The 144,179-nt window shown below is 39.4% G+C and overlaps 3 protein-coding genes across 3 annotated transcripts; 1 reads left to right on the top strand and 2 right to left on the bottom strand.

Moving 5' to 3' along the window:
* Positions 1 to 30,852: 30,852 nt before the first annotated feature.
* Positions 30,853 to 57,433, bottom strand: SEC23IP (SEC23 interacting protein). Its single transcript, XM_059820967.1, is given in 22 exon segments — positions 30,853 to 32,038; positions 35,373 to 35,473; positions 38,500 to 38,662; positions 39,570 to 39,755; positions 41,096 to 41,198; positions 41,967 to 42,122; positions 42,759 to 42,965; positions 43,137 to 43,232; positions 43,606 to 43,776; positions 44,371 to 44,489; positions 45,163 to 45,371; positions 46,730 to 46,871; positions 47,530 to 47,619; positions 47,944 to 48,064; positions 49,362 to 49,451; positions 49,797 to 49,990; positions 50,521 to 50,720; positions 52,675 to 53,200; positions 56,950 to 57,121; positions 57,123 to 57,239; positions 57,241 to 57,352; positions 57,354 to 57,433. Coding segments are annotated over 21 exon segments (3,336 nt in total). The 3' UTR covers positions 30,853 to 32,038; positions 35,373 to 35,391.
* Positions 57,434 to 57,603: 170 nt separating this feature from the next.
* MCMBP (minichromosome maintenance complex binding protein) lies at positions 57,604 to 74,734 on the top strand. The gene is made up of 15 exons (XM_059821364.1): positions 57,604 to 57,619; positions 58,247 to 58,332; positions 60,081 to 60,221; positions 61,046 to 61,164; positions 62,603 to 62,721; positions 64,167 to 64,318; positions 65,010 to 65,110; positions 66,938 to 67,107; positions 69,316 to 69,397; positions 69,774 to 69,891; positions 70,553 to 70,718; positions 72,852 to 72,985; positions 73,645 to 73,809; positions 74,220 to 74,308; positions 74,608 to 74,734. Exons 1-15 carry the CDS (start codon positions 57,604 to 57,606, stop codon positions 74,732 to 74,734), a joined length of 1,785 nt encoding a protein of 594 aa, XP_059677347.1.
* A 2,703-nt stretch (positions 74,735 to 77,437) lies between these two features.
* INPP5F (inositol polyphosphate-5-phosphatase F) lies at positions 77,438 to 123,389 on the bottom strand. Its single transcript, XM_059821200.1, has 20 exons — positions 123,293 to 123,389; positions 108,384 to 108,464; positions 101,078 to 101,214; positions 99,534 to 99,662; positions 98,660 to 98,827; positions 98,291 to 98,347; positions 96,512 to 96,710; positions 93,925 to 94,104; positions 91,963 to 92,030; positions 91,400 to 91,524; positions 89,949 to 90,026; positions 89,079 to 89,199; positions 86,882 to 87,010; positions 85,238 to 85,355; positions 84,499 to 84,697; positions 83,420 to 83,491; positions 83,251 to 83,324; positions 81,865 to 81,993; positions 81,057 to 81,144; positions 77,438 to 79,780 (listed from the first exon to the last, which is right to left on the bottom strand). The coding sequence occupies exons 1-20, from the start codon at positions 123,387 to 123,389 to the stop codon at positions 78,646 to 78,648; spliced, it is 3,384 nt and encodes a 1,127-aa protein (XP_059677183.1). The 3' UTR covers positions 77,438 to 78,645.
* Between the last annotated feature and the right edge of the window lie 20,790 nt (positions 123,390 to 144,179).

Genomic DNA, 144,179 nt, shown 5'->3' with positions numbered 1-144,179 from the left:
CTTCAATCTTGCTCCACAGAACACACAAGCGCTGTTAAGTGCGAACAAACATCAGCTGCGCAGCAAACAGCAACTCCGTGGCGTTCCTAAAGATGAATCTAAAGGAATACCGCGGACGTGAGCGATAAAGGGAGTTTTAACCCACGCGGTGGGGGAATATCTGTTGCTCTCGTTACGCGGGCGCACAGACCTCCTGGGCAGGACCGGGCTTCGGCGCTGCCCCGGGAGAGACAGAGCGGCTCCTGAGCCGTGGGACGGTGGGTGACGGTGGCGTGGGCTCGTGCCGGAGCGCAGGGGTGAGCGAGGCCGAGCCCGGAGGGAGCCCTTCACCCAGCCTGCGGAAGAGGTGAAGAAAGAGCCCGTCCCTTCTGGCTGCTAGACGGTGCCGTCCTTGGTAGCTTTTAATAACTCCGCTGTGAGCGTGACAAGCTAATAAAGCCTTTCTTTCCTACCCAAACTTACTGCTCTGTCCAGGAAAGCTGAACTTCCCTTCCCTGGCTCTGTGAGCAGCAGCCCCGCTCCAGCAGCATGAAGCAGCCTACATTAAAAGGGGTGATTAATTGCTGTTCCCCCCCAGTTTGCCTTCTTCCTCCTGCACCGCTGCTCGGAAATGTAGTGTTTTATTGGTAGGCAAGAGCTGCCAAACTGCCCTCGGGTTCTTTCTCCTCCTTCTGTTTATCTTTTTCTCATTCAGATCCAGTTTTAAGCTCCAAGTTGCTGTGTCACTGTGCAGGGATGGTGAACGAGAGGGTCCCTACATTTTCTAAATTAACATTTTCACTATGTAATTCCAGCAGCCCTGAAGCAATCCTGAAAACCGTTGTGGTGACGCGGGAACAGTGTCACTTTGGGGAATGGCAAAGGCAGCTGTCAGCAAAAAACTGTGTTCTAGAGGACTCAGATGTGTATACTCAAATGTGTGATAGATAATGATTTCAAATGTTTGTTATGTCTTTCTCCACATTGCAACACTTTTCCTGCCGTTGAGCTCATATAAATGGAGGCTTAACAACCTTAAATTTGGCTGAAAACTCAGATTTTTGCTTTAAAGAACTGTCTTTGATCCAAAGAAATGCAACAGCGTATTTAAGTGCAACTTACTTCACGGTAATTAATCCCTTTTTTGCTCTCCACTGCCTTCCCAATTTTGGTGTGCATCTGCACGTTGCAGTAAAAGCCGGGTGATCCCAGGAGCGGGTGAGAGCAGCGGTGGCGTGGGTCGCAGTACCAGCGTTCAGCACATAGCGCACATCCGTAAACTCCCTGTGGATTCTGGCTACAGACTCTGGTTGAAATTATCCATTGATAATTTTTATTTTCATCATTGCCATCCCTTGGTAGCTGTCCTAGCCACAACACGACAGCAGAGGTATTGTGTAAATACCTACTCTTGTTCAACTTATGGACCAGTCACTGATAATTTTGTTTTCACTTTTATTGATCGAAGACCTAAGAACTAACCCCTGCAGGACCTACTACAAATACATCCACTTGGTGACATTTCCTTGCTTCTGGTTACATGTTGTGGCCTTTTTATCAGCAGGATTTTAGCACGGTCTTTAAGGTCTGAGCTCAGGCAGTCCATGCGGGTGCTTGTGCACGCAGCAGCTTCGGGAGCAGGGGCAGAAGCTTTCAGCAGGCAGGTAGCCAGCCACGCTCCACGGCTGCTTTGGCCACCTCCGAGTTCCTCAGCCAGCATGTGAGATAAACAAACGTCAACTGGGTAACCGGGTGAAATGGGAGATACAGACAACGTCAGAATTTAGAAGGATTTTTTTTTCCCCCCACAACATCAGTTCTACAGTTCAAGTTTACAAAATCGGTGGAAAATGAAAGAGTTGGCACAGTCAGGCTAGATGGGGCTTCCACTTGTTGACAGTGATATTTTCAGCATGAGGATTAAGTACATGTATAAACACTTTCAGAATTAGTTCCTAAACACCAGATGGAAAGATAATTGAAGTCAATGTAGAAAGCTGCATTCCAAATCACTGAAATATCTTTAATTCAGGGTTACAACAGGTTATCTTTCATTTGCATTGTTGATGTCAGCTATGATCTCTCTGGGCTTTATCAGCGATGGTGACTCATAAGCAGTGAAGGACATGGCTTAAATTTCAAAAATTTCAAGTGTGCCATTTACAGGGTGAGCGGTAAGGCAGAAGAAATTGTTTTTTGCTTATAAACTGAGCAGACTCGTCTGGGAAGAGTAAAGTGATAAATAAATATGCCATTTCCCAGTGTCACTCTTAGAGTGACTTTCCAGAACAGAACCATACTTTAACTGGAACGCAAAAAATATCTCTGCCAAGTGATACATATCAAATGATGTAATTTTAATTATAGCTCATTAGTTTTTGTTTACTATGTCTAGCTAGCTTAGGAAGTGCCTAGGAGACAACAGCATGGCCTGACATTCATCAAAGCTGTTGGATGGATTGCCATTGATTTTAATGGGCTAAAAATCATCCCTTGAAAGGCATGTTTTTTAAAAATTTAAGGTGTGCTTTTTAATTCCTTTGGTATCAAAAGATTTCTTACTTGCATGCTTTTGTAGACCCAAAAGTCTTGAGAACAATCATAATGGAGCCACTGCTAGCTGAATTTAGCGACAGGCGTTGCAGAAGCAATTAAAACCTTGAAGTCTTGAGTAGCTGAGAGAAAAGTCTGACTTCCTTTCATGTTCAGAAGGTCACTAAAGTGAATTTGAAGCTGGTATGATAGATCCGAATGGCTTCTAAGTAAGAACCTGACATAGAGCTAGTAGAGTTTGACAGGAAGTGTCAAATAATTTCTGTAGAGCTCAAAACACTCACTTCTGATTATTTATGAAGAAAAGTATCATAAGAATATGGAAGTGCCTTTTCAAAGTTAGACAGTGAAATAAGCTTTAATATTTTAAGATCATCCATGCAATAAATAGCAAGCAGCTTCTAATCTAGAATTTCTAGCCCAGAAGAGGAGGCCAACACTAGGCAGAAGATCAAACGAGTTGAAGAAAATGCTTTTGAGAATAGTAGTGACCTTTAAAGCTCTAAGGACATTCAGAAAGATAACATCAGCTTTTAGAAACTGTTTGAATTCAGAGAAATTGCTGAGATTGGTGCTACCATTTCTCTATCTTACCCAACCAGGTAGTTTAGAGCTGCTACTGCTGTAAAGGGATAATCACTCCATAAAATCATAAAGTAATATTCACAGTCTTCCACTAAGGGGAGGAAAAAAAGTGAAATATTACCATGGCAACAGGAAAAGCTGTAATCTAGAAGACATACCACTTTTGCACAGGCTGCACCTAATTCTGGGTCATCCTCAACGGTGAAAGGCCAATGACTGAAGAAGGCTGAAACTAGCAGAGTTTCTTCCTCTTTCACAGTCTTGCTCCAGTTGACCACTCCTGGGCTCTGTCACAGCCAGCAGTTGCTTTCACCTACCTGCAGGGTTTCTCGTAATTATTTTTGGTTTGCCAGTATGTGAGTTTTTCTTTTCTTGTTCCTCTTAGTCCAGTATCTGGGCAAAAGTTAGAAGGTAGTGGTGTATCCCGTGATAGAAGAATGCAATAAAAAACAGTGCATGCAAGAAAGAGTGGTATCTTCTGTTACAAAAAGAATTTGATGGGACTGTGAAATTTTACTGTTTGTTATTTATTCAGGGCTGCACTGTTTCTATTACTAGTGATATATTTGGTATAAATAAATAAAAATTATTATGTACTAAAATGGAGGCATTAAACATTCAAAGATTTATCATGTGCCTCTTCAAGAGGTTTTGTTCTTTCAGGTAGTCTTGTATGATCCCAGTGCTGGTCTTGCCTCAGGAGTAAATCTACTGGCCGTAAACCAGAATCTCTCTCCATATCTCGAGATATGACAGTCTGAATTGGCAAGACAGTGATTCCTACCAATACATTCAGAGAGTTACAGAAAATCATAAAACAATTCTAAATTAGACAAAACAAGTCTATAAGAGGACTCAAGAGACAATTCAGTCCATCTCCTATTTCACATCAGAGGAACTTACAGAAGTTAGGCAGCTACAATTTCAAGAAATGAGTCAAAAAGGCCTAGACTGAATTTGCTCATAGAAAAAAGAGAGGAGCAGTTGTTTATAGAAGCAGCTGCCTGTCCTCATGACTGAAGAAAATGTTCTTTCCAACATAACAACATCCAAAGATTGTGACGGTCCCAAATCCATACTCTAGACCTGAGCTTTGATGAATTAGATCCATTTCTAAGAATGCAAGCTGCCTGTACAAGAAAGTACAACATCAACATTCGTGTGTACCCCATAAAATAGTCAATGTCTAGATTGGAAGGAACTTGATTCTTTTCCTCTTCTTCCCTCATTTAGCAATGCTAAGTGATGCCTTCACTCAGAAGTGTGAAAGATTATCTCACAGTTTTCAAAATACACTTAACTTTCAGGCCACTTGAATCAGTGTCTTAAAGGATGTAAGCAAATAGGAAGGGATTAAAAAAGACTCATTACAAAAGCCCAGGTTATTAAAGGGCTTTTTAAAGAAATCAAAGCTTCTGTGAGCATCACTCTGCTTCAGAACTTTTAATTAGGTCTCTGTTTAAAGTGTAGCAAAGAACAGATGGTTCCCAACGTTAATAGACAGCGTGGAGCCATTAAATATCAGCCATCTATTTCTAATCTGGTCTTCTCAGGAACCTCAGGAGGACATAGTTTAAGGCTAGACCATCTTTCCCAAACGCACATCTCTCTGTATATTTGTTTCTAATCTGCAAGAATGACATCTAGGGGCAGAGAAATATCCAGAGAAAAGCCAAAGTACTGTTTGCATTTAATTGGATCTTTCAGCTTTTTCCATACGTACCCTCCCCTCCAAATGTAGTAAGTCAGAAAGTAAGAGACGCCAGTATCAACCAGATGAACAGAATTCACTCTTTTTTTTTTTTGAAAGCCATTATCAGCTGTAGGACTTTGGAGCAAACTCTATCTGAAGTATAAATCCTTAATTCAGGGATCTTTTAATGGACTCTGCATCTCATCCATGTGACTGAAGAAATCTCAGAAGAAACAACCAGGTTCGATACCTGTATTAGAGTAAGGAGTTGCATTTTGATTCTACTTTTCCTTATTAAGTATATAGTGCATTGCTGAGCTATACTAATGATCCAGTGGGTTTAATCCCTGTATTATCTAGAAAAAAGTAGTATCTAGTAGAAAAGTTCTGCTTAAGTTTAATCACTGTTTGTGTTCCGTTATGTGAAATTTTTTACTCGGATTTTTTTGTTGGTCTTTAAATTAAGTGGGACATAATAACAACCTCTCTTTTCCCTTCAAAATCCTATAGACTTTAATGAAGTAGTTCTCAGTCCCAAATAACTTTTCCCCACGCTAATGAGAACTGGATGTGGCCTGACACTGCAGAGATTCAAAGTCAAAGTATCAAAAACCTCCCAGCAAATGCTGAAGACAACATTTTTCCTCACCAATGTTAGATTTTTAGCCTGTGATTGATTTATGTCCCTGCAAATTGTGTCATTTCTGTGTGCTTACCTTTTGAAGAGGGGGGTGCGCAGTGTACACGTGTCCCGTGCAGTTGTGGCCATGATGCCCCAAGTCAATGCTAATGCATGCGTAGAAAGAGTAGTTTTGCACATTATTGGTATTATGATCAGTACAATAGAAAACAAATAAACTAATATAAAGGTGAAAGAGCAAAAGTCTGTGGGGAATACTATCATGATATCTCACTGAGGGATTTGAGAGTCAAATTTAGGGTTATAAATGCCATTATTTCCTATTGGCCTTTATTCTTGTAATTGTTTTCAGCTTCAACAGTAGGATTTTAATTTGGCTTTATTCATTTTATTATTATTAAATGTAAAATGTACCTGGTTTTGATATTAGTGATAAAAGCAGACTGTTTGTTTGTTTCAGTCCATTGTCTTGATAGGGAAAATGGGAGCAGGTTTTGGATGAAGGCTGTGACTTACAAAAACAAATGACTACACTGTGATCAGATCTAGACACTTACCATTATGTAGTGCCTCCCAATGCCTACAGTAACTTGCATATTCCAATACATTCATACTCTGGCCTTAAAAACGTATCATATCACAGCAGTGACAGCAATAAATAACAAAGCTGTTATAGGCAGTTCTTTATGTGCGATCTGAAAATAACAATAGAACTTGGACTTTTGACTGATTTCCCTGAAAAAAAAATCTCGATTTCTTGGAAATATAACAGTATTCAGCTTTGGAACGATGCATTTATATGACGATACAAAACCAGTTTTTTTAATCTTTAGAGGGGAAACAGAACAGAAAATACTATCTTTTTCAAGATAAACACATTGAAGTCAGTATTTAGAACTCTGACATCTAACCTTCTTTGCTATAGTGATGCCATAGTGATATATATCAATGTTTCAGTTTGCTCCAATTACTGATTTTGTCCTTTTTCTGTAAGCTATGTAGACTGCACCATCTTAGAGACTGTGTTTTATATATGGATACAGGAAAGAGACTTACGCGTATTTGTATATTTGGCCCTTAATCATCTGTCCTAGTAAACCAATGACCAGGAATTTCTACGAACAAACATGTATCTTGCATTTAAAAATAAACCAAATTGTATTAGCTGCCTTCAGGTATTAATAATTATTCCTTTTAATAGCTAAATATGCCAAATGGGCATTTTACATTCTGAGAATAGAGACTATTACAGGTAACGTGCTAAGCCAAACTCAGTACCTTGGTAAACACTGATGCTTTAATGAAGTCTACTATCTGATTTTCTAATGGCTACTACAGAAATGCTGATGTTTGAAATGAAAAGCTGTCATCAAACAGCTGAACATTGTACCATATACCTGCTATTCTGCTTAGAAATATTTAGATTTGCTGTGGTCTTCCAAGGTCAATTCTTGCCTGAGTACATTGGGTCCATGGTTAAATGGGGTGTAGATCTCCCCGATGCTCCTGAGCAGTTCTCTGTTCTTCTTTTAGTCCCAGCAGGGCTGGACATAGGCTTCCTTGTTTCCCTTTTTTCTTTCTTCAACTGCTTGCTATAGCTCTTTAGATATGTTTGTGCTGTCGGTGGGAGGGTATGAGAAATGAAGTTCAACAGGTGGTAGGATTGCTACTGGCAGCCAATTTATTATCATTAGCTAGTAGAAGGAAAACAGTGTTCAAATAAAAAAAATTAAAAACATAGCAACTGATGGGGCTCTAATCTCTGTACTTGGCACGATTCTTAGTTTAAATAAAGCCTCACAGTAACTAGTCATCAAATTCTTGGCCTGAAGAAAATTTTCTCTGTATACTTTCGGAGGATAGAACATGTCGCTCAAAGTTTGCAAAAATTATACTGATTTGGTATCTATTTAGAATAAAAAGAGAGAGCATGACTCCTTCATTCATTCCAGAGTAAATCAAAAGGAATGACATGATTCCCACTGAGTTACATCAGACTGAGAATAAAGACACAATCAACAGTGCTGAATCAGCCTGGTAGGAAAAAAGATACTGGACCCCTTGGAAATATTATATCACAGGTGAGCCCTAAACCCAGAAAATGCATATTTAACCAGTCTTCCAGGACAGATTTTTATATTGAGTAAATCAATGATTGGGTAAAACAGTAAAGGGAAAGCATAGCTCTAGCTGTCTTACAGATTTGTAAAAAGAATAAAAACTGCATAAAGCAATGCATATATAAGCATTATAACAAAATTAATTAGCTGCTGCCATTGGAGGAAATAGAAGTACTGTATTTTGCCATTTGAGACACTTCAGATTGTATTAAGAGGTATCACTTATCAACAAAAACCAAAACACACAACCCCCCTAAAAACATAAGACTCATTAGACAGAATCTTGCCTTTATTTTCCTTCTGTTTTTAAACCTAGTGTTTGCAAAAAAGCAAATATACTTCACATTCAGGGAAGACAATGTGAGGCTCCTATTTACCCACGTTGAACTCCCAGTAGCAATAATGACGTTGAAATGACCTCAGAGGCCTTTGCAAAGCGCAGGTTGAATCTATGCCAAGTATGCAGGAGGGTAGGAGTGGCGTTCTGCTTTGGGCAAATAAAGACGATTTCCTCCCCAGATGCACTGTGTTCCCTCAAGTCCTTGGGGGAAGTGCAGCCACTTCTTCCCTCCACCACAGAGCAAGGCTCCGTGTCCCTCCAGCAGCACCGCAGGGGATCAAGCTGATCAAGTCTGAGGCCACTCAGGAATACCAGATCCGCTTTAGGGAGCTACTTATTGCAAATAACATACCTTGTCTTCGTGATATTGTAAGAAGAAGATGCAGAACCCAGACTGGCACATACATGTGGGACAGCTTATCAATTCGCATACACAGGATTGCCTGTAAATAAACCACAGTAATCTGAAGACGGAGCTAATTGAAGATTAAGAAGCTGGTATGTAGTCGTCTTGCTGTACCGACTTCAGAGGGATAAGCTACAGACTGATTCCTGATGAGATGCCATCCCTGTCTGTTTTAATTGAGTGTTGTTTCTAGAATAACCCATGCAACTCCTGTAAAGCAGGCAGTAGAAGAAAGCAGCTCAAAATGATTTTGGAAATGAGCCATTACTCTGTAGTTCTCCAACTGAATCCCAAACCCTCGATGCCACTATGCAAATTGCCAAAGTCACCTATGAATCCAGGTTGGAGAAGTAGCAGGCTATTAACTCCATGTTGTTTCTCTTGCGAAGTTCACTGCAGCTGCAAATCCACTACTGAAAACTTCTCCCCACTCCTGGATTCATTAGTATGCTGCTCTGGTTTAAATGTCAGCAGCAGAACATGTAGTATATGACGAGTTTAGAGAGAAATTCAGAGAGTCAACTAAAATGAGCCATCACGAGTGGCATGTGCATCGCTCTGATTGTCACAAACACTCATTATAGCAATTCACTAGTTCCCTAAATATCCCCCCCCCCCCGAGATTTAATGACACAGGGGTACATCAGCATAATTATCCATGATATTTTGCTGCAACTGCTTCATCGTAATCTCTTCTTATATTAATTGTCTGGGCTTTGGGGCAGCTTCCCACTTTCTGATGTTTTGGGGCTATAGAATGCTTTCTTTAGTACTGAAAATGTGACCAAAAGTCATAGCACCTCAGCAGGATAACTGAGCTGCCCAAAATTATTCCTGAATTAGGAATTCTTGTATTTCCTTCACACTAAGCTCACTGAATGTCTTGCCACTGACTTCCCCAGGAGTAGGTATAGGCTGTTGTAGCATAAAGAAATAACTGGTGTACAGTTATGGAGCCAGTGTACAACCTTGGAGTCAACCACATAACAGACACATGAGCCAAAAAGAGCACCAAAAATGTATTCTGCAGAACATGAGCTTCGAAACCTCTAGACCTTCTGTAACAGACTTACGATCTTGAGTACTAACACATCAAAAGCCACGAGAAGCAGAAAACATTACAATGCCTAAACCAAACAAGCATTATGCATTGGAGTGTGTGGGGGGGGGTGTTTTCTTGCAAGAATTTCTTCATGTTTTCTTGCAATGAAGAGGATGAAACACAGCTGACTTTGGAGAACTAAACAAACATTTCCGGGACAGATTGTGGTTGCCATCGGGGCAGCTGCCAGGCAAAGCAAAGTACTCCCTGTGCGGATGGATCCACTTTACTATCAGCAGACCACTGAAATTTGGGTGGCTGTTCATTAAATAAATTAGCTTCTTCTGACCAGCAAAAGCAGCCTGGTATATGGTGACTGATGAAGGTCCATGACAGTTACGTGAGCTCTGATTATCTTTGGGATTTATATATCCACGGACTGTAAAGGCAGAAAGGGTTATCATCACTGTGGTGCAGACCTCCTCTAGTTTTAACTAAACCTTGCCTTTAAGGATGACATCTGATCTTGACTTTTAGGCTGCCCTTGGGGGAAAATCTCCACCACTACTTAGCAAATCATTCCAGTCTTCAAAAATAACCTGTTAGCTGTATACCCCTTATTTCAGCCTGGCTTTGACTCCAATAGGCCAAATACTGTTTAGCAGGTGACAGCATTTTCATCCTCCCTTACCATTAAGTTTTGAGATGATGTATTAGATTCAGTTTACAGGGTTTTTTCTGTGCAGGGAGCACGTAGAAGCAAACCTCTTGTTAAAGGTATTTTTGCAACTCGGACGCTTCATTCTCCTTAGGAGCAGTGATGTCAGGGGACATTCAAGTGGCTGGATGAGGTCATTCCTAGATAACCAGTGAACTCCTAAACTTCACTCACTAGGAGAAGAAAGTGGTACAAGGAACAGTAACGCAATTTCTTGCCTTTCTTTGTCAATAGGGAAACGCTTTGGTGAATTCTAACTAGGAATTAGTTAACTGTATTGCTGCTCATAAAAGCAAGTTCTCACGGTCATATGCTTCAAATATTTGTCTTCAACAACTCTTCAGCAACCAGTAAGTCCCCAAGAGGTATCTTCCAAACAACCACCATACCCAGCTTGTGTCTCACATTTAAGCTCTGCTTAATTATAATAAATTCCTAGCTCTTACATGAATCTTTCCATTTATAGATATTCCTAAGCTTTAAAGGAAGTCAGTAGATGCCCTACCTTCTGAAGATGGAGAAAACAAGGCAAGGAGAAAGAAAGTGACTGTCCAAAGCCTTCTGCACAACAGATCAGAAGCAGAACATAACACCAGCACAGGATGAGGGCTGGCTGCTCCCTAAAGGATAAGAAGCTACAGGGCATCCCCAGGTTGGCAGGTTAACGGCCTCACCAGCCAGGGGCAGAGATGGTGGTCAGGTACAACCAAGAGCCCCTATCAGAATGCAATATTACAGCGACAAGTCAGGTCCCAGGTCCAGCTAGGAAGTCAATCCATAGGTCAGGATCAGGTCCAGTGATTGCCAGGCAGGTCCATGGTGATAAACCATGGCAGAGACCAAGGCAGAGAATTGAGCGTTGAGGCCAAGATCAAGGAGCTCCATGGCCAAACTGCTATGGCTGAGCTAGAAACCTACAATATTATCCTCCTACAACATTGCTCAGGGAGGGAGTGACAGCCCCAGACTGACCTTAAATAGAGTCCCTGAGCCCAGGGCTGGGGATGGAGACCCCAGGTGAGGCTGTTTGGTGCCATTAAGGCTTGTTAGTGCTCTCAGGACCCTGACAGGTACTCTCCATCAAGCTGTGCCTGTTATTTGCTTGGAGAAGAGGGCCCATGTGCAAGCACAGCCATCTGCTTTGCTGCTGATGAGAGGGAGCAGAGTAGCTGTGTGACATTGACCTGTGTATCGCTGGTCCCTCTGACCTTCAGGGCCAGGAGAGCATGCTGTAGGAGACACAGCTTTCTGCAGACAAGCTGTGTCACGTCCTCAGGTGGTGTCAATCAGGGTAGCTCCAGTGTTGTTTTAGGAGTGATGCAGGTTTCGGCATTTTTGATTCTTTTCCATTGCATTAATCTGCTCCTTTGCAGGAGGTGAAAGGCAGAGGGGAGGGAGAAGGGGCTGAGACAGACTCTGCATGTCCTCGGGTGCTTTACGTCATGTGCCAAAGGTTCTGCACATGTCAGAGAGCACTGGTGGAAATCACAAACACACTCACTGGTTACATAAAGGAAAAGAGCAGTCAAAAGAGAGACATGAGGCTGATTTGGATTATATTTTTTGATGTTCCTGCTTTGTAGCCGATGAGTCCCAGCTGCAGCTTATAAAGGTAACCATATAAGATACAATTGCCCCTGAAGCTCCATGATGGCTTTACTAATGGTTTGTGTTATAGGAAGAGACTGTTAAAACAGTGCTGGGAAAAGGAAGATGGAAATCCCTTACTTATTTTTTAAGATGGTTGAGAAAACTAGTTAGCTCAAAAAACTTCATAGCATAATGAAATATACTACAGTCCTCCATGGTTTTCATGGCACTAATAGGAAAGAAAATGAGGAAAAAAAATCATTACTGATAGTAAAGTGATAGTTAATAATTTTGTAAAGACCACCTTCTGCAAATTTATTTGCTGCTTTGTTTGGCTACTCGGTTTGCAGGAGAAAACTGATCCTGTTCTACACACTACTATAGCTCCAGTTTTAGCAGAATAATGTCCAGAGGATGCTGGTTGTTGGCACAAGCCTATCAACTTCTGTGTAAACACAGTTACTTTTATAGGAAACTTCCTTAGCGGATCAGATCGCAAAGTGTAACTGGATTCATCCTGTTTACTGTCCTTGGCTGGAAGTGCCAGGTGGTTGTTTGAAAGTGGAATTGTTGCTCCTGTATAAGCAGCATGACTGAAACATAAGTTTTGGCTGAACTTCTTTTCAGAGCTTCATTTGTAAAGGAACATGATGGCAGTGTAAAATTACCTTGTTCTTTCTTATATAGAAAGATTGGATTTAAACAGTTTAGATTGTCAGTTCTGTCACAGCCACCTTGGATAGCTAAGTTTACGGTTTTATTATTCACCTGTACTGCAGCGAAAATACAATGCTGTGCTGACTAGTAATACTAGAAGCTGTTCTTTACTCATCAGTGTAAATGCATTTGGGTAACTTTTTTTTTTCCAAACACTTTGAGGATTTTATTCTAATTCTTTAGCTATATTTTAATGAGGTATATTTTCAATGAATTTCAATTTTAATGTGGGTTGAGTTTGCTATGTTAATTAGACCACTTCCATTTATTTCATATAAATGTTTTGGATGTAAGTTTTGCAACTGTCTGCAAGAACACATTGCAACTACTACAGCTTAAGTCTTATGAGATAATAGAAATGTCACATTTTCATGTTCTACATTAGATATAAATGGAGCTGCCATGCAATATTCCATTGCTGACAAGAAACCAATAAACCAAGAGAAGAAAGAAGGAAAAAACCTCCAAAAAAAAACCCACCAAAAGAAGCAGTGATTGATGGGCATATAACTGAGCTAGGATTTCCATGAATAATGTTAGTTACACAACATGCCAAAAGACAGAGTTTCCAAAGAGAATGATTTTATGATTAGATGTAAATTGTAATCAGGACCAGAATAGTTCTGGGAATTAAATGCTGCTAAGCATGGAAATGAAGAAAAAGAATAACTGGTCTCATTTTAAACAGGGTTTTGTTTTTCTTGGCATCTTATTTTGTGGCAGCTGTCCTGCCTACAAATTATGGATTTACTTTTTTTTTAAATTGACAAGTGAAAAATCTCATTCAAACAAAACCCTACCTGAGCTGCTGACAATATTCCATGTTATTAAATCTGAAAGAATTTTTTAAAATCTCATTTAGTCTTCAGTAATTTACCATTCACACACTAGATGTCTTGGGCGATAAAAATATCTGTAGTTACTTTGCTTTCTGGGATGTCATGTTTTAACAGGGTTTTGTAACATGCGAAGTTCTGAGAGAGGTTTGTAAGGAAACACCTCATTCATTTCAATGAAATGAAAACACAATAAAATATTTTAATCAATATTAGAGCCTGTAAAATGTATTTTGCCTCCTCACAAAACATAAATTATCTGACAACATTAAAAGAGACAATTGAAGTGTTTGAGAGAGAAAACTTCTGAAATTTGGTTTTAGAGGCTGACATGACAGAATAATTAACGCAGGCCATCCAAGCATAAAATTCCAGCACCCAGCACAAGGCTGTGAATGGAAATGGAAATTCAACTTGTTTAAGTCCAAGTCTGTGTAACCTCCCAGTAATGCTCTGAACAGCACGAAGTCTACAGGATGCCTGCGAAGGGGCTGTGACCACCTTACCTGTTCTTTCTTCTAGTCTTCCACTTCTCTCAAGTGGAAGACCAGACCAAGCTATCGGCATGTGTGAAAATGTGTATGTCTGCAGACACTCGTGTATACTCGATAACCTGTATGCATATAAGTACCAAGCTTAAGACTCTAGTTACGGAATAAAGATCCAACGTGAGCTGAAAGATCTACCCCAGGAAAAGCCAACTTCCAACTGGGGCTACAGTCAGCAAAACGGCCAGGTGCGTTGTAGGAAATGTGCATGCACATCAGTACCATTTAGGAGGAAGCGTATGTAAGTTGAAATGTATGGATTGCTGCTGTTCAGAAATGTAAACGGGGATTTACAGACAAGCAATACTGAAGAACTTAAAAGGTAGCCAGCTTCGTGCTCCTGGCAGCTTAGCAGGACACGCATCTCAGCAGTGGCTTAGGCTTGGGCTGGAGAAAGGACTGGGCGATGCTCTGGCACAGCAGAAATGCCGGGCAGTAGTCACTTATCCATTGAAGATCACAGCCTGACTAGATAAGATATGTGCTGAAGAGGGGGAGAGTTTTAATACCCAATCCCATGAACACTGCAATGGCAGTAAATACGAATCTACTTTAAATTATGAGGGATGTTACTCCATGTGCTCAGCGGAGGGACTGTATTGAGCTATTTTTAAGTAGGCTTTTTTCTTATCCTTTTTCAGTAGACTTTCAGCTTATAGTTCTTTCCTTACTCCTTAGAGTTAAAACTAAAGAAGGAAAAAAAATGTCAACTTTTGGTTTCACGTCTCACACACAAATTATCTTACTACAAGGTCAACATTGCGTGCATTGTTCTCCCATGGATTGGCTGCACTTGCTGATAATTCATTCATTTTCTGGCTCATCACCTCTTCCTTTCAAGGGATTAAATGGCCCTCATGTCTCCTCGAGAAATATGAGAGAGCTTGATTGCACAGGGATGACAAGAAGGATGAATGGATTGAATTTCAACATGACTCTTTCCTTTGCTTCTTTTATTTCTCTGCTTCTTGATGGAAACACAAAAAATGATCCGCTGCCAGTGCAAATGTGCAGCAGGAAAGCAGGATAGACCCTCTGGGAGATTTTACTCTCCAAAAAACAACTTAGGGCAGATGCTAACAGCTGAAATTTCCCTGAGGAAGAATCCCTCTGAACAGGAGGGTGCTGCTGTCTGCTGGGGGACCGGCACAAACCATGCATCTTTCACACCCATTCATTTTTGTCTCTGGAAAAACTTCTTGCAACTGCTGTTTCCTTTTCCCGTGTCAAAGAAGAAATTTTAATTAATTGCCACAGTGGTACTAAAAACTCTATTTCCTTATTCCTCAATAAAAATACGGATTCAGTGCCCTCTCTGTGACCCATCTTCTCAGGAAAAATCTGCGTGAGCATACTGGATTTATGCTGCAAAACAAATGATTGTATCAAAGCAAGATACAGGTTTTATTATTTTATTTGACCTCCTTTATTCCTGTATCTGATTATTTAATGCAAATAAACACGTTGGTTCACCTTCAAATCTCGGATCCTACAAGGTAGGACCTGTCACTTACAGTTATGTTCACTTTCAAACAGGATTTTTGGACATCCAGTTCTCTTGACATTTTTGTAAACTGCCTGTTCCAAGAGGTGACGGATTGAATTGGCCATGGAGAGAGGGGCAGGAGGCTGTCGGTAGGATCGGCTCTCCAAAAGGATGCCAAATCAGATCTAAAGTCCTACTGAAGCACTAATGAACTCCTCAACCACCTTGTCTGTCAGCAAAAATCGTTCTCTTTCAACTGTATTTCTATTTCTGACACAATTAATCATCATTTTATGTAGTACTTCCCACATGCAGTACTGGGCATGAAAAATAGCTAATTAATTTCTGCTCAAGCACACTCAAAAGGACAGAATTAAAAGAGGTTCTGCAGTATATATTTAATGGCGACGATGTTACATTAAAGGGTCAGTAGAGCTCCTGAAAGCCGTTATTCCCCTGAAGAGGGAAACACCAGAGTGGTAAAACTGCTCCCAGGCCCTTCTCCCAGGCGTGGATATCTGGTGTGGTAGAGTTGAAGGAAGGGGATGAGTTGTCGGTGCTGTGGACACGCCAGATGGTCCCGTGAGCCATAGGAGACACGTGTACCTTAACTGAACTCCTAAGGACTATTTGAGTTTGTGGAGGCTAAGGAACAGCTCCAGGTCACGGAGCAACAGAAGTGCTTTAAAACTGTTTTATTTCTCTCTGCGTTGTGTTTCCAAGCAGCTCAGCCCACAGCACCGAGAGCCTGCAGGGCTGAGCCCATTGGTAGGAGCCTTGTGCTTGTGCGTGCCTTTGAGCTAACGCAGCCTTATTATCGGCTCGAGCACCTGCTCGTAGCTCCACAACACGAAGGAAACAGTCTCTGAAAAAAGCCCGCTGCTGAACTGGGGTTTTGCAAGTGATGTGTCCTGTGAAACCATCAGAAGCCGATGATAGAGATCATGCAGAGCAACAAGCACCCCCATGCACGTTAGTTATACAAGTCGTTGCCACGCAAACGTAAGAGGAACTCACCGATAGTCATCACAGTCCATCCCTGACTCCAGCTCACACATGGGACTCCAGTCCAACTGTGCAGCTGCTGCTTATCAAAAAGCGTATTCAAAGAAAACATGACTTTTTTCCTGTTCAGCATCAGATCCATCAAGCCACCACTAACTTGGCTGGTGAGTGTTGTCCCAGTGCTCCCTGAGTGAGGATTTCCACATGTATGGGTGGCATTTCTGTACAGACCTACCCCAACTAGCATCAGATCGTTTTGGTGACCATTGCATACCAATTTGCTCTGCTAGTAAGTAGGCAGTGAGTACTGCTTTTCTGCCAAGAGATACAGTGAAAGGCAGTAACATCGTCTTATCTTTCTCTACAATGACCCGAAAGGAGGTTGTGGTGAGGCGGGTGTTGGTCTCTTCTCCCAAGTGATAAGTGATAGGACAGGAGGAAATGGCCTCAAGTTGCACCAGGGGAGGTTTAGACTGGATATTAGGAAAAATTTAGTTCCTGAGAGAGTGGTGAACCATTGGAACAGGCTGCCCAGGGAGGTGGTGGAGTCACCATCATTGGAGGTGTTCAAAAAATGTGTAGACATGGCACTGCAGGACATGTTTTAGTGGGCATGGTGGTGTGGGTTGATGGTTGGACTTGATGATCTTACAGGTCTTTTCCAACCTTAGTGATTCTGTGATTCTGTCTGTGTTTGAGTACATAGCTAAATACACAGCTAAGCTGTGTTTAATCTAATCAGTATTTTTTCAGTCTGCACCATGGACGTATTCATAGTATCAAGCTCTCTTTTTTGGAGGGCAGGGTGTCTCATGAAAACAATCCTTGCTTGAGTAAAAAGCGTTGTCATTATCTTTTACTAAGAATGATGCTTAGAATCAGTGTCTTGTGTATATTAATAATGACACGCTAATTGAATCTGGAAACTCATTGCTCAGAAGCAATGGATTCAGGGCTAATATTAGCATTTTATAGCTTTGGATAGAATGCAAGCGAGGGTCTTGCCAAGATAAACACAAGGTCTGCTTTTATTGCTGGCAGGCATTGCTAGAGCTCCATTGTTATAGCTGGAGTTCAGCAATATATATCAGCAGAAGGCTTAGCCTGAAGTCTTTAACTCGTTGCTGTGCTGGAGGTGAAGTCCTTCAGAATCTGCACAGAAATTCCCTTACTAAAGAGAATTTTAAGAAATTTCTATGCCCTTTCCTTTCTGAGGGACTTCTTTCTCGAGGCTGAGCATGGAAAGGTAGAAGATTGTAGAGTACGTTGTTGCTTTAAAGTGCACACAAGAGAGTAAGAAATAAGACATTTATTACCTTTGCATTGCAGGTTGCCACTGGTACATGAAATTTACCACTGGGTAATGGGGAAGGTTGGACAGAAACATGCGTTATTAGTAGAAAGCCCTTGTTAAAACATCATTGGCAGCATATTTTTGAGCCAGACATGGCCAGACATGCCATCAAAAGTTGCGTGGCGCATGAAGAAAATGGTACTATTCTTGTTTGTCCTAGGAAGTGCTGTGCATGACTTCTGTGGCTTATCAGGCATCTAGAACAGATTTTTTTTCCCTCTATATTCCAATGGGATTTTTCAATCACTCTCTTAGGTGCCTCAAAACACATTCATCCAGAGAGCTATACTCCTCACATAGACCTTGTCTGCGTAGCTCTGGAGGCAGGGAGTTGTGGAGCTCTTTAACAAATCTTGGCAAGTGGCATATATATTCATTGCATTTAAAACTTGGTATATTCCTAGGGGAACTGCCTTCAAAGATGACAAGCCATCTGTCTCTACTTCTGGTGTTTTCTCTGCTTCCATATCCGTATGTTAAGGTAGAAATAATGTTGTCAACTCAAAAGCCCAATTTGGTCTGTAAATTGCAGATTTGTAATGATCAAATCTAGTTTAAGCCAGACAGTGAAGATTTTTCCATCACCATTTGCTGATAGAAATTCCTTCTTCATAGCACGGATGGCTTGCGTGTTACTGCCCCAGTATTTGAGTTTAGTATGGTATACTGTATCATCACCAAGCCCACATTCTGGACTCCTTCTTGTTTTGCCCAGATCCATGATCATTTACAGTAATGCTTCTGCTGCATTGGCTGCTCTTTCCCAATGAAATTTCTATTACAATAAATGTGGGCAGTGTGAACAAAATGTTGCAAAATATTGCTTTGATTAGCGAAGCGCTGCTGGAATGCACTGGGGAGTCTGTGTTGCATATGCAGGCACCTGGAATGAATAGCAGTAAGAGGAAAATATTATTTCATTTCTCTGGAGGTACATCACGCATGGGCAGAGCTGAGGCCATCCTGCACACAAGATGCCTGACTCTGCGACCAAGAAGACATGAGTTTAGATAAGATGCTGTAGCTCTGCACCAGGCAAGGCAGGCTTTTTGAAATACAGCATTTTGCATTGGCAGCATAAGGGGGTAAAAAGCCCAGAGCATACGGGAAGCGTTGGACACTCTTAGCAGTGAGAAGAGGAGAGAGCAAAGGACATCATCTCAAGGCTTCGCTTCTGGCAGCCTCTGTGGACAGCTCATGTAGCGACGGCAGAAGCAGCTGTGGAGATGGGGTCCTCACAGAGGGGCCCCTCTGGAGCCGTTGTCACCTTTCAGGGTGCAGCGGGAAGAGGGACAATGTGGTGCCGGCCATGGGCGCCCCAGCTATCCCAGCAAAGGTGTCCTCAAACAGAGACCCAAAGACGCTTCCATTGGTGGCATCCCAGCCAGGAGCTGCTTGGCTACAGGAGGGTGGTGAGGAGGGTCCTGCTGCCTGCAGAGACTAGTTTTTGGCAAAAGGTTATGAAATTTTACCCCCAAATCCATTTTTCATATTGTTTTTCTCCTCAGGGCTGTGGTTGATACAGCATTGTTGTTGGGTTTATTGAATTTATTCCAGTTTCGAAACACTTTTGTACTTCCTACCAACTTTGAAAGTTTCACTGGTGGCCAAGCACAATCTCTACAATGCTGTTAGCCTTCAGATTATTTTAACTTGTACTTAGCTGAGCCCTAATTGCTTTACCCTCAGTGCTTCCAGTACAACATCTGATATGATTAGCTGTGCCATTAATTATCTTGTACTCTAACTATGAACGTCCTGCTGAAAACCAAGGAAAGGTCAATGCACATCTCGAGAAAATGGTACCTGACAAAATACATTTATCAGCAAATTAGGCACAATGTGAGTTCAGCACACGCATGCGGTCTAAAGGCTTTTTACTAGTGTGCTAACGGTACCTGTTATTTTCCTAAGGTTATATGCTTGTAGTCAACAGGATACTGGCTGGCTAAAACCTCCCGCGGACTTGAGTGCACAAAAATCCTTCATACGTTACAAGTAAGTCGGATTAAAAAATGCAAAAGATATTTGGTAAGTAGTCCTGTCAATATAGATACTGGTCAAATGGTACCTGACTACCTGTTGTTACAGATAATAATTCTGTTACATGCTTTTACTTAGAATACTAAAAAAAAATAATAGTCCACTCAGAATGTTCCCAGTTATCACCTAAGTATTATCATACACTCTATTTGTCTCTTGAATGTTTCTTAGCATGGACAGTAAAAAAGAAAGACTTCTGGACATGTATTTTTGTTCAAAAATGCTGTGGCATTTGGATCTAAACACTGTAAGGGACACTTTTCATTGCAAAACTTTTCCCTGTAGTTACAGATACATGTATTCAATCCTTTTTTCTGAATGTTTTCTGAAGTGTTTGGGTTTTTTTACCCTTGCATCAGACATGCCCTGTTGTCCCTTTCCTTTAAGGATGTTAAACAACAAAATGTTGCAGTTCGTAAATATTTTTAGTAAGTTTCATTTGGTTCTTTTCAATTTTAATTGTCACCATCACACGTAGTTTCCATACCTATTTTCTACAGCTTGACATAATTTTTTACTACCCTAACCGTCTTTTCTTGTTTTCAAACATTATCAGCACCAATGGAGATACAGTAACTCTTCATTTTGGCTTTTCCCCATGCAGACGACACCGACTCAGAACACCTCCCATTTACTGCCCATACCTTCGCAGTTTGCTTTTGACAGTGTCCTCCATTTTTGTCTGTAGCTACTCACCGACTTCAACTCTTTTTTACAACTGCAATTAAGGAAATTTGAACTGAACAGGCACACGTTTTCCACCGCACACCCCCAAAACCCACCTCACTTTCTGTTGCAAAGCCAAAATAATGTAAGTGATTTGCACGTGGCTCTGAAAGCCACTGTGTCCCTTTGCTGGGTTCTCAGGAGAGGAGGCACAGAGGCACCTGAAGGGAGAGGCGACAGGTCTGTAAACTGGATCCCAGGTAGGTTGTCCCCATTTTCATGCAGGAAAAAATATATCCCTGTCTACTAAGATGAACTGAGGCATTTGCCCATGTCAAGCAGTGCCTTCCCCTCCTCCCCAGCACCCCAGGCTGATGCATGCTCACCCAGTGCTTTTCTTTGCAAGGAGGCAGTAGCCACAAGCCACGGATCATCTGGTCCATCCAAATGCATGTCCCCCTGTCACAGTTACGCTGCAGGTAAGTCTGCTGAGCACACCAGCGAGCAATGGGAACGAATACCTACGAAACAGCTCTAACAGCATCTGTAACCAAGTGAGAGAGACCTTTCAGCTGCACAGCAACATTTGCTGTATCTTCAGCAAAAGTACAGCTTGTCCAGCCTGGGACTGGATGTACCTGAAGCATTTGAAGTCCACATTCTGGATAAAAGAGCTAGGAATGTTGGACGGGTGATTATTTGCTTAATGGCAAAGAGCCTCGTGCTGCTGACGGGGCAGATGTGGAGAGCTTCGTATGGGACATGAGTCTGGAAGGACCTCTCATGCCCCGGTGAGGAGGAGCGCGAGGCGGTTCCCCCTCCTCACCATCAGTCTGGGGTTTGGGGGTGGGTGGTGCTGGAGAGCAGCAGCGGGTTCAGAGCGCAGGGGGAGCATCCTGCCATTGCACAGACAAAATGTTCGGTGGTGGTTACGAGTACCCCTACATGCTAGTCCCAGTCTGCCAATGCAGTTCCTATATTTTTTCATTGTGGGGTGTACACTAACAGATATGGCATGTTTTGATAAATATAGGAGGATAGAATGGGCATTTTGCAAGGCGTGGACAAATTTATCCAGGGATTTAGGACTATCAGTTGTTGCTGGATAAACCTCCCAAGGAACAGCTTGGCAAGCATTCTTTTGGCAGTGTTGCTGGCCTACGGACCCCATCTCCATGCCGCCTCTTCTGTTGTGGCTGAGAAGTGGTTCAGTTCACCAGAACCAAGACCTGAACCAGATGAAAAATGTCTTTTTTTTTCTTTTGGGCTATGTTTAACACAAGTCCAGTTCACCAAGTGGCCTCACAAACAGCTGCACAGACACATCCAAGTAGGCAGTTGAGCAGTCAAAATGGGGGAAGAGGCTCATAAGAATGACGTTACTACTTAAAATCTGTCAAAACACCATCTGAGTGGTTGCAGAATTAATTAGTAAATTGAGTTAAGTAGAGTAAAACCAGCCCTGACACAAGCCCTTTGAACGCAGCGCCACTGTGTTTCCACCCCTAGCTTGAATTAGCTGTGTGAGTGGTCTGCTGATGTTGGCATTTTGAACTTAATGCAATTTAAAAGCAAGGCACCATGTCAAGGTCACATTAAAAATATTTTGGGGACATGTTAAAATAACTCAGTTTATTTCAATTCAATTTATCTTAAAGGGTTTGTGTCTTGTATAAATGTAATTTCTCTTGGAGGAAACGTCAGACTTGGGATCTGTTATCAAAATAAAGAAGTTATCGGCAGTCAAAAATCAAGCATTGATGTTACAGGAGAGATGCTGTCCTGGTTTAAGCCCAGGCAGCAACTAAGCACCACACAGCCGCTCGCTCACTCCCCACAATGGGATGGGGGAGAGAATCGCAGAAAAGGTAAAACTTGTGGGTTGAGATAAAAACAATTTAATAGGACAGAAAAGGAAATAATACTAATAATAATGATAAAAGAATATACAGAAGAAGTGATGCACAACACAATTGCTCACCACCCCCTGACTGATGCCCAGCCAGTTCCCCAGCAGCAGCCGCATCCCGCCCGGCCAGCTCCCCCCAGGTTTTTTTTGTTCAGCACGGCATCATATGGTATGGAATATCCCTTTGGGCAGCCTGGGTCAGCGGTCCTGGCCGGGTCCCCTCCCCGCTTCTTCTGCACCTGGCAGGGCAGTGTGAGAAGGTGAGAAATGCTTGATTTAGTGTGAGCCCTGCTCAGCAACAACTAAAACATCAGTGTCTTGTCAACATTATTCTCATCCTAAATCCAAAACACAGTACTATTCCAGCCACTAGGAAGAAAATTAACTCTACCCCAGCCGAAACCAGGACAGATGCCTCTTCTCTCCTCAAAACCCAGGACTTCTCAAACAGGTACCTCAGTTTCATTCCATTCACCATGCTCTTAGTTTAGCTACTGTTGACATCGCCTTAAGACTGTGAGACTCAGACCTGAGAAATCTGGTCAGGAAAGGTTTTACGTAGTCTCAAACTGGGCAGTGAATACACAGTGTATGTGCAAGCTAACACTGCGCTGGCAATGCCCTTTTACCTGACTCCTACTAGAGTCCACAGAGAAAAAGCCTCTTCATTTCAGCGGCAGCTAATCTTAGCATGGAGGTAAAATTCAATGACCTTGAATTACCTGGTTGGTCTTGCATTGTGTCAGCCAGGAGTTTCACAGAAGCTGCCTGTGATACCGCTTTATAACCAGAAAGCTCTGCTCAGGTAGACACTAGAACATATCCTCATGCTGCTTGAGATTTAAAAAATAGCGTTAAGCATTTGGAATTAGCAATAAGCACAACAGGTGAGGAATCGCACGGTTGTCTATGTCCACAGCTAAGGCTGCGAAGTGTTAGTTTTTACCTCCGAAAAGTATCAGTTCACCTGACAGTGGCAATTTTGCAGCCAGAAGGTAATAGTATTTCAGCCTTTAATATCACTAGCTAATAATACTTCAACCTTCATACAACTTCTGTCCCCTTGGGAGCTTCCATCCCCCTTGCAGCCCGGGGGGCCGTAGGCTATCTTCACACGTGCCTCTCATTTTCATAACCAGTCCTAGTTTTTGCCTCTTTGCTTGGGCAAGGTTTTCACCCTGAAATTTGCCTTTTTCCTGCTTGCTCCACTTCTAAGTGCTGCTGTGGTTTTGCATTCATTATATTCCTTCCTCTGCAGTGACACTTGGCAGACTGAGCCCTGCCACCATACCCCCATGCAGCATACCCTGCTAACAAGAGGATTCTGCATCTGTAAAAAGAAACTGGCTCTTTCAGAGAGCTGCGTGCAGAGGCGGTGGGATGGCGGTGGGCATTGAAGCCAGGCGCACACGGGCTGCCTTCCTCTGTCCTCCCATCCTTCCCCTCCTGCCAGGGTGTACCTCGTTCCCTGTGCTTCGCTCCTACTAGGGCTGAGAAGAGATGAGGTGAAGCTCTCACCCCAGTGATCAAGGAAGATGCTTCCCTGAGCTATTCCCCAAGCAAGGGAGGGATCTATGTTCCTTCTACAAGTGTTTTCCAGGATATATGATTAAAACTCATCCGGCCCGATCTCACACTGTGAGCTAAATTTTCTTAACGTTTTGATACATGCAAAATCTGAATTGTTCTTCAATTTCACCCATGTTCTAAAAACAACATGATGAAGTGAGACTGGAAGCAATGAGACACCATCCTGGAAGAGTTTAACACACAAAAATTTAGGTCAGCGGTATTGCTATAGGTCTTTGAATTTTACTGTAGACTGCAGGTTGATATATTTTTTCATGAGTGGTTTACCTGTCCTTCTGTGCTTACCATCTAAGTACCATGAAGCTCCGCTGTATCTGGAGACTGGTCTCTTGGGCTTATAATCTTCCAATCCACCAAAGTTCAATAAACACACGTTTAAGTAATTTCAAAGTAATTTAACCTTTTTCCCCATCTTGGTTTATTAAGAAGATCGCAATAAAGAAAAAACATACTGTGATTGCCTGAATTTCTGCAGGTGCTAAAGCACTATAGTATCTCTCATGCTCGATACCAAACACGTGGACCTAGGCTAATGAGTTTTTAGGGTTCAATCTGGAACTGTTTCTGTTTTCTAAATTAATATATGCAGAATATACAGATCATTTACATACGCACACACATATATATATGTACGTGTGTGCATATATACACATGTAATATATACATGTAGATCAAGGTATATATGCATTTATACCTAACCATTAGTCCTATATGGTTACTATCTCAGTTCAGTTACTAGTTTCTGTTAATAGCTCTTTTTATACCATTGTCAGGCATCACTATTTTCTAAGCAGGTTTTCTCCTGAGAGGATTTCACAAATCATTCAATATGAGATGTCATTATATTTCAATCAATAAACGTGTACCGTGATGCTATTAGTGAAGGATCTTCCAGTGGCTAAAACAGCATATATTTGTACAAAGGATGGTCTGAAAAACAAATCTAATCTTGTTTATTGACAAAGCTCAGTCCTGAAAAAATGGTTTCTTAACAAATCATTTAGCCAAGATATTTTGCAGAAATACTGCCACCTTCCTGAAGGAGTTTTTGAGGTTATTTGTTTCTACTCTACAGCTGCAACTCCCATTTTTCACTCAGCAGCGCTGTCATTATTTTCTCCACACGTAGCTTCCACTGAGAAGCTAAGGGGAAAAAAAACCAGAGAGAAAGTATTTGTCATGACATAGCTGTGCTCCCCTTTCCCTGCAGCTGGCTACTTTATATTGGCAGAAATCTGAGATCTGTTTCTCCCTCAGCTCCCTCCTACAGCTCCCCTCCCGTGCCACTTGAGAGAGCCTCCCTGGAGGCTGCCAGGGCTAGAGCTTATTATTTAGAAATTCAGAGCTGTATTTTCTTAGCCCTTTGTGCAGACGGAAAAACTGGGGAAAGGACAATCATATCCGAACATCCTGCAACACAGAGAACATCATGAATCCCCTGAGCTACATACAGATGAATAACTACATGTTTCACAATACCCATAAGAAGCCCTGGCTTAGGAAAACTTGACTTCTGCCTACACTCAAGCGAGCTTCTTCTAGTTTCTGAATAAACCCTTTCCCCTAGAAATGCACTCAGAGCACTCACGAGCGTTATTGCTTCGGTTGCATTCATGAGGCCAATTTAACAAGATTACATTAAAAGTTATTTGAGCATTTTTTTGGCAGAAAGGGAGATGCAAGGTCAACTGCTTGCTTTCTGCTCCTCTCAGACCTTTGTTCTCTATTACCATCTCTTAAATAGACACACTTCATTTTTGATTGCCTGAATTTGTATGGATCTGAAGCTATTTCATTGACATATAAAAGATGTTTCTTCTTTTATAGCCTCCATAGGTAAAGGAAGCCTGGAGACTCCTAGGTTTTGAAAGCCATCGAGCTGAAAGCACCATTCTTCACGCATATTGGAGAGCTGCATTTTAACTTCAGGAAGGTGCCTTATACAGGGTTCTTGTACCCTCCAGGCAGCTCAGCTGAACGCTGCTGCTGCGAGCGACATCTGAACTGATGATCACCTCTGTTCAGCTCACTGAAAACTTTCACTGCAGAAATAACACTTCGGGCTTTGCAACAAAGGAAATAGAAGTTTATGCGTTTCTGTCCATAGGTTGCTTTTGCTGCTAGATTTAAACTCTACAAGGAAGTGCAGACGATGGGAGTACTGGTTGATGGCTGTGCTGCCAGTCAGAAGGACCTCAACAGGCTGGAGAAATGGGCAAAGAGGAGTCTCGGGAAGTTCAGCAACAGCAACTACAAAGCCCTGCACCTGGGGAGGAACAATCCAGGTACCTGCACAGGCTGGGGGCTGACCAGCGGGACAGCAGCAAAGCTCCTGGGGTCCTGGTGACTGTGTGAGTAACGCCTACGTTCTTGCTTTTTTTACCACTGTTTGCATCATGCAGCAAAAGAACATAAGGTTCACCTACTTCCAGGTTCTCCGGTCAAAACGCCACGTGCAGGGTCAAGGATGCTCTAAGTGACTCCCCGTTTTGATGCACCAGATCCCAGCTAACAGGGGCCATGCTCACCTTTTCCTCAGCCTCCTTCCCTACGCTGGCAGGGAGGCACCCGGGAGCTGTGTGGTACCCGGAGCCCGTCTTCTGCTTTCCTTCGCCTCCTTCCCAACACCATGGGAAAATGGTAATTCTTTAGAAAAGACCGCTAGTAATCTGCATCTAAAGCAAATAAAACACCCCTCACTGACTCTGTGGAAATGCTGAGTCCCAGCAGGTCCGTTTGTAATCGTATTTACACTGGAGTGGTTCCATTAGCCTTTGGGAAGCTAATCCTGATTTATAATTATGAAAATCAGATCGAAATCTAGAGCGAAGCTCGTATTTTATTTTAAGAGCTGCTGTTACAAGAGTCTGAAGACAACCACCAGACTGCTCCTATTAAATCAAAGTAAGCTGTCAATGACTTTCACCATTTCAGTTAAATACAGATAAGCCAAGAAGGCTTTTGAGTATTGAAATCGAAACAGGCATTTGAAGTAATATGTCCCATTATTAAGCAAGAATTCATGGGATGTTTTTTATTTCAACATTGGGGAACACATCCTAATTCAAAGTGATGATTAAAAAAAAAGTGCAAGAATACTTAGCTCGGTCTGAGAAACGCAGCCCTGCGAAGGGCTGCTCTCCAGTGCCCACTCCTGTTACACTTCAACATTCCGTCTCCACCAGCTAGCACCCTGGCACTGGCGTCAACTGCTGGTCATTTTTAAGGAAAAAGGAAATGCTAGATTTTATTGTGCACCACAAGGAAAAAAAAACATACAGGGAGGAATCAAGGAGAACATTATTATGGAAACAGCATTTTAGACAGAGTTTGTAACACATTTGTCATATTGCAGACACAAAGTTATAAATATTAATACAACATTCATTGGGAAAGGACCAGGACAACTCTAGAAGCAGTTACTGAAAATTTTCGATGTTATGCGAGATATCTCCTAGCACAAGGAGAAATTATTTGACCGTGCTTCTTTTACAAATAGATGTGCGAGGAGGTGTTCCCAGAGGACAGAAACATTCACTGCTCGAGGAGGCAACGGCTGCTGAAACAGCAGGAAAGGAGCAGTAATCAAAAGGTTTTTCAGAAGAAATAAGTTGTCAATGAAAGATTCAATTTTATTCAAATGGGAATCTTTTGGAAAGGTGCTGGATTTCCTAGAGAGGCTCTGATTTTTTCCTTGGAATTCATTCGTAGAAATTTCCACCTGAAAATTAATTTTCCACGAGGCCTCAATGCAAAACTGGACTGTATCAGAGGCTGCATTAGCATATGAAAGGAGTATCCAGAAAGGTGTGACCTTTCAGTGGAAACTGATTAGTTTTTCACTTTTCTGGGGTTTTATTTCAATTTATCCTGCACACTGAGTACTTTTTCTGCCTGTGCCCTTCACTTTTTCTGTGGCTTTAGGGAACTCACCAACAACCTTTGGTTCCTGCACATGTTCTCTGTTGTCATGCTATGAGGACGAAGTGCTTGCAGAAAAGAAGTCAGTCAGAGCCCTTTCATTCTTCAATGAACTTATTTTCAAAAAAAATGTGCAATTTAACAGATTCATAGATATAAAATAAGATCAACACAATGTTACATATATGCTTATCTGAAAGCACTGCATGCCATTCAACACAGCAGTTTCCTCACAGAAGGAGAGTAAAGGCATTTGCTTTTCGACACTTTCACTAAATGAAGCGCCATAGCTTCTCAAAAGTCTTCAGCTCTTCATAAATCTCTTCAGACACACATATTAGGGCACAGAGATAGTCTCCCATTATAAAAGTGAAAGTCAGGCTGCGTCAGAGCAGCACAGGGAGTGAGCATCGAGTTCAGGAGATCCTCTGGAGAACTCTTAGCATGAATATGTTAATTGTAGGAAATACTGATCTAAGCAGCTCAGCCAACCTCAGCTGCTGAAAGGAGGGAGCCCGTCTCTCACCGGCAGGCCAGGACACAGGTGGCATTAGTCAGAGCATCTCATTCACAGCCCAGGCGACCTGTTTTCTGAGCATGGAACACTCCTAGAGCAGCTTGTTGCTGTTTAAGACTTCAATGATGATTACCTGCCCCCAAATAACACTGCAGGTTTTCGGGAGTAGGAAGGGAGAGAAAACGTCTACACAGGGTGAGATGAATCTTCTACTTTGCACCCTATCCGGCGGCTTCCGTCAGCAAGAATGAGTCACGCATTTTCACCCTTCTGCGATGAGTGACTTGCAGTCTTTTGTCTTGGCATGAACTACTAGGTGGTGATCTGTCTGAAGGATGTTTTAAACACTGACGAGTAGAACTACCCACAGGAGCTATCTTTTGGGTTAGGCAGATGGTGCCAGTATCACTTTGCACCTCACACCAAGCTCGTTCCAGTATTTCTGAATACCTCCACGAGCCTACTAGCACAGCTCCATTCAACGCAGGACTGCTCATGACCGGTCGTTTTTTCTCACAGCAGGCTGATCACCTGCGGCAGCTGTGGATACGTGGTCAGGGCTGCAGAACACAGTCAGTATTTACCCATCTCCGAAGTGAAAATCATGAATCAGTTAAAGCCCACAGCCAAACTGCTAAAAAGACACTAGTGGTAGGTGACAGAGAAGAGAATGGGTTATCTTTTTCTCCATTTACCCCGGCTTAAGGAAACTGTCTCAGCTTCCACTTTCACACTGAAGAGCTTAAAATTAACAGCAGACAACATTTTCCAGGGGGATCCTAGAGCCCCCAGCCTCAGAGTATTGATGTGAACGTTTTAAGTACCAACAACACGAAAGAATCAGTAACTTCTCTCCCAGCACACCACCCCAGTTGCCCCTTCCCCACAGCTGCCTGCTCGTCAGCCTCCATCTATTTTTCAATAATTTAATTTAGACAGTTTCAACGTAAGCTTCTTTTCTCCTGTAGAGGCCCCAGGGCCAGGATGCAAGTCTGCAGAAGTACACTTTATTTTTGAGGACACTTTCATATTGATGTAGGCAGGTGACAGGAAAAGCCAGGGCAGAATCAGAGTGGCAATGGGATGGTTAAAATTCCCAACACTATGCGGTAGGTGAACTAATTTCCCCTCCTTTTCCTGTGCTATTATGCCCTGCTACACAGATGTTTTGATTAAAAACAATCATCTTCTGGACAATTTTTTTTTTTGTTTTAATGTTTATGATCACTTCAGCACAGATGAAAATAGGGCAGGCAAAAACTTTGTATGTTTGTATACAGATTACCTAATTAAAGTTTAATTAGCATTGTCTATTTAATTATGGATTATAATACCTACTACTCCTATTTAGAAAAGCCAAAATAAATAAAAGAAAACAACAAACCTATAGCAGGGTATATCAGAGGCTGTGCTGTATATGGTCTGCCCAGTAAGTTGTTCCAGCATGCTAGGAAGATTTCTGCTGAGGAAGTAATACAACTGTAGCAGATATAAATTCACTCTTTAAACTCCATTTATTTTACAGTTTTTCTTTGTTTTATATAATCACTAGTTACACTGTCATTTTTCCTTCCTTAATGTCTGATCGTCTGCTTGCTTTTAAGATGCAAGATTGGCTAGTTACTATAGTTGCAGTCAAATTTGTATTTATATAACTAGAACTGATTTTAATGCTGTATTCCCAAAACAATTTCTCCGCTCCAGATGGTCCTCATTCACCTGCAAAACTCTCCTGTGCATCTTTCCATTGCAAAGTAAGCTCCTTGCCAGCCAGGGTCCCCCACGAAACAACACTTCTCACACACCCATAAATTTTTACTGTGCCTTGGCGCTGCTGTTCCCTCCCAGGGGGCTGCATCACAGCCCATCAGCTTTACAGTAAAACAAGAAAGTGAACAAGACACTGTCAGAGCTATTTAAGCGTATTCATCAGATTATTCAGTGTTGCACAGAGTTGATAAATATAAGTGTATAACCTTCCACTCTATGATACTTGAGACGAAAATGAGGCCAGTGGGTTGTGGGGTTTCATTGGGGTTTTTTTAATATATTATTTGTATTCTAGCTAACAAAGCAGATTGTAAAGCTTAAAAAACTTGGTCTTCAGAGGTTAATTTACAAAGATACAAATATGTTTGGTTCGGATAAAAAATTTCTTTTGGCAAACTTGCTTCCCAGAACAAGATGGACATTGATAAACCAAAGCAAGTCCAGTGGAAAGTCCCAAGATGACTACAGGGTCACAGCACATGGCATGCAAGAAGATGTCAAGGAAAGTGTTCACTCTTGAGAAGCCAAACAGGAAAATCTTATTGTTGTCCTCAACTATCTAACATGAGAGTACAAGAGAAGACAGAGACATTATTCTTGAAGATGCACAGAGAAAGGACAAGAGGCAACAGACACAAGCTTCACCTGGGAAATTCCAATTGTGTATTAGAAAAAAATTTGCAGTGATAGTAGGCAAACATTAGAATAGGGCCCAGAGAGGTGAAGGATCTCCATCCTTGAACAGCCATCTAAGCCCCTCCTGCCTTGAGCAGGGAAGTTGGACTAGGTAACCTCTCCAGAGGTCCCTTCCAACCTATTTTCTGTGATGAAATACAAAACCTTGCCATAAAGACCCACTGGAAGTAAGGTATTTTTAATTATAATAACCAAAATATATACACAATCATGTGTATTTTTACATATACCAAGAAAAAAAACATACTGCATTTCAAAATGCATTTACTGCAATAACAGAGCAAATAGTCAGTAGTAAGGTTAAGTCACTAATATTAAGAAAAGCCACAATTTGCATCTAAGTTGAAGCCAGAAGAAAGCTACAGAAGCTCAGTATTCAGAGACACGAATTCAAAGGATTTCATACTACCCAACTCATTTCAACTTCATTACATGAAAACAGAGTCTGGATTGTGAGCCTGGACCTCGATATTATCTAGCGCCCATAAGCTTCAGATTCATTTATTTACATTAACTGTTTTGAGACATTAAACAGCAAGGTCAAGGTAAGTATTTTAGTTCTCACAACCACAGCCTCGTTTCACTAAAATTACCTTAATTACCAGATCAAAATGTTATTTTAAATTGTTCTTCATTTCAGGAGATGTGAACACTGAACTACCTGTAACAAACTTCTAACGTTTTCAAAGTCAAAAGTTCATTTTTACTTAAAAAAAAAGCCACAATAAAACTCTTAACAGAGGCTTAAGAATGTCGTTATAAAATAATCTCCATCACACTTACAATAGTAAGGAAATTATTCTGGTTGCTAGTTTTTAGTAAATATGAACTGTTTTGTGTAATCTGTATTAAAGATGGTTATAACTACAGTTCACATTTTATTTTTAAAAGGTGGACCAACAAACATGTCAAGAAAAGCAGATTATTGCTGTTTCTCAATAAGTCCTTTTTAATAAGGACATGCTGCCTTGACAGGCAAAGCATGTTTGACAGCCAGCTGAGACAGGATAGCTGAAGGACAGAAGTAATGATTTGCATGCCAAAAAAACTTCTTTGGTGATCACTTCATACTTGGCAACTGTACAATTAAACTGATTTAAGATCAAAATTGTGTCGTTCCACCCATCTCTCGAATGACAGCACTGATCATCTCAAAATTTAAGTTTGCTTGGAGTGACACAAGAAGGTAGAATCCGAACAAGTTCCAGACTGGCAGGGAAAAAGTCTGACGCTTATCCTGTCACCTGTAACCATGAAAATACTAGATGTTCTTCCAAGAGTTTTTTTCCAGGTCTGTCAGAGCAACAGGTATGGCTGTACAGAGAAAACAGAACATGTACATATGGAAAATATGAAATAGATCAGGTTTTCTATTCCTGCAGTAGTACTAATAAAATTAAATATTCCAACATTCAATTTCAAGAGGACTCATAGAGATCTAAAAACCCATACACATTTTTCATCAATTTTTTAATACAGTAAGCTCCTGAAATATAGTTTTTGTGGACACAAATTGACAATTACAATTAGAAACAGAAAGAGCTCATAACTGCGCATAGGATGTCATTCACTATACATTTTAATTAGCTACTAGATTCTTTAATTTATGGTAATAAATTATCCTACTCTATTTAGAGATAGAAATAAAGATGCAATAGTTTATACATCTGAGCTTTAATATGCTGGGGCATTCTCCTCCCTCACTGGGACCCTCTAAAAAGAACTGTAAAAATAATATAGAGAGGGTTTATAGTGACTTAAACAAACCTTCTAACCAACACAGTGATAGATACTCATGTAAATCTATTAAAAACAATAAAAGGCTAGTGGTGGCTACATTTTACTAATTTTACAAAATTCTCATTTGCAAGAGTAAATTAAAGACATCTTAGCATTTTCAGTTTCCTTTCAATCAAGTTACCAAAACAGATACAGGAAATGAAATCTTCAATTTATGTGTTAAAGTTGTCCCAAGCACTTCTTTACACTGTTCACATGAAACCCTGTATTACTATTTCACAAAGAACAGCTTCAAGATGATCTAGAAGAGCTAAATCAAGTCACTCATACAAAATAAAAGTAGAACTCAAGAGTTTTTAATACCATTGGTACTATTTTATCAGTGAGTAGAAGGAAACAGATACTGGTAGCTACTCACCAATTTTAAGTGCAACCAATTCTTCACATATGTAATTTTAGATAATCTATTTAAGAGTAAATTACCCACAGATGTCAAAAAATTGCCCTCCCAAGACACAACACTACAAAAACATGCTATGCAGCAGATGCTGTGCATCAATGGTCCCCTTCCTCGCTTTCAAAATTCATCCTCCATATGATGAAGCACAGTGGCCACCTTAGTCCCTCTTCTGCTTTTAAGAACACTGTTTGGCCAACTCCCTCCATCTCTCCAAAACAATCAGCTAATTCAGACCAGAGATAAAAACAAACATCTGGCTCCTCTCTTAGCTTGCCTCTGCTAAATTTTTATCTGCTCCAAGATTACCACAGTCCCCAAGAAGTTAAAAGGATCTGCACTGGCCAACTGCACCACAAAGATCAACATCCCTGAGAAGAGGCAAGCAGGCTAGTAGATCCTGCCTCCTTCCCTCTGCTCACAGCAGACACCATGAAATTAAATTGGACAGCAAGAGGTAGCTGTGCACATCAAAGCAGGGAAGTGGCCAGGTCTCAGCATTCAAATCAATTAACATGAAAAGTATGAAGAGGGAGCCCAGAGATACCTTTAGCCTTTACTCTTTCCCTCGAGCAGCCCACAAATAGAGAGAGGCTGTTTCTTCATATAATCTACTTCTAGATAGGTAAATGGACGTTGCTGTCATAGGCACTGCTGGATAACCCATTACCTTCACACTGCCACCCTTCACATTTGAAGGTCTTAAAAGAAAAGAAAAAAGAAAAAGAAAAAACCCAAAAACCCCCATGCCAACCCTACCTGACTACCGTCTACCACTGGGGGAGAATTTTCCTTTTCCCTACTGCGAGACTTACACGATAATATTTTACACAGCATATGTAGAGACATTTCTTCTCATGTAAAAAAGATCCTGGTCTTGTAGTGTGCAGCCGTCCCAAGATATCACTTGTCATTAAGTGCAACCCAGTGGGCTCTAACTGCCCTCCCATTTAAGCCTCTGGGATCTGAATCCTAGTCTCAAATGCTGTTCAGTCAAGCAAGCGCTGAGAGAAGTTCTGAGCAATTCCTAATGGTATTACAACGACACAGACTCCTTGACTGTGCTTTGTTGCATGACATCCTGCTAAACCGTCCTCCAACTGTGTAGCTCTCAGTGAAAAATACAATTATCCCAGTGTCTACTGAAGCTAAGCAACAAATCCACTTTTAGCTTTGCGGTGATAAATTATGACATCCCATCCCCCTCCAGTGAGACTGAAAGTTATTTCCGTAGCCATAAGCTTCGTATGATTTCACCCTAAGCAGTCATAAAGAAATAAAAGCAGAGAAAAAATTCTGCAACTATGACTTGAGACTCTGCATAAACCATTGCGATAACTGATACACCACTGTCAGAGCTGCGCAGCCAAACAGTGCCTTTTTCCTATTATTTGGCCAAGTGTTAAAAAAATGCATTTGATCAACTATGACAATTCATTTTGAAAAAAGATGCTATCAACTGACCATCAGAAGCATTCTGTTACAAAAGACTACTAAAACTGTATGGTAGCAGTTAAAGATATCTAGAATATTCCTCTGAAATGCCAAGTATTTCTCTTTATACTGGGTATTTATGTACCTTGACATTATCAGTTCTTCTGAAAAATGAAGAAATACATCAGAAACTATCTTGTTGTCTGATTCCAAAAAGGCAAAGTGCGTATTTCTTCCTCCTTGCCTCTCAAAAGAGAATACAGCCTTTTCTACAACATCTAGTGATGCAAACTGGTACAATACAGATCCTAAGCTAGGACACACGCATCTTAAAATAAAATACCTGCAAGTATATTTCAGATCTAAGATACTCAGTTATATTGTGTATTTAATTTCTTTTCAAAGTGAACCAACTTCCATCCTATATCGTTTCATTTGTTCTACTGAAATTCTTAAGCTATACAAAGATAATAAAATACTGGCATATATAGAAGTCTCATTCAGTGATTTATTACTACCGATGTTTAACACCTTCTTAGGAGAGGAGCAACTTCTTCCCTGGCATACATGTACACAATTGGTCAACCGTTTGCACATTTGGTCAACAATATGCACATTACAACAGTGGAACACTGTTGGTGTTCTTTAATCTACTGCACTGTAAATGAAGTTTCATCATATCCAACATCACCAAGTTTTCCTATGCTTGAACATTCACCGAACAACTGAATTGGGGGAGAAACATGATAAAGAGAAAACATATTTTTTGACATATTTGTACTGACAAGTATTATCCCATAACAAAAACTCTATTATCAGGTATCTTTTGGGAATGAAGGGGGGCAAGAACTTGAAGACTTCCCCTGCATTTAAGTCTAGAAATTGTTTTTGCAATCAAAATGACACTTTGTGGCTGCCTGCTTCATAACAAACTTCAGAGGAAAAAGGGAAAGTAAAGACATCTAAGTTACAGCTGAATTTAATGTGAGTACATAAGTTATACTAGAACAAACTTACAAATTCATGTTTCTATACATCAATGTTGTGGCTGCTCAGGATTGATACTCATAGTTTTGTATATTTCTTTGAGAAACAGCAAGGCAGTGTCTTCAGATCCCCTATGGAGAATTTAAAAAAAAAAAAAAAAAAGTGTTATTTTGGTATGGTCCATGTTCTAATTCTTGTAAGCCACACTTCATTCCATTCCAGCTCTCTAAAACGTTTACACAACCTATTGCCCTAGTCCTTATCTTTCAGGAACATGGCTTTACCACTACCAAATTCCTTTGAGCTACAACTCATTAGTTTTGGATTATTTCTGCTATCAGCCCTAGCCTATGCATTTACCTTTTTCTACTGCATTTTTCCCCCACTCTGTCCTCCGTAACTTACTATGGCTGCAACTTGAAAGCCCCTTCTCTATCCGCTTCTTTGATGTTACTCATTTGGCTTAAATCTCCTCAAATAATCTATCACTTTTTTGTCTGCGATGGGCTCCTGAGTGTATTCCACCAAGAATACATTCTATTTGTCAAGGCTTTCTTCCTTTACTTGCTCTGCTGCATCTATCAGCCCGATGTCAAAACTCAGCCTTGCCAGTTCTGTCAGCAATATTGTCGTTCTTCTCTCCTAACTGGCTAGCACTTCCTTGTAAATAGACTATATTAAATATCCACAGTCTTCCTCTCTTCCTTACCACTAAAAAATAAGGAAGTTCTCAAATAACTTAAATATATTAATATAATTCAAGTTCCGTGTTTCTAAGCTGGTGTTTTCCCTCTCCTTTTCAAAATCAAAGCTTCAGGCTATCTTAATTTAAATTTAACATGGACAGGCTTAATTTTCTTATTTTTCTATAAAATGCTATTTAAATGCACATAAATATAAAAAGAGTAACAACCACTGTAAAAAACCAACAAAGTTAAACAGGAATATTTTAACAAAGTTCCAAAGCTGCAGAGTTATTAGGTAAGGGTAGCTCCCCATGCTTTTTGAAAGAAGGGACAGAGAGAGACAGTAAAGGAGATTTAAACAGTTAGAACTGTGATCCTCCAAACATGAGGAACATCATTTACAGAGCACCAGGACAGAGTTAAACATGCAAGCTAAGGGACTACAGATATTTTCCACAACTGAGCATAGAGATATTAACCACATTTCTTGATGGTCTCCACTATTAAACGAACAAGCAAACAAGCAAGCAGAAGGATCAACACGGAAGCTCTGTTTTCGCTAACATACAGATCATTTCGGTTTAGGCTTCCCCCACCAACCCCCTCCAAAAAAAAAGAAAAAACAAAACCAAAACACACTCTCCTATTTGGGTAATTAATCATCATGCTTATCTTCCTTACTTGAATGACAAAAAAAAGCTATAGGTAGCAAATTTTTAAAAACCTGGCAATGATCGGCTGCCGCCTTGTGGAAAAGAACTCCCCATTCCTTCAACTCTACCCACGAAACGGCACTGCCACCACTGGGTCACCGACTGCTCAGGGAACCCTGCCAGAGCACAATGCCCAACAGTGCTGGCACACATCAGCACTGCAGCCTTGATAATCGCTTCTCTGGCAGCTACTGATCTTTAACAATGTAAGTGATATTGACTTTAATAATATCCTTCAGGTAATGCTTTCAATTCCATGTTTTAACCTCTGTAAAAAATGCCTGCTTGTAAAAATTATTAGCTATTGCAAATCAAAACCTTCAAAAACAGACAAAAAAAGTCACTCCTCTCCACCAATAGCATTTTGCACAGCTCAGCAACTGACATCCCAGCTTGTCTACTACACATAAAGGTGTGCTATCGTGTTGCCAAATACAGTTTACACATGCTTTGCTCTACCATTCCACATCTTGTGTATTTTCATGCGTGCTTTATTTTATGGTATGTCATTGTATATGACCTACCAAAAAACAAAAAAAAGAGAGCAACTCATAAGGGCAAATACAACAGGTCACTAGTTACTGATATTCCTATAAACGGAATTTTATCTTTCTCCATTTGAAACACGTAAGCACTTACAAAAAAGTAAATCCAAAGCCAGATAAGGCAATGGTGTACTGCAGCTCTGACTACATGATGACACCAAACTCTGCTACATGTTCTATAAATTGTTCTGTATATCAGCAACCGCTGTACACAAGTGGTAAATCATAACCACCCAAATTCACAGGAAGAACGACTGTGCCCTTTTTCTTCCCTTTATTTGTTAATCTTTGGTAGCAGAGCATCAATATCCAGCAATTTCATTCCAACGTGAAGAAGTAATAGCCTAATACAATTCCTTCATGAACAGTTTTATTTGAAACACTAGAGTTGTCAAAATGCTCATAGAGCTCTCCTTGTTCTGAAAATGATTGTAGCTAAAGGTGTGTCTTTTGGGCGTCAAAGTTCAAGAGACCAGCGTGCAATGTCTTTATTGCAAACAGGAGAATAGATTCATTTACTTTGTGCTAACACAGAATTTTATTTTGAAATGAGATTAGCTAATAGTGACATCTAGGTGCAACACCTTGAGACTGACATTCCTGGACAGTCACACATACTGCTTATCTTAATACTGGAATCGTCTCACTTATATAACACTTGAGCATCCAGAGTATAACAAATTTATCTTTACAGTATGCTTGTGTGGGAAGGCAACATCTTTCCAAATGAGGGGTTATTTCAGAATCAAGTGATGAGGAGCTCGTATCCCAACTCACCAGTTGTCTTTTCCAAAGATTTCAAAGATTACAAAGACCCAGAACACTCAGGTCTCCTAAGCCATAGGCATACACATCAACCACTGGAACAACTTCTATTCTGGTAGCTTTATAAACGTTGCAAAAAGACCAACCGATTAACTTCTCAAATCAGAAGTAGCCTGAAAAATAGATCTGTGTATATAAACCCAGCTATTTTTGTCAAAACGTACTTGAAGGGAAACACTAGGGCATGACTTTTGACAGAGATCACCTGAGTTTTCATTATAAAATGCTCAAGACAGGAAGCATGATTATAGCTATTATCATACTGGTCACAGGTAAATAACAGACAATAGGAGTAAGATAAATGGTAGGCATGTCATTACCAACATTTAAAGATATACAGTTATATCTGAAAAGCAGTATTTATAGAATCACAAATATTTCCTCTTACCAGTAGCACAAATGACTCTGTAAAGCAAAAAGGTATTCATTGAAGCTTTCTATTGGTTTTTCTTGTAGAACATAATCAATACGACGTCCTCCATTTAGCATTCCAACCTTCACTAAAAAGTCTTCATCTTTTGGAGGGTCTGGACTTTCAGTGATCTTTTCAGCTGAAATTAAAGAGTTTAAGATTTAAACTATTTTCAAGCACAGCCTGCTTGACTATAATCAGGAAATATCACACATTTTCCCTGCTGTAATTTCCAAGTGCTTGCAATAAGACAGTAACAACAGCCTCAACTGACTAGCATGCCGCTGCGTAATTCAGAAAGGTTACTGGAACTGTAGGCTTATTTCTTTCATGACAATTTAAAGAGAGTTTGTTTGAAGAACAGGTCACATAAAGTAGTAGCTGAACAATTTTAAAAACAAACCCCACTGTTTATATACATAGACAGATCCAGTCATTCCACAACCAAATAACCCGAAATAATCTATTTTCACATCCTCCTTGCATAGAGTCAATCACTATCCTCAATTTAAACTAGAAGGCATGTTTTGTCTTTGCAAGTACAGATAAAGCCAGCATTACAAAACACTGACAGATAATTCACAACTGAGAAGCCTGCCCTTGGTATCATTAGGGGTACTATTTATAACTAACTTAAGTTTATTTTCCTCAGCAGCATTTTCTTCTGTTAACATACTTAAATGCTTCTTAGCTCATCCCAAAAACTCAGCAGAACACTACTGAAGAGAGTAAACCTCACAAATAAATATTTATTTGTACTAATTTGCCCTGAAAGGAAAGAAAACACAACTGATTTAGAAACCTGCCCTTCTAACAGAAAGTTGAAAGGTTATACAAACTCAAGCCTAAAACAAGCTTCAATAAAAGTTAACTTTCCCTGTCCTAAAAAGACAAAAATAGATCTTACATTTAACATTAATACTCCAAAGCACAGAGGCCTCCTTAATAGGGTCGGGAAAATCAACAGGAGGCAGTCACTAGGATGTTCAATTTTCTACTAATTTGAGATTGAAAGTTATAAGAAAACCAATAATGTGTCCACATACCTTCTACCACTTGCTTTTCTTCTTCCTCTTTAATTTGGTTAGCTACTTTCTCCAGTTCCGCTTGTAGCTGAGTTGAAGATGTATGAGCACGTGCAAATTCATTAAGGGTCTGCCACGCACTCTTCAAAGAGCTAATAAAACCCTGTTTCAGATCAGATCCCATACGAGACAGCGAGTCTTTCAACTCTAATAAATAAATAAATAAATAAATAAATCACCATAGTAGAAGGATTTAAAATTATAAACTAAAACCAGAATGATTAAAACCTGTTCAAAAAATCCCAATTATTAGAAGAAACAGGCCTGCTACATCATGAACGTGGGTTTCGTGCTTCTCTATTTCATTTAAAAAGATTAGGTGAAATGTAGTAAATACACCATTTCTCACTATATGGGTCAATGAATTAACACCTACTAGCACAGGAAATAGCCCAACAGCCTCCAAGTCCAGAAGGGTCCACAAAAATAGCTACACCAGCCAATCCCTCAACACCACCACCACCCCCCACAATCACTCCTAACATCCTACACTAAAGGAAAAATATAGAGAAGCTAGTTTCAAACTCCAGCATAGCAGAAGAGACCAGAAGAGCTGCCAATGCCTCTTGCAGTAGTAGTGAATTTGGAGAAGCATTCCCAGACAACTCTAGCCTGTAATTCTGCTACAGCTCAGTAGGATGAAGGAGAGAAGGAGAGCTCTTCACAATAACTGGTTAGATCAGACCCATGACAGACATGGGTCTGTCAGATCAGGGCTCATGACTATTCCATGGAACATTCAGCTACACCAAAGAAAACCCAGTGAAGAGCAACAGACCATATTTTTCTCCTTTACTATACACACTTTTTGAGAGTTGTAACCTAAAACATTCCTTAACAAGTACCTTGTCTAATCTAGGAAAGCAGACTTATTCTAATGTAGCATTCTAAAGTATAGATGCTGCAGAATTTCTCCGTCCAAATGCCTGCAGACAGGCTTTCAGGAGGGCTCTGTGAACTTGTACAACAGTAATATTGTCAACTGTACAGCAAAACTAACTTTCCTTATTAGGTATGCAAAATTTAAGTATAGCACCTTGATCTGATGTGTACTCGTGAGCAACAAAATCCAGTCCCTGCCCACCACAGCTATGGAACCACCTTTTTCCTCAATGTTTCCAATACCGAACAGACACTGGTTAAACACTTCATGGTGGTCATTAGGGACAAAGTAAAAGAAACCAGTAAATCTAGTTTCTGTTTCACATCATCTTTGAAATTAAGGTGAACAAGCGATGGACAGCAGTTTTAAAATGGAACTTTAGTAATTAGAAGCTCAAATCTGGATGAATTACAATTATTACATCTGAATCCAATTGTGAATGCCCAACTTATGGGGTGGGAGGAATCCCCTCTGATGTTTAGGAAAAACATGGAGTCAGATATCCAGGAACATTCATTAGCCTCTTGAAATTTTACTATATTCTAATGCATCAAATGAGTAAATTAGGAATGAGATCCATATATGAAATAAGTTTTCTTTTTACCCAGATGAAGTCTTTTTCTGCCTTTATGATGTGGAATGAGAACTGGTTTTAGATCCATGTCTTCAATGATCATTGGTTCTAACCTGTAAGCTACTGGATCAAGCTGTTAAGAAAAAACACACGGACATTTAGTTATCTTAGAAATTATCCTAATTATCACATTTCAGTGAAAAAAAACTATTTATGATTAATAGAGAACCATTTTTGAATTTTGTTCTATTTCAGTTTACAGAAACCCAGTTCATGACCATTTAGTTTAATCGTAAGATTAAGCAGGTTCATTAACTAATTAGGTCTTGTTCTCCTACAAACAGAGATTCTAAAGAGGAAACACAACAGTGAAAGAGCAGCAAAATTTTCTTGCACTCTGATGATCTCTACCAACATGTCACTGTTTAATTGTTAAACTAGATGGGACAGAAGAGGACAAATATACTGCATGCACTGCAAAACTTCTAAGGATTTCTAAATTTTCCAGAATCTAAACTGGAAACTCAGAAAAGTCCTGTAAATGGCTCAAATACAAACACTTTTTAAACATCTACAAGACTGACTTGAAATTAATGAAAAAAAATTTTTAAAAAAAGTTCTTTAAGCTCTGAAAAAGAACAGGGAAAATATTATCAAGCCAACCCATACCTAGAATGCTAGGTATGGAACCTATAGCCAGCTCTACTTCACTTCTGCAGTAAAGACCACAAATATTTGGAATATCTATTTCAGTTGGGTCATTTTTTTTTTTAAAAAGGGCATTTTGGGAAATGTACATATGAGAACAGGAGGTGTAATTCTCAGAGGTTAAAACTTAGTATTCTGCATTGTTGTCATCTGCATCAACTAAAATCAAATCTCAAAAGTAATGCTTACTCACTGGATGATAGATATTGAAGAATCCCTTGCAAGTAGGAAGCCTGTAGTTTTCATCAATCTTCTCCACACCTCTCACAGTAAGGAACACACCAATAGGAGAACCAAGAGCAAAGAAAATATCCGGTTCAAAGTCCAACGCACTGTAAACAACGGAAACCTACCAGACAGAAATCAGATATATAATTTCTCAGAACTGCCAGCTAGTTAGTGTGATGCTTAGCTAGGAAGGAAAAACAAGTTGCGTATTAAATCAACCACATGCTCACAATACTTCCAGGAAGCTTCAGCTGCATTGCCCTCTTCCATACTAATACCATAGTACTAGTACATATTAATACTATAATATTAAAATGCTTTTTTAGACAAAATTCAAAAGTACGAAAAAATTTAAAAAATTTATTTAAAACAGGAAGTCTTCGAGGTTTCGTTTTTAAGTTAAGTCTAACAGCATACATGGATCAATTTAGGCTACTATGTTAACTTTAAAGCCACAGAACCATTCAATATTATGTCATTCACACAGTTCTGCTTCTGGAACAGAACTGTGTTTACAGCTCACTCACTGCTGAAAGAAAAAATGAATTGTAGCCGCATCCCTGTTATAATAAGTTTTGCTTTTCAGTAATCTAACCCACTCTCCCAGCCCTCCCTCCCACCAAAGTTCTGTGTAAACGTAACTTTTGTACAACAATCAAGGGAAGTAGCACAAAGTCATCAACATTAAAAAAAAAAAAAAAACAAGCAAAAGGACAGCATTGTTCCAAATGAATCATTTAAATCTATATATTCTCACCTGGCCAGTTCCAACTTCAAAATACTCATAGTCAATGTTCACAGAAGAAACAGATGCACCAACTGGAAGCTTCCTCTTTGAGTGCAGCTGACCAGACTCTGAAGGGGAGACAGAACTAACGGTCTCTTTTGCTTTCTGGGCATCTTCTTGAGTTTGGAGTGTGGCAGCCAGCACTGCTTTCTTTTCTGCTACTGCTTTCTTTTGTTCCTTTTGAGACAAGTTTCAAAACCAGGGAAAAAAAGTTTATTTCACAGTTGTCAAAATTCCTTTAATATATCCATGATGTTCACAAGTGTGTTAAAGAAGTTACTCCACACCAAGAAAGACAGTTACATTTGCTTAACAACTTTTTATTTCATTCCTGAAAAATGTATTTACCTGCTTGGCGGCTCTGTCTTTTACAAAATTAGCTATTTTCTTTCTTGGTCCAAGAGGTATCCCCATTTCCTTCAGGTCATCGACTGTACACATCAGCTAAAAAAAAACCCAGGCACATCAAAGCATACTTTATAACTTTTCTAGTAACATAGATCATTTTTTATTCGCAATGACTTATGAATTAGATAAGACATTTTATAAAGCTACAGAAATTACAAAAAAAATTAAAAAGACATGATACAAAATGCCCTAAAATAATTGGGGAAAAAACCACAAGGAAAAAAAAAAAAGTCACACAACATTTGGTCTTCGTGTCAGACATTAATTATCTTACCCCTTTGCAATGCTTTCATGCCTCATGGTATACTAAACTCATAAAGAAAACAAAACAAAACAAGCCCACAAAAAACCCCAAACATAAACCTCCACACCCTGGCAATCCCCGTAAGTCAACTGAACATTATCGTACCAGAGACTCCATGTCAATTCGCTCCTTTTCAAATGTGCTTGCATAGTCCGACAAACTAAGCATTTCGAGAGTCTTCTGCAAAGTAGGAACATCATCATCTACTTCAGGCTCACAAAGGTCATCACCAGAAGTAGTAATTGAGGAGCCCAAGGAACTGGTATCTTCAGTCATCTTAAAAAAAAAAACAGCACAGAAACAGAATCACACCATCTAACAGTGAAAAGCCAATATGCAGCAAGCAAATACAAGTTTAATTACTTTCTCTTAAAAAAATTATTATGTAAGCTTTGTAAATTTACACCCTTTTTTAGTAAAGCAGGATACAGATTTTCCACTAATAACAGACCAGCAAAATACATATTTAAAAATTACTAAGAGAGGCAAAATGTTGCTTGAGCTTTCCAACATTTCCTTTTAATCATCAAACAACTGGTCACTGTTTCTGGCCTGAATACAGATAGATTCTTTCTCTCTTACGCATCTCCCCCACCATTCAGATACTGTTAAGATCAAGTTATGTGTCCACAAGGGCCAAAGATGATGTTCATGATCAAATCCCATTACCAGTCTACTTGGAACTTGAGAGATGCAAATAGTTTGTCCTGAGAACTGACAATATTTACAAAACTGCACATTTCCATTAACATGTTAAAATGTACTATCAGAACCCATAACCATGTTTCAGCTAATGAATTCTGAAAACTGAAGAAAAAGTTGCTGAAAATATCAGATGTATTTGCCTGTAAAGATTGGCATGCAAATTACCTGTTTGTCATGAACAGCCACATCCTTTACAGTCCCATTAACACCAGGGAACGGTCCAGTATTTACTGATGAAGCCAAGTCCTTTTGGTTAGACAATATGTCAAATAGAATTAAGGAACCTGGAAACAGGAGTTAAAGTTGCCTTGGGAAAAATATCAGATTTTACTACCCCTAAATCCTAAGCAAGATTTATATGCAATAGCAATGTATAGATTGATCAAAAAAGATGGCTGAATTAAAACTAAAATACCCACATACTAACCTGAACATGATCATTCTCAGCAAAAAGAAAACTTCCCCCACCACCACCCTGTTCATGTGAAATAGCTTTATGTAGCTGCCATGATTAAACTACCTTTCCTTAACTATCTTAGACTGCTTGCCAAACTGGAGGAAAAGTACCAGCCCAAACTAGTATGTCATATGTCTTTATAACACTTATTCTATGTTCCAAAAAATTATCTTACTTTTACTAATTGGAGTTCCAAGACACAGAAGTTACCTACCTAACAGGACACCAGATAACCTGTCAACTTTTAAACACAAATTAGACTCTAAGTCTTCATGAAGGAAACTAAATGGGGGGGGGAAATGCATGCATCCATGAAGTATTAACTTTCTCTCAAAGCTTTATAAACTTAGCTATTGAGAGGTGTTTGACTTTTAGTCAGCAGTATTCTGAAAGACAGCCATGCCCTATCAGCCAATTTTAGCCTTATGATTAATGAAGGTTCCATTTCCCTTAGTGTAAAAATGCTGGTTTTATCCCAAATCAATTTCCTAGATAATTACCTAAACTGTGCCCAGCCACAGACACTCCTCCTTTGAAGTCTGGGTTGCGACTCATGAAAAGTGCATACAAACGATTCATTTCCATCCCCACTTTATCCACAATCGTCTGGCAGTAGGTGGGGCTGTTGTAAAACAGTATGTCAAGGAGTGTTTCATTGGTGAAGTGGCGCAGGCGTCCAATGCTCGGCAAAGTGATTTTTTTAATGTTCCTAGTAACACAAAATCATTAGAAGCATGAATGCCTTTAAAGAAATGCAGATAAGAACTTCGTTAACTTTTGAAATGACAGGTAGTAGAACCGCAGTATAAATACTACAGATATGATCTCTACAGACATTAAAAAAACATAGTCTTCTGGCCTTGTTGCATATTCATACATTAGTGCTATCTGCTGATTGTACGTATTTGAGAAAGCTACAGCTCCCTTTTTTCTCTCCAGGCTGAAGGGATGCCTGAAATAATCTCTTCTCTGTTCCAACACTGCTCTCATATAGTAACAGGGAACTTTTGTGAGCAGATTGGTAGAAATGGAGGAGGAAAAGAACTTGCATATAAAAACTGAAGGTGAAATTGAAGTAGCAGGCAACATAATACTCTCCTCTTGGAGAAAAAGCTTGGCATCACCACGTGCCTGCCCGGCATTAAGGCAGCTGCAATGGAGTTGCTAGAGAACTGAGACTGCCTTAGTTAGTTATCATTGCCTGGTTTGATTAACAGAATGAGGATCTCTACTCCTCATGATAATGCAGTGTTCAAATGAGAATAAACAACTAAGACTATAGAAAAGCAGTATGACTTGACTGAGCTAGAACAGTCTGGAGAACACCAGTGCACGCTCTAAGCGGTACAGGTTGCTACCCTCACAATTTCTACTTCTCCGTCTTTCAGCAAGAGAAAACAGGTTGAAATGTCAAGCAACACCAAAGGGATAGGCACCAAGAAGTGATTTTAAAACAGATTTTAAGATGGTGTAACACTTCTATGCAAATATAGACACTTTGTTTCAAAAACACACCCCGAAACACCAAACCTTAGCTCAACCACCTAATCATAATTCAGGTACTACTCTGGGACTGGTCAGAGGGCTCAGAGTGCCTTCCTCAGAAAGAGGACACTGACATCTCCTAGAGTCAGACTCAATGAGACTGCAGGAAGGTACAGGAGAGAAAACTCCACTCTAAATTGTACATACCTGTTGCTGGACAATACATCTCCATACTCATCACCTCATACTTATAATCACTATCTCTACACACTCACTCATCAGCATGTATCAATGCGTTAGCCACTTTCATGAAAATGCAGTACTGAAAAAGTGTGTGTGTATATGTATCCTGTCACTCAGTGTCATGAAAATAAAAAAGAGAAAATACTCCACATGCCTTTCCACTTTCCCTATACTCATCAAAATATAAATTAATAAAAAATTAGCATTTCTCTTTTGTAACCCAGTCATTCGTTTATTCATCTAGCATAAAGAGCATATTAACTTCTCTTTTTATCCACTTTACAAAAACCGTTAAGATGCTGCTTGTATGAAGTTCACAACATTAAACAATATACTCACCTGTCCACACCTGTTGCATCTCCATGCAGAGAGCTATGCCAATGAACTGGGAGGAATTCCACCCTGCTCACTTTACGTTCCTCTAAAGATTTCTTAAAGTGAGTCTGCAACAACTTCAGAGAAACAGTCCTAAAATCATCAACTGTAAAGAAGAGGAGTAATGAAAATGTGATAGTAGCAGTACTCAAGTAACACACAAATACTCTTTTTTTTTTTCTCCTTCCTCCAATTTCAGACTTTGTCAAAATATAAATGAAGGAAACTGTGAAGTGGAAAAATCTTTGCAAGTATTACTACTCTAACTATAAGAAAATATATTTTTTTAAAAAGTGGATTTTCTAGCAAGCTTCTGTTTATCTCACAATGAATGCATTTTTACTCCATGACCAGACATGGCCTTCTTAATTTACTCAGTTGTGCTGGAGTGTATTTAAAAAAAAAACAAAAAAGCAAACAAAAAACCACCCCACACAAACACCACCACACACACAAACCACACAAAGCAAACACATACACCCACACCACAAAAAAAACCACACCCCACACACCCCAAAACCCAAACCACTCTGCAAGTCTAATATTGAGGACTAATAATAACAGTTAAAGCTGTAAGTCTGACAAACCACAGATTCTGCTTTTGGAAAATAACCAAGAAAAAATCCCACCAGGAATTGAACTTCTTAACATTAAAGACTTCTTTTTTTTTAAAAAAAATGACATGCTTATCTAAATATGAGATATGGAGGGCCACATTTAAACAGTTAAGAATACAACTACTCATTAAACAAGCAAAAACTTACCACATTCAACAATGCTTCTAAATCTCAAGTCGCATACAGGACCTATGCCATGAACCATAAATACTAGATGGTCAATTTGGGACATTTCTCCTGTAGAAAAAGAAAATAAAAAAATTCAGAGTACCAATATGTACTGCAGTGGTGAAGTTTAGAGTCAAGCCACCTTAAGATATACTTGCTTTATAAAGCCTATTACATAATATGGTTCAGGATATAACACAGCCCACAGGACTCCTTTGATTAAAAAAACCAAAACCAGATAACCTCTTTCAAGCAGCTTACGCTAAGGAACAACTTTAATCTTTAGACTCTAGGCACAAACAGTGCATTGCCGCTCCACCCACTGTTGTCCAACTGTTGCACAGAAGCGAACTGACTGCTCAAGCTGCAGACTCACATACGGTAATCACATACCATCAGGAATTTCATCATGGTCATCATCAATTCCACGTTTTACTACCCTTGGTCTTGCCTGACCATCTTGAGTGGTGCCCCATTCATCTGGTGTGGCAGAAGGTTGGAACTGAACTATGACCTGAAAAAAATACATTGTCCACTTATAAACACAAAAACCCCTTATGATTTGTATTTTTAGCCTGAAAGCATTGCATGGTTTAACACAGTTTTTGTTCGATTGCTTTACCTTGCATCTGAGACAACTGTTTTCTTTAATTAGCACATCAGCAAAAAAAAGCCTTAGAAAACCCTAGGGCTACTACCTGTGGCAGTGACAGCTTCATTAAAACTAGATTCCAAAATAACACAGATAATTCTCATTAGTTTGAAAAGCAATCAGATGACTTAAACAAAAGTAACCACTAGTTGAAGAAGCTAGCCTGCTCAGTGATTCTTAACAATTCTAGCTCCTCAAACAAGCATTATTCAAACTCCTCTTCCCTAGACCCCAGTATCCACCCTTCCTTAAACAGTAATCCCCTATGTGAGGAAACTGAACACTACCCCTATTTACAATTGCTCTATGATGTGGGAATGAAAAAAAAAAGCGCCAGTGCTTTTTGCTTTTCAGGGAAGGACAACAACATTCAAAGTAGCCCAGAAATCCTAGAAAGGGGGAATTCAGTAGCATGGCTGTTTATAAGACTTACACTGACTCAGTATAGTCTGAACTCATATATGACACCAAGTGATTTAAGCGCTCCTTCTCTAGGTTTTTACTGCACAGAACTCCTTAACCAGCGTTAAGTGCTTAAAGTAGGAGCAACCATGATCCTTTCCGGCCCTTGGCTTATTTTATTTATTAATTACAGCATCTGTGATAAGTGAACAGTTAACAGCATTGATCAATAAGGCTGAAGGCCATGTTTTAATCACATGAGACTATTAGCCGAGTATTTAGAATAACTTTTAAAGCTTTTTTTGCTATACTTTCTCATGGCCTAAAAATAGTTGCAGTGGAAGACTTCTCATGGCTTAAATACACAAACTAATTACCTTATAGTTAGATTAACGCTCTTCTCCACATGAAAGCTCTTAGTTTACATTACCTTCCATTTGGTACAGACTGTCTGAGGCTAAACTAATTCAAATTGCCTCCCATTTGCTGCCAGCTACACTTAGTCGAAATATTTACTATGCAAACCCTTATTCTTCTTAGGTTTCAGAAAGCATTGTCTTTTAATCACATGACAGCACTCTGAAGCAAGCAGGAGTTCAGTGTTCTATAAACTTTATCATCTTTAATGCACACATATCCAAAACAATCAACAAATACACTTCAAGCAAGACTAAGACTGCATTCAATTCATGCTTCCATCCATCTGCTTATTCACCCCTAGTGAATTCTTTGAGAACCAATCGCCAAAATCTATTACCTTGGGATTATGCATAACAATTGTCTCCCCGTTTGGGAATTCAAGTCGCCGATGCCATTGATTTGTAGTTACAGCCCTTTTATATTCTGCCTGAAACAGCAAAAAAGTTACACAAAATCAGTATGCCTTCTCAGACAAACTATTTTTTGGCCTTGTGCAGCATCTGTAGCAATAAGGTTATAATTTACAAAACTTTATTTATACAAAAGTGTCGCGTGAAGCACTACACAAGTCGATTTTAGGTCATAGCGGTGCAGGACCTATGCATGAGCAACGTGGCCTTCCAGCCACTCCCCTTTCCAGGATTTGCTTACTTACGTTCCAGAAAATGCAGTCTGGAAATCATTTTAATGAAACACAAAGAAGTATATCTAAGGTCATAAATACAAAGAACTATCACGTTCTTCATGAAGTTTATGTAAAGGTAATACTAACCTCTAGCTTATCACTAAAATCCTCAGTGTAAGGAATAAACCGGCTATCCTTGTCTCCCTTATAAAACCACATGCATCGTCTCACTTCAGAAGGCTCTTCTTCCCAGTAAACAGCTTTCCTCATTCTGTCATACAGGTATACATCATAGCGTCCGCCATCAGTGCTCAGAACCACACTCTCAGGATCGGGCTGGACTATGACACAGAAGTCACACTCAGTTACAATACTAACACATACAATCTTCTTTCTCTCTCGCCCCAGCCCCAGTCACTTCTGTGATGAATATTAAGTTATTAAGACAGATATTTATACTATGGAAGAGAAGCTTCATAATATCAGGCAACCATTGCGTGGCTCTTAAAATGCTTCTACATGCTCTGTACACAACAAAAAAAAAAAGCTTTGAACAACTTCCAAATATGAATACTGACTCCAGAGTTGACAGAGTTTAACAAAAAGGCAAACCAAGACACAGATAACTAGGAGTTCTATGTGAAAATGCGATATCCACTAGGGATGTACATCTTAACACCGACAGCATCAAGCAACAGATAATGTAAGTGAGTAAATAAAGTGGCACAAAACACATCTTCGAGATATTTATTAATATTACTTATTACTGCCATATCACTCTTTCATATGTGAGTGGCATTACTCTAACATCTTCCTTCTAATCCTTCTGTTCACCTCTGAGTAAGCTACAATTAAGATTTTCATAACTTACCAGAATTATAGACTTCCTCTAGTTTTGCAGAATCCAGAATGCTGAATGGCATCCATATTTGCTTGTCCTCCACCTCCTTACAGTAGAACCAGTGTGGCTGAACTGGCTCATATTGGTTCTGTAGCAAAACAGGAGGTGCCTGGACCAGTGGACCTGCAGGCCTGGGAGCTCGGAGCTGCGACTGAGACTGTGGAAATTGAAAACACATACGAGTTCTTCACCTCAATCTTACATAGTTTTTACAGAACTGATCTATACTTTGCTATAGAGAACACTCTGAGCCTTTATTTCTAATGTTTTTTTCCCCCCCAAGAACATTCTCCTTCATTCTAAAAGTGTTACAGACAAGTTGTCCACTTTATCATGTTTTTGAAAACTTACACCTTTTCAAATTGAGAAAGGATGTGAATTTCGTTCCCACAAATACTTTTAAAAACTGTTATGGTCTAGCACCTTGACTACCTAAAACCAGTAAGATTTAAAATATTCTTAAATTTTCAAAAATTAGGCTGAGCTTTTTTCTTACGGCCACCAAATTTGACATGAAAACAAAAACATATTCTTCTCATTATCCAGTTATACATAATTACATTTTCGCATAAAAATTGTCATTTTTAACAAGTGCCCACCTCAGTAACAGCTCTCTTCCTGCAACGTGATCAGGACAGGCAGATTTCAAACTCTAATGTAGCCTCAGGGACACCGAAAAATAACTGATTTTGAAAGGGACTATAGCCTACATAAAGCTGATTTCATACAAATTGTACAAAGATCCCAGTTACTACAACTAAAAGCAAGTGATGTCAGCAGTAACAACTGCTTTGGTCAATACATTTGAAAAAAAAATATATATATATAGTACAAATACAAAAATCAAGAATCAAGAAGAGTGTGGCAAGCGGGTCGAGGGAGGTTCTCCTCCCCCTCTACTCTGCCCTGGTGAGGCCGCATCGGGAGTCCTGTGTCCAGTTCTGGGCTCCCCAGTTCAAGGACAGGCAACTGCTGGAGGGGGTACAGCAAAGGGCTGCGAAGAGGGTTAGGGGGATGAAACATCTTTCTTATGAGGAAAGGCTGAGGGACTTGGCTCTTTTTAGTCTGGAGAAGAGAAGACTGTGGGGGCATCTTATCACTGCTTATAAATACTGGAGGGGTCGGTGCCAGGAGGATGGGGCCAGTCTTTTTTCAGTGGTGCCCAGTGACAGGACGAGACGTAACGGGCACAAACTTGGTCATAGGAAGGTCCATCTAAACATGAGGAGGAACTTCTTTCCTTTGAGGGTGGCAGAGCACTGGAAGAGGCTGCCCAGAGAGGCTGTGGAGTCTCCTTCTCTGGAGATACTCCAAACTCACCTGGACACATTCCTGTGCAACCTGCTCCAGGTGAACCTGCTCTGGTGGGGACATTGGACTAGGTGATCTCCAGAGGTCCCTTCCAACCCATATCATTCTATGAAATGTGTGAAGTTCTGAAGTTTTTTCATCTAAATCTCCAGACTGTTCAGGTTCTACTGCCTTTGCTATGGTTTTTGTCATTATATAATCTTCCTACTCTTTATTCACAATAGCAGCAATATAGCAATAGCTCAGGCAAAATAAAAACCATTTTCGTTGTTTTCAAGGAAAACTTGTCAGGTTATTACTAATCCATTTCCATTATTTTAATAATGACTTTGTGAAGGTGAAAAAGAATGGAGATTAATGCTTTACATCACACAAAATCCTCAACCTGGCTTCACCAGCAAAACCAGCTTGAAAAGAGATTTTTAGCCCATATCTTGCAAATGGCTGAATGACCTCATTTACAGCCGAGGCACAAACAATGCGGCAGCACAGCTGAAATGGCACCAAGCTCAGTAACAGACAGAAAAGAGCAACAGAACTTCACAACCTGGCTTTGATTCTGATGCCAGAGGCGAATGTAGATACAGCCTCAGGGTACACTTACTTCAGAGATCAGGAAGTTTTCCTAAAGCAACAGTTCCAGGCTAGTTCTAGTGAAAAGATTTTGCTATCAGAAATGGTTCAAGACTTTTTCTGGGATTTTCTGGGGGAAAAGAAAAATCTTCAGAAGATAAAATATGCAATTCAAAGAGGAAAGTGAATTAAATTGTTTTGTTCTGGTACCAGGACATCAGAAATTATTTATATACCTGTGTCAATGACCCTGGAGGTGTCTGATACATCTGGACGGGTGGTACAGAGGATGGTGGGTGAGCAGGTGCGTGACTCTGTTGCAGCTGTGGCGGAGTAAGGTATGGGTTAGCTCTGCTGCTCAGGGTGGTGTGCCGGTAAGGGTTATACCCATGCTGAGATGTTCCTTGGGGAAGAGTAGGCGCATTTGCAGGCGGGGGACCGCTCTGTGGAGTCGTCTGATAAGCGGTGACTCCCACCTGTGAAGTAGGTGGTGCACTGTAAGACGACTGTGACTTGGGAATATGAGGTGAAAAGGTATTTTGCCCATCTTGTGACCCAGACACAAGCGGAAGTGAAGTTGGAGGCCTGGAGAAGGCTGGTGCTCCAACAGGTGGTGCAACGGTTGTTAAGGGTGGCTGCCCAATACTTCCAAAAGGATCACTGCTACTAGGGACTTGAGAGAAATAGTTGAAAGTCTGTGGTGGATTGGAGCTGGCAGAAGTCTGACCCAAGAAGCTGTCCTCTTCACCAACGTCTGCAGAATCATCTGCAAAAACAAAAAGATCCCTAAAGACATTGTGAGAGGTTCAAACCAGTTAGTGTATGCAGTCAAAATGTTCTGTAACGTTATCAGCTATTTCTAAAACTGCTGACCCCCATAAAGCTAAAAGCATTACAAAGCTTACACATCCTTGATGATTAAACATACCATAAAATGAAACAAAAGATACCAAGTCTTCAAGAACATTTAAAATGGACCATAAAAGTCACTCAGTGTACACAGATAAAGCAACAAAAATTAAAAATCTGAAATAAGAGACCAAAGTATGACTGAAGACAGGGCCTTCTCAAGCCAACTTGGCAAAGATCCCTGCTTCCAGGACACTAAAATCCCTTCAATTTATCTTATGCCTACCAAATGCAAAAGCAGCCTTGGTTAATTTCCTTTTACCATTAAAACAGTTACCAAGCATAGGACTTTATGCTCTAGTTTTCAGAATTCCAAGATCAAATTCAAAAGTAGAGCTTAAGTACATTCCAAAAGAGACCAAACCTATTGATTAAGCAATCCATTCTCGCGTGCTCCTTCAGCAGTGCCCTCGGCAGGTTTCCCATTTGACTTGCAAGGAGGCCACAACTCATCACTCCAAGTCACTTGATGAGCAAGACTTAGTCCAGTTCTGTCTAAAAATTCTACTCTAAACTGGCACAAGAGCTAAATCTCTGGTGCAGAAAAATAAATCCTCATTCTGCATAATTGCAGGAGAGGGCTTAAAAAGGTGCAAGGCCATGACTGCCCTTTCGCATTGAGAAAATACATAAACCAGGTCCTGGTCACAGTTTTCTGCTTTGCAGTGATCTAGTAACAAGCGGGGAGAAAAGTGGTTTGACATTGTCACAGGTCTTGCAGTAAACTCAGTTAAACCTGGGATGGTCTGAGCATCACTGCCTGCTGAGGGAAGAACACCTTGCAAGCACCCAATGCAATCTGCAGAAGTCACGACAGTGTTGTCATCTGCTCTGGCAATCAATCCCCAGGCTGTGGGGAAGAAACCACAGAGCTATCATTGCTTCTCTGCTACTCAGTCCCCAGCCAAAGAGAGAGACCAAGCATCTCTGCAGCTACGAGCAGCCAATAACAAATGTCTTTATCCACAGCCAACATAACTGTATCAAGGGAGCACTAGGGAATCCACAGAGAAGTCTCCCTAGGAAGCTGCTGTTCTAATTAACTAATCATAAAAGAAGCAGCTGCCATGACTAAAAAGAACTATTTTAACCGTTTTTTATTTAGTAGTCTTTTCAGACGGTGTCAACTTGAGGCAAGCATCACCTGCATTTATCAATTTCTCTTACTTTCACCTATACCATTTTATTCCACTTTGATGAACAAACCCCAAAACCTACGTATGTGAAACCTCGTGTGAAGAATACTAAAACCATGTATAAGCAGTGACCACTATAAAGTCAGGCCTATGAATCATCTCCCAACTACAAGCAGAATAGCCATTTATACTAAATAAAAGGTCTCAACTTCAAAACAATAATATTCTTCTTCCTTTCACATTTCATAAACATTGTGGAATGGAGAGAAGCATACTATATACCACAATGTCAATTCTCTGCTTTCCAAAATAACCGGTAGCGGATCAGGCAATTCACCTCACCAGGTCAGATCACAATAAACATGCAGCAATGCGCTGAAGAGTTCTCAAGGCCTTTACCAAATGCCCGTTCACAGAACACATGCTATTCTCCAATTTCAACTAGGTTTCGGAAATTTAGTCTAACCATATCTTTCCTTGCAAAATGAGGTTGACAAAAGTTCTGCCAAAACAAAAATTATACATATATATACATGCGCACACACACATACAGTTTTCCAACACAATATATTACTTTGCCGTTTTCTGATTTCGCAAAAAGCTACGTTGGAACACAAGCCCAGACTGGCAGAAAAAGCAGCACTTCATACAAATTTTAAAATTTCCTGTGAGTGTACAGCTTTGACATACAAGGACAGTATTCTTCCCGTATACAAAACAGTCTTTCTTCAACAGTGACCGTGAGACAACCTCCTGTATATCCCTCCCTGTATAAGGTGGTACCTTGTCATTTACAGATTGTCACCTGACAACCACAAGTGACATTAGTCCACTTCCTCATTGGGAACACTCCTCTCTATCTACAGTAAGTATATCGGTTACTTCACCCACACCCGAGCGAGGGAATGTATCTTCTATCGTCAAACTGCAAAGCACAAAACACTTATTACTCACTCTTGGAGATACAAATGTATGACTGCACAGAGGTTCCTAATGTTGGCTGTCAGATGTCAAACAATTCCTGAGATCAATTCTTATCCCATTTCACACAACTTAAAATTCAAGAGCTTGTTGTTTCCTGCTTCAAACTGTGATTCAAGACGCGAACTGCTCTACGCCGCCAGATCCCTACGACACCTGGCTGGACAAATGGTGAGTGCAACGGACCACAGAAACAGAACATTTAACCGGGCCGGGGCCTTACTTGGACAGGCATGGAACGTGGCACAACCTCTGGCCCTGAAATTCACTCCAGCTGCAAAACTATGAATCTTCATCCAATCAAATTTTAAGTGACATGGGGAGCATACGATCCATCACATTAATGAAATCCCATCACGTTTTGTCCCTGGCTAGCTTCAAAGCCTTCAGGAAGTTGCCACATGACAGTCATCTGTGCAAAGCTACTAGCCAGACTAGCACTTAAAAATTACTTTTTTTTAAATGAAAAACAATGTATATTTGCAAGAAATAAATACTATAAAGACTGCACAATGGAAGTAGTAAATGTATCAACTACCTCAATACCTCAGGTAAGTAGGAATAATATTCCAATGCTTTTATCCCTCCCACCCAAAAAACCATAGTTGATCTAAAAAAAATGTTTCAAAGCCATACTTGGCAAATATTTTATCAAATCTACAGAGATTTGCTCCACTGATTTCCAGCTATATTAATACTTTTTTTAATTAAGACACAACAGCAGTGAAATCAAGTCTTGCATTTTGGACTCAACATGTACCAATGCAGTAAAACTTAAAATATTTGACTTCTGGATGCATTTCTACTGTTTCAGACTGAACGCATCTCCAGAAAAATCCATTCCTTTATCTGAAACTGTTTGAGCATCAGGTTCTAAGTTGCATGTGCACGTGTTTGGAACACCATTAAGGCTTTAGAGGAAAGAATATTAAAACCACGGTTAAATTAACAAAGGGAATTTAAGATGCTTGATTAGCATGCTATTCTCACACAGGGAAAACAGAAGGTAACATGGAAAAGGAGCTTAAAAAAAGTGAAAACACAAAGTACACCCCCGAATGGAAGTACTGACAACTTCTAATTCCTGAAAGAACTATGACAATCAATGAACTGAAAACGTGATAATCATCCCCTCTCCCTAGACGCAGAGCTAAAAACCAAGTATTAAGCACACGCAAGAAAGCGGAACATATACATCTCAAGCAGCTTGTCTTCCCTGAAGCATTAAGGCAGATCAGAGAGTCCTAGAGAGACGATTAGGGTCTAACCGACACATAGCGGGCCCAGACGCCGACCAGGCCCGCGGCACCCCTTGGCAGGCCCCGGCTCGGCTCCCCAGGGCTCCTACCGACCCCACAGCCCGTTAACCGGCGGCGCGGAGCGGGGATGGCGGGGGAGCCCGGCGAGCTGCCGGCCTTCCAGGCAACCCCTCCGCGCCCTCCTGCTTCCCTCACGGCGGCCCCTCAGCGCCCCCGGCCGCCCTCCCTACCGGCTGCCAGCAGAGCGGGGCCCGGCGGTACAGCCGGGGCCTGGCTGACCGGGATGAAGGGCACGGTGAAGTTGAACTCGGTAGCGGAGGAAGAGAAGAGCAAGTTGGTACCACCACCGGTAGCCCCGGGCTTCGCCGCCGCCATAGCTGCACCCCGGCCACGTCCCTTCCCCCGCGGCGGCCCAGCCCCTTCCGCCCTCACCGCTCTGCCCGCTCCTAAGATGGCGGCGGCGGCGACGCGCCCTGACGGCCTCTCCGCGTACGGGTGAGGAGGAGAAGGCGGGCCCGGCCCGGGCAGTGCCGCCATTGCCGCAGGAAGAGGAGGAGGAGGAGGAGGAGGGCGGAAGTGTGGAGCCCCCGTGCTAGGCTTGCGAGCGGGAGTTGGCGGCTGCAGAGTGCCGGCAGCCCCCCTGCCTGCCCTCGCCCCCGCCATGCCGTGCGTAGCCGACTGGCTCAACAACCCCTTCAGCATCGTGCAGGGCATCTTCGGTGAGCGCGGGCCGGGCGGGGCCGGGATCCCCTCAGCAGCCACCCAGCCGCCGTGAGGGCGCCCGTAACCGCGCGGCGGCCGGACGGGGCTTTCCCTCACGGGGAAACGGGGCGGCGGGAGAGCGGCGGGCCCGGACGGGGCGGGCGAGGCCGGGGGAAGCGCGGATGGAGAAGCGCCCGGGTGAACGGGGAACGGCAGCGAGGGCGGGTGGCCGCTTCCTCTTTCCCCGCCGGGAGCCGGCGGGAGCCGCGTTCCCGAGGCCTCCGAGGGGGTGCGCGGCCGTCGCCAGCGGCTGGAGGTCCTGTCCTGGTGCCTCACGCCCGGGCAGCAAGGTCTGCCTGCGCTTGGCAGGCCGGGAAGGGGCGAAAAAAAAAGAAACCAAAGCATATTTTGGGTTTCAGAAGCAGTATGTGCTGGCTAGATGGATTACCCGTCAGTAGTAATATTGCCAGTGCCATCAGCTGAAGCTGTTTCTGTGCTAGGCTTGATTTTAACTAAAAGCATGTTGAAATAAAAATTTCCGCAGTGCACATAAAGCAGAAAGTGGTACCTCACCTCCTCCACTCTCTAGCTGGGAGTACTGCAGTGTTTCAGAGCTTTTTTTCACTTCCAAGAGTGGCTGTGTTCATCTTAGTTTGCCTGAAAGCATATAAGATGGTAAGTCAGTGCAATTGTAAGAGGCATAAAGTAGTCTAAAATGTAGTCATTTGTCCAGAAGTAAATGTTTAAATTGTTTACTATGGTAGAAGTATGCTGGCTAGAACGTTATGTGGTGCTAATATGGATGTAAATATATTTTGTTTGTAGCCCAAAATGTTCCAAATTCTGATTGGGAAAAGAAAGTAACCGAATACTTCAAGGAGAAATTAAAAGAAAATAATGCTACTAACTGGGTAAGATTGTTTACTCTTTTAGAGTTATGCCATTCTTAAGTGTCATTCTTCTTACCTCTTACATGTTTTTGTGAAGTTTTTTGTTTTCGTGAGAAGTACACTTCTGAATTTTAGCCTTAGACTTTGTGATACGTTACTTACTACTTACGTCTCAGTTGCCTTAATCTTTGCATAAAGCAAAGATATGTAAAATCCTAACTGAAACCGGAGAAGCCAATCCACTAGACTTCAGTGTACTGTGTTGACCTGGGCCGTAACTGCTGCATGCTGCCTATTTGTAGTACAATCCAGTAGATGGCAGGAGCTGACAAATACTGTCATTTTTGAAAGTGTTAATGCCTGCCCTGTCTGCTGTGAGTCTGCAGTAAGCGTTTGTACACCCCAAGTTTCTGAACTGCTGTTTATAAACCCCTTTTCTCACGATCTTTCATCGTGATGCTGCAGACTTTGTGTGGGTTGAAGAAACAGCTGCTTGGGCTTTCAGGTTTTAGGAAAAAATACTTTCTGCTAAAACTGTGCCTTATTGGGCTGGATCAGGCCTGGTTTTTGCAGTTTAGCAAGGAAGCTCTGCTTTATGTTTTAAAATAAAGCATGCACACTGGAGTTCAAATCTGATATTTTTCTAAAAGACTGTGGCCAAAACGGCATCGTGGAACACTGCTAAGTGGATTAGAAACTTTCATATCAAATCTGTTCTACTTATGGCTAAAAAAACAAGTGAAAATGATTGAGGTTGGTTTTTTTCCTTCCTCTGCCAGTGAGAGTGTTCTGTAATTATTATTTCAATGACAGCTTAAATCAAAGTGTAGATGGCAAAACTGTGTTAAATTTACAACATTAGAAGGAATTGAAAGTACATTTTCTTAAGAGAAACATGAGGGAATATATGTTTGTTTGTTAAAATGCCATTTGCTATAGTGCTGGTTCTGTTTTTTCTTGCATATTAATGTTGGATGTGGGGTTTTTTCAATAAAGAGTTTATTTTCAAAATTTGCAAGTCAGATTTCAAATTATACCACATGCCTAGGCATTGGGTTTTTGGTTTTTTTTCCCTTCTGTTTTTCCATTGTCATGTAAACACATCTGAAAAAGACTCTCCCAATGTGGACTTAGAAATTAACATACAGGTTTTCCATGGCCTTTTGTTACAAGAAATTGTGTGTGCGATTGCTATGGTACCACTGGTACATAATACATGGTAAAAGTGCTGTTAAATGGGAAAAAAATAAGGAACATTCTATTTAATACTGCAGCTGCAATAATTCCCAGCGTAGGAGTTAGTTTTAAATGTTGTTGTAGAGTTTCCATACGGTTTCAGTGACCAAAATGCATTTATTGATTGTCCAGTATTGGGATTGAGAAATGAATGTGACTGGTGGCTCTGGAACTGGAAGAATTTGGGAACTGTTAAGTGTCTGATAATCGTAACTATTATCTGTAACAGCTATTGCAGAAGCTTCCAGTGTTGAGATATACACACTTGGTTACTGCTTGGATTAGGGCAGTAGATGTGGGGGAAAGGTAGTCAGAAAATATTCGGTGTGTTACCTGATGAGGCACTGAATTGTCGGAGGGAATTCATCATCTCAATAGCAACAATACAGGGTTTGAGGCAAGTAGGTGAACAGTAGGATATACCGGATGATCAGAGAATAAGTTGATGACAGATTTTGTGCTGATTTTGGCTTACTTCAGGGCATTTCTTAATATTTATATGCCAGTTTTTTAGAATAAGCTCTTTTTTGTAGGTTCCATCACTGAATGATGTTCCCGTACATTACCTAAAGCCCAACAGTTTAGTGAAATTTCGCTGCATGGTTCAAGATATGTTTGATCCTGAGTTTTACATGGGAGTATATGAAACAGTTGACCCAAACACAAATGCACGTGTAAGTGAAACACTGATTTATTATTTTAGTTAATGTTTAGAATTTTCTGCATTCTGGTGTTCGTATTTCCTCTAGTTTCTGAATTAAAGCTATGGAGTCTGGACGCTATCTAATAGAACTCTGTTTATATCGCTCAAATGGCATCAGTAATACATCACTTCCTAGATTTCTGTTGAGGAATAAAAATTACTAAAATAATGAAAGTATGTCTTTTGAAGGACTGTAGACCGCAATGATTTTGGTATAAGTAATTCATATTCAGGATGCTGTCAGAAACGTAATGATTGCACTGCCTTTTCCTTCTTGACAGGTTTTGCATTTTGGTAAATACAGAGATGTGGCAGAATGTGGGGTAAGTTATACAAGTTATACGAATTTTGAGATGACATATTAGAAAGATGCAGATTATAAGTGCAGTATAGCTTATGTGGTACTCACCAGTGGATTCCTGGAGCTACTGCTCTTAACATGCGAAATTAATTAATCTCAGGTTTGGAAAGCAGACTATTCTTAACTGCTCATGGGCATTCAAAGTTCAGCGGGCTTCAGGCTGTTTCTGTTGTATTTAAAATTTGTTTTGCTTGGGGGGGAGGGCTCTTGATCTTGAAACTTTCTGCTAGGGAAAACAGTTTACTTTTGGTAGCATGGTGCTGTTAGAATCAAAACGTTATAGATACAGACTGTTTGGATTCACTGTTTTGTAAGCATGTAGCCTTGCATGTTTGTTGTAAGTTCTGGCTGAATAACTGAATCTATGCAATTAGTTGAAAAAGAGAAAACAAACTCTAATCAGATTTTTAACAAAGCTTCTATTGGTATTCTAGCCTCAGCAGGAAATTGATTTGAACTCCTCACAAACAGTCACCTCAGAGAGACAGACTTTCTACTGCGTTCCAGTGCCTGGCGAATCAGCATGGGTGAAAGAAATATCTTTTTTGACTGAGTTAGTGCTCTGTTATACAAACAGTGATCTCAACTAAATTAATTAGATTTAAGGAGATAAATTTATTTAAAGTTTCTCTGAGTGAATCAGGAGAGGTGGTAGGTGTAGAAAAAGTAAAACGGAAAAATGGTGGTGTGCTATATGCACAAAGATGATGCAAATGAATTTAGGAGCATTGCCTTTTGATTTATTAGGGATTTAGACAAAATTTTCACTTTTGCTTTGGAGGGTCTTGAAAATTTGTTAATTTCTATTTGCAAATGCTTAGAAAAAGAGAAATTTCAACTGAGCCATGGGCATTCCATTGGCATTTTCTTATTAAATTAGGACACTTACATAGTGAGAGTCTCCTACAAGAACCTGTAAAAACACCTGTAGCTGAGCATGCTAAGACAATAATTCCTAGAAAATTGAAGTATTGTGTTTATAATAGTTTGACCACAGTATGTCATTTTCTCAGTGAGTACAGGAAAGGTCTTGGGGAGAAACAAATCGTCTTTAGTTTCTTCTAGTAAATGGAAGTTGAATTGAAGTTGAATTGTGTGAGTAGAATGGATACAGGATGCTTCTTTTAACACCTTTTAGGAGTTCTATATTCTCTTCTCCAAGGGATTGGAGGAGGGGTCTAGAAAACTTAAGATATGTTGCGTTTTGTAAAAAGGTACTAATTTGATGGTAAATCTAATATGATTTGATATTTCATACTTTGAGTTCAGAATTTGAGAAAACTACTACATGTCATTGGCACAGAAGGCCAATGTAATTTTAAAGTTAAGCTAACACAATTTTGGTAATAAAATGATTGATAAGAGTTAATCTTTGAATGAAGCTTACAGTAAAGTACTGCAGCAATGAAAATTTAAAGTGAGCCAGACTATTATGAAAATACTGAACAAGACTTCAATGTTTGCCCATCATGCTAAGAAAAGGAAAAGTGTATTAGCTTTTTCAAAATTCATTTACAAGTGTAGTATTGCTAGTGTCTTACAAGTATGTGAACATTTTCTGTGTTTCTTTTTAAAGTGATAGTAATAATTGTATCAGATAGGAAGTCTATATATTATTATAATGTCTGTTCTTTAGGGTTGAGATGTGGGAGAGAAAAAATTCTTGAGATTTGAGTTGTACCTGACCACAAGCATGTTCTCTGGGTGTAAAAAAAAAAAACCCTTTTTTTAGAGGTTGATAGTGGACTAGCACTCAGTGTTTTTCAGTTTCTATTTTCAACAAAGACAGTGACTGCTGTAGACTTCTTAAGCAGGTTATTTATGTATCTAAAGAGATGACGTCTAGATAAGAATTTGAATCATTATTTTAATGTCTTGCACAAAGTAGGATAATAGCATTTTGGTTTTTTTAAAAAAACAACTAAATTTGCCTCAGTTTTCTCAACTGAATCTGTAGTTGTCCTTAATCCTCAATTTTACGCATATATTAGTGCAAGCCAAGCTCGAGTTAGTCCTTCAACGTCCTACACACCAAGTCGCCACAAGAGAAGCTATGAGGAAGATGAGGATATGGATCTGCATCCATCTAAACAGAAAGAGCAACATATGGGTAATAGTTGTTATTGATGGATAGTTATTGATGGATAGTTATTGTGATATCTTTCCAGAATTTGCAAAAATTTCATTTTCAAAAATTGAAATATTTGCAGTTGTTGAATCCGTAGTGTTAATGAGCCTTCATAACTGATTTGGTGGCTTTGTTGAAGTCATCAGTGTAGGAGAGCCTACAGTGTTGCATGTTGTATGTATATTGTATGACTTGTTGGTACTACTTTCTAGAGTTAATTCCTAAAATTAGTATTTTGTATAGTAGCACTCGTGTATTGTCTTTTGTATGTAACAGCACACATGCAATTTATAGCAGCAGGGTGAAATTCAGGAGTTCTTGTTTAATTTTCTACTCTATTGCAGATTTCATGGTAATCTGGGGAAAATCATGTAATCTTGTCTTTCACACTCTTTTCACACTCTGCGTGTGGATGTTACTGAGTAAAACTACTACTGTGTAGCCAAACTACATCTCAGTTAGGTGCTGCTTTGCTACAAACAGTAGTTTATAGCTAAAAAGTATCTTCCAGCCTTACCTTTTTTCCTAACATGACACTTACTAATCCAACTTCGTAAAGGAACTAGATTAATACCAGACATTTGAAGCATCCTGAAGAAAGCTATTAAACCTTTTAAGAGGATGGTATTTCAAACAGTAGCAGTGTTCAGAGAATGTGCAATTCTTACTTGTGTTGTAATCAGTTTGTGAACTATTTGTCTTGGTGCTCTTCTATGGAGATGCCACTTAAACTGGTGTGGGGGGTTTTATGGAGATTTTGGCATGTTTTGTTTTGAACAAGAGAAAGTGGTTAGTTTACAATTTTTTTTCTTTAACAGGACTGACAATTTTAGAAGCTATTGCTTTCTTTCACTCGGTGTTGTATGTCTGTCAGGTTCATTAGCTGAATTCAGGTTTTTCTTTTTGTATTCTTACCAGTTTGCAAATGTTTTATTAGATAGTTTAGATAGTTTTGTCTTCACACTCAGACTGATCAATTGTAGAAAAATTTTTTATAGCTTTATTATTGCTGAAAATCTACAGAGATTTTTAATGTATGATGCATACTCTTACCTTTTAAGAACCATCTAGATTTTTGATCATGAGGTACAGAAAACTATTATCTTTGCAAGTCCCACTGAATTTAGAATAAATTCATTCACACAGTTTAAGCATTACATTTTGAAAGTCAGATTGTTGGCCATCTTTGGGTTTTTTCTAAGACACATCGATCTTTGCCAGTACTCACGCTTATTGATGATATAAAATATGCATTTGTGAGACTTTTCTATTCTGAGTAAGAGTATCTTCTGTCAAATATATTGCTTTACTAAATATTTTTGTCTTGGTCGTCTTGTTAAATTAGTTTAATTCTGTGTTGCTCGCTGAAGAAAGTTGTTCACTTCTGCATTTCTGTTTAAAGAGCCTATGAATCCTTTATTTTTCAGGCAGTGGAGGTGATATCCATGGATGTGTGGAGCCAAAGAGATTAGAAACGGAGGCTTCTGCAGGTCATCATCTCATTTCTCCCAACTGCTCCCCTCCACTTGACTTAAACTTTCCATTGCCAGGAGAGAAGGGACCAGCATGTCTTGTCAAGGTAACAAAAGTGGAGAGATGATGAGTGTGGCTGTGGCCTCAGTGAGGCAGACAGAATCTGAAGTTAGAATGTAAGCAGTTAGTCTTGAGTTAGTTTGTAGGCACAGGAATTGTCTTCACTACCCCTGTATGTGACTCGCTGAACTCCTTCAACAGCATTTATTAGGGCTTGCACATTCTCACTAAGCGAAATGGAAAAATCAGTTGCTAGATGCTCAAGGGTGTAGCTGCTACTGGCTCCTGGTATTTTGCTTTTAGGATTTGTCCTCTTAAGGAAAAAAGTTGTGATGGAACAAGCAGAACACTATGCTACACGGTTTTTTTATTGTATTTTAAATAGTCTTTGATTCACTAATATGCTATATTGATTATGAAACTTCCAACACAAAATTTCTGTGCTGTTACTGTGTTCAATGCTCTCTTATTCAGCAAATCTCGATAAATTAGATTAGAATACAATTGTTTACATTTGTGTAGCAAAAGAATGCCTATAGGAAAAAGCATGCAATCATAGAAACTCATTTTTCCAATGTAAGCTTACTGACACTGAGGACTAGGAGAGACCTCTTCACACAGACTGTTCTCAGTCTACAGTCGAGTCTCCTGAGATTTTTCCTTTTGTCTGTGTTTGTGTTCAGTCCTGCATGTGGCCCATCTGCCTCTGTATTTTATTATTTTTCTCTTTGTGGCAGGTCTATGAGAGCTGGGATAGCTTCAAAGTCAATGATGTTCTGGAGGTATACGGTATTTTGTCTGTGGACCCGGTGCTGAGCATAGTAAACAATGAAGACAGGTAAGGCTCCCCTGATGCATGATCCTGAAATGAAGGAAATTCTTATTTCAATGAGCAAATATTTTGGCTGTCCCCTTGATACAGACAGGGAAATGTGTAATAATAACAATTATGCTTAAGAAGTTAATTTTTTTGTTTAAAAAAAGCTTGATGTGGAAAGTGTCAGATCCACTGTCCTGCAAACTGAAGTCCATTGTACTCTGGTACGTCCGTACTGTTGGATACATGATGCGTCTTTTCTTTAGGTTGTTGTACAGTCGATAAAGCAGAAAGTGCTTCTGTAGCTAAATGTTTCACACTTTTTCATGCCTATTAAACTTTTGATGAATGAGTGACTAGTGAACAAAGCTTTCAAATAAGCTTTAAAATTATAAAATGTCCTTTGGAATAATTTCTAAGTCCATGAAAGTTGTTACCATAAGCATTTCTGAAGACCACAAAAAAAGCCGTCTGCATGTTTCCATGGAGAGTGGAAGTGACCAAAATGAGTAAAAATTGGGTTCATCTTTTTTTTTTCATTAATTAAGGTATATCATCGCATTATACCGCTGATAAAACTTCTCATTTCACCTGCTGTTCTGCAGTTACTTGCTTGACAAAATACAGACTAATCAAGGACACAAGAAGTCAATTTTTAAAATAAAACTGTTGACCAATCTAACATATGTACTACTGATGTCCTGAACCATTGCGCTTTAAATTACTTCTGTTGGTGATTTTGTTTATCTTTCTGATAAGTACAATATGGAGAGTGCAGCGTGAATCCTTTATAGTGCCAACTTCTTAAAAGTTAACTCAGCCTGGTCAGCTGCTTTTGGTTATCATCTGTCTGACAGATAATCCCAGACTGACAGCTCAGGTGGTCTGCCATAGGTTGGTTTTTTCCTGCAAGTCATTCTATCACAAATAGACAAAATGGTGGCATTTAACAACATTTTGAATGCAAACAAAAGAAGTTTCTCTTAATGGAAAGAGTGGATCGTCTGTTGGGGGACTGCTGAAGAGGCTTTGAAGTTACAAAGCCTTTCAGCTTTTAAAACCAGTACAAGTTGATTATATGTGTACTAAACTTCACTATCATCTGATATAGTCACTTTAGGGACTTTATTTTCTACATGAAAAATGAAAACCACCTGGAAGGAATTTTGTAAGGCATCATCAGGGAGAGCAAAGCTTGTGTATCTGAACTCTTAAATTAAGAGGTAATACCTTCAAGTTTGAGCTGAGGTACATTAGAATTTATTTACTCCTTTTTATTATTATTATTTTTAAACTCAGCCAGTGATATAGCTGTTACGAGACTGTCAGGCTCTGGAACCAAGAGGAATATGAAAATCCCGCATGTGCATACACAGACAAATGCAATAAGTCATTACCTTATTTTTTTAAAAGTTACTGTTTATACTTCATTGAGTACATGCTGGGCAGAACATTGTGTAACATTTTATTTGAAGCTACATCTTACTCAATGGTGCAGCAGATAATAAATGTGGCTTTGTTTGGGGTGTTTGCTTTTGGTTTTTGGTTGGGGTTTTTTTTTCAGAAAAGTAAGATTTTATTATTTTCTGAAAACAATAGAATTCAAATTTTTTTTGGTCAAGCATGCTTTGGCATTTCTATATCATTATATAATTGTGATTCAGTATTTATGGTGTTTATAAAAATGATTAAGAAGGTAGTTTGAATATGGGAGGAGTTACCAGGAGCTAGGAGTGGATGTTGTTTGTTCTGATGTGCTCTGTTCTTGGCCTTGTTCCAGCTGCTCTTAGTTGGAGAGAAATTTATGTGGAATGTTTCTAAGTCCAGTTGTGCTGTGCCCTTTCCTAGGGACAGCTCAGCCCTTGATCCTATGGAGTGTATGGACACAGCAGAAGAACAGAGAGTTCACAGTCCTCCAGCCTCGTTAGTCCCCAGAATCCATGTGATTTTGGCACAGAAATTACAACACATTAACCCATTACTGCCTGCCTGCCTTAATGAAGAGGAGAGTAAAACCTGTGAGTATCTGAACTTGACCTCTCTCTGTGTACATGTAGATGTGCAGTTTGCTAGTACATGTGATCAAATATTTCTTTGCTCAGAGACAAATGCATCAATGGCAGGGTTTGAATTTAAATCTTGTTAAATGAAAGAACCATTCAACACTACAGAACTGGACAGAGTACAAATGTTTCTGTTTATGTGATGCTTACATGTTTATTTTTCTGAAATAAATGCAATTTATATGAAACTTTGTTTTGCATTCTATGTGCCCAAGGATTTTACCAGGTTGTTCAGCCATAAGATTTTATTTGTTTTCAAATGGCGTAGTGAATTGGTGGAAAATTAGATTTCCAATTTAGTATAACAGTGAAAATAAGAAACATACCAACAACATAAAGAATCATAATACTGTGAAGGAAAGAAGGCAATACTGTTTTTAAGCAACTATGCTATTCCTTGTGGCCTATTTGACTGTTATTTTTTTGTTACTGAATTATTGCATGCAAACCTGTAATTGATATTTATAATTTTCTTCCTTGCATGCCTTGTATTGGTTGTCCTGAACTGTGCTATGTGTAAAGGGTTTTTTCTGCCTTTAATATAGTATGGATAGGCTATCGATATGAGAAATTTGACTCCAAACTTTACAGCCTTCTGCAAATGCATTGCACCATATCTAATTTAAAAAAAAAGAAAGCATTTCCAAGGAAATGTTGAGTGACTCAGGCTATCCAGAGCCAGTAATTGCTCAGTTGGAAAACCAATGAATGTTTGATTATTTTTTTTAGGCTGCTTTGGAGTAACCGTTTTTCTTCATCAAATTGTAATGGAAAGTAAGATTTATATAGAGGGAAGAGGGTGACGAACAGCACATTTTCTGACACTTGTCTTCTGCTCTTTTATCAGTTGTTTCAAATTTCATGTCTGAGCTGTCACCAGTGAGAGCAGAGTTGCTTGGGTTCCTCACCCACGCCCTCTTGGGAGACAGTTTGGCTGCTGAATACCTTATACTGCATCTCATCTCTACAGTGTAAGTATTTAGATGTTTGCTGAGAATTTATATATTCATCTTTTAAAAGAAATCTCCTTTTATGGGGTTCTTCACCACTCTGCAAATAAATGGCAGGAATAGCTTAAATAGTACTTATTTCAGTACTACTTTGTCCAGCTAGAGTTGTCCTGTCATAATAGACACAGTAAATAGATGTCATTGTCTGAAATAACGGTAGGTTTTGTTAAAAGGCCAGTTTTGTGCCAGTATATCCTTTCAGTGTTCCTTTGAGAGTTGGACAAAATCTCCAAGATACACTTTTAAACAGAGGTATGAAAACATCTTTTTATCTTTGGCTTCTTTTATTGAGTAGGACATGCAACTGACTTCTCAAAGACAGCATTTACTAACTGCAGTAATTACTGTTTAGGTATTAAAAGGTAATGAAAGGTACATTCTGGCTATTTGTTTAATCAAATGTAGACATAATGTTTAATGGTAATTTCAAGTGATCCCCATTTAGCATGTGATAAGAAGTTACCACCTGAGCTGATGCTGTAGCTGAATGCACATGCATTGTAATCTATCTTCGTGGCTGATTAAAGTGGATTTGCTTAACATTCTCTTATGTTAGTTTAAACTGTCACTGGATGAAAGAGCCGCGTCCTTTGACTCATTAAAATTTCAGGTGTGAAACTTCAGACAATATGTTTTGATTAGATTAAGTATAGTTGTCAGGCTCAAAATTAATTTCAGTCTTTCTTCAAAACGAAAATGGATTCCATTTTCTAAAAAAAAAAAAGTAATTTCTTGGTAAATAAACCACTTGTTTTATGGTCTTCAACAATTCCATTCTGCTATGAAGTGAACAGTACGGCACATAACTGTTTAACAGAAATGTTTACAGAATGTAATTGGACTCAGCATCTTACCTTTCTCATACCTGCAACTGACATGTAAAAAGCCATAAGGTATTTCTCAGCCTCAGTGAGACAGGTGGTATGAGCATAGATCCAACTGTAATGCCATGGCAGCATAATTATGTGCTGACAAGATTTATATTGGGTTTGTGTTTACAGTCGGCCCCAAACCCTTGTCCCCATGTAAATACAAGTACTTCAATATCAGTGTGCATGGGGTTTTGGTTTTTTTATTCTGTGCACACTTCGTTTCTTTCTAGTGGGACTGTGAATGCTCTAACACTTAGACTAGAATGTGTTTTCTCTCTTAGCTGATATCACAAAAAAGTTGAAATTTGTCAAGAATGGGGAGAAGATATACAGTGAGAAGAGGGAGAGGAAAGCTGAGGGCAGGTAAAGGAAATGAACAAGCATGATAAGCAGGAAAGTTGAGATTGCCCAATGAGAAAGGAAGAGGGTGAAGGAGTATGTTTACTGAGTAACAATAGAGCACAAGGAGAACAGAACGTCTAGAAGGCACATTGCAGGATGTCAAGCACTATAAATGTACTGCTTTTGTGCAATGCTGCAGAGCCTTCCACAGCAGCCTTCAGCCTAACTTAGCTCCTTAGACACTGGAGAAGGAAGAAAATGTGGCTGCTGTTTATGTATGTATTACTATTGAAATCTTGCTAGCTAGTAGAGATACTGCACAACACTCAAACTGATTGATACCTGTATTCACCATGTTAATTAGATGCTTACCTAACCTGTGTTATTTTGGGTTTAGTTATGCAAGACGAGATGTGCTTCCTCTGGGAAAATTCACAGTCAACTTGAGCGGATGTCCAAGAAATAGCATCTTCACAGAGCACATATACCGCATTATCCAGCAGCTTGTTCCAGCAGTAAGAATAATGGCATTAAAGTGCTTTAATGTTTCTGGTGGTAGATGTTGGACTAATTGTTCCAACCAAATAAACAACATTTTAGTTAAAGGCAGGCTTCTTAAACGAAGGCTCCTGCTATCCATGTAATGACCAGATAAAAATGGAGATACAGCTTGCCTGTCAGTTGAAATATCTATTTAACTAGACATCTAGGATGAATATGGAAGAAAATTATATCCCCAGAGGTGTTAAACTGACAGACAGAGGCTGCATACTTTATTTTGTCTTCTGGATTGATATGTTTAGACATTTAGGTCATTTAATTATCATGTCATTACTGTTTATCCCCAAGTTTGTGGATACTGTTCTGCAGAAAATTAATAGTAATTCAATTTGGGGTCATAATAATTCTATTGTTGCAATAAATCATTTGGATTTTTTTGCTCATCCTAGATGTGCAATACAGGTGATATGAGTTCTTAACAGCATTATTTTCCTTTGGGAAATGTTTTAAGTATTTAGCATTTGGACATTTGGGATAAAGCATGTTCTATATTGTGGTAACAAGTTGGGTTTTACTTACAGAGGTCAAGGTTATAGCTCTTGCTAACAGAAGCAGTATTGACTAGGGAAGCTGGAGGAGAGGAAGCGTGCTGATTAGTTTCTTTTCTCGTTGCAGTCCTATCGCCTACAAATGACCATTGAAAACATGAACCATTCACGATTTATCCCACACAAAGACTACACAGCTAATCGCTTAGTCAGTGGAGTATTGCAGCTTGCCAGCAACACTTCCCTTGTAGTAGATGAGACGCAGCTTGAGCAAGGACAGCTTGATGCAACAGGTAGACATTTTTTGTTTTTTAAAAAAAAAATAAAATCCCATCTGGAAGGTTAAAAGTTGATATATTTTAAAACAGTGATGCTAATGGTGTCCCAGTGATAATTTTCTATTACAAAAATGTTTGTGGTTTCCATATCCTGTTTCATTGCTTGAGCTAGCATCCTGCTAGTCCACAGCCTTCTCAGACAACTTCCAGCTTGATCTCTTGGGGCTTTTTTCCCTATTTTACTTTCTTGAAGTTTCTGGTATTTTGCTCAGAAATGCTTGTATTGAATCAAAATGTCTATCCCAGACCACAAATGACCAATAGTGAAACAAGATGTTTTCTTGTTTAGTATAGCTTTGTTTGCATTGCAGAGAACTCTGCACAGTGTCTTTGACACTTGGTGGAAAAGGCCACTGATTTGAGTAAGCCTTTAGATCAGAATACCTCGGATTCATTAGCATGACCTTCCGGTTTCCTGTGATAATGAATGAAGAAGTGGGGGAAGCATGTGCTGCTGCCTTATGCTTTATACTTTTACTGTATATATGGAAACCATACCTGAAAACCCAACTGAAAACTGGAGATAAAAAAAATAGCTATTACTGTGTGGAACAGAATGATGATTCTATCTTGTAAGCTGACGTGGTGCTGTGTAGTATGCTTTCTACAGAGCTTTAAACAATTAGTTTAATTATAACCTACATAAAAGAGGCGAGTTGTGGTACCTATTAAAAGTTCAGTAACTGGAGAACGCATAGTACAGATATCTGTGGTGATTTCAAGGAAAGAGGAATAGGAAATCACTGGAAGTGACTTTATTTTAAAATAAAAATGCTATCTTGAGAAGCCAGCTAGACTGTGTGATGCTATAAGCCTATTGGGTCTTCCTAGTGAGTCATCAGTACTCTGTCACATTCAAGCACTTAGTCTGGCAGAAGTAGTGACGTTCAGATTTCAGGTTGATTTTATTTAGAAACATCATCTTTTGTTTTTTAATTACTGCTATTAAAAGTTGTTTATTGAAATTAATCACTTGGGTTTGGGTCTTCAGTTTTTTGTTACTCTGCTTTAGTGAAGTTACAAAATTTCAATAAAGAAAATAGTAAAAATAGTGGAAATCTTTGCATTATCTGTTTCAAAACAAAAAAGTCAAAACAGGAAAAACTCCCATTTACAGAAAAACCTTGCTGTGCTGGTTTATAGGTTTTCTAAAATGTTTGTCCTTCATGTCTAAAAAACCTCAACATTTACTGAAAAGTATTATTTTAAGTATTAAAAGTTGCAGGTAAAAAAGGCTTGTTCATTTTATTTCATTTCTATTGGTGTGATGATGTTCTCTACTGAATTTAGAGTAAAAAAAGTAAGAATTTTAAATTTCTTGCAACAATGTTGGGAACAAAATTTAATCCTAGAGAAGAGTAAGTACCTTCAGTTCTAGTAGTTGGTTTGGAGCTCTTGAACATTGCAGCTTAGAGATTTCAAAGTCCCAGAACTAAACCATAATATTAAATTTGCCTTTATTTACAGTATAGTAAATTAATACTAATTCATTAATGGCAAAAACATAACAGTAGATGCGTCATTTGATGCAGTAACACTGCTGAAGACAAATTTGAATTGTTGGGTACACGTCGGTATCTCCAAGGGAGAATTCCAAGAGTTAACTGGTTAATTTGTCAATCTTAACTTTCTAGATTTTAATTAACTGAGTTCCAGGTAAGGCAAGTGACTTCTGTAATAATTTGGCAAAACAGTGAATATGTTTTTCAGCTCGTCTGGTCTTGCTAGGCAACCTAATGTGTTCTTTATTCAGCAAGGCTTTCCTCCCTGCCCCAGGCTGTTAAATTACACTTTCTGTCAAAGAATTGGTAGTGTTTTGTCCTGGCTTTGTAGGACCAATGAAAACATTAGCTATTAACACGTATGCTAGGCCAGATAAAATTTGGGCTTGAAGTCCTTTGAAAATTCTTAATTTTGTTCTTAAGAAATGGTTGTTTGTATATGGAATACACCACAGACACGAGAAGAAACAGGATGCTTGCAAGAATTTTACCACCAGCTGCTTGTTAAAAACAGATTGGAAAAAAAAAATCAGGTCTGACATTTGTTTAGGTCCAGTTGTCAGAGAATTTGTTCTTCCTTTTCTAGGTGTACATAACGTGACAGCACTGGGTAATCTGATAACTTGGCAGAAGGTGGATTATGACTTCAACTACCACCAGATGGAATTCCCGTGCAATATTAATGTTCTGATCACTTCAGAGGGCCGATCACTCCTACCGGTATGGCAAGGTCTTCCTGAATTTGGGGAATAATTACAGTTGGTAGCAACTTACTTAGAGCATGCCATTCCAGAGGCAAGTGAAGACAGGAAAACTGTCTTGTGACCAGGGGTGGGTATGACACTAGCATTAGTTACTGCCTTCTCGCTCGTGGCTGCAGCCAGGCCAAGAACCTGTTCAAAGGAGACCCAAGAGATTGACCCTCCCTCCTCCTTGGCTGAACAGTTTAGTGATGGCAAGGCAGCGATTGGCGTTTATTAATGGAGATCCCAGTAACGGGTAAAGCCTGCAGCCACACTGCTGCTTTCAAAGCCTTATTCTAGTATGGTAGTTTCTGAGGTGACAGGCGCATGAATAAAGAGCAACGGATCTGGCATTGACCCTCGAAAAACTGAGTAGCCTCAGCTTAGAAATACCTGATCTCTTGCATTCCAGCTTTATGAACTGAGTGTTTGCTGTCTCGCCTCTAAGTGAAACTGGCTCCTGCTTGCATAAGGATTTCACGCTGGTTTTTAAAAAGGGAACTGTTAAATATTTAAATGAATTGTCTTACCTTAATTCTGGGAAATAGTGACTTCTGTTGCTTTGGAGATTAAATTAGTCATGGAATAGAATAAAATAGGATGTGGAAAGAGATGATATGTAATTTCATTTTTCAGTCAGATTGCCAAGTCCACTTACAACCACAGATAATTCCACCAAACATGGAAGAGTATATGAACAGCCTCCTGACGGCAGTGCTCCCTTCGGTGTTGAACAAATTTCGAATTTATCTAAGTTTATTGAGGCTGCTGGACTATAGTATATCTGATGAAGTGACCAAGGTATGGAAGACTTCACTAATATGTTTTCAAGCCTATATTCAGATAGAAAGCACCTTAACAGAAAGTTACTGTACTTTCCCATTGTTGTCCCTGTCAGTGATTCTCCTTGAAGTTTTCTAAAAACCAAAGGGAAGCATTTTCTTGTCCTGAATGTGCCTTCGAAGATTTGTACTCTTGAGTATTTCAGTATATACTTTACATGTACCCTGCTTTCTAAAACTCATTTTGAAAACTAATCCTTTTCAAAGATGAGAACTAGCCTCTTTTTACTCAGGCCTGCTTCCTGACAATAATGAGTTGAAATGTTTCTCCTGTAATCTAAGGGTCATTATGGTGTTTAGCTCCTTAAAAGTGTATCTCATAGTGAAGATTCTTTTTTGCCACTTAATTATGTGCTGTATTGCTTATAGGCAGTAGAAGAAGACTTTGTAGAAATGCGCAAGAATGACCCCGAGAGCATAACAGCTGATGATCTGCACAGAACTCTGCTTGTAGCGAGGTGGGTAGCGCTGTTTGTCTTAACAGAAGACTTTCTAGCAAGCTGGTAACAAAGGAAGTCAGTGCTCATAGTCTGCAGTTTGATCGTAGTTGCATGAGGCTGGCTAGCAATCAAAAGATGGAATTGCTTCTTCCTTTCTTCTTGTCACAGATTCTTAGTTAGGCAAAGTATTTCCTCCCCTCTTCTTTCCCGTGCTTTCTAGTTCATAGGCTACTGACAGAAAAAGGTTTTTGTGCTCTGTTAGCTTATCAAACCTGACACGTGAACAAACTCTTTAATTGCTGTTTCTGCTCATCCAGGTTCCTGTCTCTCAGCGCGGGGCAGACAACGCTGTCAAGAGAGAGGTGGCTGAGAGCAAAACAGCTGGAGGCATTACGTAAAGCCAGACTTCAGCAGCAAAAATGTGTTAATGGGAATGAACTTTAATATTTTGTGGATGTCGCTATGAAAACTTGTCTAATCCTAGATGGAACCCATACTAAGATTGGAATATTGTTTATACCAGTTTTTGTAGATAATTTATACCAAAAAGTTATGGATATTTACCCTTGCAGTCTGAACACACTTAACTCTGTTCAGCCAGTTAAACATATTTTATGAAATTTTTTTGGAGCCTGTTTTGTAATTGAAAATTGGTAACAATGAGCAAATTGTTTGATATTAAACTTTAATACTGAAGTGGTGTAAACTTATTTCCTTTAATAAGAAGAAAATTCAACCCTGAGCCCTTCATACACAGCAGTAGTAGGCTCTATTCTGGAGTAAGTTTGTGACATAATTCTTGAATGGCTGAATTTTGAGGATCAGATGTTTCAGGTAACCAGCAGCTGCAGCTGAAAGAAACATTGATTTCAGTATCTAGAACTGTGTACTGTTGTTCCCATGATCTAAGGCATGTTGCACTCACAGCAGCAGCATAATAGTGATTACAATGTGGTATAAAGAAGTGATTTGATCTTATCCATTACAAGGTTCCAGTATGAAATACATCTTTATTATACTTAGAGGAGACCATGACTAACTAACTTCACAAATCTGTCTAATGAGCTTTATTCTGGCACAACTTTTTTTAAAAAAAGCCTTGATTGGAGAATTAATGATACTCATGTACTCATACAAAACACATCTTACTTTCTACATTACAAATAGTGCAGTGTGTTTAAATGGTTTGAATAATACCACTTAAGCATTAAGAATGGTGTCTACCTATGTTTTTCATGCTGTACAGTTTGAGCTGGTTTTCAGAGGGCATTCTGCCCCTAGTATGACTTGCAGAACTAGTTTAAGTAGTAAAACATTAAACTAAGAGGCAGTGAGAGTAACCCAGAAAGACTATGTAGTAGTGAGTAGGGCTGTCCTTGTGGAGCCAGCCTGCAAAAGTCAGTGATGGAGCTAATTCTAGATTTTGCTTCAATTAATCCTTTTCTGAACAAGAAAAAAAGGCTTCTGCCAAAAATTACATTAAGCCAATACCACCTTTACTTAGTGCTTTCTCATGATTGAGATTGTGTGAACAGGAACCCCCCCCTTTTTACTGCATTTTTCCTCTTCTAAACAGAAGATTGGTTTTTGCTGCATGGCCAATCCAAAACTGTCCTTTTCCTCTCTGCACACTAATAATCATGTGAGTATTTATTACGATACATAAAAATCATTTATCTTAAACTTGAGCCAAGTTTGATGCCCTTTTAAATCACTTACAGCTTATTTCTTTTTTTGACCACTACAATGAATATTCATAGTTCCATCTGACTTGTGCTACATTAATATGAAGTTAAGCAACTGAACAAATAGAGGAAGAAAATGAAGTCTCTCTTCAAAAGGCAGCCTGGGTGGAAAGCATAGTTGGTTCTAAGATTTTCTTTAAGTACTGCACAGAGGATGGTTTTATGCATATTGCCATGGATTATTTGGGACTACCTCAAGTATTTTGTAAAGTATTAGACAAGTCACAAGCTGGTGGGACATGGTACTTTTGGATCACCAAGCAGAAAGCAATGAACCAACACAGCAGATCAGGAATTAGTTTTGAGGAAGATGATAACACTGTTGACTAAGCCATACCTTTTTTTTTTAAATATAGGAAGGACTATATAGCTATTAGTACCCTTCCCTACAGGAATCTCTTAGACTGTAGAAGTCACTATGTAAGTATTCATACAGATCAGTTTCTCTTTCTCCTACCAAAATAATGGCAAAGTATTTGGAATTTCCTCTCCCTCCTCCAGAACCTTTCCAAGTAGCAAGGCTTAGGCAGTTTTTAAGGAGTACCCTTGTAAATGTGGCCGTGACCTTTTTTTCCTCCCCTGAGGCCAGGGCTGTAGCAGTGCAATGCTAGAAGAAAAGGATAAAGGACTATACCATGTATGCAGCCCCTGACTGACAGGGCACCTTACTAATGTCTGTAACTGCCTGAAGGGAGGCTGCAAAGAGGACAGAGCCCGGCTCTCCCCAGTGGTGCCCAGCAATGGCACAAGTAGCCATGGGCACAGACTGAAACACAGGAGGTTCCCTCTGAACATCAGGAAACACTTTTTCACTGTGAGGGTGAGTGAGCACTAGAAGAGGTTGTCCAGAGGGGTGGAGTATCCTTGGAGATACTCAAAAGCCAGCTGGACATGGTCCTGGGCAACCAGCTCCAGGTGGCCCTGCTTGAGTAGGGGGGTTGGACTAGATGACCTCTAGCTGTCCCTTCCAACTTCAACCATTCCATGATTCTGTGACTCTTAAGCTAGAGAAAGTCCAGACAACCCACCCATCTTTGAAAAAAAAACCCCACAGCCCTGGAGTACCATATCCTTCAGCATCACATGCCAAAACGCATCTTTTGATTCCACTTTTTTTATTAAAATATCTCATCATGTATGTTGCTCACATTAAAATACAGCAGTACATTAATTTTAAATATAGCCACAAGTATAGACACTCCAAAAACCCAAACCCACATCACTTTAATAAAACAAATAAATAAATCAGATTTGTTTATCAAAGTTCCAGACCATGAGGGTTAGATGATAATCATTTCAGACACACTGGAAGTCCTAAGACACTGTACTACCCTACCCATATGACACTATTTTCTTAGAACACCACGTGCAGCCTATCTACAGTACATGGACGAGAACAGAGGCACTGGGTCTCTAATGGTGGTTATCATTATAAACCACAGCATAGTAAGGTCCTGCTTTACAGTAGCTTTTGGATAATGTCCTATACTAGAATGGCATGGCAAGGCATTTCTGGGAAAGAGTAATTTAGATAGATGTCATCTTTCAACACACATAGATAGGGGTGTTTTTTATCCAACTCCCAGCATGAGTATATGTTCAGCTTTATCCTGCAAGTATGCAAAGCTTGAGTTGGTAATGAATTTGGTTTTGATTAGGTGCTGACAACTATGCTCTAATGCAACACTGATTTTATGAAACAGTATACTTGCATTTTTAAGGAGTTACTTGGACTTTTGCATCTGGACAGTTAGAATATAGTTTAAAAAAAAAATCAGCACTGAGAGGCACAATGCCTGAAGGTCAGGATCTGGCTTGTCTTGCTTTACACAGAGACAAAAAATTAGAGCAAATTGTCAGAAATTTGGAAAAAGGAATAGCTTTAGCATGGGCAAGACAATTAGAGGACATTTGCTCCATTTCCCCTCACCTCAAAACAAGTGAGAAAAAAACCTACAACCTAAATTTGCACTGCAGGGTTGTGGATATTTCAGATTGAATCTATATGCTTTATCTTTACTGAGAGTGGCCCAAGATGTGTGGAAAGAAACAGACAGCAAAAAGAAAGCTTAATTTCTGGTTAACATAATTAAATTCAACAAAACCGCAATTCCCATTGTAGAGGCACAATTTGTAGAAAGCTGCATCTAAAACGTCAGTGGAAACAAGTAAAAATTCTAGTCCAAAAATAAATAAAATGTAATTTACCGGTAAGTTATTTTGCTGGTGCAGTGCAAGGTAAGTAAGGTCACAGAAGTGCAGTATCACCTTTTTAGTATAAATACTTCCTACATAAGTCAGAAGAGCTACAAAATTAGTCTCCAAAAATAACTGTGCAACACATTTAAGACAGACAGCATGCTTATTAAATCCCAGTGTCTAAGCTACCTGTTTAAACATGGTTTACTGTTCTTTTGTCTCAGCTGCCTGAGGGAATTCTGAAGCTTGGTCAGAACCAAATTCATTTGCATCTCTCACTTTCTGTAAACAAGTTATCTATATCATTGATCCCAGTATTCCGCAGCAGTTCATGCCACAGTGAGTCCTGATGTAATTGTTCTAGTATTGTATTAAAAGCCACAACTAGAAGAACCCTTCCTAAATTAGCAACTAGATTTGAATTATTCGTGTCTGGCACTGCGTAAACATTTCTTTCAGTTCTTTTTGTTTGATTTCATTTATAGCTTCTGGTTCTGCAGGGCTCTTCTGGACCTTTGCCACAGCAAAATTAATCCCTTGAGTCAATCCTGCTTGAGTGATGTTAGCAACCTGGACCATGGAACTGCGAATTTTAGCAAAAGGAGATACAGCTCTGCTGCTGCTACTGTCAGCTGGAGAAGGAGTCATGTGGAGTCCCGTCTCAAGGTTACCAGAGACAGATCCTGGGCTTTTATGAGATTTAGTGAAGTCAGTCCCACCAACAGCTAAGAGCTGAGGATTTGGCTCAGAAGACTGTACATCCAACTTAGATGGCCTGGAAGGAATGTCTCCAATAGCTTCAGCCTTCGTTTCTGCCTTCTTAGATGTATTATTGCTGGTTTGATTTGTTATGTGATGGGCCTCTTGAGAACCAGCCTCAGCCTCCAAAACATCTGACATCTTATTTTGAGCATCATGCACAAACCTCTGGCAGTACACATCAATAGGTTTAGCAAATCCCATCTCCACGTTGTCAGCAGAAGGTGTGGGTATGTCTTCACAGTCAGACCGGCTAGCCTGAGAGACATGGATCTCGGACGGAACATGAATGCTAATGTTCATGTCAGTGCTGCTTATGGACTGGGACCGACTGCCCAACCGTGGAGCTGAGGCAATGATACCACAGCTAGGCAGCACGTAGTCTGTCTGCCCTATGTTCTCTAGAGAGTCAGTTAGCTGGTTGTCCTCATCGGATTTAGAATTAGTCAGGAAGTCATCTGAGTGGAATGAATCATTATCTGATACTTCTGTATCAGATTCAGTACGGACTTTAGTATCTACCACTGGATTCTCTAAAGTTTCAAGGCTACTATCTGATTTCCAAAGATTCACTTTCAAATTTGGTTTTAAAAAATTGACTTTCACTTCAGGTTTGGTAAAGCTGCCTAACTTCCGAAGATTGCTAATGTTTACATTGGATTTGGTCTGTTTCACTTTTTGATTGAGAGATGAGAACTTGCTCAGTAAGTAATTCTTGCCTTGGGCCAGGGACCCTCTGTTCTGAGACCGAATACCAATGATGTCTTCATGAGGTTTACTGCTCTTCCTGGAAGAAAAAGAAAACATAGGTAATGTACAATCAAGGCAGTCTCATTTACAAACACCAAGTATTTACCATCTTCCCATCTATTTCCATAATAGAGATGGACATTTTAGTAACTACATTATCCTTTCCTTAGCTTATATGGGTACAATTATGTAATCACATTCAAAATAACAAAAACAAAGGAGGGTTGCTGCAGAACAGTAGCCAAACAAGGGGGAAAGCAAGCTTCTGCAGGCATTGTTAGTTTTAGATGAAAGAGGATTTGGATTATCTATATTTGTAACTCTGACTTTGTGTATGCTGTACTCAGTAGCCAGATTTAGCAAATATTCAGTCTTCAGTACCTGTAAAAAAAAGAGCAAGATTTTCTTGCTACACTTTCTACTCAGCTGGGAAGAGAAGCTGAAATAGTAGGCCAATAATCAAAGGCAGAAGAAATTTATTGAAATATGTGCCCTAATGGTTTTTGGTCGACAGCAATTGTGCTACACAACACATTTTCTAGTAGTTCATACAGTCTGAATTGGTAGGGTCCCAAAATAATGCAACAGATCACACTTGAACTGGTAAAATGTACTAAACTTCAGCTAGCCATCCTCTTACTTCTACTCCATTGTCCTTTGTAAATGATTTCCTCACTGTTAACACCTCACCAATATCTGTAGATAAAGGTTACTTCTGTTTAATTGTAGACAATTGACTTAGAGAAAACTATCAAAAAAATTCTAGTAAGTACTTTAAATTATCAACTATGCTTTCATGGGCCCTCTTCTCTTAATGGACTTGCAAAACAAACTTCTGTGCCATTCTGACTAAAACTTAGGAGTTTGGAAGTTTAACTTCAGCCATTTCTTCACACAAGACCTGTAACATCATCTGGATTTGTTGAACACTCAACTGCAGTGGAATGAAGCCAGATTTATACTTCACAGGCTGTCATCTTACTATAGAAGCAGACATTAAGTTCAGATAGGAAAAATTAGATTTGACAAACTACTCATGAACTATCTGATTTGCAGTATGTTATTTACATTTGGTAGTGCATATTGTCTATACGCACATGCGTATAAAATAGTATTCTTGCTTATACATTTAGGTAAGTGCCTGCACACAGTTAGTATTGGAAGCAGCATACTGACAAATTAACTTATAGCACAGTAGCTAGATACCGACGTTTCTTTTAAGTATCATATATATCACTGTTACCATGTACTGTTAGCCACCGAGAAGGGAGCAAAAGTGGGACACAGAAGGTTCACATCATTTAAGTACTCACCTCTCTAGCTTCTTCTCGGTAATGGGCACATCTAGTCCCATTGCTTGCTTTGTGATTCTCAGCATTTCTGCAATGCACTGAAGAGTGTCTGAAATCCAATTAGCAGCCTGTCAGACCCTTAAAAAAACACCCTTAAAAATCCCGTATCACAAAATCTAATTTTAGATTTTTGTGACCTAATTAAGTTAGTTTGGTTTTCTTGGTTGGCTTTTTTCCTTTCAGCCTACAGAATAGTTGCACCCTACAAGTTGCAATTCTGATTTAAAGCTTACAAAATAAGCCTAAAGAATAGAGTCTCCTTAAGCCCTAAATACTGGGTGTAAGTGAATCACTGCCACGATTCATTATTTGTGGAAGAGAAGCAATTATATTTATTCTAATCCTTGCTGACAAAACTCAGTGCTCCAGGTAAGAAGTGATATTTTTCCCTTAGTGTTCATTTAATTTGGTTAAACAACAAGCAAAAACATTTCTAGACATTGATTTCACTAAATAAATCAGTTTCCTCCACTCTTTAGGAGCTCATTTTAAATTCATTTAATCAGTTTTTGGAGCAGTAAAGATCTGGACATGGAAATGTCTCAATTCTAGAGAGACATGTTACTTTAAAGCCATACCTGAAAGTTATTTTTCTTTGTATTAAAACAGTAACATTCTAGTGTTCACACAGGAAGCCACACACAGGGATTTTTTGTTGGTTCCCCACCCACATAACCAAATTATATTAAAAATTCATCCTTCTTCAGAAACTATTCTAAAAGCAATGGGAAAAGCATTTCCTAGAGAAACATGTTCATATGAAACAAACCTTTTCCATCTTCTTCTGGGTTGCGTACCACAGCTCTAAGAGTGTGAAAATACCCACTCATTTCTTTGTATTTGTAATGCAGCCTCATGCAAGAGAACTTGGGCTTGCCAAAGAGAGTAGGCTCAGGCCCTGAGAAATAAACCAGATTAGAAGTCTTCCTTAACAAAACACTGAAAGAGATATTGCAAAGAGTACCTAAATGTATGTAAGAGAGTTGACAGTCTTTTTCAGCATAAAATGCTTCACATTTTCTTTAGAGTAGGAGACATTTTAAATGAAAGATTTTCACAATAACTAAATGATCAATTACTTACAAAAAGCAATTAGACACTCTGTGTGTGTCTATTATAACCCAGCCTGATTGTTTACTACAGATCACCCTTTCAAATGGAAGAAAAAAATTCTACACCTATTACATCCTGTGTTTTAGGTATGCTCCTCCAAGGATTAAAAGGAAAATCAATATATTTTTACCAATCGGAAGCAATGTAAGTTTCAAGATTTAGACCAAGTACTTCAACTCTTCAATGCACTGCATCATATCTATATCATTAAACAGGTGGGTTTTTGTTTTTATAAGGTATTTGGTCTATATGTTTCAGCTATATTCTGTATGTCAGGATGTATTACGGATCTCCACAATACAGAACTGAGACACATCTTTCCACTGAACTCTTAGAAATTGCACATGTAATGAAAGTTACAGTAAGGAGACGATGAAATCGCTATGCATTGTGTAATGGCGGATTAAACTCTACTGGGGGGCACACACTGGGGGCCACAAAAATTTCCCTCCTCTCTAACTGGAACACCTTTTTCTATCTGTAAAGTCAAAGATACCACATCTTTAATACTTTCAGCTGGAAGTGCTGGATTTAGCCTCCAGATGTTACATTCTTTAGTCAATAAATAAGTTAATCAGTGTAACAGGATGATTTCGTAATAGCATGTTTCTTATCAGATCTTGAGAAAGCAGAGTTTTAAAAAAAACTATGAAAGAAAGCGTGCACTGAATGCACAAACCTGTGATTCATTATAGAAGTTGATCAAATTGTTACTGCCAATTGATAAATAATGAAGTTTGTTTTGATGAATCCACGTTTTTTTTAAGAGTTTGAAAGAGGGACAATTTTAGAACCCTACCGGTGATCAAAGTTTCCATTTCAAGTAGCAGCAAAAGACAGGACTGCAAGAGAACACAGACTCAACTCTGGCATCTGTTATCAGCAAGATATCTGGTATCTGTTATCTAGCTGCGGTGGACTACACAGGATATGCACAATATATTGAGACTTGCTGTTTCAATATATTTGTAGGATGCTTTGATAAGTGCTCAAGCAATTGCTAAGAGCATTCAAGATAGATATATGGTGACTACATTCTTACCTATTTCTATTTTTTCCAGAGCTTCAAGACTTAACCTTTGGTATTGATTCACCTTGTCGATCTCATCATCATAACTAGAAAAAAATGAATCAGAATTTAATGCTTCCTCCTAATCTAAAACAAAGCTATAGAAATAAACTACACATAGTAAGAGAGAGTGATAACTTACTAGGCCACATAGTAGGCAGAATTAGAAAGTAACAGCAGAACATCCACGTCCTTATGAGTGGCATCAATGAGACTAAGGAGGGGGAAGAAGAAGAATGAATACAGGGGAGAAGGTTTTATTTGCACAGGTGTAACCCATCCCCAGTGTATTTTAGGGACACTTTTACAATTGAAGGCACATTACAACAAGAGGTTTCAATTATGGTATGTTATCTTGTGTGATGCTGCTACCCTTCACAGCCACTAAAAAACCAAGCTAGGCGAGACATTTCACAAGCCAAAACACAATGTGTCATTAGACTTACATGGATCCACTTACTGTATGGTAAGCAACACACTCTCTCAAACTTGGAGTTACCCAATAGCTCAAACAGGTCAGCAGCAGGTCCAAAAATAAATAGAAAACCCACAAGCTATTAAAAACGCTAACAAAGAAATGGAAAACATCTCAGTTAAGGTGATGAGTCTGTGCTTTGAATAGCTATAACATCCCACTTTGCTATTTTCAGATGCTGAAGTTTAACCTGCAGAAGACCTAGTCTAACCACGATTTTTCTTTTGCAAGTTAGTGAACTCTGAACTTGATAAGAGGACTTATCAGTGAAGTTAGAGTTTATGCTCACTACTTTTCACGAAGAGAAATCTAGGCTTTCCTACTACTGACTCGTTACACAAGAATTTAATCTAATCAGATATGGCTTTAAAGTCAAGTTACACTTTCCCTATAAAGCAATAAGGAACAACAGCTCCTCAAACAGCCCCTTCTAGAACTAAGGATGGTTAGAAGTTTTCTTCATGCTGCCTACCACATTTTGGCAATATTAACTGAATGCATGCATTTCCAGGTGATGTCTCAAAAGGTAACTCCAGCATGCACCATTTTTATGGCACTTTGGGAAAAGCAGATGTTTAGAGGACCTTTCCTTTTACAATTACAAGTATTCAATCCCTTCAAGAATTCTACAAAACTGTCCAGTTGTATTCTGTTAACACATCAGGTATCAAAATCATTTAACATCAGTAGTAATTAACAGAGGTGTCATAGTAGCAGCTGATCAATTATGACTTTATTCAGCAAACCTTGGATCGCAGTCAATAAGTGCCCATCCTCCATGGAATTTTTCATCATCTGGTAAGAGCAGTTTCATATAGCTCTGCAACAGCTGGCTGATCAATTCCTGATGGCTTCTCAGGTTCTCTTTGTGCAGGGCTTCATGCTCTTTCTCTTTAGTAAATATGGAGTAAAGATCCTCTGTTACAGGGATACCCTGCATCAAATCTAAATAAAACCCACAAAATACCAAACAAGAAACCAACAGTTAGAGGGGATATACAGCAACATTCTGTTGATTACTTGGTAAATTCCTTCCAAATGTTTCCTATTTGAAGATAGTCTTGAAAAATGGTTAGTTATTCTTTCTCAGTAGAATGTTGCCTGAAACTGAAAACTCAGTAGGTGTAACACTACTTTTCTCACAGTGAAAAGCAAGAGTTAACTCACTACTTTAAGAAACACTTGCTACATAAATTTAACTTTGTCTAAAAGGGAGATGTTACGAGACAGTTAATGCTGAAATGAAGTTAGAAGCAAATTCTACAGTGAGTTACATAGCATGTAATCTCTCTGAATTAAGTGCTGTTTAATATCCAAATGGAGAATGACAGTTCCATATGGCATCCACTACACAGAAATGAACTTTATATACACTCAAGGTGCTTTTAAGCTTCAGAAAAAGTCAGTCAGAAAGATAAAGCCAAGATGATTTTAATAAACTTTTCTAAATACCCTAGTTCAGCTTAGTTGAAATTGTATTCTTACCTATGACCGCTTGCCTGTAAGCATCCCTGAAACGATTCAAGTAGTATCTGTTTGCAGAATTAACTCCATCCTTCATTACCCCTGCCAGCTTTCTTTCACCCGTCCTTGTGAAGTCACCCTGTTACACAGAACACACGAATCATGCACTTATGCAACTTTGAAGTAGCAGACTCGGCTCAAAAGCTTTGGCATTCTGAAATTCAGAACTGAATAAATGACAACTCAGAAATTATGTTCAAGTAACTATTTCATGTAGAGGTTGAAAAATACTGATTTTCAAAGAGCATCTACTTTTCATGGCATTGTTTGGCTCTGCAGAGAGTCTTATGCTTTTGACAGACTTATGATTCTATATGAAGTCCTAATGGAAAACAGTAATCTGGACATACATACCAGCTAACATTAAAGCAGAATTTTCAAGACATCAGTCACTGGGATGCTTGAATACCTCAAAAAAACCCCTTATTTTTTGGCCTTTAATGTAAAAATGTAAAAAGAACACTACTGGAACAATGGAGAAGACTGATGCTTACTAAAAAATGGTTTTCATCTTCTCTGCTTCTGCTACCAAAACAAGACAAGCAGAACATACCGAAGGAAAACAGTACATATCCTCGCAAGCTCAAAAACAAAAGAAAGTTTCTAGGCCACTGAAGGCTTAGAATTTGAATAAAAGGCAGTTTTGGTAGTTACATTTCATTAGAGGATTCTGTTTTCAGAGACACTGAACATTGGCACAGACCAGTTCTAAAAGCCACGCCAACCACCATGAAGAACATTTCAAGTGTGTTACACTTAAATTTATTTTCAGTTTAATTGTGATATTTCTTTTAATTTGATCCATGAACCTCAATAGTGAGTAGAGAAATATTCAAGCAGAATGACTGAAAATTTAGATCTATAGGTTGAGTTCTGTACTTCAGACTTAAAGTTGATATTCACAAGACAAGCGTGTCAGGCTGTTTATTTTTTTTTTTAAAAAGACTACTGTAATAGATTAATCAAAGTTCAGTAGAGAGATTTAAAAAGATATTTAAGTGTTAAGCATTTCCACTGTAAAGGTTTTTCCAATGCCAAATAAGGAATACTAAAAATTGTTCCACCAGTGACTATACACACAGAAAGTAGCTCAAATTCTATGACTTCTACTGTTCACTCCTGCTGCTTTGAGTTTCATGCCTGATTTCTCATCTTGGTAGACAGACTGCATTACAACTAATTAACAAAAGTCTTTAGAAAATATAACTAATTAACATTACCCTACTCCCTACAGATCTTCAGTCCTTCAGAGTATTTTTTTTTTTTTAAGTACTATAACAGTGCTTAAATTTAAATAGAAGTAATGCTTAATATGGATCTTAAACTCTTAGGTCAGCTGTGCTTTGTATCTAGACATGAAACCGAATGGAGATAAAACACAGCCAGCACTGCCACAGGACACCTGGCCACTCATGTCTTCTCCAGTTCACACTAAGTGTGACACAAAATATTCTTCTATTGAAAGGCCTCATATCTCTTCAAGACAAAAACATGCAGAATATTTGGCTAACTTTGTTACATGTATAAGAGTTCTCCACTGGACATAAAACTTGTAACACAACATACTACTTATCATCAGAACAGATAACACTCTTCACCCTTTACCTTTAAGGCTGCTGTGCCAGCATACTGCCGGCTTATGGCATCTCCATTGTTCGCCCATATTATCTGGTAGATTCTATTGCATTTCACTGGCAAAGGCTGTTCTGGTGGCATCACACCCAGTTTTTTGAGCTGAAATTTGACATACACATCAATATAAGGTTCAAAATAAAAATCATTCTCAATATCAGAGCTTGATAAAGAAAATGGGAACACTCGCCAAGCATTTAGTTGTTAAGTTATACATGATCTGAAAGAGGAACCCATTCTGCTGATTTGTCAGATTAAATTAATTGTTAGCAATGAATCACTGATTCATTGTTAAACATTGTATCACTGGATGCAGCAGTAATATATTAATTATGGATGTAGGAGTCAATCTTCAAAAAAATTAGCTAAAGGAAAACAAGTTACTCGAGATTACTCAAGATATAGGAAGTGTTTCTGTTTTCTATAACTATCAAAAGAACAGACATCACAGAACTTTAACATGGATAAACAAGTTAGTGTCTTCTATTGCAAAGGCATTTGTGACCTCAAAAGCCTGAAAAATAAAGAAATGGAATCTCTTTCCAGTTACAAGAAAAAGCACACCAGATTCTTAATCTTTTGCTTCTAGACACTAAAGGAAATGTAGTGGCTCTATCTTCAAGCTTACTCCTCCCCCAAAGTAAAACCTTAAAACAACTTCATATGTTGTGTTTATTATTAATGCTTGTGCATTTTGGACAGTTACTGTTTATACTGACACTGAAAGTAAGATATCTTACCCTTCAGAACAACCGGTACTTAAGTTTTCCCAAGATAAGTCTCAGGTACAACACAAACTTTAGTCTTTTACACACACTAAATTGGTAAAGCAGCACATACACAACTACAATGTAGTCACTAATGTTAAGCCAACTGCAGGGATAATTTGGACTAAATCATAGCCAAACCTCAATTTACAACCAATAAAAAATGCTCAAGCACTCTTTGCAAGTTAGATGAAAACTGACAGAAGTCTGTTCATTGACTTTCAAAGCCCTACCAAGTTTCTAGCCAAGAGAAAACAAGTCCTATGGTTCCAAGGAAGTGCAAAGGTAAGGTACGTGTAACTCTCAGTCTTCTACTTTATGTCAGTCACCTTCCAATGCTTAGAGCATTTCTCAGTTACAAACTGAATCTGAAGTACTTCAGCCATAATACAAGAATGATACAGCACATCACAAGCTAATACTATATAGCAATGATGCTGAAGTCCTCTTCACAACAACCTATATAACTCTCGCTTTTGAAAGATCGCCTTTGAACTCAGAGTTAACATATACAGAAATCCTATTCTAAAATAACGACTGTGGGATTGCTGGTGCCACCCTTCATCCCCCATACTTTACATCAGGAGTTCACAAAAACAGATGACAATGAGGAACTGGCAGATACAATGGTCAGAGCCATTCACTCTTCATCCTAATGAAGGACCCACTTCATCCTCTATCCTTCACTTTAAGCACAATCAGGTTGGTTCATTTTGGGCTGGGCTGTAACTGAGGCTTCAAAGTTTCAGTTACAGTACTACTAAGTCTTCACAAGGGAAGACCCTCATCACTGAGCTTCTATATCAAAAAGCAAATGGGAGGCAAGGCAAAGAGGAGGAAGACTAAGGATTCTGCGTCTGCTTGGAAATGCCTTCCCTATACAGGGAGAACTATTCCAGAGCATAGTAGTCAGCCATCTGGGGTATTTACATCATGAATTAATTACTCCTCTACACACAGAAGAGAGAACTAATCTCCCTACCTGCTGGCACCACAGTATTTCACTTCAAAGTGGCTAAAATAGCATCCAACTTCTAGTTAGATTTTAGTCCTTTAACATCTCATTTGGGGGAGGGATTTATTAGGGGGGGTGTTTTGTTTTTAAAGTTTGTATTACTGCACAACTTAAATTGACTAAATCAAAACAAGAGAATCCTCTACAAAATGTGGACAGACAGTCATTTCCTCTCTGAAGGAGGAGAGTAGACATCACTGTTTTAGAATGATTTCAAGCTATTTTAGTTGTACATATTACTTTCAGCTTCATAGCTCTCCAAGTAGTTTGCAAAGATCCTTTTCAGTAGAGGTTAGTTTAGCATTTTTCAAACACACAGATTTCTCTATGAATAACAATTAAATTTTAAGGTACTCAGTACTTGAAAAAGTACATTAGTTATACATGCCTGCTGTTCCATGACCACTCTTGCAATAGCAGCCTGCACAACATTGGTACGATCCAGACAGTCCATGCAGTTAACTCTAAAAATTCCTTCCTGTTTACAAATCACACCAGCTTGGTCAACCCTTTCAACAGAAAAACAGCAAAAGCATTGAGACACTTGAAATCCAGTGTAATTTAATCAGCTTCTACAAACAGCAGAAAGTTTTACACATGGAATACTACTTACAGTTGCACTCATCACCCCAGCCACACCCCGCTCAGAATTAACTACTCTTGTTCCTACCTATCCTCCTCTTTAGTCTAGGCTAGATATCTAACATACATCCTACTAGGGCCATAAATTTGTTATGTAATCAGATGTTAAATTCAATTCATACATATATAATACCAGCTTTCAAGAGAAAAGACATTTAATTTCAAAACCATAGAAGCCAACAATAATGACAGCAACATCTCACCCACAAACTACACTGAACAATATACAGGAATTGACTGAAGACTGCAGCCATACTCATTACCAAAATGCATAAACTCTAATCAGTACAAACTAAAAGTCAAACATGCCTACTTGTTTCAATAAGGTTGGCATTCTAGGGTTTGTGGGTCAAATATGAAGTGTTTCACATTAAATATAAGAAGCTCTAAAAGTGTTAAATGCAGTAAGCTTCATGCAGAAAACAGCACCTGAGAATTTTTGCTGTTACATGTGTAGAACACCAACACTTCAGAAAACAAAAACTCTGATGCACAAGCTGGGCACCAAAAGAGGAATATAAAACATACCAGACAAAAATCAAGGCCTCTGAATAGGTACTGTTTTATTGTTTTCTACCAATATTTCATACTAGTCTAAAAACAGTTAAGTACCTACCAGCACCACTTCATGTCAAGAATAATATCATGAATGGCATCAGTCAGTGTTTGAACATTTTCAAACTTCATTCCTCGGCTAAAATACAGAATTTCACAGAAGTTAGTTTGAACTACAGTAGTGATTTTTCTTTACTTATTCTATATTATTTGTAATGTTAACAAAGATAGTGTTTTGGCTAAGTGGGAGAGACAGACATTCTCTCCCGCAATAAACTTAAAAAAGCAGCCAATATTCAGAACTATTTTAAAGTACAGTTCAGTATCTAAATCCAAGGCAAAAGATTCAGATCTTTAAATTCTCAAGAATTTGCATTCCTGAATGCTGCTTCCATAAAGGAAGAACAAGCGTGCAGGTATTCAGGCATGTGCAACATTCTGTTCTTATTTTAGGCAGAGTCTCAACTAAAGTAATCACTATAGATTCAAAATTAGGATGGCCTGCCCTGCTTTACCAGTGATTCTACAGAAAAAATACCTACAGACACATCATCCCCTCCTCCCACCACGCCACCAAGTCATTTTCAGTCTTGTTCTCTATTCACTCATGCTGACAGTGCAAAAAGAAACAGCCTTGGTCACTACAGCAGTTCTTAGGAGAAAAGCAAAAAAACAGAAAATGAAAGCTCATTTAAACAAAAGAGTAAGTATCAAGTCAATTCAGGATGTCAACAGTCCTACAGAAAAGAAGTCTCAAAGGCCATTACTATTTTAAATGGTTTTTCCCTTTTCCCCTCCCCCTCTCAGACAATATCTACTAGTGACATACTTATTCAGTCAGTAATGCTTTCCCAGGCCAGATGCAATCCCTAGATTAAGTTAGGAAGTAAAGATTAAAACAGTTTTTAGACCCCGTATTTGTACACAAATGCAGTCTGCTTGAGGGAAGCATGAGAAATACATGCCTGTGTGACAGCTCACATGCTTGGGCACGTGAACCCTGCACTAGACCATGCCAGTATCAGAGTGGAGTCATGAAAACAGCAATTGTTTATACTGGATTAAAATAAAATCCAGTTATTTTATAATGGAAAAACAGCATCAGGATCCTGAAAGAACCCATCGTATGTTTACAGAAACAAGCAATAGAAGCAGAAGAATGGCTTGTATTAAAGAATTAAGAGCAGACTGCTACATAGTTTGAAAAGCAGGTCAGTCACAGCTTTACATTCAAAGCATGTTTAAGGAAACCCTCTTGCTTAAAATGCTTTCTAAGCTTCGCTTAATAAATAACTGCATATTTAACTGGTCAGGGATACAAGATCAACAAACAGCAGTGCTTGGTTACCCAAACTTGAACTTTTATAGTGCTTTAGTTTACAAAATGTATTCTTCCTATTTAAAAGAAAAGAGTTTCATGCAGAAGTAGAAATAACGGCTTTTCTCCTCCCTTCTACTCTCCTTTCATGCTAATAAAAAAAGACGAAGTGACATTTTTAACAGGTTTCTTACCAGTGCTCATGGAAGTCAAATGAAACATAAGTCAGATTTGCATTGTTGTACAGAAGAACTTGTTTAAGGTAAGCATCTCCAATTATCTTCTCTCTGCCTGTCTGATCCACCAAATTAATAATAACCTGTTCAAAAGTTTAAATAATTAACACTTGACATCTGGTACGCGACTTGCTTAGATATACACCATGGAATAACAAATAGCTCACGAGTTAAGACTACCTACAAATCTCTTGCTGAAGTTACAATCTTTGCTAGATTGTACCCAAGATCAAATAAACTCCAACAGTTACCTGCCTACCTGAATTTTAATACAGAGAAGCTACGTATTCACAGGACAGGTACACAAAAGTGGGGCTTACACATTTCTGTAAGTTATTGCTGTTTTTTAGAGGTTGCTTACAAGGATACTTGAAAAACTTAGTAAAATTCTACTTATGTACCACCCTTCGAATTGTCAACGAGCTTTAAAAACAAAACACAACCCATATCACCAAACTAAAAACATCAATTTTCATCCCCTGCATTTTCATAAGATGACTATTTTATCATGTAGCACTCACCTGCTTTTTGTAATTTTTCAGCTGTTCTTCAAAATGTGCACGAAAACAGGACACTGTTTCATTTTCACCTATAAGGCAGAAACAGCCTGTTCAGCAACAAGTCCTGTTTGAAGTATTAAATCATGCCAAATCTATACTCTAAAAAACCAATATAGCTTCGCTTAAAGTTCTCGGGTGCAACGTAACACATTGCACAGAATTAAAGGTCTTTCATCAACTTGCTCAACTTCAACATTGTTCTACTACTATAGTGCACAGGAAACACCATTCTTAAATTTTGCTTTATTTTGCTTTTTGTGCAGAGCAGATAGGCTTATTAAAAGTTAAATTTTTGACCAGTTTAATCCTTCCACATATGTACCACACACCCACATAAACATCTCTTCCAGAAGAGTGCTTATATTTGTTTTGCATCTTTTGAAAAAGCAAACTGACCTACGAGAAAGGTTTGCAAATTGTGAAGGGGGACATGCAGGACAGGGGATAATACTTAAAGTGTTATCCACTTCTCCTACAGGAGAAAGCTATCTGTAACTAAAAACCAAAACCACTATCCAGTTGATTCAAGGCACCACTGACTCCTCAAAGTCTCAATTCCTACCTGTAAATCTATCAAATTAAATGCAATACCTCAATATTTTTTTGCAACTAATCCTATTAGAAAAGAAAAAGAAAAGAAAAAAGAGAGGAACAAAACAAGAACTGCTCAGCTCTAAACAGATGTCACAACACAAGCGTTCAGTTGGAACTAAATCAACTATTGCTTCTAAATATCTGGGGAGAGGATTGGGAGATGTTTTATTTTCTTCACTTTATGAATTTAAATAAATTTCCATTTCCATGATGTGGCAACAAGTGATCCCTCTCCAGTAATCTCCAGGTTATTTGGTACCAAAAAACCAACCCCACAAGAAACCCAGATCTGTTGATGCATCTTCCTTAAGTCTGCAGTGACAGTAACTGCTTGTCAACTTAAAATTATGTGCTTTGCCCAAGTTCCTAAGCAAGCCCGAAGGCCCATTTTACTAGGTCTTACTCAAGACGCAGAGAAAAACAGCCCTTTAACTCTCTAACATCACAGCCCCCTCTGAAAGAGCAGGTTTTGGTTTTTTTTATTTTCAGCCCTAAAAATAGTCTTCAACGGCAAAAGATGAGACCTGCTAATGCTAGAGGAGAATGTGAATCCAACACACAAGTTGGACTTGCAGAAATACATACTTATGATTTAGGATGCCAGTCAACCCAATCCAGTGGGAGTCTGATTATACAAGATGGTGAACACACTAGCTTCCTTCCAAGAAAAGTTTCTGCTTTACAAATCTAAACCTAGAGAAGATTTTGTTGACCTCTCTCTTTTAAGAACATTCAAGCTATGAATACCTAGTTCATACAAGCATCTAGATTTGCCACAGTCTCATCAATATTCTTACATGTTTTGGCTTTTACATTATCTTTGAGTGAAAAAGCACACAATTTAGATCTGACAAAGCCCGCTAGATAGTATTTAATTTCAGAGAAGACAAAAGCACACTACAAAACTGGTGTTATATGAAATGCCTATATGTTTTCCCACCAAAATAGCAGTTCTTAATGCAGAAGGAACCTCAGCATAAGTTAACTTCACGGACAAAGATATTTGTAAGACATCAATGTCTAAACAGGTTCTCAGAGAAAGCCAAATTGTCTCCCTTCCCAACCCAGAAAACACTGCAACAAATAAGACTAGACATAAAATAGGTACTTCAGCAAATATTGAAATTCAAGACCTGTTGGAATTTACAATGGACAAGAAGTCATAGCTCTGCATAGTTGCAATTACAGAAGGAGTTAACTGGAGCCACATCATTACCGTTATTCCTGGTTTTTAGAAAGCACCACTGAAAGATTAGTGGTAAAGCAAGACTGCAATGAAGCTATTTTGAAGGGAACTCTGATCTTCAGGTAATCCACTCAAATACTTACTCTTGTCCAGTCGGGGCCGTGGGTTATATCTATATCCAACTTGGCTCCAGAAAACAGGCACAGAGCCTCTTGTTTGTATAAATGAAAGAGTATGATTATGAACATGAATCAGTTGCTCCGTCTCAACATAATTTGCAACATTCCCATTTTTATCAACACCTCTTCGCTTATACCGCATTCCTAGGAGGAATGAGAAACATCAATTCACATTTAAGTATTAGTCTTAAACATTAATAACTTTTGTTAATGTTTTTAACAACGGTAACACAAGAAGAAAGTTATAGCCAAAATCCATAATCTATGGTAGAAGTCATTCCTATCCTAATTTAGTCCTCAAAAGCTGCGTTGACTATATAGATAGAGTTTATTTACTGATATACCTTGAGCAGCGGAAAGTAAGTTGACAGGGCAAGGCAGTCTACTGGCACTATAAAAAGTCACAGATGTATCTAGTCCACCCTAAAGGATGCATTACTTCCTGTTCTGTCAAGTTTAGCAGAACGTTTTACTTCAGTTCTCCCACTTTTACCAACAGATGCTCCACTTCTTACAATAAAGAGATCCCACAAGCAGCCCAAGAAGATTTGCACATTCCACAGAACAGAAGGCTTCCCCCACCTTGTTTTAACCTGTATAACTAATTCTGCACATTAAGAATAGATACTGCTTTTCTGACTACAGTTTTTTGCCTAGCCATCTCTGATCTGATCATTAAACAGAACAGGTAAGTGTTTGCATATGGAGGTTTGCACATCCTTTACTCAAAGGAGAGTACATCACTATTTCTGGAAGGATGCAGGTGGTAGCAAGAGATGGCGAAGGAATAAGTAAAAAGGGTTGGAGAAAGATTCAAAACCATGTTTTACAGCATGGAAATTTAGTTCCACAGAATTGGAACAACTCTGTTCGAGTCCTGAAGTAGCACTGGACCAAACTTTTGAACTGAACCTTAACAGCTCTAGCTAAGGACTACGGGAGAAAAGGGTAGAGGTTAGAAATAGGGAAATGAAAGGAATGTAAAATACCTATCATAGGGACCTTTATAGGGTCACAGAATGTCACAGCAGTATTACAGCCTTTGGGACTTTTAGTCTAAAACATCAGACACCCTTTACTTATGTCCTGCCACCAACAGTGGCTCTTACACCAAAACCCAAACTAAATCATTGCACAGAAAACTTCCGCTCCCTTACTTTTGATACCTCAACTTTTGCAGACACTAGGCTCTTACTCTCTTACGCTTAAGAGCAGCTGTCTTCCTTTATCTCATGGTACCTTTCCTTAACGTCTTGGGCATGTTGATAATTTAGTGCAGTGGTTTTTGGGTTTTTTTTTGTTGTGTGTGTTTTTTTTTTTTTAAATCATAAACAAGCTGCCTGACAAATAAAAAAAATCAGTGTATTTAACGTAGAAGTATCTTAGGCTTTCAAATCAGTGTTTCCTCTGGGTTTTTTGGGGGGTTGGGTGTTTTTTTTTTTTTAACTACAATATTTCAGAAATGAAACCACTTTGAACTCTTGGCTACAATTATGTACTACAGAATGAATTAAACACACAATCCTATAATTATTCTTTAAAACATTGCATCAATTTACTGAAACAATCTTTTTGTGTCAAGGGAGAAAGTTCTACACAGTTTATGCTCTGGACTGGCAATCAGATGAGTATAGTGTCATTAATAGAAAGAGGAAATCAGTAAGAAATTTGCCCTCTGCGATTCAGTTTCTGTATCTGTAAAACAATTCAGTATAAATAAGGCATAGTGCAAACTAAATACTACCCTGAAACCCTCAAGTATTTACTCTGAGTTGCTCTGACAAATAATTTTCCTGGGAACTGAATTAAATGCATTGAAGTGAACTGTGGTACAAAGGCCAGTCCCATATCAGGGTAAACTCACCAGGTTTTTTTTTCTTGCTTTTTGACATGTTAAGAACCTGACTGTGTAGGAAAGGAGTTGGACATAGTGGAGAATATCTTAAAAAATTTGAAAAGGCTTAGGACCTACTGAAGTGTAAAGAGATTCAATCTTTCTTTCTGTGCTCCTAAGGAGAGGGAATAATTTTTGTTTGCTTGCTATTATTAGAATAAGTCAAATAAGGTGCAAGACCAAAGCATGGTTCTTTTTTCACACCTTGGCCCTACATAAACATCTCTCGGGACACAGGCATGCACACACATGTGCCTGTTCAAGTCTACTCAGCTGCTGCCAAGCCCTCAAAGGAAGATGTTTGAAAATTGAACTCCCACCCAGGCCTACTGAAATATATCAGGACTGAGCTGTACGCAAGGTCCTAATCAAAGTGTTCTTTGCAAAGATGGAACTTTATCTCAGAACTGTGACCTCCAAAAATACATTCAGTGCTCAAGAGGAGACTAGTGAAGTAACTGCTCTAAGTAACAGCTCTGTAGTGCTATAGGCACTACAGCCTTTTCTTTTCCCCCTATAAGCAGGAAAGGCTGTAGCACACACTCTGACAAGAGCTGACCATCTGCTGAACAACACAGCACTCTTCCAAGTTTTATCTTCTGCATCCCTCTCCAGTGTTCAGGAACAATGCCAATACCTTGAACTATGTTTGCCTACCAGCTCTGTGCCGACTCCGGCGTGAAATAAGTGCCACCAGAAATGTTGGATGGATGTCATCTACACAAGTTGATTCCTGAGGAGGAGTTTCAGGACTGCTCTTATCATCGTCAGAAGATTCACTATAGTTTACTAAAAGTTCTTCAATTTGCACAAATCCTTGTATGATGGGTATAATCCAGAAGTCCACTTCAGCATTCTGAAGGTTACAAAAAACATTTACATTCCTGTTGGTTCTACATTACCTACAATTATTTTTGCCATTTCTCATGTTTATGAACAGTTGCTTCACATGCTTTTCATGTTTTAAGAAATTTTTGCCGTATCCTTTTCTTATTTCTGCAAAGGAGTACCAGCGTTCCCCTAGTTGTAGGGCTTTTAAATCAGGAGGAAGAAAGAGAAAGCAACTTAAGATTTTTCCGTGGAGGTGAAGCAAGCTGCATCAAGGCAAGGCAAAAAGCCCCCCTCTACTCCCAGTTATCTAGGGACAGAAGAAAACCCTACAATATTTAAAAGCTTCTTTTCCAGTTCCCCCAAAGGGAGTCTTCAATACAATGTTACATGTGATATTTAAGCACATTAAAAGCTTAAAGTAGTAACTTCTCCTGTCAAAAGAGAAGGATAGTCACTTCAGATACAACAGGAAATATAGGTAATTTATTACCTAGTTTCTGCTTTAAGGTAGTTTTACAACCTCTATGTGGGTATATACTATATTGCATTTATATAGATAGACAAAAATTTAAAAGTGTAATGTTGTTAGCCTGTTTTCATCAAAACATATTAGCATAAGCTTTATATGGGCCAACTTAGTACCCAAGCCAAGTGGTTCAGGGCTCTGCACTTAGTGCTTTGTCACCCTAAAACCTCAATTTCTTAAGCAGAGTTGAGATCCAAATTCCCATATTCAAATGGATAATTCACGGTTATCCATTTATATAACATGAAAAATACAACTAGTTAAACTCCTGCATTATGCACAACTTTTCAGAGCATCTAGGTTTACCCTGCTCTGACTCCATAACCATTAGAGTCTGTAAAATTATTAAAGAGAGATGCAGGGCATAAGGTTAAGATACCTGCTGTCATCTTCAAAAGAACTTAAGACTTGGCCTAAACTGGCATATAGTAGTTAATAAATCAGTCTTATCTAAGAGATCAATTTAAAATGAAGTGATACCATATATTGAAGAAAAAGAGTGGTTGTTCAATGTTTCTTTATGTGCTTATTAGCCAGGAAAATGCTTTATCTGCTCTGAATAGCTGTTCAGAATAACTTGTTCTACACTGTTGTTACATTGATTAGCTACTCTGTTCAAGGAGAAAAAACAGTATTCTCCACTTAGGAAGACAAAAATCTTGTCTCAAGAAAACTCTGGAATTCAGAGTTTTTCTTTTCTGGCTCCTCCTCCTCCTCAAGTTCAGCTCTGTCCAGGGATAATCCATTTCACAGATGAAAACATCTCAAGTTTATCTTCAGAAATCAGCACAAATATATCACACATGAAGTTACTCTGCATTGCTTTATTGTAATAAAATTTTAAATTCAGTTGATGTGCATTCATTAGCAATGATCACAGGCTAACTAGAAGGCTGTTGAAAGGCCAGCTGGGGGGAAGAAGGTAATGGCAGCTGCTCAGCTTCAGAAGGCACAGCCCTGACCCCAACCTGTCTGCCAAGCAGGTTTTTAAGTAAAATTCTATGAGGCCTTAAGTAAACATTTCAATTAAAACTAAAGAATGGTTCTCATAATACGTTATTGTTAGAAATAAGACTCACATCAATGCTGATGAGATCTTCAATCATATGCTTGTTCCAAAAGAATCTGTCATCAACCTGTTTAAAACAAAAGGAGAAGTTTTTGCAATATTTTAATTAAGGTTTGGCAATGTCTTTTGTAAAGGCACTAGTGTTATTCCCTACAACTGTACATACAAGCCTAGTGTTCACTGCGTTTGACTATTACAGCTCCGTTCAAGACATGCTGCTGGAGACACTTGTTTCATTTCCTTGCACTGAAGCTGGTTACAGGGCAAGATCTTCAGTTGCTCTGGATTATAGCAGTAGAGAATGTGACCAGTCAAGTTTGGACCACATGTGTTATTGAACAGCATATCTTCGAAAAGGGAAAAAATCTAAACAACTTACTTTTCGCCACAGTGGTAAGTTAGTTTTCTCACAGGCACTCTGCCTCTGCACAGAATTTGTTAGGTCATAGGTCAGGCTGTAATAAAAGGAGTCTGAATCCATGAACATTTTGAACAACTCCTCCAATAACCTCTTCTCCAGCTTCTCTTTCTCTTTGCTTTCTTTAATCTGAAAGGAGAGTAATGATTTCTCATGTCTTTCTCTTTGATTGAAAAAGAGTCCAGCCATATTTGCTAAATGCCATTTCTAACCTTGTAGGACAAACATTTTCCTGTTGAGGAGCAGGACCTTAAAATTCCTAGCAGAGACAAACACAAGGAACAGCATCTTCAGAAACACCATGCTATTACTTTTAGCCGTCAGACTCTGAAACTTTAGGAGCTTACATTCAAGCAGTACATTTCAGTCTCAGGAGTTTCTAAGAAATACTGCATCTACCTGTTTTAATTTTAATAAATATTGTTTGGACTTTCTAATCCAAGCCATTATTGTGTTAAAAGCATTTTGATAAGATTGTATGGTGTTCTCTGAGGACCCGTGCACCAAATTTTGTCTCCAATTCTATTTGATAAGAGATGCTTATACAGAGCAATTGGTAGAAGTTTAGAATCCCACTAGAAGCTAATCCTGGTAAGAAGGCACTCTATTAGTAATTCTGCTGAAATTATATAATTACAAAATGAAAAAAGTCATAGAAGAGCCACAGTTAAATAATCAAAAATTAAATTGAACTTGAAGACAGTAGTTGCATATTATGCAGTTTTTCACTAGTTCTCTTTTTAGGTCTTCGTACTCCATTTGATCATCCACCACAACCTTTGAATTATCAGCTAAACATTTTGATAAGAAACAAGAAAACAGTAGAAAGCTTTACCTTCTTTTTATTTGGAGCAGACACATTTGATTTAATTTGAGTAAGAGTCTTCAGCAGAAATTTTGTGTCATCTGGGGACTGTGTAATCTTCTCTGGCTTGTTTATCCCAAAATGATGCTTTTTACAAAGCTAAATAATGATATTGAATTAAAGCCAATACTTAAACACATTTTAAACAGTTCAAGGAAATTTTCATTAAAGTCTACAAAAGCAAGACCGCAATGTCCACAAACCTAGAGGAGACAGTCTGAAATACAGGGGGAACATATGCAGGTTTCCATCTATAGCATAATTCTCCCTCTTTCTTATAAGAGGCTTTTTCTCCTATGATTGTGAGAATGTCTGCCTCAATTTGACATGACTTGAGCATCCAGATCTACCTCAACTTCCCACCCAAATTACAATAAAAAGTGAGTAATACTAATTTACACTGTTTTTCCTATATCCATTCTCTTTTAGAAAAAAATACCGCAATATTTAAAGTAAGGGTTTCCCTTGAAACCAAGTTATGGAATTACAATTCCAAAACAGGATGGAAGCAAGTGCATCTGTTAAAAAAATATACTCTCTCCTGATTCAGAGGGCAAAGTATGACAGCTTCTTCCCCAAAAAAACCACACATGTGAAGCCCTATATTAGAGATATTCGGCGATAACCTCAGGAGTAAGCAAGCTGAAGTACTTGCAAGAGGGCATGGCAAATCTGAGTTCTTGTGCAGGCCTCTAGGCACAGAAGCACCTAGCAGATGTGGTATGTTCTTGCCTACATGAGTAAGAACAGGAAGGTATTACATCTAGATTCCAAGTCATACTCTTTTATCCCAGATCCTGGGAGGTTCTAGTCCTCAGACTCTGAAGCAGTGCTTCAGCAGCTCTTCATGCTCCTAGAGTTCCACCAAAACTTTGGAGAGTGCATGTTACTCTCTTCCTTTTCAGGGAAGGATTCTCATTCTGTATTGTATGATAATACAGGCACTATAGAGACTATCACAAGTCATCCTGTCCCCTGTCATCACCCCCCTGCCCCACACACTCAAAAAAGAAGCCCAAAGACAGAATCATTCTCCCAACAGTCTACTAACCACAATGTACATCATCTTAGAGTGCTAGGATTTAGTGAAAGTCTAACCATCTTAGACATTAAGAGGTGGTCAGGAGAGCTTTTATTTTTTTTAAGCAAAAAACCAAGGTTCCTGTCCTACTCTACAGCTTTGTCCCTTTAGATTATTCCAGTGGATTCAGTTCTGTTCTCAAATGATCTGTTGCTCAAGTACACCAATAAAATTTTGTTCTTGTGTGGCATTTTCAAGGGTCTTTATGAAATTTGGGTATAATTTTATTGTGATTTCCCTCCCTAGCAGAACCTGTGATTTCTATTTAAAAAAACCTTTTAATCAAAAGATAGCATTTAAAAAGCACAAATGTTCAATATGTCTGCATATACCAGGGAAGAGATAAGAGGCATGTGTTTAACTATCATATTTCACATTTAAATTTCACTGAAGCAGAAGGGGGAAAGTCAGAATTCACTGAAGATAGTCATACCTCTAATTCTAGATCCTGAGGTTCTGTTTCAGAAAGTGGAATCACTGCAATCTTTGTTATTTTGCAAACCTCATGGTCTCCTGGAAGTTTGCCAATCAATGCTTTCTGACGAATTAGAAGTAGCCACCATGGTAAATCTGGAAAAAGATTAGTAGATGCTTTGATTTTTCTGTCAGGCATTTACTTTGATTAGTCTGCCAGAAGCTTCTCCCCAGTGTAAAACCCCTGCCAGGAACCATTTGACTAGAAGACTCCAGTGAATGACTATTCACTATTGCTGTGTTTTGTTATTATGCATTGCAACAAAAAGAGACACCACTCTAAAACCCAATATTTATTCCATCTCTAATATAATAAGGAGATAAACTATTTCATAGACTTATCCATTAGAAGTAAAGTTACCACTGCTTCATCTATAGCAATTAGGCAGTCTCTAGGATGATGCACATTCCCACCAATGTCACTAATGGCAGTACAATTTGAAAAGAATAGCTGGAGCTCAGACAGCAAGCTAAGATTTTCCCTTTGTACTTTCTGTTGTGTGTAAAACAGTAAACAAGACAGACATGGGTAACATCTGATTACAATATTCATGAGTTAAGAAATCTGGTGAGCAAACACAGACTGCATCATAAAGCGGCTCATGTATGGTTAAAGCTTCACAACATCATTCCTGAAGTATATGCATCTAAGTGTTGTAGAAATTAATGAGCCAAAGATTAATGAAGGTATTGGTAACAGGTGCATACCATACACACCTTCAATCTACAACATTTGCCATTATAGCTTTAACACTTTAAGGGACAGGGAAACAGAACAACAAACATTCCCACTGACTGTTGAACAGTGCCTGGACATTAGCTTTCTAGATTTTAATCCCTTGGTTAGATTAGTAGCATACTAGTAGTATGCTGGGCTTTTATGAATCAAAAGTGAAAGTTCTGTTAAGAGAGATGGAAAAGGCACAGAAAGCCTTAGAGGCACACATATACACTCACTACTTCTCCCAACTGAGAAGCAACCAACTGAGTTTAACTGAAGAGATCATATACAGACATTAAAAGCCTGCTATGGTAGACTTAAATATGCTTCCACACTTGTGACAGTAGATTGTGTCATGTATTATACCTTTAAATGCAATATACACCCTTTGAAAAATTTATTTAGAGGCTTTATAGCAAATACAAAGTCTGTTTTCCTGCTCAGTAAATTCTAAACAGTATTTTATCCTCTGAGTGCTTAAGAAAAACACAGGATAATGTGTTTAAAGTCACAGGACACCCAGAACTGTTATCTCTTTCTCAGATTTCCCAATATACTCTCAGCATAGAATTAAAGCTCTATCAAAGTTGTGAGCATCTTTCCAGTAACTGCAACTGAAAAAACCCTGAACACTTCAACACAAATCTGACAAGATATGTATAAGCAGCAGTTTCTTCTATCTAAAGAGGAATAATCATTGTAAATAGACTACTGTGCGTTCTGACACTCCACTCCTTACTTTGATTCTATATTACTATCTTTAGAAAAAGATATTTGCTTATGTTGGGTACTAAGAAGCCTTTAAAAATTACAGATCCTCATAATTACAAATGTGCTGAGAACTAGAGGCTGCCCCCCCAAAAGGGAAGAGGGGAAGGGGAATGACAACGTGCACCACTTAATGTATGTGATCTTCTAAAGGCTGTCCTGCACTACTTCCTGAACACAGCATCAGAATCATAATCTCTACAGGATCACAGAGACAAGTCAGGTTGGAAGGGATTCCAGGATGTCACCCTGGTCAAGCAGGGTCAGCTCTGAGGTTGGACCAGGTTACTGAAAGCCATGACATAAGCATAGTCTCCTAAAAACTGGTCAAATGATAACAAACGAGGACAAGAAAGTGACAGCAAATGCCAGCGAGACAGTTATCCTCACTGAAAGCAGGTGCTAGAACAGCTTTTCTGTACAGGTACAGGCAACATGACTTGGAAAACAGCTGCCTTTGCCTCCAGCATTCACCTAGCCACCATGGGGGTAAGGTGGAACTAAGAAAAGGGAAGCTAAGGAAAACAGGACAGATTCTATGCAACAGTGAGAAGACCAATGAGTAGGTAAGAACATCCCTTTAAAAAGGGGAAATTGAAATGCTGCCAAGAACACCAGCAACAGATGAAGATGTCTACTGCTTCATCTAAAAAGAAGGTCTACCATTTTCTATATTGCTTTCCAGTAGGCAAAATCAATACAGCCTCTGGAAACCCAGGGCAATCCAAAGCTTAACAGAAGGGTAGTACAAGAGGGCATCCAGACAGATGTTCCTGTTGGGCAGTCCTGTAATCTCATTATTCCCACCTACAGAAGGTTAGCCACACAGCTTACTCCTATGAGAAGATCACCAGTGTATGTCAACAAACAAAACAGATACTCTTAAGAAAGGATACCATCTAGAGCTCCAGTGAAATAATAAATACTATTCCACCAGACAAAAAAAGTATAGTGTAAAGGCAATTTCTAAGCAGATGCACCTTAGTGAAAACTACAAAAGAAAAAATCTCTAGCTACTCTTCAGTTTACCTGATATTAGCAAACCCTGGTAACATTAAACAAGAACTTAAGAGCTTAATACAGCCAAGTGAGTTCTGTATCCTTTTACCATTTTTAAAAATGCACTCAGACATCTTGGTGTACATGTCAAAACTCTATTTGTATTATAGCCAGAGCCACAGAACATTAAAAACAGGAATTCCCCAGTAGATCAAGAGAAAACAGTCAGGAAGTAATTATGCAGATAAAGTATGCCCTAAAGTAAAAGCTTCAACAATAGAAGCAGCATATTATAATTGCCAGCAATATCTAAATAACCGAATCCCTAAATAGAGTATGTGTTTCTGCAGTTAAAAAAAAGTAGTTCCATAGAATAGCTTTAAAAAGATTAGTTGTTATCTACTCAACGTGGGAGGTATGGTGTGTACAGAAGAACACCACAGCTATATGTCACTCCAGAAGAGTGCATGTTTTATATCATCTCTTAAGATCTAACATGCATTTTTAGTGTTTTATGAACTATGGCAGAGCAGATGGCAACAACTAATTTAAAGTACTATATCTAAAGTAAGCTATTACCTCCCATTCCTCACTGAAACAGGAATTTAGCTCCTCTTTTGCTTCAACAATGTCAGCACACCACTGCTGTTTATTTTCTCTAACACTTCCAAACAATCCGGCATTTAGCTTCCCCAAATGCTTTTGCAGTAACTTTTCTTAAACTGTACACAAGTTTACTATAAATGTTGCTTTTCGCAAGTATTTTGATTTTAGCCAAGAAATTCCATGCTACCATTTTCTTCTTTTTTGTTACCTGAATAACTTAAAAATTAGTTACATGCAAAGAGAATGTTTTACGTTGTTGATTGCATGAAGTTGGAAATGGCAGCAGTTACATCTCACTGAAGATATTTCAGATGCTGAACCACTCATTGTTTCTATCAAGATTCAGAGGCATGCTAACAGAAAAAGCTTTCCTTTCCTGGGGATAGGGAAGGAGGAACTCCACTTCCCTTCTATTTACTAAGTCTATGGAACCTTGTCAGCAGTATTTAATTTGGGTCTTAATTAACCAGCACTGGAAGAGCACACCAAGTTGATTCAAGTACAGACATTAAACTGCACAGGAGCGTGCTTTGACCAAGAAACAGAAAAATGTGTGGTGGCAATGAATGAGTTAAGTGGAAGTTGCTGGACCTCATTAAAAAATCCAGTTTTGGTTACAGTTAGATATACAGTATTAACTCTGAGCATATTCTAACACTACAATGTTTGATCAGCTTACTAAGTAGTCTCTGATCAAAAGTGATTCAATTTCAGGCTACCATTACCATTTTAGTGGATTAAAGAATCTACTTTTTATTCTAACAAAAAATAACACAACCTCTTTCTAGTTCTGCATTGGGATTTTGGCAAAAAGAAATCAAGTGGCTACACTTATATTTTGTATGAACGCACACTAACTGGACCACAAAACAAAATTAATATTCTATAATGGAGACACTGTTTAGGCAAGAGAGGTGCTTGCCTCTATATGGGAAGATCAAGCAGAGAATTGTAATTGTGCATCTGTACCAAGAAAACGTGCAATGTTCTGTTTCAGTAACTTACCTCCACAACACATCCTAAAATCCATTTCCTTCTATTCCCATTTTTACCCCACATTTTCTTACAAGTCATCTTGGGATGGGCCAGAAAAAGGCAAGAGACTATACCCTTGCATTCTGATATTCAATTAAGGTTTTGTTGTTTGGATTGTGGGTTTTTTTTCCCCAAAAAGCATCTTAATGTTTAAGAAAATTCAGTATTAGGGAAGAACCAAATGATACTTTAAGTAGACTTTCACCGCTGATGTGAGTGTACAGTTATGTCCAGATATACAACTGATCCCCTCATTCAAAAATTCTTTAAAGAATTAAAAAATAAACCATGTAATACTGGCCAGCTGGTTTCTATGAGACCACTTCCCTACCACAGAAGCTTTCCTACAAATTCTCCTGTCCTAGGTCAGCAATAAAAGCAGCAAGATTAAGACTAAATTAAATCCCACCCCTAGTTACAGCAATTTGGCAAGGGTATTTCAATGCTAAATTAAGGACAGCCGAAGACTGACTACAGGGACATTTCAAGGTCATCTTAGGAATACTCCAGCATTCTTGCATTAAGCAAATCTTTCAAGAACATATAAGGATCTATGCCCAAGACATTAAAGTGCATATAGGTTTAGTGGCAGCTTTAGAGTGCACTGGTAGCAACTTCAATACTTAAAAAAAAGTATTTTAAGTTTCCAATATTAGTCAGTATGTGCTAAGCATTTAAAACACGCCAGTACTTCTTTCCAACAATAGCTAATAACAAGGTTCTGAGCAGGACAAGCCCATACAGGCCTCTAGTTAGCCAAAAGAGCTTCAAATCAAGTGTTCTGATCCTTGTAGTACGGGGGCAGGGGAGAAGAAATCAAAGCAACAAGTTCCAGATCAGCTCTGGGAGAAATGCATTTCGCCCAGCTTCTGCCGCACAGTACTAGGTCTGGAAATAATAGTCCAGAAATGTTAAATATTTATACAACTTCTGCTGATAAAGTTTCCAGGTGGCAAAGATTGATACAAGAATAAGTAATGAAGACAGGTTCCTGTTACAAAGAGCTAGATGATTCAGCTAGAGGATTACATAAAGCTACACTTAAATACGATCAAGCGACAGTTCATTGACAATAACCAGTTTCAAGAGACCTATGTAAGACATATCAGTCAGCCCTCTCATTTTGACTGCAGCCCAATGGAGGACACTCATCAGCAACTATCAGCAGATTCAAGGGAGCAGTAGTTCTCAGCAGAAGAGTAATGACAAATACCTGGAGATTGTATCTTTCTTCAGACATTTAAAGGTAGAAATTAAATGTCCTTACAGGAGAGTTGCATCACTAAATACCAGAATATCGACAACAACTGTCTATGAACAGTTTGTGACAGTGTCACCTGAACAAGGCAGAGAGGAAACAAAATGCTTCCACTGACCTAAGCAGCAACTGAACGGAGTGCCTGGATGAGTGTAATTGATGCAGTAGCTCTATAGGAGACATGGAAAGAAGACCAGATATCAGGCTTATGACCCGATAATCTTAATTTACTTGACAACAGCAAGCTGGCACCTGTTGAAGTGTCACATGCTGGGAAAAGTTTCAACTCAACTTTAATAAGCAGAGGAAGTGCCTCACAATAAGCACTCATGCAAGGATATTCAGTTGCCATAAGATACTAGACTTTCCAGAAAGCATTTGACAAGGTGTCCCCCCTTCAAAGGCTTTTATACCAGACTCCCTAGAGAGGTACACAAAGGCCTTCCCCTTTCTAAGTGCTTGGGTTTTTTTAAAAAAAAAACTATATAATACAAAAACAAAAAACCCACAAGACAAAAACCATGCTAAAAACAATCATTGAGCATTTTCGCACAGCAGAAGAGGTCATTACTGGAGTTTAGTCATCATTCATCATGAACAGCACATGCTGAACAGCACAGACAACTTGCATGAGAAGAGAAAGTGAGATGGCAGAGTCTGAGCCACTTCGTATCATCAGATCTGAAAAAGGATGGCTGAGTAGATCTGTAGAATGAGCACAGACAAAAATATCAGGTGAAATTCAAAAGATGAAGCGATGCAATTGGAAAGAGGATGTGATCATAAGTTTCATGGAGGAATGGGCTCTGAACTATTACTCAGAAACGAGACCTAGGGGTTACAGTAACTACGGAGCCAAGCATTTCCTAGAACTGTATCTGTCATACACTCATGCAGTGGTGTACCAGTCCCTGTTTTCCTTCCTCCCCTATTGCTAGTATGCCACTGCCATCTTGACTGATCTGTTTCTATTCAACGGACAAACATCTGATCCATTTCAGCACTTAATCCATCCTGCTATCCTGGAACACACTTGAAACTTTACCTGTATTGATCATATTGCCAGGCACTACTTTAAATGCAGGCTCTAAGCATTCACAAAAAGAACAGCACTCAGTAAGTGAAGCAGAGTTTATGGCTACCTTTACTACCTGTCAGTAAACAGATATCCAGAGCTCTACTAGTATATATAAAAAGCTAGTACATATAAAAATAAATATTATTATGGCTACAAGAATTTGCAGCTGACTATAGCTAGAAGAACATTGACCTTATTTTACAGGAAAAATTTACTAGAATCAGTTAGAGACAGGCTTAACATTAAGTCACAATGCCTTCTACGCCTGCTTTCATTTTATAGCTATGTCTTATATTTAACTACAAACAAGTTTAAGTGTTCCTTTTACTTTCAAGTAGTAATTACTACCAAGGTAGTAATTATTCTTCAGGTTTTCATATAGCATTGAAAATTCAAGCCTAATATTTTTGTGAAAACTTCCATCATTAGTTTTTGCACTGTACCACAGGAGAACAACAAAAAACTGCTTGAAAGAATTATTCAAAAAGGTGCAAGAATTTTATGCATATCACATGAGCCTCAGATAGAACTTCAAACACAAATTTTTACTCTTTGTGAATGCAGTTCTCCATTTTTACAAGACAGTTACGAACCAAAATACACACACTGGGAAGTAGAGGGAATTTGCATCTGCAACTATGATATAACCACTTTGACAAGTTCACATAATTGGGGAGTACTCCTCTGTTGTAAAGAACACTACATAATTCCATTTGAGCTACACAGTATTATTTATAGTATCACTGACTTTAAAACAAAGTGCATTAGCAGTAAATAAAACCTCAAAAACAACAACATACCTGTATGAAGCTGAACTTTACCAATGACTCCCTCTACCAGGCCCAGACAAATGGGATTCCAAGCCAAAAGAAGATCAGTGGCTGCAAAAAAAAAAAAAAAAGAACAAAGCTCCTGTTATTTTAAAGTCAACTCAACAGGACAATTAATCCAGTGATGGTCATTCTCTCCACTTTCCCCACCACAAAGGGTAGAAAATACACCACAATTCCTGCAATAAGAATAATATACATATGCTGTTCAGTTTTTGCTTGTTACCAAGTAGCTATAACCAAATTACTAAGCTTCCAATTTAAAGCCCACCACAGATATTTCAGAAAAAGATATATAATTGTTTCGGGCTACAGCAATTCAGTTTAATGGAGACTTAATTCTTCTAATGTTTATTAGAATTTGTAACAACTGAAATTTTATTGGCTATAGTGAAACTGAATAAAGGTCATTAAGCTAATAATGTAGCTTCAAAAACCTAGCAGATGTTCATTTTCAGCCCCATCTCCCCCCATACCTATCCAATTACTATTAGTTTCACATACTCTTTCTCTATACATGCACACACACACACTTCCTCTTTTGTTAAAACACTCTCAACAACTACCTGAAATACCAAAACGCACGAAGTTAGGTTTTAGGTTTCTAGTTCTCGTACTGTTAAGAAATTCCAGTGAACCACATAGGACACAGAAGAGAAAGCAGGAAGGCAACACTATCAACTTTCTAATCTGTGAAGGGTACTCCTCTCAACATGCATTCAAGCCACCACTTGATATAAGCCAGTAAGATAGTGTAAACATGAAGAGTATCCTGTGGTCACATAGACACACATTGTTGATGCTCAGTAAGAGTCTCTAATAGTGGCGTAGTGCCTATTCAAGAGTTCAAAACTGTGGGAAAGAATAAATTTTCTAAGTCAACTCTTAAGTGAAAAGAAATCCTTAAAAGCAATTAATATCTGTATAGGAGAGAACAAACTCGCAAAGGAGAAGAGACAGTTTTTCTATACCAAGAAGGACAAGCAGCTTGTTATTAGCTACCAAAACTCCCTTGTTCCAAGGTGGAAAAGTTTCTCCAGTTTTAACATCCAGACAAATTAAGTATCTTAGCTCCTGGTGTAAGTAGATGAACATTTGAAAGAACAAACTCACACAGTATCTTAAGATATAGAAGAGTACAAATCCTGCACCTGTAAACACTTTATTTACAAGACCTTAGTTTCTTCTTGGAAGTCTGAGGTCTGCAGGTGACAACAGATAGTCAGTTTGATACTTTTTATGTACTTATTGTCAAACACTATCCTCCTTGAAACATTTGTAATTGAGACTTTGCTACTCCAAGAACACACATTTATTTCCAGCTTTCAGCGTAACATTTAATAGTAAGTCAGACTCAGCTAGTTTCATCATTAAATACAAGCATTTACATGAGATACAACAGAAATCGTTTAAGTCAGGATAGATCTCAATTGAACTCATTTAAATGGGATATATCACAAGTGCTTGTATGCAGACAAGCAAGAACCAAGAGCACATGGTAGCAGAATTTAAAGCGATGTTTGCAGGAGGCAGTACAGAGCTACATTTAATGCGTGTAACCAGGCTATGCCATTTAAAGGACTGTATCTGCAGAGAAACTGCTGGTTCTTCCTGTTTCACTGTAAGAGTGCTACAGACAGTTACTTGTTCTGTACAGAACCTAGTATGAATCATGCCATAATCAAATGAAGTTCTTAAGGAGACTAATACAGATAGATGAGCACCAGGAAATAAGTGGCAGCGGCTATGACAGTGCCAACACTTTGATTTACCCTCAAACCTTGCTGAAGTACCTAAACTCATCTTGTATCCATATGCCAATGTGCTCATGCAAAACAAGTTCTAGAACAGCCTGAGCTCAGAGTTTCAGTCCAAAAACCACGCAAGAGCATCTGTATGCTGAGTGGAAAATCTGCACTATCAAACTTACAGGAAAAAGGAACGCAGGCAGCTTTCCTCACTCAAATCTTCCACCTTCTTTCCCAGTTCACCCACACAATCCCATAGTCTTGCCTTCACCCCTGGGAATTTTCTAGAGCTGTATTGCCTCAGACTTCATCTACTTTTAGCTATCTTTGCAATTGACTTCCACATTCATATTCCATTGTGAGAGCTAGAAACCAGCCAGATACATCAAGCTGCCAAAAAAAGCTAGGCACAAGAGGAATTTAAAGAACCAAACTACTGAAGGTTTACCATACAAACCAAGTCTTTTTAAACAACTGATTTCCTGCTATGACAAGAGATATTAGTAGGAAAGCTCTGGATACTAAGTGAGGTTTTCTTCTAGTAGCTTACAAGAGATAAAAAAAGAGAAAACAAGATTTTGGTTTAATTACAGATATAAGGAAACAATAGTTTAGACTTGCCTGCAAAAGGACATAAGGAAACTGGTATCAGGGCCTGTAGGACAAGTGGGTCTCCTGTAGCTGTTTATTAGTTTTGTGGGTTACTCTGACATACGTAGCCCTAGACATAATCACATGCAATGTCCAAGACTGCTACAGGAATACTTCTCCCTAGTGGTACAGAGGCACAATGAGAACTGGCTCTAACCTCTGACTCCTATGTTCACTTAAAGTATAGACGAGCTTTGGAAAAAAGAGAATGCATTTGGAGTTAAATGCACATTACACTTTAATAAGAGTATAAAGACAGCAAATATAGATCCACCAGCTGGGCAGCACTGGCTCTTGAGATAAGCATGATTATCAAGCTAATAACAGTGAAGGCTGACTGTTTCAAGGAAGTTTTCCATGGGGAAGGCAGGGCATAAGAAAAAAATGACACATATTTAGCAACATCTGAGGAGATTAACATGTTGTTTTTCAGTGTCCAAGAAAACCTAGATGTGAACAAGTCTTACAGAAGAAATGCCTGTAGGCTGTGAAAAATACCAATTCTGGAATCACACTGACTGTCTTTGGTGACAGTATCACAAGATTTTTTTTCCTTACACTATTTCTAGAGAACTTTCTATAGGGAAGTATGTGTAACAGCATAGAAGCAAGCAAATTGTTTTAAGTAAATAAAACACATCTGGTTCTGACCTTCTGATAAGAACTGCGTTACTGGTTATAGCTCAGTTTCCTGTGCGACAGCCATATCTCCACTCAGAGCCAACACCCAATCGTGCTGATACATATCACTACAGTAAATACAGATATGAACCTCTTGGTCTTGAAGAGTACACTCTGGAAATGTAAGATGGATGGACCAAGTAAAAGGTTTAACTATCATTTCCCCCACCCACACCCAAAGAATACGGGCTTACATGTTGAGTGCAGTCCTATTTACTCCATTTTGGAAGAAGCTGTCTCCAACTTCTGTCTAATACTGTAAAATTGTTCAAGACTGTTCGCTTGCAGTCATTTTAGTCTGTCTGGCAATTCTGGCAGCAGCTATCTTCAGCCATCATCTTGTATCTTTGAAAATTATAACCACTTAATCTTTGCTTATATAACAATTTAAAATATACAGAGATAATACTATCTCTGATCCAAGAAAGTTAACTGCAAGCCTGTAGAAGATTAGTCTCTACCTGTAAGACATAGCAGAATTTAAGAGGCAGCATAAGTTGATAGACAGTGATACATGTTACAGAATGTATTTACATCTTTTTAAAACCAAGGGGGAAGTAACCATACAAAACTGAAAATTCTCAGTAAAAAGTTTTCGTACAGCATACATAAAAAGACATGTGTGGCCACATTTCTGACTGCTGAAACAACACACGGCAAGTTTGAATTTTTTCTTTCGAAAGAAACACCTTCTCAATAAGAATTAACTACCCCAAGGCTCTGTCAAAGGAAACACTGGACTTTCCTCTACACCCAAAACAGACTGACTACTTTAAGATATAATGTGAAATACAATTTATTAATACAGTTACTCTTGTTTCCCCACACAAACTTCTCTCCCTACAGATGTCACACTAGTTGTCAAGTGATCTCTTGAAACTCAGACAGCCAGGAATAAAGACTTACCAACTTGAAAATGTAACACAATGTTGTTGAAACAGACTTCTTACAGTATTGTGCTGGTGATAATGAGCACTATCAAAATAGTCATTGTCCTTCAAAGCAGAAAGTAGGAAGCTATATGCAGAAAGAGTCACTAAGAGCAGTGTGCTGAGCCCCACGGAAGATCCTTCTCGACTCAGGGAGTTCTCTGGTGTCCTCAGTATGTTCTAATTTGAGAGAATTGCCAGGGTTTGATAGGCCTTAACACATGTCCTTAATACTTCGTACTTGCTTACCATGTTTCCATCCCAAAGTACAAAATTGTTCATTCTTTCCCTTACTCCACTAGCTAAATTCAAGCTATTTAAATAAGCGTTGCCTCTTTTTGTTGATTCCTATCAGAGATTAACAATCACTGACATTTACCATTCACAGTGATTATATCAGCATTGTAGTTGCAGCACAATAGAACTTCCATCACAAATTCGGAACAAAACCAGCTTTGATGTGATTACTTCCACCACCACCCTTCGGAGCTTACCAGCAGTGATGCAGGGCCACACAATGCCAGATAAAGTTTCGTTAATTCTTTGTGTTTACACAAATGTAACACTGAAAAAGATGATTAAAAAGTAACTTGGAAGAGCATCAAAAGCCAAAATTGCTTTCTAGCTCTTTCTCCAGTCTACCACCAGCAGAGCTGATCTGAGGTCAGGCAAAAATTCTGATAAGAAAACAAACTGCTGCTTTGGGATAAGCCACTTGCTCAACACTGAATGACTCTAGGCAAGTCTGAAGAGTTTAAGGAGGCAGGCTATCAGCTTCCCTTGGGGAGAAGGCAGGAAGAAAAGATTTCATTTGTCATCATTTGAATCCAGCCCTTACTACTGAGCCACTACCTGGTTCAATCCATCAAATAGCTATGACTATTTATCTTCCAATCTCGCTGTAGTTCAGTACTCCTCTTGCTTTCCTCAAACTTTGAGTTTCAGGAATGGACCTTGACTAGAAAGTGTTTCCTGTCAGTGTACTCTGCATAAAAACATACAAAAACCATCACTGAACTTCAAGCTCAGTTTCTATGGAAGTGTAAAGTGTACAAACACAAACATAAACACACTCTATTTCTCAAAAAATTCTTTCCATAGCCTGAGAGTAGCAATTCTCATAATCATTCTTGCCATTCAACACAAGCAATAGACATCTATATATAAAAAGTAAAAGCTGAGTAACTCACTGTAAATAGCCAAAGTAAAACTTTCAGCTCTGCTAATGTAACTTTTGACACCTGAAGTGTTAAATTTCAGGAAAAAACTTAATACTATTTTTAAATACATTTGAGAATTATTTTTTTTTCTTTAAATTGGGTCTGCTTTAGATCAACAACTACAGGACTTTATTATTAGCACTATTTGACCGTTATGACCTCTTCTGGCTTTTCAAAATAAAGTCTGCTTCCAAGTTCCAGTTCATCTCTGAATAGTGTTCTGAAATATTAGCCAGGATTAAGAGATTACAAATTAACTGGGAAGATTTAAGAGTATAAACTTGAATTTCTTTCTCTTGTAGGAAATAAAGAACTACTTACGCAAACAAACTTAGGCTAATTAAGTTTTCCTTTCAGCACAGATTTCTAAATTTAAGTTACTATAATTGCAGAAAAATGGAGGAGTATTAAGACATTTAGAATTACAAGTACAAGCTCTTAATTGTCACAAAGTGTTAACTTTATTTATTTGTTTAAAGTTTTGTAGAGAATATGCAAGTTATTCCTTCAGCTAACCGCCTGTTTTAATTATCTTTAATTTGCCTTTTATACAGCTTGCACCATCTGCAAGTATTATAGCCTTGAGAGTCCTCCATCACTTAGAATTGAAATGCTTTGCTTTATAAGAGAGAATTGAAACCATGAGTACTCCCCAATCTGCCCACACACACCCCTCTTAAGCAGCCTACAGCTAGGCTACACTAGGAGGATTTTGGGAAAACCCGTTAGTCTCCTCATTGCCGCTACACCTTACAGCCTTGCTAGAAAGCCTGCTTATCCTTCAGTCTCCAATGATGAGAACCATGTTTTCCAAACACTAATTCAATGCAAGCTTCCTACAGAGTGCCTGTCTCAACTGTATAAGCACAGCACACATCTACCCGCTTGTGCCTAGGAAAAAGAAAGTGATTTAGTTTCTTTGGACACTTTTCTTCAGTATCTCAAAGTTGAACTGTTCCTATTCATCTAGTCTAAGTATAATTCAGGTTGTATAGTGACAGTTTTAAAGCAGTGGGGATCAGAGTATGCAATACAAGTTTGTATTACTGCTGCAAAAGCAGGATGCAAGTCCCAGAGAAAGTACCTAATGAAAATGAATCCTTACTACTCATTTTGATAAAGAACGCTTCTTTGTATTCTGTTGCTGTTATAAAATCCCTTGAGTCACCAGGCATTGCTCAGGAAACTTAAAAATATACAGAAAATGTTCAGTTGTCTGGAGAGTATCCAGTATTACAAGTAATTGCACAAGGAACTCCTGTACCAGTTGTTGTTACCAGATGAAACATATTCCCTCCAAACAGAATTTGACCCTGCAGATCAGTGGTCTACAAACTTTTTTGGTCACATGCCACACCAGTAAAATAAATATTACAGCAGGCACCCCAAATATATGTATATTTATTTATAAATCATATGTAAGTTCTACTGTACTAGTATTACATACATCATAAAACATACACAAAAATAGATGTTTTAAATGGATGAGATAATAAATACTATTTTAAAATTATTTTATTTATTAATGATACAAAATATTTTCTTCCCACATCCCAATGGATTGTCTTGTGCACCCCTGAGGTGCATGCACCCCACTTGAGACCACTGCTGCAGGTGGCCAAATGCACGCAACAAGCTGTTAGATGCGTTTCAACCGCTTGAAATTAGAGTCACCTCCTCACCCCTTCCACAAACCTGTAAATACCATTCAGATAAGTGACCAGCAGTGACTCACAAAATGTGAATAGGCACTAAGCTACTGAAGCTCAGTTGTTGGTTTTTGGGGTTTGTTTTTTTTTTTTACTTTAGAATTTCCCTTTATTCTTCTACACTGCTGAACTCTGCTAGTAAACACATACGTTCTCAGAAGTGATACAGGTAAGGAAATAGTATCTTTTATCCTTCCAAAAGTAACAACACTGTACTAATCAGTACAATTACAGACCAACACACCTTCCTTTTTTCAGCTGGTATTTCAGCAAAGCTCAAGTTGTTTGTGGGTATAACCTTAAAGCTAGGAAAGCAGTAAGTTGTCTGCAATTTTATTAATCCCATTTACTCTGTAAGAGGGAAATTATCAGAAAGGCAGGAGAAAGATTTTATTCAAACCTACTTACAAAACTGACAGTTTAAATACTAGGTTCACTCATTCTGAAGATAGGCTGTTTTGAAAAGTTTGCTCAACAATTACAGCTATACTCAAAAGAGAATGCAAGAAAGCTATCCCATCCTCAAAAGAATTAAGTATAAACATTGAGCAGAAGGATTTCATGATTATGAAAAATAGTTTGTTTTATTTATCACTGAACTGACTTATGTTAATGCTTCTTAAAAGCCATGAGAGAAATACTGGTATAGCTGTGGTGAGCCAAGTCTAAGCAAGGTAAGGTTTTCCCTCGCTGTCATCTTTTCACTCCACAATTAACTTTCCTCTCAGACTGCCCAACTAATCAAACTCAAAGCAGAAAAAGAATTATGGATTGGGAACAACTATTTCAAACACTAAATAAGGGAGTTATACTCAAAAACTTGGCACGTGTTTCAGGAACAGAAAGTAAAGGATTTCATGCCACACATACCACATATCTGTTTTTTAACTGTTGGGGACAAATTGACTGTTTAATCAAACAACAACAAGCAATATATCATTTAAACATTACTGATAGACATTTCAGTATAGGAGAAAACTTAAGCATCAGCAATATGTGGCAAAATTGCTGGTTTTCCTAAACTGAGAAACAGACAAGCAGAAAACAAACTGAAAGTTAACAATTAATGACAGACCAGCACATTTGCCATTTACATTTTGCAACGACCTCTTGGGCAAGGTCATATACTTCTAAATTTGGCTCAGAATTCTGTTTTGCACAATGCTGGCATCTTCTGTGATTTATTTCAGCATCTCAGTATGATCTTGCCTGCTTCCCCATCATGCCATCAGAGATAAAGACTTACTACATTACTCAAAATAGCATGTAAGTTTTCAAGCTCAAAGTATGTTCAAGTGGCCTGTTCTCAGTTTTTCAAAGACACAATGAACACTGTTTCAGGGCTTCTATTTCTTCTTAAAAAGAAGAACTTAAGTGTTCAAGTAGAATTCCATTCATTTTGGTTCAGCTTTGAGAAAAAATCCTCTCCCAGTTTTTACTGGGGGAGGAATTAGAGGTGTTTGGAACAAGAATATACAACTGATCATTGAGTATTAATAATCCTGTTTACTAAAGCAGAGCATTATAAAAGATATTTTTGCAACATTTCCAAATTTCTTCTCTTCTGATACTTGTTCCTATTACTTTGTTTCCTACAAAGACATATGAAATACAATGATTTTAACAAATAAGGACATAGTTAAAACACGATTGAGCTGGTAGAACTGATGACCATCAGCTGGAAGCGTTAACTCCACAGACAGGAATTAGGGCACTTCACAAAAGGTTTAAACAGATGGAGGGAGAAGATAAACCTGCACATACCCATAGGCACACCCCTCCTCAGCAGACTCTGTTTCCATATTCTATCTTATAAAAGAAGTTATTTCCCAGTTAAGATTTTTGCAAATGATAGTTGCAAGAGTAAGTGATATGGCTAAATCATGACTGAAAACAAACTGGGAATTTTTTGTTGTTGTTGTTTAAATGAAGAGAAGAGTTAAATCATCCTAGATCAAGTTAGATTACCATAGCAGGATAGTGGGTTTTCAGACTTAGTTGCCCATGTGAATTTCTCAACTAGAATAACCACATGCATTTTTGCAACAAATCCAGAATATTCAATAAACTAGTTTAAAAATCACATTTATAGCAAGTTTAACATTTAATGAGAAGCAAATTTTCAGTTACCAAATTTGTATCTTAACCTCTACAAACCTCTACATATACTAAAAATTTATGTTCTTTATAACATTAAACATAAATCATGAAGCCTCTAAACATTGACAAAAAAGCTTTGGCCAGTAGTCTCAAATCTTTGAGACATTTCAGAGAAAAAGCACAGTCTGCCAAACTCTGGGCCCTGAGTCTCAATGCACAACCCTAACAGAATGAGTTTGAAACACACAGTCAATATTTAATTAAGCTATATTTGAGTCCTGTTTGATACTGCACTAGTGTTTTCTTTTAGAAGCAAATTCTTCAAACCACACTCTGAGAAGCCTCAGTTTGAGGGAATTATTTAGCGGAAGTTATTGCAGTCCCTTGAGCAGCACAGCAGTTTGGAAAAGATGCAAGAGAAAGTGTTTCCTTCTTGTCCTTCTCACTCATTACCAGCAAATGCCCCACTGCCCACCAAATCACTTCCTGCAGTCACCTGAAAGCTTCAGGAAATGTCTTAAAAAACCTCTCAGCTCAAGCAGCTACAGCATTAACCATTCTTTCTGGAGCATAACCTCAGCAACACAAGGTCCCTGCTGTATGCTTAATAGTATCAATTAAAGACCGTTTAAAAAAAAAAAATCACATTCTAATCTACAGTAGTTGTTTTGAAAGAACATAAGTGGCATAGCAAATAAATGGTTGCCTTTTACTACAGTTTAAAACTTAAGTCACTTAAAGTTTTAATGTTTCCTTACACATACAGCTGAAGTTATCACCCACACTGGTAAACTGTGAAAGAATCATAGAATGCTTTGGGTTGGAAGGGACCTTAAAGATCACCTAGTTCCAACCCCCCTGCCAGGGGCAGGTACACCTTCCACTAGACCAGGTTGCTCAAAGCCCCATCCAACCTGGCCTTCAACACTGCCAGGGAGGGGGCAGCACTTCCAGGGTTGGAAGTAACAAGAACAACAGTATGCACAGGTTGAAAACCACAAGCCTTGATACAGATGCAGACCCTTCTTTAACTGAAAGGTGGCTACCTGTCAGTGCCTTCGGTTCTAAATATTTTAGTGCTGTTAGTCTACAATTTCCTATTCACTACTATTTAGTTAGTATTAACCCATGAGAGATAAAAGATGACTCTAACCTCTGCTAGCAAAATACAAGCCACAAAAAACCACCTGAATTACAGACTCATTTTAATTCTAGAAAAAAAAGAGCTTTTTTCCTTCAATAAGCAAGGAACATTCAGATCAAAAAAAATGGCAACAGCATATCAAGTTAAAAGGTGTTTCATGTACTTATTTAAAACCTAAAGTCATTTCAGTGTGGGCAGGAATTCCAAGAAACCTATGCATCCGAGTTGGGACAAGTTCAGCATTTCCAGACCTCTTCATATAAGGAAAAGGGAAAGAAAAAAAAAGAGACAGGAACAGTCTTGTTATATTCAACTTGTCTTCTGCTACTAAGACTCAACAGGAAACTAAACAAGAAACATCTCACTTCAAGATGTATTTAATTCTTACCAGGTTAGGACGTAGCATACTATCAACCCATTTAAGTCTCAGTTTTAGGTTTACTATGCTCTGTAAAAAGAATCATGGATGGAATTAAAGTAGATCTTATTTAATGAAAGTAGAAAATAGTTTATCTCTGGTAAATACATTTGAAGATCTCGCCTCAGAGTCAGAAGCTACAAAATTGACTAATGTATGTAATATTCAATCAGATGAAGGATATACAACAGCCCACCCCTCTCCTCTAGTCCTCTCTGTTCTCTTCCGTGAGAAAGAACAAGCAGCAACAGGGAACTAACTGCTCAAGGCTTCTTAAGTGCACATTCTTACTGGGTTGCAGCTAATACAGATCAGTTCTGATATGTGGTTTGTCAGATACGCCACAAGTATGTTGCGCTGACAACTAAGAAAGGGTATGGAGGAGAGGGAACAGAATGAGCAGGCAAGGGTGAGAAACAGTTCAGTAACAACTGAGGCTAAAAAAAGTGTCAAAAAACAGCTTGAGGTTCCTTGTGAAGTAACTTGAAATATGGAGAGAATTCTTCTAAAGCTACAACTACCTCCTCTGGAATTCATTTTCCAGAACAGACAGGCAGTTTCCAAGACACACTCCATGATCTACAATCATGAAGAACAGGTCAGGAACTCTGACAAGTAATTTCTACATGACTCCTGTAATGTCTTTGAGGAGTAAGGCAAGCACACCTAGCTCGAATATTAGATGGCCATATGATTTGTGATTCAGAGATTTCACACTATCAGACTAAGACAGCTAACCTGAAATCTGTCCCCTGATACTCTGAAAATACCGTTTGATACCATGTCTCATTCATTAAAAAAAATTTAAAGGCATTGCTTCAGTTTCTGATTCACAACCATTTTCAACAGAAGAAAATCAGTACTGTAACACTAATTTCCTAAAGTGTTTAAAACAAACAAATGCTTGTTTGCCTCTAGTTATAACTCCAGAGGTAAGACACATCTTAACATCACCTTACTCTTACAGGCAGAGGTAATGGAGTCTGAGCACGAAGTCCCCAAAAGTTGTGTTAGAATAATTGAGTGATACACTGATTGGAATATCTCGTAGGTTTTTTTCTCTGGGGTGGTGAGAACCAGCATACTACTAGTAATAGTTTTAACAGCAACTATTCCAAAGCTTATTTAGTCTGGCATTACTGCCCAGAGAATGATCAAGGCCAACACAATGATAACAAAAGTTTTCACCCCATAAAATAACATCATTCCTTTTTCTGCTGATAAGAAAACAGTGAGAAGAATTCAGTGTCTCCAATACTTTTGCTCTGTTCTATATGTGTATATATATGCATATATAAATATATAATTTATACCAACAACATCACTAAAATGACGTTTGTAATCTGCGTGTAAGTACCAGTCAGAAGCAGCCAAGCAGAGCATAAACAGAGTAAACCAAGAGTGAAATCCCGATCAAGATTACATCCCTGATGTAAAGGTCTTTAAAGCATGGTTGAACAACACGTGTTTTTTCACTACACTAAAAAAAGTACACTGTAGACAGCTAAATTCCTAACAAAATCTATGATGCCAAAGTGATTCATGGATTTCCTGCAGGTGACTCATTAGTGCTTTCACTTCAGAGAAAAAACCACCAGAAACATCTTGTAAACATAGGCAGACATCCTTCAAACTAGGGCCAACCTCAGACTTTGCTTATAGCAAATATTTACCAAGGGTTTTTTGCCTTTTTTAATTCAAGCTGTTCTCTCCATGATTCAAAGAGGTCAGAAATACAGCTTTCAAGATTAGCAAATTTCTGAACATGCCTTTATAGTTGAGGGAGGAGACTATTATAAAGCTTAGCATCAGCTCTTGAGATTCAGACCTACCATATAAAGCAATACTTTGCAAGGTTTGACAGTATTATCTATTTCAATCCGTAAGTCTATAGAGATTAATGCAGAGCAGCCTCTGCGGGACAGAATAAAATCAAGGCCTCCAAAAACAAGTAAAGACACATAGTTAGATTATAGCCTTTCGATGAACTATTAAACATGTCAACAAACACAAGTTATGACTTCGTTTTTTTAATATGGCAGTGACTCATCACACAGTAATCCATTTACTCATTTCCGGTCAGTGGCCTTGATTATAAATGATCAAATGTAATAAAATTGTAAGCTTGAGGACATCCAGCTTTGTCTTAATGCAAGCAAGAGCTATTGATCCAAGAAATATTTCTTGTGAGTGAACTGTTTCTTTCTTGGGCTTACTTTCAACATACTAAGGTATTTCGTTTCACAGCCCTAAGGCCCACTTTCAATAAGATGATCCACAGACAGGCTTGGAAAAACAGAACTACAAACACATTGAAATGGGAAACAATCAAGAGTTTCAAGCAGACAAAGAGACTTCAATATCATATTACCTTTCATTAATCTGTAGGTCACACACAACAGGGATCACATATATATACTGGCTGAAAATTTAAAGGTAGGCTAAGGACAAAATGCTGCTGAACAGCATGCAGACAAACCACTGGGCACTGGCAAAGCCTCCATGAAGTTAATGGACTTCAAGGGGGGGGGCGGAAATCACCACAATGGCTGCATGAAAACAAGTGATTGATGCTTTTAAAATTAAAGCTTTCAAACACCGATCTCCAGAACTACAGTTCACTAGTTTGTGCTTTTATTACTCCAGGTCAAGTAAGAGCTTTTATGCCTATGCAGATGATTATAACTGTTGCAAATCTAAAATTGAGGGTTGTTTTTTTCCCCTGCAAAATCATGCGTTTCATTGACTAGCAATATTGTCTGCTAGCGTAACATCAAGTATTTTGTAAGGTGATTTATAAATCAAAATATTACTGGACTTTCAACCACAAATGAAGCTGCCGGACAAGAATAAGTCATGTTAACTTGGGACAGACTGTAATTTTATCCAAGAGATGCAAACAAATTGCACTGACAAGACATGACTCAAGTATGAAAGCATAACACAAGAAAGACCAGTATGAAAAACAGTTCTTTGGATAAACACAGATAAAAATGGTATTTGACGTTTACATATAAAGTTTTTCCAGCCTTTTAAGAAAAAGGCTCGTGAAGTGTACTGTACTCAGATAGCCAGCCTGGTCATATGCATGCTTGACTGGCTTTTTCAGCATAACATGGATCCCAGTTTTAGAAAGCTGTAACATCTGAGCAGCTTGCCACATGTTTGGCGAAACATCGAGCTATTCAGAGTATTTTTAACTTATAAGGAGGTACGCTATAGTCCTTTACATCTAAGCTACAGAAATTAGCTTGCTTTGAGTAATATATAAAGGATGGTATTTAATTTTATAGACACCTTTACTGACTAGCCTCCCAGATAGGATATTATCATTACCACTGCCTCAAAACTTCTGTTAACACAACTCAATCTACACTTTTTGTTCCCACTACCTTCTCTGCATCCTGATACCAATACACATAGCCCCCTCTTGTAATTCTCACTTCTACTCCCTGTAGTCACCAAAAAAATTTGAGAGCAGTTTACAAGTGTAGACACCTGTTCAGTTTCTCCTAAAAGAGGAGAACACGGAATACATTTGTTGAAGGACGCAATCACCATTTACCAGAAACACTGGCAAGCACCGCTCACATCAGGCTGACACCCGCACGCGACGATGCTCCAGTAAGGGTGACTGGATGCATTTCAACGCTCTAAACTATTCGGGTCAAGCACGGGTTGCTGGCAGGGGCAGCCCGACTTTGCTTTGCAGAGAAGCGAACACACGGTGCAAGACACACAATTCCTCAGCCCGCAGAAGGTCCGTTTCTCGCTGGGCCACCAGTGCCACGACACGCCTGACCTTCGGCGCCGCGGCTCGCCCCGGCACCGGGCGCCGGGCAGCTGCCTCCCGCCGCGCCGAGCCACCACCGCGGGGACGGCGGCGGCAGCCCGGGCTTCTCCTCCGAGAACCGGGGCGATGGAGAGGGGCGGCCGCCCGCCGCGGGCTGAGCCCCACGGGACCGAGCCGCGGCACCTCCAGGAGACCCTGGCGTACAAGCCCTGCCGCCCCCCGCCCTCACCCGGGGCTCGGCACCGCGACCGGGCGCCCGCGGCGGCTTTCGGGGTGGTGCCCTCCGCCGGCCCTCGGAGGGCAGCTCCGCCACCGCCCTTCCCCTCAGCGACCCTCTCCCCGGCCACTGTCAGCCGCCTCCCCCCCCCCCGCCGGCGAGCGCACCCCGGGCGGGTGGGTCCCGGCCCGCCCTTCCCCACACAGGAAACGGGCACGGAGGCGCGCCCGGGCGCCCGCCCCAGCCCCGCCGCCGCGGCGGGGGCTCACCGGCTCTCAGCTGCAGGCTGCCGTCCCTCCGGCTGCACCACAGCGCCCGCTCCCCGCTCTGCAGGATGTAGTGGTCCTTGGCTTGGAACAGCTCCATCCTCGCACGCCGCCGCCCTCCTTGCCGCCGCCGCCGGGAGGGAGGGAGGGCGGGCGAGAGGGGCGCTCCCGCCGCTCCGCAGCCGCGCGGCTCCCGCGCGCGCGCGCCGGGCGGAAGGCCGGGCCGGAGCGCGCTCCCGAGCCGAAGGCGGGTGCGCGCACGCGCGCTGCCGCAGGGAGCCCGGCTGGTCCCGGAGCCGCCGCTCCGGCGAGGGGCGCTTCCTCAGCCGGCCGGGCACGAGCTCGGGTTCCGGCCCCACCGCCGCACGTGACGCTGCCCGTCAGCGCTTCGCCGCGCGCTTAAAGGTGCAGCGCGGCGCTGGGCGGGGCTTGCGGAGCGCGAGGGGCGGGGCCCCGCTCCCCTCCCGCCCGCCGGTGCCTCGGGGTCCCCTCAGCCCGGCCTCCTCAGCCACCCGCGGGAGAGGGAGGCAGCCCGAGGACCGCAGAGACAGTGAGGAGCGGGGAGGGGCCCGTGCTGAGGCGCCGCGGCGGGGAGGGCCGGCGGGCAGCGGGACGCTTTGCCCTCTGCGGCGGGGATAACCGGCGATAACCCCGGCGGGCGGCTGGGTCTGAGGGAGGGGCGCGCGCCCTCCCCTCAGCGCCGGCGCTGCTCAGCCTCGACGCTCTCCCGCCGCGGGCGAGGGCAGCCCGGCCTGGCTCCCGCGGGGGCCCGGCTCTCCCCGGCCCGCGCTCGGCGACTCTTGGTGCCTGGAAGCCTTCAGCAGCACACGCCGCAGAGACGCAGGAGGTTCTAGCCAGCCACCACAGCCGAAGTGGTAACAACCAAGCCCGTACCCCCCAAGCATTTTCAGCTTTTCCCAAGAGGGACCAACTGTAATAATTGGTGGAAACAGGCGGGAGTTGATGTATCAGCTAGTGGTGAAAGGAAATCTCAACACCATAGCACAGGACTCATTATGATTTTAAATATTTATACAGAAGGGCGCACCTCCTCATACAAGGGTAACTATACCCTCTCTCCAGGCAAGACTGGAAAATGTACCAACAAATTTGTCGCTGCTACAGACCCTTCCCAGCCTTACCGGCCACTTGTCCACAGGTTTCCAGAGCTGTTTGTTTACAGAAGCTGAAGTCCCACTATAAAATTGAAGTAGAAATGAACATAGACAAAAAGCATCCCATCATGCATACAGACATTTGGGAGCAGCTTGCTTTGTTGAAAGAACATCTTCAGTATATCTTGAAAATTAATGATGCATGCAAGTAAGTAGCTTTACATAGTATTGGAAAACCAATTTTCTCACCTTTTTATTTCTTTCCATCTATCCTTCTTTCTTAAAAGAATAATCCTTTTTTAAAAAATGTCTCTAAACAGGCTTTATGTTATTTTGAACGCAGTTTCAGATTTTTCTTTCAAATATAAGGTCTGACCTCTGATGTTGTTGCTTTTTTTCTTTTAAGTGCACTTAAGTAGTATAGGAATGATATGAATGGAACTGAACTCTGATTTGATAATAGATGCTGGTATCTCTTAACGTTTTCCCCAGGGCAGGTATGCAAAAGGATGCACTATTCTTTCTTGGCTACAGATCCCGATTTTGAAAATGCTATGCCTTGTGAATGCCCTGCAGCTTCCCGTGTAGCACTGTCCTGCCTAATTCTTGTATGTGGCAGTAAATGCCATTGGCAGAATGCTAGTAACGCTAGTAATTCAGATCACTCATGCAGGTACTGGGCAAGAGAAGGGTTTAAATGGCTTCTCAGCATTTTAATAAATAAATCTCTTTTGAATTACTTCCTTCTTGATTTTCCCATAAGCACAATGTCACATATTTTCAAAGGCATATCAAACATACACAGAAATGCAGTAGGGATGGATTGGTCCACAGCTAGTTTCCTAGCAGAACAACATAATGCAGTTTTCTCACTTGTAAATGATATACATTTATAGTGCCATAAAATGAAGCCTAGCCCAAGTAGAGAAGGCATTGTGAAATTTCAGGTAAAATGAATGGACAGCGGAGCTGGGATTGCAATGGGACATATTTTGTGTCTCTAACAGAAAGCTCCTGGTGTGCAAAGAAAGCTGTGTCTGTCTTTCGGTTTTAGCTGTCTGAAGGGAAGGATGAGGAGCAGCAAGAGCCTCAGGTTTTTCAAATGCTCAGCTCAGTAAAATCCTTCCTGCAGCTTCTCCTGGAGAGAAGTCACTCTGTGACCCTGTAAGGAAGCTGGCAATTGACAGCTAAAAGAGATTATTGAGTTTTGCTCTTCTCTGTCTCTTCCCTGCCTTGCACTATGGGCAGGGCAGAGGGACAGTAGTTTAGTTAGATAATGAGTCACAGGCAGCAGGCATCTTAGTGGCGGTAGCTGCAGCATTCCCCTTTTCAGAGAAATGTGTGAAGCCTTAAGGAAAAAAGAAATTTGAGAATTATTTTGGGCTGAGATTTGCTAAAATTAGAGGTAAGGCAGATTTTTGAGAAGTTAACTCTCCTTAGGTAGAGAATCTCTTTTAGCTGCCAGTTGTACGCACCGGCCTGCCTGAAATATTTTGTCATTCTTTTCTGGACAATGCAAATAAACACCTTATTCAGTGGTACCATTCCTTCGTTTCATTGTGTAAATGTAAGCATTTGACTTCTACATATACATTGAATTAATTATCTGAGAAACCCATAAAGTCTTTAACTAAGATGATCAATATTGTAATGTAAGAACAAATGATAATCAGTGAAAGTGACAGTAAGAAAGACGTCCTGGCCCCTGCTATGGACTCCACCCACTCAGTTAGGGCAGCTCCATGAACAGTTGACTTGGCATTTGTCACACAACAGGAGAGTGGGAATCTCCAGCTGGGGCATGGGAACTAGCAGCTGAGGGCAGAGATTTCCAGAATGAGCCTGTTCTGTCAGTGGCAGATCCATTTTAGGAATTTCCCTCCCCTGCCAGAGGTTTCTGCTTCACTTTGTCATGCCAAATCAAGAGTTCCTTTGGACATGTTCTAGCTGGGAGCACTGAAGCCTCTGCTGACAGAGAGGGATGGGCTACTGGGGAGGTTAGCCTCTTCAACTCACAAATAAAAAGGTTTACCAATTATTATTAAACTACCTACCATTGAACAGCACTACTTTCAAACCACTCTTTGAAAAGATTGGTTTCTCTCTCATACAACGTTTCTCCATTAGTGTATTTCTCATATTTATTAGTTATGCTACAAAATGTGTGACTAAAGGACATTAAGAAATGAGAAATCGCCTTATTGAACGTTAACATTCAAGACCCAGGCAAGAGCTTGATTTTGGAAGGTACTGAGCATCCAGTCTAGAAAAGCATTTAAGTGTATGCATGACTTTAGATGTATAAATTAAATGTTTAATTGGATATTAACATCTTTTAAGATGAGCATGTGCTTCAGAACTTTTCTGGTTTAAGACTAGAAACTGAACAGCTCAGTGGGTCAAAACATAACCCTTTCTTTTTGTTCCCATCTCTTTTCTCTAGTTCAGGGTAGTCTGCACTATCATTTGCTAAATATTTATCACTGCCACTTGAAGTATCATCTCTATTCTGCATGCATTTCCCAAATAGTTCAGTGTTACAGTGCAATGCATAGGGTTGCCATTAAAGTAATTCAGAGCTCCTTGCAGGGATTTTGAGGACAGACTTTGTTTTGCCGTTGTTCACCCTTTGATCGTTTTTTTTTTCACCTTGGGTAGTTTTCTGTTTACATGCAGTGTGTTTTCCATAGATTCACAGCGAGGCAGTGTTTTTATGAGCCTGTCAGCTTTAGTTAGCATAGGAAAAGATTGGAAAAGGAATTTTGCATTTTTGCAATTCATTGTCAAAAGCTAATGGTAAGGAAATGCATAGGCTGACAATAAGTCATGTGCTCTCGCTCTCAGTATTACTTGATTGAGTGCAGCTTGATTTCAAGTTTAAATGTTGATTAATGGGAAGTGATACGATTTAGCAACACTCCATACTTGGAAGTGTAATTGACTGGATAGATTGGACAAATACACAACTCTTCCTGGGATGAATGATACTGGTTTTGGAAATGACACTGTAGAGAGTGTGAGGATCTTTATTTCTAAATGTCTGTGATTAAGAAGTTGTGGAACATTTTTTTTGTTTGTTTGGCTTTCATGCTTCTGGTAGCTTCCAGATGAACATCAGACAAATTTTCTTTGGCAGTGAATATATTTGAAGCACTCCTATTTGCCTGCATGATAACATTATAGTCAGCTCATTCCTCTTTTACTATTAGAGATAGAAGTTCATAAGTGCAGTTGGTGGAAATTTTACAGTATGGACATTTGCTGCTTTGCTTTCAACTGACAGGTTGAGCCACCACTTATTTGACTATCTGTATTGGGTTTGCGTGGCAGCGCTTTGGTAGCAGGGGGGGCTACAGGGGTGGCTTCTGTGAGAAGCTGCTAGAAGCTTCTCCTGTGTCTGATAGAGCCAATGCCAGCCCACTCCAAGACGGATCTGCCACTGGCTAAGGCTGAGCTAATCAGCAACAGTGGTAGCGCCTCTGTGATAACATATTTAAGAAGGGGGGAAAAACCGGGAAGTGGCAGCCGGAGAAGAGAGGAGTGAGAATATGTGAGAGAAACAACTCTGCAGACCCCAAGGTCAGTGAAGAAGGAGGGGGAGGAGAGGCTCCAGGCGTCGGAGCACAGATTCCCCTGCAGCCCGTGGTGAAGACCATGGTGAAGCAGGTTGTCCCCCTGCAGCCCATGGAGGTCCACGGTGGAGCAGATAGCCACCTGCAGCCCGTGGAGGACCCCACGCTGGAGCAGGTGGATGCCTGAAGGAGGCTGTGATCCTGTGGGAAGCCCATGCTGGAGCAGGCTCCTGGCAGGACCTGTGGAGCCGTGGAGAGAGGAGCCCACGCTGGAGCAGGTTTGCTGGCAGGACTTGCGATCCCGCGGGGGACCCACGCTGGAGCAGTCTGTTCCTGAAGGACTGCCCCCGTGGAACGGACCCATGCTGGAGCAGTTCGTGAAGAACTGCAGCCCGTGGGAAGAACCCACGTTGGAGAAGTTCGTGGAGAACTGTCTCCTGTGGGAGGGACCCCACGCTGGAGCAGGGGAAGAGTGTGAGGAGGAAGGAGCGGCAGAAACGTGTGATGAGCTGACCGCAACCCCCATTCCCCATCCCCCTGCGCCGCTCGGGGGGGGAAGAGGTTCAGGAGTGAAGTTGAGCCCGGGAAGAAGGGAGGGGTGGGGGGAAGGTGTTGTTTTTTTAAGATTTGGTTTTACTTCTCATTATCCTACTCTGATTTTGATTGGTAATAAATTAAACTAATTTCCCCAAGTCAAGTCTATTTTGCCCATGACGGTAGTTGGTGAGTGATCTCCCTATGTCCTTATCTCGACCTATGAGCCTTTTCTTCATATTTTCTCTCTCCTGTCCAGTTGAGGAAGGGGAGTGAGTGAGCAGCTGTGTGGTGATTAGTCCGTCTGGGCTTAAACCACGACATATCCAACAACGAGTGGTAATAATTTTTGCTGCCTTATTATTGACTGAAGGTATATTCAGTCTAGTTGTTTACAGGATTGCCAGGTGCTATGATAAAGATGATAAAAAGCAGTCTTGCAGTGCCATCAGCCAGCTCCCTCAGCACTTCTGGATGCATCCCATCAGGTCCCATGGAATTCTTGTATGTCAGCTTATTTAAGTAGTCCCTAACTCGGTCTTCTTCTACCACTGGTAGGACTTCTGTACCCCAACTTTGCTATTAGACACAGAGGCATGGGATGCCTGAAAGCAGATCCTACAGTAAAATCTGAGGCAAAAAAGGCCTCGGCCTTTTCTGTGTCCTTCATCACACGGTTGCCCACCCCACTCAGCAGTGGGCTTAAGTTTTCTTTAGTCATCTTTTTGATGACAAAGTAACTATAGAAGCCTTTCTTGTTATCCTTCATACTCCTTGCCAGTTTTTAATCTAGCTGCGCTTTGTCCTTCCTATTTTCATCTCTGTGTGCCCAGGCAATGCATCTGTATTCCTCCTTGGTAGCCCTTACCCACTTGCACCTTCCGTATGCTTCCTTTTTGCATTTGAGCTTAGTTATGTTTTCCCCATTCAGTCAGGCTGACCTCTGGTTATGCCTGCTGGTTTTCTTGCAAGTTTTTTTTTTGCAGGCAAGACAAACTGGTTTGCCTGTTTCTGTAACTCAGATGGTTCGAATGTGTTCCTGCTAATGAATATGAATAATAAATCCATGATGCTATACCCTTACTGTCTTAAATCGCATCCATAGATCAGGGCTTCTACAATATTCCAATCAGATTCTTTAATTTACCTAATCCTTCATCACGTATTTACTAACCTGATAGCTCCCCAGCTGTGTGAGATGGTTAATAAACTATGATGCAAGAAGGGCCCTTGAGTTACTTTGCTCTTCTGAAATATTTTTTTGAAAAGGCTTTTACACAAGTAACACAGTAGGCTCTTCTGACTGGCAGTATAGCAGATAAAAAGAGATTTGTTTGTGACAGCCAACGGTTGCCACCAGAACACTTCTGAAGTACCTGTAAATGTACTTTCAATATTAAATACTCTGAAAAATACTTGTATGTTGTGTTTTATAACAGAAAAATACAAAACCACTGGCATGAATATTAGCTTTTGGCAAGAAAACGAAAACTTTCTCAAAAACAAGGAAAGCAGTTCAGCTTAAGAATTTTTGCCTGAATTTATTTTTAGCTTTCTTTCCCCTGAAACAACTTTCTCATATGGCAGCTGTAGTTGTTATCTCTAAAGGAAGAGGGACTCTGGTATTTCCTCCATCCTTGTGAAAACCTCTTACTTGCCAATGGGAATATTTCCATTGACTTCACCGAGCTTCACTGAGTACATAGGAAAACAATAACGTTTTCCCTTCAAAGCAATGTTTATGTGGTTAACATCTGCAATATACTACATGGTTTATGGGTAATGTATTGATTTCCTGCTGTTGTGCTTACTGTTAAGATCAAATCAATGAGACCATTTGCAAAAATAAATGAGAATGTTTTGACTGCCTACGATTCTTTATTTTACAATTGCAAATTTCACTTTGAAGACTACCAAGCTAGTGCAATCACACATTAAAAGATTCCTTACTGTTGGTCTGCCTTCATCAGTTAAAATGCTGTTTATAGTATACCACAGCCACATTTAATTTGTAATTTCTCCAAGGTCAATGACAGGCTGCTGTTCATGGCCATTGTAATAAAATTCACAGCTAATTTAAAACAGATTCTACTTGCTTTTCCTCATCTCATCATCTAGGCACGCTGCTTTTCCAGTGCAGTAGACCAGTTCAGACACAGAAAGTCCTTCACCAAGTAGATTCTATTTTTTGCTCCACAGCCCCATTTCAGTCTTTTCATTGATTAAGGGCTGATTAAGCATTAATCCCATTTGCCAGAAAGCATCAAGGCAATCTACACAACAAACTAATTTTTCCCAAGTGTGGGCTTTTGCACATTTGCCTTACAAGAGAGTTTCCTTTCTAGACCTACTTTTGATCAAAGAAAGTTTCAATGTAGGTGTTTCTAAAACAGGCTTCCCCTGACAACCATATGTGTCTTTATTAGGGTACCATGAGGTCACAATTTGGGCTTCTACAGAAATGTTTCAAAGACAACTTTGTCATGTTGGTGGTTCTAGCTACAAAACTCAGTGTCTTGGAAGTGGAGCAGAATAAATTTAATAAAAAATGGGATGGAGATCCATTAGCAACTCACTGAAGATATATTCAGCAAAATAAGATTTAAAAACACTCTGAGCAAGTTAAATGGTTCTATTACCCTTTAAAACTGCTTACCTCCCTTTCTTTACTTTTAATTTAGGTTGGGTTTTTTAAGAGCAAAATAGTTCATATTTCAAAAAATAGCAAGGCTTTTGCTTTTAGAAAGGGTGAAAAGTAAAATTTTAGAATCACTGGAATTTAATATGTCTTTTAGAAAAAAAAAATTAAACTCTATTTTTATCTGATACCGTTTAGCCAATTTGAATCAATTTTGTAAGTAGCTTTCTTGGAATTTCTTTTATTTTCCTTGATTTTTTTCTATTTTACTATTATAGAAACAAAAAACATCCAGTTATCTTTGTAATGTTATTAGGGTTCACTGAATCTAGCTTTTTCCTTGAGATTATCATGCTTTCTGTCTCTGTTTATGAATATGACTACTCAGTTTCTTAGTATTGAGGCGATTTGATAGTAAAATAGCAAAAATAGCAAAGTATATGTATTCCATTCTTGGCATAACATAACTTTATGTCGTGTGAATACTGTTAAGGCTGAGCATCAAATTACGCCTGAAGAATAGCAATAGTTGCCAAGTATTGAATTGTTATGCATTTCTTTTTGTCACTTTTCACCCTGGTTTTGGCTATCCTATGAAAAAAATGGGTTAGTTATTCAGTGCAAAAATCTTTGTCAATTGAATGATGGAAATAAGTGCAAGAAAAGTGTAACACTCGCTGAGTGTTTTTTTAAATCACTGTCCTCTTGCTCCTCTTTCTCATGGCACTTATTATTTTATACAATATTTATTAATTCTTATGCATTGTTTACATTGCTGTCGTGCCCGGGAACTCTAGTGATGGATAAGGAACCCTGCTGTGCTAGGTACTGTACAAAGCCAGGGCACAGTGTCTATTCATATTCCAGAGATTTAGAACCATTACAAAAGACAAGGAACAATAGCAGAAATAGATGTTTAAGGGATGGAAAGTAAGACAATGAGACATTATTGATCAGCCTGGAAGCCAGTGGTCTCAGCACTCCAGGATTTAAGCATTACCAAGTTATGATGGAAAACATTCTTTAATACTCCATTCAATTATTACATTTTTAATACAGAATATTCTGTCACTTTAGTTGACTTCATTTTCTATGTTGTGACTAACATGCTTTCAAAATAGCATATATGCTTGCATAGTTGCAGCAAAAGCCTATGCAGTAAATAAATTTGGGGTCAAATTCTCCTTTCCTTACCCCAGAAGACGTTCCAGAGGGAACTTTTCAGAGTAAGGTTTGACATGCTGTGACATCCAGCAACAATAATGCTAAAGCCAGCTTAAACAATCATTTCCTCCTTCCCAGCTGTGTGTTTCTATTCCTGTACCATGCCAGCACGGTATAGCCACAAGCAGTTGTGCAGCATATTGTGTACTGAATTCAGGGAACTAATGCAGATGCAGAATAACCTACTAAAATACTGTTTATGAACCTGGACTCCAAATAACAGAGTAATAGTAAACCTACCTGGCCCTTATTGAATGGAAAGAGCCTAATTTTTTAGGGTCAGGATTCACCTTAGTGTCACTCACTTGGCAATTCATTCTGAGTTGCCAAGCAGCACAGAATCAGATCACGTCTATATTATGAATGCGCTAATGCCAACCGTGCCTACATTAGCAAGCAGTGCAGTACAACAGGCAAGGATTTGGAGAACGAAACAGCTGGCGCCGAGGATCCAGCTTCTACAGTCTGCACATTCCAGGAGCTTGATTTAAAATTAGGTCTAGTTTTGCCCTACAGACCCCTTAGCAACTGGAGCACATCAGATGTGGTCCTGGAGTGCATCTTCTGGTTTTGTTTTAACTGTACGGAATCCAATTCATGTGCTCATTCATACTTAGAGCAGCAGAGCCCTGTGATGAGACATAGAGGGTGCCATCTGAAGGAGCTTTTCTGGAGACTGGTACATCACCTTGCCAAATGACATGAGCTGGAACAGTAAGATTGGTCTTCTGTAAGCCTTGCTGTATCTCAACCGGATTCACCAGCAGATATGCTAGCTGTTAGCGAAGTTACTCTAGGAGACATAATAAAACCTTGTTGACATACATACCCACTGCTCTCTAATAGAACTCATGTTTACAGAACCTCAACCTCTACATAAAGTTGCATTTATACTGCAGATAAACACATCAGTATTTAAGAGAAGAGTAGGGATGTATGAAGTTCTAAGAATGACACTGAATCCTTTTTGCCCAAGAGCACAATCTCTAGCTGCTAGGCGATAATTTAGGTCAAAAAACACTACCAGCTTTTCCTTCATCTGTGGCTTCTGGATAAAAAAGTCATGTATAGAATTTGCAATCCTCAAGCTCTTGATGTGCAGTTAAGTACTGTACTGGTAATTAGAATTCTTATGACTCTCAAAGGGCTAAACCAGAAGATTAAAAGAACTTTATTGTCCTGTGAGATTATATTCTATACTTGAATAACTAGGATAGATGATCATCGCTAGGTACAGACTAAAAGTGTTTATTGCTGGCTTTGCATTTCTTGTGCAATCTTATGTAGGCCATTGTAAAACCTAGGGAAAGAAGATAGACACAAGACTGAAAAAGAGGGCTGAAAATCAGAAAATCTGAATCCTTGTCCTATCTGCCTGGCCTTGGATATATAACTTAATCTCTCTCTACGTCACTTTTACACGTGTGACTAAAGGTAGTATTTCCCTACTGTGCAGAGGTGTTATAGCCTGACTATATTGATATGTGTAAAATGCTTTAAATTGCTACTGTGAAAGAGATTACGATCATATTTAGATGCAGATAAATGAAATCAAGCTCTATATTTTATGGAAATAATAAGAAAAAAACCTGATCTAAGACTATACCTTACACAAATCAGTGAAGTTCTGTATTGTCATTGGAGTCAGTCAGGTTTTGCATTTGTGAAGGGGAATGCCAGTGAGAAGCCAAGGTGAAATCAGAGCCACATGTAACACTTGGCAATTACTGACATGCTTTTCACTTTGTTTGACATTTTAGTTATGTTACTATATATATTTGAGCACTATATATACTGTATATCTATAACAGCTTTTTACCCTAGATCCATGACTATGTGTGATAAATCAGAGAGCTATAACATTATGACTGATACGTAGCTACACAGATGACTCAGCTTTACCAGAAAATGAATCTGAGAAAAGGTCAAAGCCATTCCTGAACAAAATTTTAAAATGTCCTAGAAACTACTTATAAATAGTCAATTAGCTCTTTGGGGGAAAAGGCATACAAAGATTTGCAAGGCACCATTTCATTTATTAAGGCATCATAGGCCTGCCATATACACCATTACACAATATAGAATGTAGGAGGAAATCGCTTTATCTCTGAGTAATTATTGAAGGGAAAAATTACAAGCATGTGTTGTTGCAGGAGTCTATACTATGTCATTGATCTGGTAGGACCAGGTGGAGATGTGATAACCTTGGAGAAGTAAGTACTGAAATCTAACAGAGGATGAGCAAGGCCCCAGAAAGCAGGAGAAGTATTTGGGCTTCTAATTTACTATTATTTTCCAATGTCTGCAAAATCAGTGGGAGGCTATAGCTTTTACATACATTGATAAATCTATGCCACCATTCTGAGCCTTAAAAAAGGGAAAGAGGGAAGACTCAGGGAATTATAGATCAGTCAGATCCTTTTCTTAAATGAAAAAAAGAATAGAAAAAAATAATCAAAGTATGTACTTTCAAGTACCTGCAAGACAACAAAGTGTTAAGAAACAGTTAACATAATAAATTTAAGATTTAATCAATACCCTTTCTTCTTATGACAGTCTAGCAGTCCTGGGTGATAGTGTATATCTGCACTTAATATGACCTTTGATCCTGTCTTTCGTGATTTTCCCATAACTATCTAAGGAAATACGGTCCAGTTAGGACACCTCCACAGTCCCAAATTTTTGGGAAGTTTCTCTTGTAGAGTGGTTACTAATGGTTAACGCACGAGTTTAGTACTGTCCTGTATCTTTACTGATGGCCCAAATAATGGAATAACAAGTGTACTTCATAAATTATCAAGCTAGGAGGGCCTGAAATCCCACTGGGTATCAGGATTCCATTATGAGATTATTGTGGCAAGTTGAAAAATTATCCAAAATGAATGAAATGACTGGCAAGATAAAAATTTGCAAGAGGAATGATCGATCATCTGTATAAATACAAGCTCAGGAACAGCTGGTTGGTCGGGAGTTCTGAGGTAATCCTAGATCATAAATTGATGAGCCAACCAGTAAAAAAAATAGTAAAATAAAATCCAGTTATACTAAAATGAATACATAGGAGCGTTATACGTAAGACCTATGCAGTAATCCTTTTACTCTGCTATGAGTAAGACCGCAGTGGGAATACTATATTCAGTTTGATAACAACCATTTCAAGAATTATCAACTGAAAATAAGCCAAAGGAAATTGGGGATATTCTGAATTTTAGCAGCTGTGATCTATAATTTGAAGAATTAGGATTCTTTAGACTAGTTTCTTATGGGACACGGGAAAACAGTCTTGAAATATATAAAAATTGCTGGAAAGAGGACAAGAATACCTGGTTTCTTTGTTCACTGTCACTGAATCATAGAATGGTTGATGTTGAAAGGTACCTGTGGTCCAACCCCTCTGCTCACAGCGGGGTCAGCTACTGCAGGGTGCCCAGGACCATGTCCAGTGGGGTTTTGAGTATTTCCAAAGATGGTGACTCCACAGCTGCTCCGGGCAGCCTGTGCCAGTGTTTAACCATTCTCCCAATGAAAAAGTTTTTTCTTACCTTTAAGTGAAATTTCCTGTATTTCAGTTTGTGCCCATTTCCTCTTGTCCTGTCACTGGATACTGCTGAGAAGAGTCTGGCCCCATCTTCTTTTCTTCCTCCCATCAGGCATTTATACACATTGATAAGATTCCCCCTGAGTCTTTTCTTTTTGAGGCTAAGCAATCCCAGGTCTTTCCCAGATACGAAAAGTAGTGAGCATAACTGCAGGAAGAATGAGTTAGACAGAAACAAAGAATTTGGATAGATAAGCATGGGAAAAGACTGTTCACTGAAATTAGCTGGGCAATATCCACCACTAGTGTTTTTTAAGAACAAGTTGGGCAAGACAGGAATGAGGTAATGTCATCTCTTCCTATTCACAGCCTATGATGATTTGTTGCAACCTTATTTTTTTGAATCTCAGTCTCTTTGCCCATCTCCACATTCCTTAACCTTCTTTTCATCCATCCCATTCTGTCTGTCTTCTCTTTTGTGCATGTATCTATCAAGTAGTAGCAGAAGCTCCTGTCAAGGCATAGCAACACCACAGAACTGCAAATACTTGCTAGCTAACCAGAAATTGCAATGTTCGTCCTACCTAACCCTCTTCGCTTGCTGCTGTTCTTCCGGTTGGGTTCTGAGTCTTCAGAATGATGGCCTTTGTGTCATGTCCTATGTTCAGGTCTTGTGGGTTTATTTAATATAAACCTGCCTCATTATAAATAATGTGCAAATTGAACTTAAGCATCCAGGTCCACCTGAGAAACAATAGGATTTTCAAATTTCAGGCCAATGGATTCTAGCACTTCCTTAAGGTTTTAGATACTTTGTCAGAAAGTTTGGGCCATAGCCTCCCAATTTGTTGTTTTAATTAAGAAAAAATTACTCCTTCACAAGAATTTTGTTTCTTTCTGTGCTGTTCACTGATGCTTTCTTTTTAGGCATCTGTTGTCCAAATGTACTTTGAAACTTGGGGGAGATTTTTTCAATGTTTTTCAAAAAAGCCATGAATAAGCGATGTAAAGAAAAAAGTTAATGCAAAGAACAGAAAGAAAAAAGGCTGGCATTCCATTTTTCCCCACTCAGCCATGCTTACTTCTTTACAGAAGCAGTAGCTCTGAATGTGCCAAAAACCCCACCAACCCCCAAAAAAGAGAAAGCAAACACGAGCAAGTCCCCAAATAACTTTCCTGCTCAACTAAATGTTTGAAATGAGGTTTCTGAGACCAACTAGTGCATTATGCATGCAATTGTTCTGTTTGACTGATTTGATTTGCCTCAAGCCTCAATGTTAATTACGGTGAAAAAGACAAATACAGACTCTCTATTTAAATTTGATAACAATCTTAAAAACAGATGCTACTACGCTACTCTTAATCAAACACAGCATCCACAAGCAAATGCAATTTAATGCTAATAAGACCAACTGTGGTCATAGATTTGATTCTCAGCTGGAGTATGCCGTTTTAAGTAGCCATGTATCCTTCAGTTTTGCTCAATGTATTTGGATTCAGTTTATGGAAGATAAAATAAAAAATTATGTCCTGCCAAAGCAGTATAATGCCTATGGGAAAAGGATTCAGGAAGGGCTGGGAATCAACATGGATGGGTTATACTACTAGTACTGCAAATAATTTACTGTGCCACTTATAACTGGAATAACAGGCACATGACCTATCCCTGTGGAGTGTTTTATGACTGAAAAGCATTTTGGAATCATATAATTAAAATACTAGATACATAAGAGCATGCAAAGTTCCCTGAGATGGAAATTAGGTGAAAAATAATCTCCAACCATTGTGATAATAGGATGAATTTATGTGGACAGGACTCCATTATGCAAAGACCAATTTTTGTTCTATGCTTTACATGTCCTCTTCTTAGAGTCCAATTTGTTCAAGAGAAGGCTGCATCAGCTATCGTATCAAAAAGATTGGACGAACCCTTGGAGTCAGGTGGTTGTGACTTCTTGGCAGCTTTTGTTGCTGACGTAAGTCACTTCAAAGTAGGATATGCAATCACTCCACCTCAGGGAAAAAGTGGCTTATATGAATTCTGGCCTGGCCTGGCTTTGGGAAATAGCACCCTCAACAAAAGAAAGGTTTTCTGAATAATTGACTGTGATGTTAACGTCCTGCTCTTCTAAAATGAGTCTTTCAGAAATCAAAGTGTAGATATACCAATGTTGGTCGGAGGGACCTCTGAAGATCATTAGTCCAACCTTCCACTTGAAGCCAGCACTTTATTAAAAAGCAGAGCTGAAATTTTATATTTTGCTCGTCCTCAGAAGCCTCACAGTACAGCTCCCTAGTGCCTCATTAGGAAAAATCACTCTGATACAAGGTACTGGAACTACTTAACTCCTGCTCATATTTTGTAGTTTTGAGGTTTGAAGGGTTCCAGCCATCTCTTGCTAGCCTACGCTCATAAGAACAATGCCTGTACTGAGCTGAAAATTATGCTTGTGTGCCATAAGACTGATATAAACATTACTTGCTCTGGCACAGAAGTGCCTGCCTTAGTGACTGTCCCTGTTTCTTGCGCTGGTCTCAGGTGGGGTTTTTTCATACCATATTCATATAAAATTGCTAAGTTAGAACAAGAACCTGTATTTCTTAGTGCTGTAGTGGACATGAATAAAATCAAGGAAATTAAGGAGTTTCGTTTCTTTCATGTATTTTTTTCTGTATTGACAGTAGGTGTTGTTAAAAAAAAAGAAACAGTAAAACCTGGAGCTGCTGGTGGGTTTCTGCACCGTGAGCTATGGGGTGCTGTGGCACAAATCGGTTGTGTCACCTTCTCTCCGCTCATCATTCCACGCTCAACCCTCTGTGCTTAATTAAAAGTATATTTTAAAGTAGCTCCTTTAGAAAGAGTCGCCGAGCCCGTAAATTCCCCCGTGGCCCCCCGATTTCAAAGGAAGAGATCCGGGAGGTAGCGCCGGGTTTTGCCCGAGCGCTCGGCGGGGAAGCCCCGCGGCTGCCGGGAGGGAGGCGGCGGTGGCGGCACCATCCGCGGGACTCCGTTGCCCTCTGCTGGTCGCTGGGGACCGTTCTCGTCCCGGTTCCGACGTCAAGTTGCTCTTGACGTCATACATGGAGCTAAGAAGCTCATGTAACGGCGACAGTCGGCTGGAATGAACAGTTGGGCCGTATTTTCCACTTGCAGTAATGCAACTGTATCAGGGGGCCCTGATGCTGTGCATGGTGCTGTGTGGTGTTGGGTGGGTTGGTTTTTGGTGTGTTGTGGTTTGTTTTTCTGGTTGGACTCGATGATCTTACAGGTCTTTTCCAACCGTACTGATTCTGTGATTCTGTTGTTGTTGTGTGGGGTTTTTTGTTGTTGTTGTTGGTTTTTTTTGGTTGGTGTTTGTGGGGTTTTTTTGTTTTTTTTTTTTTTTAGGTTGGACTTGATGATCTTACCGGTCTTTTCCAACCTTAGTGATTCTGTGATTCTGTGATTCTGAGAAAGATGATTTTGTCGTGGTGTAAAATTACACGGTATATGCTCACTTTAATAATAATGCTGTAATGGCCCATTTTCTTTACGTAACTGTTGGCTGTGTGATGAAGGCTAAATTACCATTTACTGACATAGTTTCTTCCACTGATTGGATTTTGCCTTTATCAGAGCACCATGTAGCAAATAAAGATAGAAATATATTTCTTGGCTCAAGCCCAAGTAACATCAGTTTTTTTAGCTTTTTAAATTTGTAAGATTCTCAGACCTTAGTTTGGCCAAGACGTGCCTTCTGCACATGACCTGCTTGAATCACACCTGAAATGTCCATATGATCTAATACAAAAATTGGTCTTTTTTTCCTCCATAATTTACATAAATGTACTCAGGTTCTGTTACAAGTGGCAATCAGGGAAGCTTCAGTATGCAACCCTAGAGACAGAAAATCCACCAGGGAGAACAGGGAAAAATCGTAAGCACAAAAAGCTCCCTCACTTTCCTGCCCCTGTGTGAGAGGAGTATTACAGGAAAAGATGCATCAGGCTCTGTCAGCAACTACTGGAGACTCATGCAGAGTTTCCAATTGAAAATTTATGGTCAAAAAGCAAAAATATCACCATGTGACACTGGGAGAATTTCACCCTCTAGATGAAGGAGCTTGGATGGTACAAAATCTGAATCAATGCATTATAAAAATAAATGCATTAAGCCTCCCTGTAAAAATCTGAGAACACATTTTTATTTTAATGGCATTAAGACAATCTAGAGTGATTTGCTTGGAGTAGTGATTGTAAGGAACATGTCACCCTCTAAGCAACCAGAACCAACATCATGAAGTTTTTGTCTTCTATCACCCTTGTCTGCATGCCACTTACGTGCAGATGATCCTCTGCTAAACTGGTGTCAGTGAGGCTTCCCAAGCAGTGTGTCCTGAAGCTAAGAAACCACAAGCATGAAAGGGGCAGTTTGTACCTCTCAGCTGTTGCCCCAGCTGAGCCAGGTGTCTGAAAACACCTCTGTAAGTTACGCATTAGTGCATTTTTCAAAAACTGACAAAAACAAGAAAGCATGACTTATGGTAAAGAAATAAAGTACTGGTTTATCAGAAGAAAGCTCAATACACATTCACAAATAATAAAGATGTGGCTAAATTCCACATTCCTCATTCAATAAAAGCACAAATTCAAGTGAATGAGTAAAAGCTGTAAATCTTTTCTGAATGAACATTTATATAGGGCCTGATTTTGTAATGGGCTGATTCATTCCCTCCTATTGAAAAGCCAAGCCTACCATATAAAAGCTAACCTGTTAAATAATCTCAAAAGTAGCTGTCACTGCGAATAAGGTATTTGAAACTACACCTTCGCTTGGTGTTTTTTTCCACTTTAATTTACCATCCTTTCCCTCAGTTCAGTTGTGCTCAGTTTCAAGCCTGCAAGAAATTAAGAACTGCTGCTAGTGTTTAGTCTAGAAGTGCTGCTGGAAAAATTCAAGGCTTGTTCTGCTGGAGCCTGCAGGCTTGTATTTCTTTTGAGGCAGGTAGAGATTGATGGATTAGGATTGTTGGTAGAGTTAAGTTTTGGAATGAGGATTAGAGTTGTGGTTATGGAATAAAGAGGTGCAGAAATGAGCCAATGGCTTTTTTTTGTTGTTTATAAACCATATAGAGAATTACTGTCTTTGTGTAGATTCCAGACTGGAAACAGTTATTGGTTTTATGTGAAGCTTGAGAGTGTCATGTACAAGTAGGGTTCTACAAAACCTAGTTTGGAAGCCAAATCTGAAAGTCTTCCGGCTTTTAAAATGCTGGATATGTCAGTGTTGTTTGTTATAACTAGAACTGCAGGAACCCAAGGCCTCCAACACCCTGCAAACCTGCATTAACCTGACACCTTTTATAAGCTTTAAAAAAAATCATAGGAATGTAGGCATCTACTAGAGCCTGCCACCACAGCATGTCAGCATCCTGCCAACATGTTTACTCACTGCCGTAATGAACACATGCAAGATTAGAAAGTTTGTTTAACTATTACTGGAAACCATTTTCCATCACAGTCGTTTCAGCTGTTTTACAAATACTGCAGGAGGAAATTCTGCCTTCAGGCTCATACACTTGGAACATGTAATGGTGGTGCGGGAAGACTTAACAGTGCCAAGCTGTAACCCCGGAGAGCTCCTCACGCAAGCGCACCGTAGGTCACTGTGAGAGTAACATACAGGAACATTAAGTGACATGAGCAATGTCAAGGGAAGTAAGACTCACAGCCTATCCTGGTTCTCTTGTCAAACAATGTCATGTAACATGCTTCAGATTGTTCGCCTGTGATATGGCACAACTACATTATAATTGCAAGCACCAAAATAGGAATGTGTAGACATAAGTGAGTTGGTATGGTGACACTGTAAATCAGAGGCAGAGGAGGAACTAGGACTCAGTGATGCAGAGAGCCAGTTTCTCAGCTCTATCAAATATGTATCCTGTAATTTCATAGTTATATATTGTTTCTTAGTGTAGTCAAGCATAAACTATTCAAGGCAGGGATTCCCTATGCATGTAATTGTATGTTATGTAACAACTGTGATGTGTCTAATTGTTACTGTAAAAAAAAAAGTATAATAATAATGATTGCTATGATTTCTTCCTTCCCTAGTAGTGCATATTTTCTTCGAAGTAATCAGGGACTTGTTGCTAGGTAGTTAATATTTAAGGTACCTTAAACATTTTAATGTGTCTATGCCTGTTGTTTCTAGGCAGCAATATTTGTTTATGATATTGTTATACAACCCTTTCTACCTTATATCCTTTATTCAGTGTAATCTAATATATCCATAGTTAAATTTTAGTCCTGATACTTTTTATTCACAGTAGCATTTTGAAGTAACTACTGTTAAGAATGATAAAATATCTCTGATGTACATGATTTATTCTTTGTCAGGATGCACTGCTAGCATATTTTTTTCCTTTCTTTGTGCAATTTTCAAAACTGAATAAAATACTTAAATAAGGCCATTTAAAAGTTGGTAGTGTTTCTCTGTGCTTTCAGCACCTATTGCAGATGCTTACATGTTTCAAAAGTACGGAATTCCGAAGTTTTAAAGTAAATTGTATGATTTCAGTATTTTGGGTGGAGAGAAGCCCTATTCGGATTGAATTACAGTTACCTTAATCTTTGTCCTCATGCTTCCAGGCATGTTCCATCTTAAGAGTTGGCTTTATACCTGGTATGCAGGCATGCAGAAATTTTGATAAATGTTTGAATTTAATGGCTGAGGATCAAGATCACCTTTAATTGGAGAGATAAATTAGAGTTGAACTCCCAACGTTTTTTGACCAAACTCTCTAAATTGTTAAATCTTCACATGCAAATCTGCTCTATCTCACTCTTTCCTAAGATATAATAGGCCAAGAGAAAGAAGGAGGTTTCATGGTAGTTGGAAAGGCAGTTCAGGAGAGCAGGAAAGGAGATGAGACAAGAACTCATCAGAAATGATGACTGAGGGAAGGTCCTGGACACCAAGTAATCACCAACACCTACTGAAATGCTTAACTAGGGGAATGTGTTGTCATTTCATCAATCCTTTGGAAGTAAAAAATCTCCGTATTTTTGGCCGCTGGGCAACGCTGCTTTAGGTTTTCCTTGGTTTAATCTCAATTTTATTTAAATAAAATAGAAAAACTCGCACTGGATTCAATGTTATGTCTCTTACTAACAGATTTTACACCCTGAGCTGTGCACTTGGAGAGGCAAGAGAGACTACCAACTCCTCATATTCTTTGCCACGGCTCTATATGGGCTGCAGAAAACATACATCATCTGCCTGCCAACCCTGTGGGAAATGCACGAGAGAATTATTGCAGACATTGCTCATTTCTGCAAATGGAAGGAGCTGAGCTTTCCTGACAAGACAGAAATGGATGGGAACTCAAAGTTCACCAAATGATGAAAAGCAATAAATCAGGGCTTCAAGTAATCCGTGTAGATGATTTTGCAAATCTAATCTGTTCACGGTCAGGTGCCGCAGAAATACAGTAAAGCCTGGCAAAGTTCCATACCCCTTTGTTGCTAAACTCAGTGTCTTTCTTTTACTGTTTTAAAACTAAGATAACACCCCCTTTTTTTTTAATTACTTTTATATTTGTGAAGGCAGCTGAACCGCCCTGCAGACAGATCTGCTATCCACTGAGTAGATATAATAGAAGTAGTAACACTTCAAAGTTTGTTACATTTTCTCGGCTGTTCACCTCATTCCTAGAAAAGGTACCATTTCTGATTAGGAGGAGATACTTATTTTTATGTCTGTTCAGTCTCCAGCCTTTTTACCAAGGCTTCCAACAACGTTATCAATTAGGGCAAATTCTAATGGTTATTTCTGTATTTGTTGCGGAACACTCCACAGAATACTGCAGTCCTTATATAGATGTCAAATGTAAAGGACCAGAGATGAAGAACTCCATATTCCATGTTTAACTCTGAAACGTGAAGCGTGTCTGAAATAGGCGTGGCAAATGCACTTTTCTTTTTAAAATCTGAAATTTAACCTGTGATCCTCTACTTCTGCTTGCCCTACAGTTTGCTAGCGCAGGGGCATATGGATACTGAAGGCTGGACCTCTTCCTTTCGTGCAGATTCCCAGCTTCTGGAGACAGCAGTGAAAATTCGGATAGGCAAAAGCTGAACCAGCCTCTAATTTTTACCCTATTTTTTTAAAAAGTTGACTATTTATAAATTCTGGAAAGGTACTTGACTGAGCATTGGTACGTTCCACTGCTTTGTAACCAGCTTCTTGCCTATCTTAAAATAACTCTTGCTTTGGATTACATTG

This window comes from Gavia stellata, chromosome 9 (genome assembly GCF_030936135.1).
Source record: "Gavia stellata isolate bGavSte3 chromosome 9, bGavSte3.hap2, whole genome shotgun sequence".
Taxonomy (NCBI): Eukaryota; Metazoa; Chordata; class Aves; order Gaviiformes; family Gaviidae; genus Gavia; species Gavia stellata.
This window is presented reverse-complemented; position numbering and strand designations above follow the sequence as displayed.

Bases quoted from the DNA above. Each gene is read 5' to 3' on its own strand.
- MCMBP (XM_059821364.1), top strand. The intron at 65,111-66,937 runs GTAAGGCTCCCC...GCCCTTTCCTAG, and splicing joins ATAGTAAACAATGAAGACAG to GGACAGCTCAGCCCTTGATC. The intron at 69,892-70,552 runs GTAAGAATAATG...TTCTCGTTGCAG, and splicing joins TCCAGCAGCTTGTTCCAGCA to TCCTATCGCCTACAAATGAC.
- INPP5F (XM_059821200.1), bottom strand. From the start codon at position 123,389: ATGGAGCTGTTCCAAGCCAAGGACCACTACATCCTGCAGAGCGGGGAG. The intron at 108,465-123,292 runs GTGAGCCCCCGC...TTTTTTTTGCAG, and splicing joins CAGCCTGCAGCTGAGAGCCG to CCACTGATCTTCTTTTGGCT. The intron at 90,027-91,399 runs GTAAGAAACCTG...TCTGTATTTTAG, and splicing joins TTTGACTTCCATGAGCACTG to CCGAGGAATGAAGTTTGAAA.